At 42.4% G+C, this 129,940-nt stretch overlaps 1 long non-coding RNA gene and 1 other non-coding gene across 3 annotated transcripts; both read right to left on the bottom strand.

The window, feature by feature from the left end:
* Window positions 1-18,848: 18,848 nt before the first annotated feature.
* Window positions 18,849-83,765, bottom strand: LOC126100405 (uncharacterized). 2 transcript variants are annotated; one of them, XR_007522170.1, is made up of 5 exons: window positions 83,601-83,765; window positions 83,006-83,091; window positions 80,419-80,650; window positions 48,768-48,824; window positions 18,849-19,103 (listed from the first exon to the last, which is right to left on the bottom strand). It is a non-coding gene; the product is annotated as an uncharacterized LOC126100405 (long non-coding RNA). The 2 variants fall into 2 exon arrangements; XR_007522171.1 differs by lacking the exon at window positions 80,419-80,650.
* On the bottom strand, window positions 36,663-36,737 carry Trnal-caa (transfer RNA leucine (anticodon CAA)). Its single transcript has one exon. It is a non-coding gene; the product is annotated as a tRNA-Leu (tRNA).
* Window positions 83,766-129,940: the final 46,175 nt, after the last annotated feature.

Raw genomic sequence — 129,940 nt, 5'->3', positions numbered from 1 at the left:
AGAACACATTGACACCGGTGTGTCAGACCCACCATACTTGCTCCGGACACTGCGAGAGGGCTGTACAAGCAATGATCACACGCACGGCACAGCGGACACACCAGGAACCGCGGTGTTGGCCGTCGAATGGCGCTAGCTGCGCAGCATTTGTGCACCGCCGCCGTCAGTGTCAGCCAGTTTGCCGTGGCATACGGAGCTCCATCGCAGTCTTTAACACAGGTAGCATGCCGCGACAGCGTGGACGTGAACCGTATGTGCAGTTGACGGACTTTGAGCGAGGGCGTATAGTGGGCATGCGGGAGGCCGGGTGGACGTACCGCCGAATTGCTCAACACGTGGGGCGTGAGGTCTCCACAGTACATCGATGTTGTCGCCAGAGGTCGGCGGAAGGTGCACGTGCCCGTCGACCAGGGACCGGACCGCAGCGACGCACGGATGCACGCCAAGACCGTAGGATCCTACGCAGTGCCGTAGGGGACCGCACCGCCACTTCCCAGCAAATTAGGGACACTGTTGCTCCTGGGGTATCGGCGAGGACCATTCGCAACCGTCTCCATGAAGCTGGGCTACGGTCCCGCACACCGTTAGGCCATCTTCCGCTCACGCCCCAACATCGTGCAGCCCGCCTCCAGTGGTGTCGCGACAGGCGTGAATGGAGGAACGAATGGAGACGTGTCATCTTCAGCGATGAGAGTCGCTTCTGCCTTGGTGCCAATGATGGTCGTATGCGTGCTTGGCGCCGTGCAGGTGAGCGCCACAATCAGGACTGCATACGACCGAGGCACACAGGGCCAACACCCGGCATCATGGTGTGGGGAGCGATCTCCTACACTGGCCGTACACCATTGGTGATCGTCGAGGGGACACTGAATAGTGCACGGTACATCCAAACCGTCATCGAACCCATCGTTCTACCATTCCTAGACCGGCAAGGGAACTTGCTGTTCCAACAGGACAATGCACGTCCGCATGTATCCCGTGCCACCCAACGTGCTCTAGAAGGTGTAAGTCAACTACCCTGGCCAGCAAGATCTCCGGATCTGTCCCCCCTTGATCATGTTTGGGACTGGATGAAGCGTCGTCTCACGCGGTCTGCACGTCCAGCACGAACGCTGGTCCAACTGAGGCGCCAGGTGGAAATGGCATGGCACGCCGTTCCACAGGACTACATCCAGCATCTCTACGATCGTCTCCATGGGAGAATAGCAGCCTGCATTGCTGCGAAAGGTGGATATACACTGTACTAGTGCCGACATTGTGCATGCTCTGTTGCCTGTGTCTATGTGCCTGTGGTTCTGTCAGTGTGATCATGTGATGTATCTGACCCGAGGAATGTCAATAAAGTTTCCCCTTCCTGGGACAATGAATTCACGGTGTTCTTATTTCAATTTCCAGGAGTGTATCTTCAATCGAGCACATGTGGGACATCATTCTGGCGGTTACACCAGTTGTTAATGTACCAACATTTCACATTTCCCGAATTTTCTTTACTCTACATAAATTATTTTTTGGCGTTGCGACTTTTTTCCGTCAGTGTAGAAGCAAAAACCTAGTACATACGGGTCTGCAAATGAACTGTCTGTGAGATAATTGGAATGTGTGTGCTTACAAGCCACTACTGACTGCAGCATCAAATACTGTCCTAGTCAATATAAATGTATTTGAAGTGCAGTTTTCGATCACCTTCCCCCTTTAATCTGGATCAAATTCACCCAAGGACTACTTTAACTAGAAATAAAATATCAGAAACATAAAATTACTGCAGCACATCACAATTTATCGCACACTCATACCTGTTAAACGAGGTGGTCCATGTGTCGTCCTCGCATTTGGATGCAATACTGCATTCAACTCTGCAGTGGGTTACGAATTCTTTCAAACTTTCCCAGATCATCTCATGACGTGCACGGATAGCAGCGCACGTTATTACACCGCTTCCGGGATTCGTGGAGGCGTGCCAGCCCTAGGTCGAATTCACCCTTTGGGTTAACAGCAAAGGCCAGTGTGCCACCCAGCCCGGGTGTGCTTTTTAGGGGGTTTTCCACATCAGACTAGGTGAATACCGGGCTGGTACCCACGTCCCGCCTCAGTTACACGGTTCGCAAGTAGAAAACGTATGTATACCCCCACACGTGATGACACTACACATGGACAGACGGTGTACACAAATTCCTTTCCTCTCGAAAGTGTGTGGGGGATAGGGGGGCAAGAAGAGCATCTGGGCGTTGTCTACCACTAACACTACCAAATCTAGATTAACACGCTGACCTCATGAAGACACGGGACAAGGCCAGGGAATAGAAGACCCTGGATCGTCTCGTAAATCTTGACAAGATTCGCTGTTCCAATTCTTCAACTGTATTAACGGGAGTACTGCAGACTACACTTTCGAGATGACCACAGACGAATAATCCAGAGCATTGAGGTGAGGTGATCCTGGAGGCCAAGGCACAGACTGTTTTCGACCTATGCATCTTGGACATTTCCGAACCGTTAGCTGTCGTCTGATAGCAGGAGCAGCAAAACACGTCTGTGCCACGTCATGCAAATACCACATTCCCCAGCGTTGGACAACGTAAGGTGGGCTATGAGTTAAATTTGAGCTCAGTTAGATAGGGAATTAATCAAAGAGCTTACATTTCGAACACACTTGTACAAATAGTACAATATTTCATACTCAAGTCAATGGCGGGTGGTGACCACACATTCGCAATGACCTTGCTAACAGCTCGTCTTCCCTCTTTTCTGGAACGTATCTCTTTCTTATGCTTTCATAGGTGTCACTTTCCACAATTAATTGTGATTCACGCACTATTTATAACAACATTATTTTATAATAACAATTATAGATTAAGAAGTAAGAAATCTCGTAAGAGTCACAGGTCAGTGCAAGTACTTTCATCTGACATCATGTCAGTGACGCACGTCTCAGCTTAAGTTAGTACTATCAGTAATGCATCCAAGTCCACCGCGTGAAAAGCGTGAACGGTATACCATTCAACCAAGCAGGGGATTACTATACAGGGTGTTTCAAAAAGGACTTTACAACTTCAAAAATTCGTATAAATTTATAGAAAGAAGATATAGAGCTGGGTTTTGTGTTATTTTGTAGGGAAAGACATCAAGTTCTTTTTTACCTTAAACTAAAGATGTTGCATTTGGTTTAAGTTGGTTATCCTGCGCACATCCCATCGGAAGTCATTTTCTTCCCAAATTCGCTAGCATTGCAAGTGTAACTTGCTCAGTGGCGGCGTAAATTCTTGCTCTAAATTCTGCTACAGAAGCCGGCAAAGGAGGTACAAACACGATATCCTTGATGAATTCCCATAAAAAAAATCGAGTGCTGTCAGGTCTGGAGAACGTGGGGGGGGGGGCATGAAATTGGTGAATCACGGCCAATCCCTTGACTTGGAAAGCGGTCACTGGGAAAATCCCGGACGTCAGCCAGGTGGTGAGGTGGTGCACCATCTTACGTGAAACAAACATTTCGTTCTTGGTCATCCTCGTCGATCTGTGATATCAAAAATTGTTGTAACCTATCCAGGTACACAGTCCGGTTATGGTCTTCTCACGGAAAAAAATGGGACGTACACTTTATTCTCGCTCAGTGCGCAAAAAACTTTCAGTTCAGAGCTATTACGAATATGTTGCAATGTTTGATGTGGATTTTCACTTCCTCAAATCCTACAGTTATGTGTGTTAATCTTGTCATTTAAGTGAAAAGTCGACTCGTCATGAAAGACGATTTTGTCCAAGAAATGTTCATCCTCATGTAATCGATTTAATCATATATCCGCTCAGAAGCTCTTGCGAGGAATTTTATCAGTTCTTTTATTGCTTGTACGATCGTCAGTATGTGCGGTTTCAAATGCAATCGATTTCTCAACACACGCCAAACAGTCGTTTGTAGGATTTGCAGTTCACGACATGCACAACGGGTCGATTTCGTAGGGCTGTTGACAAAACGCTGTCTCAGTCGCTCAGCGACGTCGCCACATGTGCTTCGACGACCTGATGATTTCCAATGTCTTAACCGAGCACCCTGTTTCTACAAAACATTTATGCCACACATAAATCCTAGACCTACTAGGGGGTTCTTTAGCGTACTTGGTACGGAAATTACGCTGAACTATTGTCGCCAACTTCATTTCTTCAAGCAAAAAACACAGCTAGCACGTTCAGGTCCAATGAAGACAGCCAGCTTTAACGCAACTGTAGCAAGCGCTCCGTACGGTGCGAGTCGGCGCTAGCGAACTACGCGAGACAAAACTTGATGCATTTCCATACAAATTGACACTACAGTCACCTCTGTATGTACTATGAATTAATTCATATGAATTTTCAAAGTTGTTAAGTCCTTTTTGAAACACCCTGTATTTATGGCACGAGTAAAAGTTCTGGGAGAAGCAAATAATGTCTGAGGAAAGGAGGGTGGGGCCCAAATAATATGTCGCTTGTATAGAAAATGTTATCCAACCGGCCCTGTTTATTCCTGTAGCACATGCTACGGGCCTCGCGTTGTCAGTAGCGCTGCACCGTTTTTGCGCGAAAAAATACTGTTAATGCTTTTGAATCGAAAACAATGATACTGTATAAACACAGTAAATAATAGACACAAGAGCATGCTGGAAAGTAATGCCTCCGAATTTTTATGTGAAAATTCTTGAAGCATTTTAAATACAACAATCGCCATTAATATCCTACATCGTTATTCTTCATCTCGACGTATTTGCAGTCCTCTGCCGCTAGATGGTCCCTAATGGTAGTTTGTAACATGGCGATATGTAACGTACCTGTACCGGTACGTGAGAAACAGCGTGCTATAATCGAGTTTAGAAGTCGAAGAGTTTGATCACACACGGAGAACCTTCTCCTTCAGGGTGACAAAGCCATACCACACACGAGCGTTGCGACATCTGCAACAATCCGACGCCTTGGGTTCGTTGTCACCGTTCGTCCTCCATACAGTTCCTACTTGACCCATGCTAGATTCATCTGTTTCCAAAACGTAAAGAACAAGTACTTCACATTGATAGTGATAAAGCAGTGTAAGCAGAGGTGATATTGTGTCTTCGTCAACAAAGTCAATCATTCCACAATGACGATGTTGACAAACTGGTCTCTCGTTGGGAGAAATCTGTTTGTCGCAAGGTGACTGTGTTGAGAAATAAATATGTGGACATGAAGATTAAAGATGAAGAATGTTAATAACGTTTCGCTTACTTACAGACCTTTAAGAGATTTCTCATAAAAAAAAATTCGGAAGCATTACTTCTCAGCACGCCCTTCTAATTGCGAGTATTTTACAATCGTCTTTTACGTCCCTTCCTCTCTTCTAAGCTGTACTACTATGCGACTTCACAATGAGCATCTCTACCTAGTTCAACATATTTCTGGAAAATTGTCATACGTTCTTTGATGTTTAACCCATTCAAATGCGCCAATGTTGTAACGTCAGGTTTTCCTCCGAAAGCCACAATACAGATCATGCTTTCCGAGGCTGTATCTCACGACGTTTTACTGTTAGCGCAGTCATACGAAATGTGTCAGTAACCCGAGGCATTTGACTTTTCAACATGAGTTTTAATAATTTATAACCAATATCAAAGCAGTCTGTACCGTCAGCGCCTATAACGGCTATAAACCGCTGAATATCAAAGGCTAACTGTCGTAGGTATCGTAAGTGGGGTGACAATACAAACTCACACTGACGGCAAAAAAATGCAACACGAAAGAATAATAATGTAGAATAATGAATTTTCGGGAATACATTTGTCTAGGTAACACATTTAAGTGATTAATATTGTAGGATCACAGGTTAATGTAAGCACCATTAAGCAACTGCAAATGCGAAATCCTGGTAATAACTGGTGTAATCGCTAGAATGTTGAATGCAAGTATGCAAACATGCATGCATTGTGTTGTACAGGTGCCGGATGTTAGTTTGTGAGATGGAGTTCCATGCCTGTTGCATTTGGTTGGTCAACATATAAACCGTTAATGATGGCTGTGGATGACGCTGGAGTTGTCATCTAATGATGTCCCGTAAGTACTCCATTGGAGACACATCTGGTGATTGAGCAGGTCAAGGCAATATGTCAATGCTCTGTAGAGCATGCTGGGTTACAACAGCAGTATGTGGGCGAGCTTATCCAGTTGGAAAACACCGTATGAAATGCTGTTCATGAACGGCAGCACAACAGCTCGAATCGCCAGATTGACGCACAGTTTTGCAGTTGGGGTGGATGGGGTAATCACGAGATTGCTCCTGCTGTCATACCAAATCGCATCCCAGTGAGTCGAGTATGCCGACAGGATGGTTGGTTGCGCTCATTTAGTCTCCTTCTAACCAACATAGGGCCATCACTGGTACCGAGGCAGAACCGGCTGTCATCGGAGAACACAACAGACTTCCACTCCACTCTCCAATAAGCTCTCGTAAGACACAACTGAGGCCGCAAACGGCGGTGGTTTCGGGTCAGCAGAATTCACGCTACATGGCGTCTGGCTCGAAACTGTGCTTGAAATAACCGATTAATAACAGTTCGTTGTGTCACTGTGTGCCAACTGATGCTCAAATTGCCGCTACAGATGCAGTACGATGCCCCACAGCCACATGCCGGACATTATGGTCTTATCTCTCTGGAGCCTTGTCTTCTTGCGACCGTACGTTATTGTCACCACTGCTGCCAGCAATCTTTGTTCACTCCGAGACGCCAGACACTTCCCTTGTAGAGAGCCCTGCCTGGCACAAAGTAATAATGCGGACGCGATCGAAACGCAGTATTGACCGGCTAGGCATGGTTGAACTACAGACAACACGAGCCGTCTACCTCCTTCCTGGTGGAATGAACTAATCGGCTGTCGGATCCCCTCCGCCTAATAGACGCTGCTCATGCATAGTTGTTTACATCTGTGGGCGGGTTTAGTGACATCTCCGAACAGTCAAAGGGACAGTGTCTGTGATACAATATCCACAGTAAACGTCTGTCTTCAGGAGTTCTGGGAACTGGGGTGACGCAAAACTTTTTTTTGATTTGTATAGTATGACATATCTAGAGAGGACACGGCAATAATAAATAAGTCTCTCCTTGTGCATCAATCACAGCAACTGTGTTGAGTGCAGGACGTGGTCACATGGTGTCATATGTATGTTTAGATCGATCCGGGAGGAGCGCTCAGGTACCCGACATTGTTGAGTTCCTCACTCGTGTAAAGTGGAAAATCTGGGTTCGACCTCTAGTTTGGAACCAATTTTCATCTGTCACTAATAAATTGTACAGTTGAAGTCTAATAGTATTCCCAGTTATGAATACATTTCTTCTATCCCATAGGAAATGTCTGGGAGCGTTTGAAACAACGTATGAATCTTAACAAGTAACATTCCCGCAGGAACTTTGCCTTTCGTGGGCAAGTGCTCTACCATCTGAGCTACCGAAGCACGACTCACGCCCGGTCCTCACAGCTTTACTTCTGCCAGTATCTCGTCTCCTACCTTCCAAACTTTACAGAAGCTCTCCTGCGATTGATAACAGACATCCGTTCGCAGGAGAGCTTCTGTAAAGTTTGGAAGGTAACAGACGAGATACTGGCAGAAGTAAAGCTGTGAGGACCGGGCGTGAGTCGTGCTTCGGTAGCTCAGATGGTAGAGCACTTGCCAGCGAAAGGCAAAGGTCCCGAGTTCGAGTCTCGGTCGGGCACACAGTTTTAATCTGCCAGGAAGTTTCATATCAGCGCACACTCCGCTGCAGAGTGAAAATCTCATTCTGGAAACATTCCCGCAGTTTGATGGCTCTAAGACAGTGGTTCCCAACATTGGGGGTAATTACCACAAGGGATGAAATGAAATTTTCTGAAGAGTAATAACATAATGGTGCAATTACGTTCCGGTCGCGAAGCTAAGTAAGACCATTACTATTATCACTCTTTCATAACACTGTAATACTAGTTAGCAATAATTACAATTTATTTCAAAATACTAGCGTTAACGTGGGACACAGTGTGCCAGAGGTCTTGTCAAACGAATTTATGAACATTTTTCTCACAGAGTCCACCAACTACGTTCTTTGTTCTTTGCATTATATATATATATATATATATATATATATATATATATATATATATATATATATATATATATATATAATGCAAAGAAAGAAAATATATATATATATATATATATATATATAGCTTATTAAAACGCGTTTTCAGAATTGCTGGTAGTTCCTGGAATAGACCAGAAATTGCTTTTTTATGCTCTTCGCAACAGTAAAGGAACTAATTGACAGCACAAGAGTTAACTGCACTGAGGTGTCAAAGTCATGGGATAGCGATATACACACACACAGATGGCGCTAGTATCGCGTACACACGGTATAAAAGGTCAGTGCACTGGCAGAGCATTCATTTGTGCCCAGGTGATTCGCGTGAAAAGATTTCCAACGTGATTATAGCCTTAAGACGCGAATTAACAGGCTTTGAATGCAGAATGGTAGTTGGATCTAGACGCATGCAACAATCCATTTCGGAATTGAGGACCGCAGTTTTCCGAGATCCACGATGGCAATCGTGTGCAGAGAATACCAAATTTCGGGCAGTAACTCTCACCACACGACATCGCAGTGGCCTATGGTCTTCATTCAGTGACCGAGAGCAGTTGCGTACAGTTATCAGTGCTAATAGACAAGCAACACTGCGTGTAATAAACGCAGAAATGGGGCGTACAGCGAACATATTCACCAGGACAGCGCGGCGAAATTTGAGGTTAATGGACTATGGCAGCAGACGACCGACGCGAATGCCTTTTCTAACAGCACGGCATCGATTGAAGCGCCTCTCTAGCACTCGTGGCCCTATTGGTTGGAGCCTACGCGACTGGGAAACTGTGACCTGGTCAGGTGAGTCTCGATTTCAGTTGATAAGAACTGATGGCAGAGTTCGAGTGTGGGACTTCACGAAATCATTGATCCGAGTTGTCAACATGACACTGTGCAAGCTGATGGTGGCTCCATAGTGGTGTTGACTCTATTTTCATGGATCGGACTGGGTTCTCTGGTCCAGCTCAACTGGTCATTGACTGGAAATGGTTATGTCCGGCTACTTGCAGGCAATATGCAGCCAATCATCGACGTCATTTTCCTGAACAACGGTGTAATATCAAGGGGCCACAACTGCTCACGAATGGTTTGAAGAACATTCTGGACAATCTGAGCAAATGATTTGGCCATAAAAATTGCCCAACATAAATCCCATCAAACATTGATGGGACATAATCGAGAGATCAGTTCGTGTACAAAATCCTGCACCAACAACACTTTTGCAATTGTGGTCGGCTACAGAGGCAACATGGCTCAATATTTCTGCAGAGGAATTCCGACGACTGGTTGAGTTGATGCAGTGTTGAATTGCTGCACCATGACGAGCGAAAGGAGGTCGAACACGATATTAGAAGATTTCCCATGACTTTTTCCACCTCAATGAATGCTTCCCTTTCTGCGTCACGTGTCTGTGATGCCAACAGGTATCCCCAATCTTACAGTGGATAGTGCTCATAAGCTTTTGCTCTTCTGCATATTATTCATAAACAGAAGTCAAAGTGCATTGGTTCCGTTAGCCTTCATATATTATATGGAAGTAAAATAATACATTCAGAAAAGTACACTGATCAACCAGAACATTATGCCGACCTTACTAACAGCCATCCACCTTTGGCATGGATAATAGCGGCGATGCACCACAGTATGGAAGCAATGACGCCTTGGAAGGTCGCTGGTGGGAGTTGGCGCCTCATCTGCACACACAAGTCACCTAATCCCCACAAATTTCCGGGAGGGGTGCGATGAGCTATTGATGCCTCATTATATCACATCCCAGATGTGTCCATTTGAGTTCAGATTTGGCGAGTTGGAGAGGGGCAGCACATCAGTTGAAACTCACCACCGTTTTCCTCAGTACAGGTGTCAATGAGCTGTTACCCTGGAGGACGACAGATTTGCTCCCTCCCATCAGTATGATAAAGAAATTTTCGGAATTTATCAGACCATGCAACACACTGCCACAGCACCACTGTCCAGTGCTGATGGTCACATGCCCATTTCAGTCGTTGTTGCTGATGTCATAGCGTTAACATTGGATATGCATGGGATATCGGCTGTGGAGACCAATCGTTAGGAGTGTTCGGTTCACTGTATGTTCAGAAACACTTGTACACTGCCCAGCATTAAAGCCTGATGTTAGTTCCGCCACAGTTCACTGCATGTTCTGTTTCACCAGTCTGCCCAGCCAATGACATCTGTAATGAGGAGTGGCCGCCCAGTCCTACGATTTCTGGAGATGGTTTCATCTCATGTTGAAGACACTCACCACAGCAAGCCACAAAAATCCGAGACGTTCTAAAGTTTCTTAAATGCTCGTACTGAGCCTCCTGGCCATCACATTTCTGCCCTGTCAAATTCAAATTGTGTGCCTTCCCCATTCTACTCATGGACAGCACACTCACTGATATCACATGCACAATGCGAGTGTCTGACTAGGAGTCATTCCTCACCAGGTGATGCTGCTACTACCTGGACGGGATTATATCAATAGTAGTCATAATGTTCTGGCTGATCAGTGTATGAATACCTAATGCTAAACAGGAGCCCCACATTTCGTTAGTGCTATGGGCCTGCACAACCTTAATCCTTCTCTTGTATACCCAACAGATTTTCATGGATGTCGTGCAACTGATATGACTGGCACATAATTTAAACAGCTGAGAAACTGTTACAAAACAGTCCAAGGATAGTTACTTGGAGGCTACGTCAAGTTGTCTCCAGTCCTATGATGAGAGCACCTAGTGCAGTTCTTCTGACCACAGAATAATTATGAAAACAGCTGCCATGCATGAAACCACAGTTACCTAAATTTGATGAGTATTGTATCTACAATGCACTAGTCCATTACTAATTTAACACCATTGACAAAACCTGGAAATCATTCCTTAATAGTGCCTTTTTCAAAATAACTTTTTTTTAACAATAAGTTCTCTGCATTTTATTTGAAAGACTTACAGCTCTTCCACAAAAAACTATTTGTGCAAGTTTGCTGATGGTAAAACAAGAAATGAAGAGTTGTCAAACTTTCTCACAGATTACAACTATGAATTTGAAACAGTAACGTCACCAACTGAGCTTTCCAATTATAAATCATGAGCCACCCTCACAATTTCATTTGTCGGCATCTACGCCTACTCCCAACATCCATAGAGTCTCCCTTTGCATTCCTGATGGCTTGCCATGGCTGATGTATGGATAGATCTGTCAGCAGAACAATGTTTTGGATTCAAAACTCGGTCCAGCACACAGCTGTAATATGCTAGGAAGCTGTAAAACAGCAACAATATGCTACATAGCAATATATTCATTGTAGAATACTTGTTAAAACAACTAAATTTTTGCAGTCCAGACTCCTGCACTCTTGGTGCCGAAATATACACTGCCCTACATAGGTTAAGGTTCAAATGTACATGGGAGACTACAGTACAAAGACACAAATTATGGTACATAAGATTTACTTATAATTGAATGCATGTTACCAGTACAAGTCCTGATGTGAAGGACAAAACAACATATCACAAGTCAGAGTTTTGAAGATGTTAAAACAAAAAGACAGCAATCAAGCTTCAGTACGGAGTATGATCACTGTCTCCAGATACATGTGCTTAATAACAACACTGTGTTTTTGAATAACAGATGATACTAATTCTTACCTATGTTTCCTCATGAGTAAATTAATTGTCATGCAGTATTTCAATGTTAGAAAACAGCACTCCAGGAAGGCTTTCAGCACAGTGGGGTTAGCAAAATCATCAAAAATCACAAAAATCATGACTTCAGAAAAAAATTATCTTATTTCACATTGCTATGAACCTTAGCCTAGTGCACAATGCAACATACACTCCCACTGTAGTTGCCATTTTGTGTTGTTAACACTCTGCTGAGATTTATTTCGTGTGTTGGTAAATCTGAGTGTCACGTGAGCTTTTGTATAAAAGAATTCATTACTGTCTGCAAATGAAATATGACTTGGTTGGCAGTTGGGGTAAGCAGTCATTGCTTGTTGAGTACCTTTGATTTGTGTCACTCATGTTTTGATAAAAGTGTTGTGTATCTACTACCTGGTCAGGATCAAACAAACTGAGATTGCCTATTTTAACTGTCGTGTTGACAGCCAGCACAAGTTCTGATGACATGCCAGTCACATTAAATGTTAACAACTACCCCAGCAATGGTTGCACACTCTCCAGTTACCTATAATTCAGTTAATCATTAGCACACATCTGCTTTGACTATAACTTTGCAAACCTTGAACATAAGACAAATTCCCAATTTGTTTAACGAGTGAGGACTATTCTGGTCACTCTATTAAGTCCCTCTGACATTTGCTAACTAGGCATGCCCCATGTGGAAGAAGATTGTCTTCACGAATATTTCATCATTGCTGAGAGAACTGGCTGACACAAAGATGGGAGATGTTACCTCAATACTTGCCTTACCACTTCCTTACAGATGAGAATTAATATCTTACAGAACACAAATGTCACTCCAAACAAGTACACCCACATCATCACATTAAAACACGTGACTTGTTGAATGACCTGTAATTTTGTTTCTTGTACTCTGCAAATTGTGCAGAAACTAAAGGCTCGCCTGCGAAGAAGTTTTAACTCTTCTGCTCACTGGTTCACTTCATATACATCTCATCTTTGAGCTCAGATCTATTTAAGTTATTTTGTCATCACAAAACTCCATCAATATGGCTACAAACAGAACAGTTTCATCCCTGTTCTTGCCATGCCAAATTGTTAGAAAACGTATATCCACAATATGTGCTCCTTATCTTCACTTCACAGTAATAGAACAAAGAGTACTACAGTATCCATCAGTATCATTGCCATACTGGACAAACAGCACCTGGCATTCAGACATCTATAAATGCACCTGCAGACTGCACTAGCATATGACTACGTGTCAACCAAAGGCATAACATTTGCACATCTATTTGTTTAGGTTTTTGATTCCATGAGGAGGAGTACCCAGTTTGTGTTTACTCACACAAAAGTAATGGTAAACACTGTTACTCTTGGCCCTTCAATGTAATAAAGTCATCTGTCATACAGTATACTCTAACCTAAAACGAATGTTCCCTATCAGCTCAGACACAGCAGTATGGTGACTGATTGGGTAGCCTTCACTGCCTCAGACTAATGGAGCAACAGATATATTTATAGAATCCACATTTTTAAAATGTTCATCATCTTCCAAAGTACACATGCCATCTTTGTAAAGGATATCCTCCATTGTGATTTTCTGTGAGGATTATAGTGCAGTACTGGTTGTGTAATTTACAATCTTTCATTATATATTATTTCTCCAGTTTCTTCTATATTTCTTTAAAATCTGTAACAGATTCTACCAACTTAAAATTCTTTGTCTGATGTCTGTATTTTTCATATAATTCAGGACTGAATGTCCTGCCACATAATGGAGAAATCTTATTCCAAATGCATTAGCTCTTCTTAGTTGGTCAGACTTTACAGGTCAGCTCTGGCATCAACATAACGGTTATGGCAGGGCAGTAAACTTATACAACAATGGAAAATCCAGGATGGAATGTTTCTTTTCAAATATCATGTTTCAACTTTCACGATGCTGTACAACAGAAATTTAAGGGGCTTAATTTCCACATTCTCTCACTCTGGAAAATAAAAACTAACCTAAGGACTTACAGGGTGGGCAACGAAATGTGTTACCATTTTGTTTTTGAGTTTAAACTTTATTGTCAATACAATCTGAAAGGAACATATACTACAATGAAGAGCCGTCCATGGAAATTTGTTCTAACTCAGCACATGCTCAATATGTCCACCACTTCATTTCCTAACTTCCTTCAAACGAACACTGAAGTTTGTGACTCTATGGCACATGTCTTCCATAATTTCACTGCAAGCTTGAAGAATAAGTCTTCTGAGCTCCATTAAATCACGTGGACATTTCGGGAAAATTTTTTTCCTTTAGGTACCCCCAAAGAAAAAAGCCAAATGGATTGAGGTCTGGACTACTGGGGGGCCAATTTTGTCCCTCATTGAAGCGATCTGGAAACTTGAGTGAAATGATCCGCAAGTCGAAACGCTCATGTAAAAACTCCAACAGTGTTTGTAGTATGTGGCCTTGCTCCATCTTGCATGAACCACTGTGTGTTGAAGGGCAAGGCAGTAGCAAGAAGCTGTGGAATGAAGCTGTTGCAAAGCATGCTCAAATAACGCTCGCTGTTCACAGTTTCTTCAAAGAAAAAGGGTCCAATAAGTCCGTGACTAGAAATTGCTGCACACGCTGTAATTCTCGGAGCGTAATGTTGTTGCTCATGAAGCACTTGTGGGTTTTCAGTGGCCCAAAAGTGTACGTTTTGTTTGTTAACCACACCATCTAAATGAAAATGCAACTCGTCTGAAAACCAAACGTTGTTGAGAGTTTCTTCCCTATCCTCCACCCACTGAGCAAACAGTAGTCTCTGCCGCTTGTGTTCTTCAGTGAGCTTCTGCACACAGGTCATCTTGTATGGGTACATATGGAGGTCACTTTTAAGAATGCATTGAATGGAGCGTCTGGATATTCCCAGTTGCACTGCTGCCTTTCTACACGATTTCCCAGGACTTCTCTGTACAGCAACTCGTACCGCTTCATTATTCTCCGGTGAACAAACAGGCTTAGGCCGTGGTCGCTTCACTTACAGTACTGTTCCTTCCTGTACAAATTCATTGTACAACCTGTGGATGGTATTCTTGCAAGGGACCCATCGTGTGTTAAACTGTTGTCGAAAATGCCTCTGAGTCACAACAAGGCTTTTCGTTTCATGAAAAAGTAAGACAATTGCTGATCGTTGCTGAGTCATCAGTCTTCCATTGTCAGCCATTGCTGCTTACTAGTCTCCTAGTGGCAGTATCGTGAATTACACGTCATTTCTTAACTCATTTGTTTTTTCAAGCTCTGCTGGTACTGCTGTAGAGATCCCAGCGGGATATCTAATGTGCATTGTAAATTGTGAAAGAAACAATTGGTAACACATTTCGTGCGCCACCCTGTATATTCTCTTATTTCTTCAATAATTTGTCTATTTGTAATTGTTTTGCATATAAACATGCAGTTGTTAGAATTGGGCTACTATATTCTATTCAGCAGGAATCTTCATTTATTTACTGGTGTCTGGAGCTCAGCTTAATCCTTGCCTGTTATTAGCAGCAATGGTGAAGTATAATTCATTACACATTGTTTTATAGCTTCATAAATATAAATATTAACAAGTGCGGGTTGAAGTGGGCACCCTTGTTGAACTCCTTAGTGTATATAGAAGCTCTTCCACTTCTCAAGATCTGATTTTCCATGATCAGCCAACTATGCCAAAATTCCAGATATAGTTATGTAGACAGTACTAACACCAGCTCACACCAATGCTGTAATTGCTGGTTACACTTATTAAAATATTTAAAAAATGAAGGATTAGCCTGCAGTAAAACATTGAACAGCTCCAAGCAACACATTTTAGTAATCTTTCAGTCTCTCTCTCATTAAGGAACCTCTATATAGGCAGTCTAAAATAGGAAATAATGTAGCTGAATGAGAAAAATTAGGAAAATTCCTGGCAATATTAAAATTGTGTGCTGGACTGGAACTCAAATGTTTGCCTTTCATAGTCAAGTGCTCTACCAACTGAGCTACCAAAGCACAACTCACAACCCATGCTCACAGCTTTACTTCTGCCAGTATCTCATCTCCTACCTTCAAAACTTTTCCTAAGTTCTCTTGTGTACTTTGTGGGACTAGCATTCCTGGAAGAACATATACTGCATAGACATGGCTACCCACAACCAGGTGGATTGTTTCCAATGCGAATTTTTTTACTCTGCAGCAATGTGTGAGCTGATTTGAAACATCCTGGTAGATTAAAACTGCATGAATTCTGATTTTGCAGCAGACTGTGAGTTGTGCTTGGATACCTCAGTTGGTAGAATGTTTGCATGCAAAAGGCAAAAGTCCCCCGTTTGAGTTCTGATCTGGTACAGTTTTAATCTGGCAGCAAGTTCCAAATCAGTGCACACACTGCTGGAGATTGAAAATTTATTGTGGAAAGAAAATTTATTCTTATATCTTCTCAGCCTCCAGCTGTGTGTACCATTAAATTGTACTTGGAAACCAAATATATTATGGCGTTAATGGTATTCCTCTCACACCACTGGCCTCCTACCTTCATAATAGAAAGAAAATGCAAAACTAAAATCAGAAAGAGAATACACAAAATATGTACGCTTACAAAGATGGATGCTGGGTCCACTCCTGTTCAGAACCTACATAAATGGTCTACCAATGACTTTAAATGGCTGTCAAAATGTACATCTGCTGGTGACTAGTATGTTAATCTACTATTTATGAAGCAGCCATACCATTCAGTTGCTGATATTGGTTTCACCAAGAGTGTTACATGTAACGTACGTAAACAGTGCTCTTTCACTTATCTACTGTTGCATTTATCACCCAATGACTAATCTGATGCAGCTCTCCATTCTACCATATCTCTTGCAAGTCGCTTCAGCTCTGCATAATTTATTGCAACCTGCATCCATTTCAACCTGCTTGACATATTCAAGCCTTGGTTTCACACCATAATTGTAATCCCCTCCACCCTACTTTCCTCCACTATCAAATTGACAATCCTTTGATGCTTCCAGATATGCTCTACTCACTTGTCTGTTCTTGTAATTGAGTTGTGCCGTAATGCACTTTTCTCCTCAATTTTAATCAGTGCCTCTTCCATTGTTATTTGATCTACCCATTAATTTTCAGCATTCTTCTGCAACAACTCATTTAACAAACTTTAATTACCTTGTCTATACTGCTTACTGACCCCATTTTAATTTCATATAATGTTACCCTCTAGATAAACACTTTCAGAAATGATTTGTCACCACTTAAATTTACATTTCATGTTACCCTACTTTTGTTTTTCGAAAAGCCCTTTATTGCTATTGGAAATCTGCATTCTACATCCTCTTTATACCTGCTGTTGTCATATACAGGGTGGAGCTAATAACAGTGGCCCAGAAAAAGAATAACAGTGTACAAGGAAACACAGCATCTGACTATTGTGGATGTTGACAGTGACCACCATTCATCTCTTGGCACTTTCAGAATCTGGTCAGCAAGTTGTTGAAGTCAAACCGAAGCTGGACTGCTGGAATTTCTGCAGTCCCACCCAAAACATTCTGGTGAAGTTCTTGAAGACTATGAGGGTTGTTGTGACACACCTTAGACTTAAGGGCTTCCCACACAAAGTAATCCCAAACTGACAGATCAAGTGGTCTAGGTGGCCAGCCAGCACTGCATCCAGACTTACCACTGCTAACAACTGTCAAGCGTGAGGATTGTGTAAATGTGCTCCATGGTTCAACTGGATGTATGGGCAGCTGCTCTATCCTGATGGAAGTAACTGTAGGTCTATTCCTCCTCCATTAATGCTACTACAAATGGTTTCAAAATGTTGGCAATGTAACATGCCAAAGTCAGTGTCTGATGAAAGAAGGTGGGACCAATAATGCAGCATGCAGACAATGGTGTCTTGTGGAAGTTATGCAGATTCTCTGCTGTCCAGAACCTGTTATTTGACATAACCACCCAGGTGAACCAAGCTTCATCAGACAAAAAACAGATCCATGCCCAAGCCATTTATTGTTATCTCAGTGAATAACAGCTCACAAAACTAGGCACTGAGGAACATTTACTGGTTTTAATGTATGAATAATACACAATAGGTAAGGATGCATGTGCAGGTCCAGGTGGAGTATTCATCCACATGATCGAAGTGATATTCCAATCTCTTGTGACAGGCATCGGATTGATTTGGTAGGAGTCCGAAGCATTTTCTGGTGAACTGCAGCCACATTTTCTGGTGTGCATGAATGTTTTTTGACTTTTTCAAAACAGATCCTGTCTAACGCCATTTCCGAACTAAGCATTGCATGGCACTTCTTGCTGGCATTTCGACATAAGACTTCCCAGTGAACAACTGCCCACACAATTTCCATGACTTTGCTGTCATATAACTTTCCTCAATGAGCACCCACTGCTCCACTGTGAGTATCATCATCCCCTTTGCACTGCTCCACTCTCACTGACAGCCCGCACCACACACTGAACCAGGGGGGGATAACATGGTGAGTGTACCCATGGTGAGCACGTCATGGGGTGTGGTTATATGCATATATTCACATCCAGGCATGTCCACTCGTCCAGAGCACTTTTATTTTTCCCACTCTGTATTTGCCTGCCCAAACAGAAAAAAAATCATCATTTATGTTGATTAACTCATTTTAAAATTTGACTCTCCCAACACCACCTCACTTAAATCTATCATTTCATGGAAGTATTTCATTCAGCTGTATCCAGCAGATTTATTGTATTTCCTGGGAAATTACTCCCTATGATTCATACCATATAAACATATGGATAGTGAAGCACACAGTTCAAAATTTTTCTTACAATTTTTGAGGTTTTCATCCTTGCCTCATGGACTGTCTTTTTACATTACGCTGATAAAACAGTCTTCTACATTTATTTTAAACAAAATGTTATATGATGCTCAACTAAACTATGCATCATATTTAGCAGGTACATCGTAAGACTGCTTTGAAGAGTGGAGGAAATCCAGGTTTGCGTATTTTAGACTGTTAAATTAAATTCAAGTCACAGAGTTTGCAAAGGCTTTAGGTATAAGGTAGGAAAAATGTAGGGCAGGATGAGAGATTAAGTGACAAATGCTGAACAATACAAAATATATTTTATTGATGATAATTAGTAAGGTAATACACAATATTTTCTAACTTACATAATCTTAGAGATAATGGCTTTAAAAAGAGATTAACTGGACATATTGAAAATTATAATTATATTCTGTAAAAAATCCTGTTTTCAGAATATTACCTTAACATTTTTCCTTTACATGTTCTAGCAAAACAAACTACTTTTCTCATGTTGCAGCAACATTCTTTGCCTGGTTAAAACCATCACCACATCCTGAAACAAACAGAGCAACACTTATGAAAATAATAATGATCCTATAACCACACTTCCCACCACACACACACATTTTAACTTAGTCAGTTTTTTTAAGTAACCTGTCATCATTGCAAAACGTCCATCAGAAACCAGTTTTATTTTGGCTTCACTATTTGGTCAAAATGTTAAGCCTATTACTTCCTTCTACATACTTTCCTTCCTTGCTACCAAATGAAAACACAACAATAAGTTCCAAAAGTTTGAGCTTGTGTTAACTGATTTGTACTGTTCTTGTCATTAGTGCAACAGATTTATTTTGGGGGTGGGGGTGCACACATTCAGTTAAATACACTGTACATAATATTTACTATTTACACTCAGTATCTGGAAGTACAGGAGTAATGTAAGACATGACAAATCCTAACACTGCTTAACTCAAGGGTCACTTAAAATATACAACAAAATTGCAAGAACAGTTGGTATGTACACACTTAGGAATTAATTAATGTAGAAATATATATTGCAGGAAAAATAAAAAGAAAAGGTAAACAAATCTACCCAATGCAACGGATGAAACAAGAATACGGGTTAAAGAGTTCACTCTCTACCACCCTTTCTCTACTAATTCATTTCTCTCTCACCTATTAATTCAGCAATTCATATTTAAAGAAATTATATTTTTAAAAGGACAAAGGTTTAAGTGTCACAGGTGATAATGTGTCCATGAGGCATATATCTGAAGGATTTGAATGAATAAGTAAAAAAACACCAATTTAACCTTAGTGTGGGAGCAAACTATGAACCTATGACACATGCACGTTTCACTCCACAGAATATCTCTGAATTAGGAGGGACTAGCTTTTTATTGTGTCAACAAGCACGCGTGGATACAGTCACCGACGCACCTTGAAGTTCGCTACATGATCAATAGCCATAGTAGCAGAAGGAAGGAAGGACGAACATGAAATTAACCCAACTTCATGACATATACATCTAATACCCTCCAAGAGGTAAATGAACTATGTATCCTATTTCAATACTTTCCATCCTGTTGGCTGGTATACAATGGAACGCAATTTCATAATTCATCTTTTGGCCATGCAACCGAAACCACAATACTACTACTCCTAATACTCACATCAAAGAAAGTTTTGAATCACATCACGAGTTCTGGAACCTGTACAGAAAACTGGAAGAGAGATCAACATAAACATCATTTCTGCCTTTTTATTACTCATGAAAACCACACATTGCATGTTGTACATCCATACAGTAAGACCTTCAGATGTGTTGGTCCAGATTGCTGTACACACTACCTTTAATACCCAGTAGCACGTCCTTTTGCATTGACGCGTAACTATTCGTCATGGCATACTATCCACAAGTTCATCAAGGCACCGTTGGTCCAGATTGTCCCATTTCTCAATGGTTATTCGGAGCAGATCCATCAGCGTGGTTGGTGGGTCGTGTCATTCATCAACAGCCCTTTTCAATCTATCCCAGGCATGTTCGATAGGGTTCATGCCTGGAGAACATGCTGGCCACTCTAGATGAGCGACGTCGTTGCCCTGAAGGAAGTCATTCACAAGATGTGCACGATCGGGGCGCAAATTTTCATCCATGAAGACGAATGCTTCACCAATACGCTGCCGATATGGTTGCACTATTGATCGGAGGATGGCATTAATGTATTGTACATCTGTTATGGCGCCTTCCATGACCACCAGTGGCATAAGTAGACCCCACATAATGCCACCCCAAAACAGCAGGGAACCTCCACTTTGCTGCACTCACTGGACAATGTGTCTAACGTGTTCAGTCTGACCGGGTTTCCTCCAAACACATCTCCGACGATTGTCTGATTGAAGGCATATGCGACACACATCGGTGAAGAGAACGTGATGCCAATCTGAGCGGTCCATTCAGCATATTGGGCTCATCTGTACCACACTGCATGGTGTCATGTTTGCAAAGATGGATCTCGCCATGGATGTCAAGAGTGAAATTGCACATCATGCAGCCTGCTGCACACAGTGAGCCACAACAGGACGACCTGTGGCTGCATGAAAAGCATTATTCAACAAGGTGGCGTTGCTGTCAGGGTTCCTCCAAGCCATAATCCGAAGGTAGCGGTCACTCACTGCAGTAGTAGCCCTTGGGCAGCCTGAGCGAGGCATGTCATCGACAGTTCCTGTCTCTCTCTATTTCTCCTCCATATCCGAACAACATTGCTTTGGTTCACTCCGAAACGCCTGGACACTTCCCTTGTTGAGAGCCCTGCTTGGCACAAAGGAACAATGCAAACGTGATGGAACTGTGGTATTGACTGTCTAGGCATGGTTAAACTACAGAAAACACAAGCTGTGTACCTCCTTCCTGCTCGAATGACTGGAACTGATCGGCTGCCGGACACCCTCAGTCTAATAGGCACTGCTCATGCATGGTTGTTTACATCTTTGGGCGGGTTTAGTGACATCTCTGAACAGAGAAAGGGACTGTGTCTGTGATACAATATCCAGTCAATGTCTACCTTCAGGAGTTTTGGGAAGTGGGGTGATGCAAAACTTTTTCTGATGAATGTATGTTACTTTGTCAGACCTATTTTGTGAAGAAAATACTGGACCAAAATGTAAAATGCAAAATTTAGGAGGAAAAAAAAAGAAAGACCAATTAACAATTCTAGTGTAAATGTCAGGTAAAAGTTATTCCCGCATTTCTAATAATATTTTATTGAGTGAAAACTAAAGAGATCATAAGCTGGATGATGATGATAATGTATGCTTCAACGTATAGCTACACCATTCAGTGATCTGTAACCACATATCAAGATATCAAGACTTCAAACAAATGTTGGTAAGCTCTCTGACGATGCCCTTCTTTCAGAGCTACCGTAGTTGGTACAGAAACACAACACGCGTGCATGTGCATACATGCACAACCACACCCATGTGAAAACGCGCGCAGGCCCATGCACACATGCACAGCTACTTTGTCCTGGAACAGTAATTCAATTAGAGTGAGGAATTTTATCAGAATGGCCATGGAGATGAAGGAGTCGCAGAGGGGGGGGGGGGGGGGGGGAGGTTTGGAAGGAAATTTGACTGACAGATGGGAGGGAGAGGCAGCAGATGCACATAATAGGAATGTGGCACTGGTGAAACCACTCTGGTATGGGCAGGGGGAGATTATGTGTGACACGCAATGACCACGAGTAACTGACTAATAGGCGATACAGAACTCAGGAAATGGAAGGCAAAGATACAGAAATGGAGTAGAGTGTGGGACAAGGATGTAGCATACCACTAAGATGGGGTACACACTTTGTCCCACCTTTATAACTAAATAACAGATTTCATGAGCTAAGGTTAACTTGATTTATTCACATTCGAAAAAGGAAACCTTTATTTTGTTTGCATGTACCTGATTTCATGAGCTATCATGGGCTCAAATTATGCATCAGAGGAGAGAGGGCCTAAGGGCACTGAGCGTCAACAAGGCAGATTTTATGGTGTGTTCTTGCTGGAAAGGGATGATGGCAGTTAGGAAGTGTCTAGACATGTTGGTGGAGTAATACTACTACCAGGTTCTCCAGGTAAGGCTTAGATTCTCTGTAAGGACACACTTCTCCTGCAAGAATGAGACTGTCCCTTTATCTAGGCAGGGAAGACACGGAAAATAGAGCAAAGCTTTTTTAGATCTGAAAAGCTTGGTAAAGCCAGCAACATAGCTAAAATAGGTATTGTGAATTTCAACAGACAAACTACCAGACTCTCCTTCATACTGTATTACACCAAGGGTAGCTTCAGTGTAGACGGTTCATCCAAGTAGCCATTGTAACAAAATCCCTTGATGTTGGCAATGGTGACTCAGTTCCACAGCTTGCCTCATGTGTTCCTGGCAGTAATTAAACTCGCTGAGGGCTGATGGTTCTTGGTACATGATGGTCATTGTTCTAAGATTGTGGGCATTTTGTGACTCATTAAATTATCTGTAAGACACACATGGTGTGACAGGACTAAGATTTTGCTGCATCTGCTTTCATGACAGGCACAATTTTAACTGCTCAGTATTCTGGAGAAACCACCATGCTTCTGCTTAGTATGATTTTAAGAAGTTACTGCATTTCAGAGTAATGGGTTCCCATTGAAAGATAAATTTGCTCATACTGGCTCATTGATCAAAACCTTTCTGTAATGAAGGTTGTTATTTCTCTCCTTTGTAGTGTTATGGACAAACTGCATTGTATGACCATGCTTTTTGAAATCTGCAAGCAGGTAGGTCCTGCACAATCCCAGAATTATAATCAGTGAGGTGATACACAGTGCCAAGGAAGTGGGCTTAAGTCGAGGTCCATTACCATGCAATCAGTGCATCATAAAAAATCTGTGGTTAGGTGTCTCTCTCACTTGACAGACTACACAGGATGAAGCAACCAATGGAGCACTGGCCAGCAAACATATAGATTATTGTTTTTGTATTATATGTTTGCAATGAATAATTTTTTCGTTCAGTTTGCATGCAATACTAGGTGACAGAATGAACATGTCTTAAGTGAGTAAATTGACATGCATATTACCACTGAACCACAGACTGGTTGTGGTGTGGTGTGGTCAGGAAAAACAATAGTAAGAGTTTTAGCTATTGTTAGGAAGTGCAGCACAAGTGAGTGTGAGGTGTCTCCTGCATGTGTAAAGGCATGTTATTTAGGAGAAGGAAGGCTGATAATGAAGGTTGGAAATTGTGTTTACCTTTTAAGAATGCCGACTCTCTTCTTGGCTACTTACACCAAAGTAGGAGGCATTACGGGATGCGAAAATGGATCATCAGTCTACAGGAGACAGAGACTTCAATGATTTATGATGTAGAGCTGCGGCTGCCAAGATGCCATGCATGAGTTTCGCAGTTTGAAAGGAATGACTACAGGGGACGATTTATTTCGCCACTTAGAACAAACATTACTATCAATGCAATTACCACTGCTAGAACTGGTAAGTGTTACAACTGATTGAGGCAGAAACATGAGTGGGTAGAATTAAAACTAAACTGACAGACAGGTTGTGATATCCTATCAACTTTCTGTTGTGGTATGCTGCAAAGTTCTTGAATGGAAAGAAGTAAAGGACATTGCAATACCCACTGAACACTTCACCAGAAAAAATGGGTCGATACATCGTCAATTTGAACGGTCTGTCACTGTGGAAGCAGATCACTGACATACCTTGTATTTGGGGATGTCAAGTTAAATACCTTTCAGATGTCAATTTTCAATGTTTTTTGTAATTGGCAACCAGTTTAAGCATTTTACTATGCCATCTTCAGGCCTTACTACAGTTATATCTTCAACCATCACCTGCCGACTGTTAAATAAACATAGGAATGTGAATATAGGCTTTCCTGGTGTATACTGCTGGTGAAATCTTCTCGGGCTTCCATCCAGATAGCTACGCTGAAAATCCATGACGTTTCAATGAGTGTCATTCTCATCATCTTCTGGTGAAGTCTCTTTGCCTTTACAAATATCTGCTTGTGTCTGTATATGTGCGGATGGATGTGTGTGTGTGTGTGTGTGTGTGTGTGTGTGTGTGATATTTTTCCCACGTGGAATGTTCCCTCTCAGCCGCAGTTCATTGACACTTCGCCAGAAGATGATGAGAATGACACTCATCAAAATGTCACTGATTTTCAACGCAGCTACCCGGATGGAAGCCCGAGAAGATTTCATCGAACATGGGACTTATCTAACATTCAGCAGGTGATGGTTGAAGAGATAACTGTGGCAAGGCCTGAAGATGGTGCAATAAAATGCTGAAACTGGTTGCCAATTAAAATAAGGTGTAAAATTGACAGCTGAGAGGTATTTAATTTTACATCCTCTGTCAAACAGCCAAGTCCTGCAACCATTTCGAAAAAGATGGACATACAGAGACTATCTTGTATTATTCTGAATTGAAATGGATAAGTAGAGATGCAGTACTGAAAAGATTTTTTTGATATAAAAATGCAAATGTGTCCCAGAACTTCCAGATTCTCAGTAGTTAATGTACCTTTGATTTTTGAGAGATTTAAGCAGTCAAATATGCTGACTATGAAGCTGCAAGGAAAAAACAAATTAATATCCAATATGCATGCACACAAAGGCATTTTAGATTTTATGGCAGCAGGAGTGCAAACTTAAAAGGCGGTGTGGCCTTTAGCACCAGAAGTAATATGTAAGCGTTCTGCACGAATGGTATTGTCCCTTTTTCTGGACGGGAGAGTGGTACAAAGTAGTGTGAAGCTGTTCCGGATCTGACAAGCACTCTAAATTAAAGTTTGAAAGCAGGAGTTGAGGTAAGATGCGGGTATTTAACTTCATACAGCTACCTACATACTGTTCAAAAAAGATGTAATCATCCTCACTGAATCTATATTACAAATGGGGACACCATCTGGTTTTTGGGGAGAAGGTGTTGGGACGAAGTGAGAGTGCTTGACAAAGCCAACAACGTTACTGAAACAGATACTATGTAGTTAAACTTGACAACAGTCAACAGAGAAGCTACCAGGCACTGCTTCATGCTGTATTGCACAGAGACTGTCTTTGTGTTGGCAATTCAGCCCAGCAGCCACTGTAATACCATCCCTTGGTGTTGGTGATGGCTGTGCAGCTTGTCTCACATCTTGCGCAAGTTCCTAATGAACTAGCACCTTGTATTTATGTCATGTTGATGGTAATTAATATCACTGAGGGTTTCTGGGTCACAATGACATTAAATGATCCAAGATTAATGTCATTTCACAACTCTTGAAAATACCCTAAAGACCTATGTGGCAGGATTAAGATTTGTTCTCTGCTTGTTTCCAGGAACAGTTTTAACTGGGCAAATGTTCGTGCTTTGTCTTATTTTAAGAAGTAACCAACAATCAGACTATCCTTGCCACCCCTCCCTATTTAGGTGATCATATGCTAATCAGATTTTTGTATTTTTCCTTTTTTTGGTATGTGACGTACCGAACTAAAATATGAACCTTCAGAAGCAGTTTGATGCAACTCTTTCTTGAGAAAATAGACTTTTTAGATATCCAACTGACTGATTCACCACAGGACAGAATTTTTGATGTGTTGCATGGCTATCAGTAGTGCTCAAGACCAGTAACTGCTTGATCACTGGTTAGATCTTGTTTCAATCATCATTCATTTTTTATTCAATTCAAATTTTACATCATTTAAAAATGCGTAAGTTGCATGATAATTAGCACATATTGAATTATTCTGAATGAAAATTGCATTTCAACTGAGAGGAAAAGATACTAGAGAATGTCTATACAAGGAGAAGTTAAGTACCTATTATCTGCATGTGTTTACAAACTTTACAATATGCACCTTACTATTAGTTGACAATGTTTGCCATCATCAGGTCTTATGACACTGGTGTGATGCTTGCACTACTAAAATTACCTGCAAAGTGGACCACAGCTGCTTGGATACAAAAGATTTTGTTGAATTCCACAATGGTTTGAAGGGATACCTCATCTTCCTGCAAGGGACATTTGTGACTGTAGTAGCATTTCAGCATTCAATGCTGAAGCAGCAGATAGTGTTCTGTGGTATTGTGAGAAAGGGAGAGGGGAGACAATGCCTGAAGAAGCAATGCTACCACCAGAAAACTTGTAGCGTTATACATTTCAAACCTCATATGAAAAATAAGTTTGCCACATATGTACAGTTAATCCAATGAACAGAATGATGAAAATGTTTTTGATGAAACAAGATGTGCACTTTAAAAAAAATTGTAATTATAAATGTGTTAATAACATTTGACAAATTTTATTTTTAAGTGACATAGGTATTTGAACTGGAAGAAAAGAAACAAAAAATTATCCAAAGAAATACTGACCAAAAAGAGACTGAAACAAGTGGTTCAGTGTTTGTGTCTCGAGTGCTAGAGACAGAAACAGGTTGTCTGTCAAAAATTTCTAATTTTCAGTGAAATAAAGTATCTTGGAGAACTTCAAAGTAATTTTTCTCAACAATGTTTGCGAATTGCTTCTGCTATTTGGATAACTGATTTCTGAACTTCACGTATGGTGAGTATAGAAGCTTACAAAAATTTGATTACCATGTTGTACCCCTTTAAGTGGTACTTCAATGTCTATGCAATCTGTTACATATACTGGTCAATCCTTACACCACACCTAACCCTAGCCTCTTGCTACTTACATTGTACCCCTGCAAAAGACCCAGGAACAATCCATGTCCTATGCATTCCTAGAACACATCAGTTTCACTCTCATTACAAGCATATTGTAGTGTATCAGAACTCTCGTGGTTGCAACATAAGAGTTTCCATTTAAATTTATGGTTTTATGTAACTTTTTTGTATTATCATTTCCTCCTTATGTACCCTATATTATCAATTAGGTGCTCACTTGAGCAATTTTAACACTGCTGCCATCTCATTTTCAACTGTTTCACAATAAGTGGAGATAAAGATTTTATGCATTTTCTCCTAGTAGTTGTGACGCTGAGAGAACACACACAGATGCACGGTCATGTTTTTGTAACATGATTTGCGAAAATATGTGCTGAGTCTCCATATACATTGGCATAGACTACATTACTTGTTAACCAATCTAGTCATTTTATGTTTATCAAGGAAAAAAATGGAAAATTAACACAAACCAACCAAAAGATTTCTACTGCCAATCATAGAAAAGCAGCAGCATAAATTGTATGAGAATATCCTATCCTGTCCATTTTACCAAAACAATGGTGTTCATATATGACCAAACTGTCAAAGTCACTGTGTTACAACAAATTTTATGTTTTAATGCTAATGTATTGAGAAAAGTAGAGATTTGTGGAGACTAGCAGTCAATTCACAACCAAACAAGCCATGAATTACAAAATTATATCAATCTCATGAGACTTTATAAAGCAGACAAAGGAGCACCAGGCGCAGCAAGAGAAGCTAAAAAACAGAAAGTAAAGGACAAAAGGAATGATGAAGCCTATGAATCAGACAGTTCTGAATATGGAAAATGACTGTAATAAAAGCTAAAATTGTAATTAAAATTTTTAATTAGAAGCAAATACAGATTTTAATGCAGTTTTCTCAAAACAGCATTTTTTCTGTTTTCAGTGCCATTATTGTGAGATCTATGCAACAGTATTTCTTTGAATTTTCTGCAGTTGTTAACAGACAGTTAATGAACAATACTAAAATTTGGTTTAGTGAATATTCAGAAAAAAAAACTCTTGTGGCCAAAATCTTTGAATAAATGGATTTATACAGGATCAATCAGTGTTATTTACACTAGACTGAAGTAATATTTGTGTACAATTCCCTTTCTAAGTTTTAAGATTTTTTTTACAGTTTATCTTGAAAGCAGCACTGTCAGCATAGGCAAACCAGTACTTACATGTTTCTCCTTAAGGAACTTTAAATTATCACTTATTTTATAGAGAGCACATTCACTCCTACTGGTATTTCTCCTTAAGAATAACTTTGCAAAAGTAAGCAACATGAAGAACATAATTTAAAAAAAAATAGACTTTGCACTCTTCAATAAGATTGCGAAAGGAGTTATACATTATATATTCTAAAGAAGATCTCTTGCAAGTTGCCCAGAGACAAAATACAACTAGAAACTGGAAAAAAATCAGGAGCTTACTTCAGTAGCCACTCCCTCCCTAGAATATCTTTATACCTAAATGTTTTAATTACAAATCTCTGATAATGTGTGTGTGTGTGTGTGTACTTAGAGGGCAGATCCGTCGGCAAATTCACTGTGGCCTGCTGGTTGGGAAAGTAAAACACACTCCAATAAAATGTAGTGCACAGTGACCTGCACACCACAAGCACCATATACTGGCAGCTCTTAACAGAGTAAGGGCCATTCATCACAGGGCTGGGGCCTATGCGAAGGTGATTAAAAAGGATCTTGTCACATTGACGTGGCTGGAAGGAGGTACGCCAGGCTCGCGTTGTGGGTTTTAATAGATGGAGCTTATTGTCTGTCACTTTCAGCCACTCAACTTCCTATCAACACATGACTTTGTACCTCAACAGTGAATATGCAGGGGGGAGGCACACACAAATAACTGAAGATCATGACACACCTCCTTGGCTGCTAAATCTGCCTTTCAATCTCCACATTACATGTGTCCTGGTACCCAGCAAAAGAAACACCTCCTTCCTCAGGGTACAAATGTTGGACAGAGTGAAGGGTACTCAGAGAATTGGAACAGACAAGAAACTTAGCATCAAAGACAGTTAAGCCTTGAGGCAGTTTGACCTTGAGGACATGATCTGAGAAAATGACAGACAGAACAACCACTGGAGTCCACCTGTTTAGTCCCATCTGTTAAGGCAGCTACATAGTTTTTGTGCTCATATAAAATGTCAGAAAATATCACATTAGAAACTGGAGTGTAATGTCTCCTGTACTGCACTAAATATAAAATGACACTAGGCTTCAGCAGTAGCCAGAGTGGCAGACAGTTAAAACCCTGGATTTAGGGTTGTACTTGCCCCACACCCAGTGACTTCTGCATACATTGCATGTGGATCTGAAATGGCATTGTGGCTCAAGGACAGCTGTAGAAAAGGTGTTCCAGAGGTGGAAGAGCAACAGTACGGTATGAGGGTGAAGTCAGAGCTGTGAGGAACTGTCTGATGCACCACGAGGAGCTTCCACCGAATGGCGATGGTGATTCCCTGGCCTTAGCAGAGAGATTGGGTATGGGACTGTTCCCACAAACACCTGTGGCCAGCCGGTCCCCTCATGGGAGACAGCGTCAATGATTTGCAAAGACGAGGGCCTCGCCAATCCACACACTATGGACCCATAATCCAGCCGTGAACACACAAAAGCCCTATAAAACTGGAGTAGGTTTTTGGCAAAGGCTATGACATTCAGTGCCTTGAGGATTCTAGCTTTCAGGTCTCTAAGGTGTGGCAAGCATAATAATGTGGAGTGAAAACACAGAAACCTCCTTTAATTGAAAACCTGTCTTTGTAGCCAATTCCTCTAACCTTCGCAATGTTAAGTTGCAATTGATGGCTTGCTGTTGCAAAACTGGAGGAAGAACAGAAAACAGCAAATTTGTCCACAAATAAGGAGCACTGTACATGACTCACTAGTGCAGATGCGATACAGTTGATGGCTACGGCAAAGACTATAAAACTTAAAACGCTGGCCTGAAGGACACCATTCTCCTACTCGAAATGATCTGACAACCTGTCAACAGTTCAGGTCCTAAAAAACTCCTGTGACATGAAAGACCGTATGAAAATGGAGAGATGACAATTGATGCAGTTTTGCAAGAATACAGGGTCTCCAAGTAGTACTGTATGCCTTACTTATATCTAAAATATGCCGATACAGTGACATTTACGAAGGAAAACCTGCTGAGTAGCCATGTCTAGCAGGGTCAGGTTGTCGACAGTAAACCAAAATCTCCAGAATCCACATTGAGAATGGCTAAGGAGCTGCCTGATCCCTAACAGACCAGATGATGGTTAACCATTCACTCCAGGGTCTTTCCTCAACAGTTGACTGTTAGATTTAACGACGACCAATTTACTCACATAATATTAAGCAAGCTCTAGTGCATAGACTTAATGATACGACAATCAGCAGCTTTTTTCGCAGGAAAACCACATTTTCTCGTAACTGCACAAAAATTTCATTTATGGCTCGTAAAAAATAAAAATATACTAAAACTAATAAAAAGTTACAATATGGGCATGTGCTTAGGTAGCTTATTATTTAATATATGTATATTTGTAATAAATATATAAATAAATATATGTAATACACAGAGGGAAAACATTATTACAAAAAATCTCATAATGTACCTTACCAATTTACTACACACACACACACACACACACACACACACACACACACAAACGGAGAAATGTTAACAAACAGAAAAGTTTTATTTTTGGATTCATGGTTTATTAGGATTAGAATATTACTACAGAAGCTGAATTTACAATAACAATAAACAAGGGTCAAGGTCAATGACGGGGGGGGGGAGTAGGAGATGGACAGAGAAGTGGGGGGTGGGGGGGAAATGGATATAGAAAACGGGGAGGAGGGAGAGAGCAGAGGGAATTGAGATTGGTTAGTTGGTTGGTTTGAGGAGTAAAGGGACTAAACATCTTGGTTATCAGTCCCCTTTCCTGATGTCACACAGGTCTCAGTTGAAAACCATACCCCACATGAATCCTATCACTTAAAATTAGGGAAAGGTACAAAATACGTAAAATGGATTGTGTAACTGCACAGAAGGAAAAAACAAAATAAGCAAGACAAAAATGAAAACATTAACTAAAGGAAAAAAATCAGTAGAAGCTGTTAAAACAATATAGCAGATGGCCTGAGCTGGCTGATCGCAAGGATGAAAAAAGGATAAGCCAGCCACTCTGCAACAAACTAAAATCTCCAGTCTAAAAGCACAAGACAAGAGAAACACAGATGGTAAAAAGATGAACACAAAGTCAAACAGACAGCACCAGAGGGAGCAAAGAAGAGTTAACATTTAGGTAAGGTGAAGGCCTTGGAAGGAAGGCATAGATTGAGTGACAATAAAAACACTCCTCTAAGAATGTAGAACTACGTCAGGCTTTGTCACATTGTCACCTAATACTGTAGGTAGTGCCTCTGGAAGGTTAAAGACAGCCACAGGGTGCTAGATTGGGACAATCCAAGGAAATGTGGACTACTGCAATCTCTCAACGGACCCATTCTGTTCGAGAGGAGCCGAAGGAGGCTGTTGCTTCTCCAGCTGGGGGTTGGGGACTGATTTCCCCGGCATTTGGGAAGGAGTTGCTCCCAAAGCAGATGCTTTAGGAGCAGCAGCAGAAGAAATGCCACCAACGACCAAGGGAGCGATGTTGTTGGGTGGCCCTAAGGGCCCACTGTACGAGGCAGAGATGAGGGAAATGCCATTGACAGCAAGGGTGATGCCATTGTAGCTCCAGCATACAAAGATGCCAAGCGAATGGGGTGCAACAGGTCATACTACTTCTTAGTCTCCTGATAAGTCAGCCTGTCCAGGGTCTTTTACTCCATAATTTGTGTCTCCTTTTGGAGAACCATGCAGTCCTGGAGCAGGGGAGTGGTGCTTGTAACGCGGGAAATGCATATCCTCTTATTTCCATCTAGTGTACTGTAATTTTTTTCCTTGTTTTGTTACCTCAAGATATGACATTTCTGTCTCTTTATATATTGTAATTGTTTTACTGTTTGTGTGTATATATATATATATTTATGCATTTATGTCGATGTATAATTGGTTTGTTTCGTAAATATTATTTGTATTTTTACGCTGGGTCTTGCCTAGGGAAAACTGCTATCGAACGATCACGTCGATAGGTCGTGTGAAGAATCAAAGTGTGTAGGATCTTTGGTAGTGTTAACTCTGCCGCGTGGAGCGCGGGCTGAGCAGAAGGAGTCTGACTGGAGTAGCGAGTGGAGCAGGTGTGTTGTGTGACGCTCCCGCGAGTTGCCGCGCTTTCGGGGTTTGGTAGCATGTAATTGCGCTCGACTTGCGATGATAGTTTCTGACATGGTGTCGCGGACGGGAAACATTAACTAGCGCACATCAAGAGCCCGTTTCGTCTGGTGACCGTGTCGAGAAGCTTCTGCAACAGCGACGGCCGACAATGAGTGACTGTCGCCACCTCCTCGGCCGACGGCTTCAAACAACCGACGAGGAAGACTGGAAGCACGTAAAGTTTTAGAACTGTATGGCAGACCTCAGCTTTTAATCTTGTTCCATTTGCCTCGCAATATTACAGCAACTTAGCATGAACCTTTGTTGCTCATTGTCCCAATTGCATTACCAAGCAGGGTCCCTCCCTTTTCCGGAATGAACACGAGTGTCGTTGAAATTCAGACGCCAGCATTAAAGTAACATCATTTCACTGCTTTAATCTCAAAGGTATTCACAGCTGGCTTCAATATTCAGATTACACAAGCACAAATTAAGAGTGCGAGTTTTGTTATCGTATTTTAGCTTACCTGTGACTGCAGCTCAGCTTGGTACGTACTAAATTTTACTATTGTTAATTGTTCAGAATCATTTAATTCAAGATCAAAGTTAAATCTCTTATTTCTAAATTGCATAGATTCAAGTAGCTTTTGAAATGATTGTTGAGGTAGTCCAAGACTAACCGTATTTTACTGAATTTCGATGTGCTTCAGAAAGAAAGCTCACTATTAACTTCAGTCACTAAATTAACTTTAGATTTTCCGGTTTTATTAATTCTTTTGCTAAATTAAGTCAGGGTGTAGGGAAATTTATTACTTCTGACAAATTTTCAGTTTTCACACTACGCGTGTCAACCTTCAGTTGCCACGCTTCTAGTGCTAATTATATGTGTAATAACTTTTCTTTTTCAGTTACTATAGTAATTGTCCTTAGGACTGGCGACCGTGATTTCCCCCAAATCTCAAATACCTAATTACCGCTAGTTAATTGTTAACGTAACGGCTGCACATTTACTTTCTTTATTAACTTTACCCCTTTTCAAAATTAATTTCCACCAGTTTCATTAGCACATTTCCTTTCATTTAGATGTAACCCTTTCCTCCCTCTTTACCGACAGGTTAACTTCGGTGACGATTGCTTTTCCAAAACTCCCATTAGGTACACGCGGTTTCATTTTTCCCTGTCATTAAGGTCGATAAGTGAGGGGGAGGTTACATGCTCTCCACAGTTGACACAGATAGGAGGGGCACATGGGAGTATTCGGATGCATATGATGTCCGCAGTCTCGACATGTGCCACTGGAAGTGCACTGGGAAGACACGTACCTGAATTTTCAGGATTGGGGGAGGGATATATGGTTTTACATCACTTCAGTAAACTATCACTTTGATTAGTTCAGGTAATGAATCACCCTCAAAGGCCAAGATGAAGGCACCAGTATCAACCTTACAGAAATGCTGGACGAAGTGACGCCTAGTTCTAAATAGGCACTGCACAGGTTTCAATGAAACATGATCTCCTGGACCATGTTGATGCTTTTGAAGGGAATGACCAAAACACAAATATCACCCAGCTTGTCCCAGGCAAGTAATACCCCTGACAGGGCTGGGAATGCTGTCTGAATCACGACTGACCCACTGTGCATTTGGAACATCCCCAAACTTACCCTCCAGGTGTTCTACAACAACTGAGGCTCTGTAACCAAAAATGAGCCCCCATGGGTTCTGCTCCACATTAAATAACCAGGCAAATATGGCTTTCTTCTTTCTGTAACCCTATGTTCCTCCCATGGTGCAACTAGGGAGGTGAACGATTTTGGGGTCATACTTCTCAGCACAGAATTCAACCTTCCCTTTCTTAGAGACTGCTGATGCCATTTAGTACGCAGCAAAAGATGTCTTGGTCCGCTTCATTGTGTGTCATCTGTCTTGGTGCCACCCATCCAATCAGGGGGCTCTCCCCACGGGTGCCACCCACCCACAGCTGAGGCCACCTGACACGGTAGCCATTGCAGGCAGTCTTGATGCCTCAAGAAGACTGGCATCTACTTGGCATAAGTGGGGAACTTGCAGCTCAGGCATCAGCAACGTGATCCTTGCATTGTTAGGGGGCTACCAACAAGTGGGTACACGACAGGCCCTCCACGACGGACCGGTTATTGTGCTGGATACTGGGTGCATAGAAATCCTGTACTGTCACGGGGGCAACAGAGGACAGCAGACAATGGATGGAGATTCTGCACCATGTAAGGTGTCCTCGCCCATATAGCTGGATCATTGGTGGAGTTGCAGATACATGACAATAACAGATGGAGAGGATCTTAAAGCATGATGGATATATGATGCACAACGTAAAGCATCATCCTCCAAATGGACTGCATTTTGGAAAAATTTGGAAAGTGTGGAGGTCGAACCTTAAGGGGAACAGAAAACTGAAGGCCGAAAAGTAAGACTCCTTTTAGTTGCCTTCTACCACAGGCTGGAATACCTCGGGCCTCTTGTAATTCCCAAACCCACAGGCAGAGAGAGAGAGAGGGGCGCAGGCGACGGGGGGGGGGGGGGGGGGGGGCAGGCGACGGGGTGGGGGGCAGGCGACAGGGGTGGAGACGATGGGGCTAGAGGGGGGAGGAGGGGGAGAGCGGGGAGGAGGGGGGAGGAAGGGGTGTGGTGGGGGGAGGAGGGGTGTGGTGGGGGGGAGGAGTTGGGGAGGACATGCACAGGGGGGGGGAGGAGGAGGCGGAAGAAGAGGTGACAGGTATAGAGAGGAGGAGATGGACAAAGAAAGGGAGAGGGAAAGATGGACGGACAGGAGAGAGAAGGATATTATGATGTATATCCAATTTTCAACATATATTTTATATGTGCTTTCTCTTTTCTTTCTTTTCCATTTAAGCAGACTGAGCCACAGCAAAGTGTGACTGTGTACAGCTAGAGCCAATAAATATTTCAGGTAAAATTTATGATGGTTACTTGTCTATTAATGTACAACTTCACATTATTTTACATTTAGAAAGTTCTGTTCTCTTTATGGGAACCATAAAATGAAATTAGTTTTCTGAAAATTGGTACAAATAAATGAGAAAACACAGAATTTACTGGCATGAAATACTTTATGTATAAGGGGATCCCGAATTTACTGTCAAAAAATGGCTGGCCATAGAGGACAAAAGAATTACTTTATTTTATGGCCAAATTCAATGTTTTTTTTTTTTTTACCAAATATGATACTTTTTGCAACAGTCGATGTATCTTTTACCAAATATGCAATTTTTTTTTTGCCAAATTCAGTATTTTTTTTGTTGAATTCACTTCCTTTCCTACCAAATTCGGTGTCCTCTTTCGCCAACTCTGACATCTTCTTCTGTCACATTTGTTTTTCCCAAAATTGGTACTAGTGGTTAGCACACTGGACTCGCATTCAGGAGGACGATGGTTCAATCCCGTCTCCGGCCATCCTAATTTAGGTTTTCCGTGATTTCCCTAAATCCTTTCAGGCAAATGCTGGGATGGTTCCTTTGAAAGGGCACGGCCGATTTCCTTCCCTCTCCTTCCCTAACCCAAGCTTGCGCTCCGTCTCTAACGACCTCGTTGTCGATGGGACGTTAAACACTAATCTCTTCCTCCTTCCAAGATTGGTATTATTTATTTTGCTAAATTTGGTGTTATTTTTAACAAATTGGGCAATTATTGCCAAATTAGGTGTTTTATTTTGTCAAAATTGGTCATAATTTTTGCCAATGTCAGTGCTATTTTTGTTGTTACATCTACATCTATGCTCTGCAAACCACCCTGAGGTGCATGGCAGAGGATATGTACCATTGTACAAGTTATTAGGGTTTCTTCCTGGTCCAATCACATATGGAGCGTGTGAAGGATTGTCTGAATGCTTCTGTGCATGCAGTAATTATTCTTATCATATCCTCATGGTCCCTGTGTGAGCAATATATAGGGGGTTGTAGTACATTCCTAGGGTAATCATTTCAAGCTGGTTCTTAAAACTTTGTTAATAGACTTTCTTGTGGTAGAGAATGAGATTTTCACTCTGCAGCGGAGTGTGCGCTGATATGAAACTTCCTGGCAGATTAAAACTGTGTGCCCGACCGAGACTCGAACTCGGGACCTTTGCCTTTTGCGGGCAAGTGCTCTACCAACTGAGCTACCGAAGCATGACTCACGCCCGGTACTCACAGCTTTACTTCTGCCAGTACCTCGTCTCCTACCTTCCAAACTTTACTGAAGCTCTCCTGCGAATCTTGCAGAAATAGCACTCCTGAAAGAAAGGATATTGCGGAGACATGGCTTAGCCACAGCCTGGGGGATGTTTGCCCGCGAAAGGCAAAGGTCCCGAGTTCGAGTCTCGGTCGGGCACACAGTTTTAATCTGCCAGGAAGTTTCTTGTGGTAGTTTACATCTGTCTTCATGGATCTTCCAATTCAGTTCCATCAGTACCTCTGTGACACACTCCCATGAATTAAACAAACCTGTAATTGTTCGTGCTGCCCTCCTCTGTATACATTCAGTACTCTCTGTTAGTCCTATTTGGTAGGAGGTGTCCCACATACTTCAGAAATATTCTAGAACTGGTTGCACAAGTGATTTGTAAGCAATCTCGTTGGTAGACAGATTGCACTTCTAGCATTCTATGAATAAACCAAAGTCTACCACCTGTTTTAACTACAACTGAACCTATCTGTTTGGTTTGTTGGTTGGTTTAAAAGAGAGAGAGAGAGAGAGAGAGGGGAGGGGGGGGGGGGGGGAAGGGACCAAACTACAGGGTCATCAGTCCCTTGTTGCTAATAAAACAATGCCCCAAGTGTGAGAATAAGACAGAAGACACACAACACAAAACAGAATGAAAAGAAAAACCACAAGAACAAAGCGAAGGCAATAAACACTAAAGGAACAAAATAGGACAAGGAAGAAACAGACACTAGATACAGAAGAGAGTAAAAGAAGAAAGCAGATTATAGTGGCTGGCCGACCATGAGAATAAAAAGTAAAAGCCAGCCACACTGCAACACACTAGGGTGGAGAACAAAGAGGGACAAAGGACATGCACTAAAACTGAGATCAAATGATAAAACCCATCATCATGAATAAAACTTAAAACTAAATTGGCCAATAAGGCCAGATAAAATGGGTGGCAACGAGTCCGGTAACCAACATATTGTGGCTGGGCAGTCAAAGTGGGACAGTGCACCAAAATATGGGCCACTGTCAACCGGGCACCACACCGACACTGAGGCGGGTCTCCACGGTGCAAGAGGTAACCGTGGGCCACTCAAGCGTGGCCAATGCAGGGCCAGCAGAGGATAACTGATTCCCCTGCGAGAGGCCCACATGGAAGACTTTCACACACTCAAGGTCTCCTTAATGAGATGCAGTTTGTTGTGCATACTGTTATGCCATTCCATCTCCCAAAGCCGAAAAACCCTGTGGCAGAATGCAGGTCAGGTTCAGAGATGCTGATCTTCAGAAGTGGTTTCCGCGTAGCTTGTTTGGCCAGCCTGTCGGCAAGTTTGTTGCCTGGGATTCTGACTTGTCCTGGGGGTCCACACAAACACCATTGAACGATGGGACTGGTCCAGGGCATAGATAGACTCCTGGACTGGTCCAGGGCATAGATAGACTCCTGGATGGACACCAAAGGATGGCAAGGATAGCACTGGTTGATTTCTTGCAGGCTGCTCAAGGAGTCAGTACAAAGAAGAAATGATTCCTTGGGGCATGAACGGATATACTGAAGTGCACGAGATATGGCCACCAGCTCTGCAGTGAATACGCTGCAGCCACCAGGCAAGTAATGCTGTTCAATATGGCCTCTGTGGACAAAGGCGAAGCCCACATTACCATCAGCCATCGAGCCGTCAGTGTAAACCACTTCAGAGCCCCGGAACACTTCAAGAATCTAGAGGACGTGACCGCTGAGAGCTGCAGGGTTAGCGGAGTCCTTAGGGCCATGCGAAATTCCCTGGCAAAGCTTTGGCCTACAGCTACACCACGGAGGTGTACGTGAGTGGACCTCAAGGAAAGGTGGTGAAGCAAAGGACTCCAGTTCAGGCAGATCGCACACAAACCATAATTGTTAGCCCTGACCTGGGCCGCCTATGTGGGAGGTGAACCACTGTGGCTGGGAAAAGAAGATGGTAATTAGGATGTTCAGGAGAGCTATGAATGTGTGCAACGTAACTGGAGAGCAGTTGTGCGCGTCTGATCTTCAATGGAGGGGCTCCAGCCTCCACCAATATGCTTGACACCATACTCATCCCAAAAGTACCCTGTCACTAGTCTAACTCCGCAATGGTGCAATGTGTTGATCAAACAATGCCGAGGGTGCCGATGAACCATAAATCACACTCCCATAGTCAAGGGGGGATTGAACAAGGGCTCTGTACAGCTGCAGCAGCATAGAGCGAACTGTACCCCTGTTGGTGTTGCTCAGGCAGTGGAGGGCACCAAGTTGATGCCAACACTTCCATTTAAACTGACTAAGATGATGAAGCCAAGTCAAACGGGCATCGAAAACCAGACCTAAGAACTGATATGTCTGCATTACAGTGAGTGGATCATCATTAAGGTAAAATGCTGGTTCCGGATGAATAATACGACACCGACGTAAATGTGTGACACACGTCTTCATGGTGCAAAACAAAGCCATGGGCTAGAGCCCATGACTGCACCTTGTGGGTGGATCCCCACTCAGCAACACCAGTACTGGAGCAGCAGTATGAAATGCAGAAGTCGTTTGCATAAACAGAAGGTGAGACGGAGGGCCCGACAGCTGCTGCTAGACCATTAATGAGCACTAAAAGTAGAGACACACTCAATACAGAGCCCTGCAGGACTCCATTCTCCTGGATATGGATGGAGCTATGGGAGGCACCAACTTGGATGGAAAGTACAGAGCAACAGGAAGTTTAGGATAAAAATCTGGAGTGGGCCCCAGAGAGCCTACTCATACAATGTGGCAAGGATATGATTTCGCCAGGTTGTGTCGTATGTTTTACGAAAGTCAAAACAGATGGCAACCAGGTGTTGGCGTCTGGAATTCGGATGGCAGACTCGATGGACACAAGATTATCAGTGGTAGAGCGACCCTGGCAGAAGCTGCGCTGACATGGAGTGAGTAGGCCATGTGACTCCAGGACACAACCTAACTGCCGACATACCATACGTCCCAGCAGCTTACAAAGAAAGTTGATGAGGCTGGTGGGCCGACAGCTATCCACATCAAGCGGATTTTTACCGGGTTTGAGCACCGGAATGATGGCGCTCTCCCACCATTGCGAAGGAAAGACACCATTACACCAGATTCAATTGAAGATGACGAGGATATGTAACTTTTAGTCAGATGAGAGATGTTTAATCACCTGACTGTGGATCCGATCAGGCCTAGGAGTTGTATCGTGGCAATGTGTGAGGGCAATGAGGAGCTCCCACTCAGTAATTGGGGCGTTACAGGATTTATTGTGGTGTGTAGTGAATGAGAGGACTTTCCCTTCCGGCCGCCGAATGAGAGTGCGAAAGGTTGGGGGGGGGGGGGGGGGTAGTTTAGTTCTCCGACGCAGAGGCTCAAGCAAAGCGCTCGGCAATTGCATTTGCTTCGGTAGATAACACAGCATTTCTGGTAACACCGGAACACCTGTTGGGGTCTGGTACCCGAAGAGACGTTTTCTCTTTGCCCAGAGTTGGGAAAGTGACGTATTACACCCAATGGTCGAGAGCTCTCTCCCAACACTCCTGCTTTCGTCGTCTGCCGAGTTGGCAAACGTGGCCATGGAGCCGTTTAAAGTCTATGAGGTGCTCCATTGAAGGGTGCTGCTTATGCCGCTGTAGAGCTCACCAATGCTTCTTAATTGCTTCAGTGACTTCCAGCAACCACCAAGGGACTGCCTTACATTGGGGACACCCTAAGGAGCGAGGGATCACATTTTCAGCTGCAGAAACAATTGTTGTAGTCACCTGCTCAACCATCACATCAATGTTACCGTCTGCGGGAGAATCAACAATGACAGCAGAGGCGAAAGTTTCCCAGCCTACCTTGTTTAAAGCCCATATGGGCAGGTCTCCGTGGGCCTGACACTGGGGAAGTGGTCACTACCATACAGGTCATCATGTGCTCTCCAGTGGATAGATGAGAGAAGTCCTGGGCTGCAAACTGATAAATCAATGGCCGTGTAACTACCATGAATCACACTGAAATATGTAGCGGCCTCAGTATTTAAGAGGCAGAGGTTGAACTGAGACAGTGAAGTTCCGACATCTCTGCCTCTGCCAGTAAGCAAGGTGCCACCCCACAAGGGGTTATGGGTGTTAAAATGTCTCTATAGTAGGAAAGGTTTAGGGAGTTCATCAATCAGTGCAGCTCATACATTCAGGGGTATTGCACTATCTGGAGGAAGATATACATTGCAGACAGTTATTTCCTGTATCGTCCTTATTCTGACAGTCACAGCTTCAAGAGAGGTTTTAAGGGGCACAGTGTCACTAAAGACTGAGTTTAAGACCTAACACAACCTCCACCTGACACTTTATTATAGTCGCTACAGTTCCTGTAATATCCCTTATAGCCGTGGAGGGCAGGGGTGTGCATTGCTGGAAACCAGGTTTCCTGGAGTGCAATGCCGTGTACCTCAGCCAGGTGGTTGAAAAACCCACTCCATCATGAGACTGGAAAGGCGTGGAACATTCACAGAGGTAGTTTACGCCTCAGAGTCACCTGCTGCCACCAATGTATTGCCTGCGAGTCAATATACATTGTGTCTGAGGGTCTGGCAAGATCTAGGTCCTCAGCAGACGCCAAAATCTCGACCCCATCCTCAGAAGCAGAACTTGCAGGTAACGGTGGTGTGGGTGCCACCGCAATTTCCTTGGTCTTAGGGGGTCTTCTTTTTGGATTTCTCTCACTGCTCCTTGTCTTTCCCTGGCTGGGAGGACTTCACTGGCTCAGTCTGCGGGACTGGAAATGAGTATACAGCCCTATGACCAGCTGCTTTTGAGCTCTTCAGCCATTGGTGGGTGTCTTCTTTCCCACTAGCAGAAACCTAGGAAGGGAGTGACCCAAGGGACCCCTTCCAAGCGAGAGAAGCTGAAGAAGACTTACACTTCTCTGGCTTAGAAGTGGGGACAGATGTCTCTGATGGTTTGGTGTGTGTGTGTGGGGGGGGGGGGGGGGGAGTGTCGCTCCTAATGTAGGTGGTGCGGGAGCAACAGGGAGGGAAACGGCACCCGCCATCAAGTGGGCAGGTGTAGCCTTCCGGCTCTCTCAGAGGTGTCTAAGGTAGGCGGAGCTGGTGGTGCCAGAGCTGTTGCAGCAGCGGTGTAAGACGAAGTCATACGTACGGGATGCAGGCGTTCAAATTTTCTCTTAGTCTCAGCGTAGGTCAGTCGGTCCAGGGTCTTGTACTCTATGATTTTCCTTTCTTTCTGGAGAATCCTGCAGTCTGACAAGCACGGCGAATGGTGCTTTCCGCAGTTGACACAGATGGGAGGGGAGGCACATGGAGTAGTGGGATGTGATGGGCACCCGCAATCTCGACCTGTGACACTGGAAGTATATATGGCCAAACTTCAAGCACTTAAAGCACCACATCGGGGGAGGGATATAGGGCTTTACATCACAGTGGTAGACCATCACCTTGACCTTCTTGGGCAATGTATTACCCTTGAAGGCGAAGATGAAGGCACCGGTGGCAACCTGATTATCCCTTGGACCCCGATGGACACGCCAGACGAAATGTACACCTTGCCACTTTAAATTGGTGCGCCGCTCATCGTCAGATTGCAAAAGAAGGTCCCTGTGAAATATGATTCCCTAGACCATATTTCATCTCTTATGCGGAGTGATGGTTACAGAAACATCCCCCAGCTTGTCACACGTGAGTAACCTCCGTGACTGGGCAGTGGGTGCTGTTTTGTTCAAGACTGACCTAGATCTCATTTTGGACAAGCCCTAACCCCCCCCCCCCCCCTCACCAAACCTGTCCTCTTAATGCTCAACAAAAAACTGAGGCTTCATCGTCATGAAAGATTCCCCATCAGCTCTCGAACATTCAAGGTACCAAGGCGAATAAGATCTACTGACATTCTTAGTCTGACATTCCCACCCATGATGTGGTCGGGGAGGGGAATGATTTGGGGTTGTCCTTCTGTGCGTTAAATTGAACTCGTGAATGCTTAAGAGACTGCTGGTGTTTCACTACCAGCGTGAGATGATGGACTACACTTCATCGCGTGTCATCCGGTCTGATGCCACCCAATCTGACCAGGGGCCCTCCGAACGGGTGCCACCCAGCCACAGCAAAGGCTTCCTGGCAGGATGGCCATTGCCTGAGTCCTGATGCCCCAGGGGGATGGGCATTTACCCCTTGGCATATGTGAGGAGTTAACGGCTCATGCATCAGCATATTGACCACTGTGTGGTCAGGGGGCTACAACCAACAGGGTACATGGCAGCCCCACCGCAACGGACTGGCTACCAGCTGGATATCAGGTGCAAAGAGGTCAATTGTCATCATCGACGCAGAAATTGACACTGCATAGTGCATGGTGGAAAACACACCCAGGCAGGTGTCCTCGCCCAAGAGATGGGTCGGACTGAAATACGACGACGGAGAAGTGGGCTCAAGATCTCAATGCATGATGGACACGATGAACCATGTAAGGCGCCCTTCCCCAATTGGCTCACTCTTCGAAAAATTTTGAAAAATGGAGGTCAAAGCCTACAGGGAACCATCACATAAACGCTGAAACATACGAGACTCCTTTTAGTCCCCTCTTACGACAGGCAGGAATACCTCGGACCTATTCTAATTCCCGGACCTGCAGGGGGGATTTTTGGTTTGTGTGGAGTTCAAATCCGTGGTCATCAGCACTTGTACAAAGTCCCAATTTTTACACAGTCCAAGTTCTTTTACACAATCCAATCTAGCCACTGTCATGAATGATGATGAGGACAACACAAACACCCAGTCCCGATTGAACCTATGTTATCTCATTTCATATCCTTACAAAGTGTTACACCCAGGTATTTGTATGATTTGGCTGATTCCAGCACAACTCATTGATATTATAGCCAGAGGATACTACATTTTATGATTTATTTTAGTGCAAAATTTTACATTTCTGAACATTTAAAGCAAGTTTTCTGCACCTCGTTGGAATCTTATCAAGATCTGACTGAATATCAAAGCAGCTTCTTTCACATAGTACTTTATTATACGTAACTGCACTATCTGCAAAAATCCTGATTTTACTATTAATATTGTCTGCAAGGTCATTAATATACAACATGAATCGCAAGGGTCCCAACACGCTTCAATGGGGCGTATCTGACGTTACTTCTACATCTGATGATGACTCTCCAATCCGATGTAACGTGCTGCGTCCTCCCTACCAAATAGTCCTCAATCCAGTCACAAATCTCAGTTCATACCTAATATGACTGTACTTTTGACAATAAGCCTAGGTGCGATACTGCGTCAAATGCTTTTTGGAAATCTAGAAATACTGCATCTATCTGGCTGACTTGATCCAAAGCTTTCAGTATGTCATGTGAGTGAAGTGCGAGTTGGATTTCACATGATCGATGTTTTCGAAATCCATGCTGGTTGGCATTGAGGTCATTCTGTTCATGATACCTCAATGTTTGAGCTCAGAATATGTTCTAAGATTCTACAACAAGTCGATGTCATGGATATTGGATGGTAGTTTTGTGGACTGCTTCTATATCAAATTTCATTACATAGAAAATAAACTGTGATTTTAAAATTATATGTAAGAAACAGCCTTGAGTTGTCAAAACACAGTTTTAATTTGCAGTAACTACCATTTATGAATATTAGTAAAATGCAGTTCACAGATCTATACACTGATTTTGAGTAATTTTAGTTAACACGTAATTGTGTGTTACTTTTCATGTCACCTTCATTGTAAAATTTTCCTGTTGCTACTGATTATATATCACCAAAGTTAAGTGCATATGAGAGACTCTGAATGTAGTTATTTTATGTTACAGCTGGCACTTTCTGACTGCCTGCCAAGTCACTGGTTGTAGCAGTTGGAAATGGCTGCATTGATACTTTCTCCCACCAACTATGAGGTTAAATAAGTTTTCAAATCCTCAAAACCCAGTGCTTGTCAAAGTTCATTATAAGGTATATTTACAGTAAGGTCTGGACACCACGAGCAAGCAGATGCTGTATTGTATATGTGAGAAAATTTTCCAGAGTTGTCTCTATGTCAAACCAAAAAGCAGTAGGCATCGACCTGTCATCAGCCTTGTAAAGTGGGTGGATCAGCACAATGTGGAGAAAAGCTTTGTTTTATGATTATTGAATTTTGATGCCATTTCACACAGATATCATAATTCTGGAAATTGCAATGGAATGGTCACATAAATTAGTGCAGGATACAGATGGTATGTATCATGGTGAGTCACCAGAATACTCTATGTATACAACATTTTTTGTGGACATTATGCAGGAAAATGTTTCATCTTTCATCTAATAGCATTCACAAAAAAAATTACATCTTTCCTTCCCAATAAAGAAATTCATTCCCTGACAACATTTTTAGTGAAACTTCCTGGCAGATTAAAACTGTGTGCCCGACCGAGACTCGAACTCGGGACCTTTGCCTTTCGCGGGCAAGTGCTCTACCAACTGAGCTACCGAAGCACGACTCACGCCCGGTACTCACAGCTTTACTTCTGCCAGTACCTCGTCTCCTACCTTCCAAACTTTACAGAAGCTCTCCTGCGAACCTTGCAGAACTAGCACTCCTGAAAGAAAGGATATTGCGGAGACATGGCTTAGCCACAGCCTGGGGGATGTTTCCAGAATGAGATTTTCACTCTGCAGCGGAGTGTGCGCTGATATGAAACTTCCTGGCAGATTAAAACTGTGTGCCCGACCGAGACTCGAACTCGGGACCTTTGCCTTTCGCGGGCAAGTGCTCTACCAACTGAGCTACCGAAGCACGACTCACGCCCGGTACTCACAGCTTTACTTCTGCCAGTACCTCGTCTCCTACCTTCCAAACTTTACAGAAGCTCTCCTGCGAACCTTGCAGAACTAGCACTCCTGAAAGAAAGGATATTGCGGAGACATGGCTTAGCCACAGCCTGGGGGATGTTTCCAGAATGAGATTTTCACTCTGCAGCGGAGTGTGCGCTGATATGAAACTTCCTGGCAGATTAAAACTGTGTGCCCGACCGAGACTCGAACTCGGGACCTTTGCCTTTCGCGGGCAAGTGCTCTACCAACTGAGCTACCGAAGCACGACTCACGCCCGGTACTCACAGCTTTACTTCTGCCAGTACCTCGTCTCCTACCTTCCAAACTTTACAGAAGCTCTCCTGCGAACCTTGCAGAACTAGCACTCCTGAAAGAAAGGATATTGCGGAGACATGGCTTAGCCACAGCCTGGGGGATGTTTCCAGAATGAGATTTTCACTCTGCAGCGGAGTGTGCGCTGATATGAAACTTCCTGGCAGATTAAAACTGTGTGCCCGACCGAGACTCGAACTCGGGACCTTTGCCTTTCGCGGGCAAGTGCTCTACCAACTGAGCTACCGAAGCACGACTCACGCCCGGTACTCACAGCTTTACTTCTGCCAGTACCTCGTCTCCTACCTTCCAAACTTTACAGAAGCTCTCCTGCGAACCTTGCAGAACTAGCACTCCTGAAAGAAAGGATATTGCGGAGACATGGCTTAGCCACAGCCTGGGGGATGTTTCCAGAATGAGATTTTCACTCTGCAGCGGAGTGTGCGCTGATATGAAACTTCCTGGCAGATTAAAACTGTGTGCCCGACCGAGACTCGAACTCGGGACCTTTGCCTTTCGCGGGCAAGTGCTCTACCAACTGAGCTACCGAAGCACGACTCACGCCCGGTACTCACAGCTTTACTTCTGCCAGTACCTCGTCTCCTACCTTCCAAACTTTACAGAAGCTCTCCTGCGAACCTTGCAGAACTAGCACTCCTGAAAGAAAGGATATTGCGGAGACATGGCTTAGCCACAGCCTGGGGGATGTTTCCAGAATGAGATTTTCACTCTGCAGCGGAGTGTGCGCTGATATGAAACTTCCTGGCAGATTAAAACTGTGTGCCCGACCGAGACTCGAACTCGGGACCTTTGCCTTTCGCGGGCAAGTGCTCTACCAACTGAGCTACCGAAGCACGACTCACGCCCGGTACTCACAGCTTTACTTCTGCCAGTACCTCGTCTCCTACCTTCCAAACTTTACAGAAGCTCTCCTGCGAACCTTGCAGAACTAGCACTCCTGAAAGAAAGGATATTGCGGAGACATGGCTTAGCCACAGCCTGGGGGATGTTTCCAGAATGAGATTTTCACTCTGCAGCGGAGTGTGCGCTGATATGAAACTTCCTGGCAGATTAAAACTGTGTGCCCGACCGAGACTCGAACTCGGGACCTTTGCCTTTCGCGGGCAAGTGCTCTACCAACTGAGCTACTGAAGCACGACTCACGCCCGGTACTCACAGCTTTACTTCTGCCAGTACCTCGTCTCCTACCTTCCAAACTTTACAGAAGCTCTCCTGCGAACCTTGCAGAACTAGCACTCCTGAAAGAAAGGATATTGGAGACATGGCTTAGCCACAGCCTGGGGGATGTTTCCAGAATGAGATTTTCACTCTGCAGCGGAGTGTGCGCTGATATGAAACTTCCGCGAAAGGCAAAGGTCCCGAGTTCGAGTCTCGGTCGGGCACACAGTTTTAATCTGCCAGGAAGTTTCATATCAGCGCACACTCCGCTGCAGAGTGAAAATCTCATTCTGGAAACATTTTTAGTGATGAAAAGACGTTGACAACTGTCACTCATTGGTTCCAATTCCTGTTTCAGCATAGTTTAAGGTTGCTGACCTTAAAAAGTGGCTCGTACTATGTCTTTACATTTATTCAACTGCTGAATAAATAAATGCTGCTAATAAATTAAAATTGCCAACTGTCGATGTTTAAACTGAACATTTATTTTCACTCCGACATATATATTGATCACGTCGCAGTTTACGATGTTCATTAGCTAACATCTGAGTGAGTTATGATTATAACTCATTGAAGCTGGGTATCTATAGCTGGAATCTGGATATGCAACTGCAATACAAAACCAATGGCATTGCATCTCCTATCTTTCCTTATAGTGTTCATTAGTTTACAGAATTTAAGATCAGTGCACTAAATAGTATCCACTGAATTCAACTTAAATGAGGTACAATTTACAACAATCCTTCCAATTTAAATCACACAATTAATGGCACTAACTGACCGTGAGAGTGTCTTGGTGCTGGCTGACTAGAGAATCATTACACATTGGCTGTCCAACTTCTACTGACCAGTATACAATGAACTTTGCTGTAGCATGGCAGTGGCAGGCAACAGCATCGTCCATGGTACGTATTTCACAGCTCATATATGGCAGTTTCTCCACAAAATGTAACAATGGTATTGGAAGCAATACATTTACATTTAACTATTATGTTATTTTGATTAGCAAACAGCCACATAGGCCTATTCTTTAAATGGTTTTAATACTGGATTCTATCTTCATTAGCAGAATTTGAGTTCTGCATTTTCTCTTCCACATTTCTTACTACTGCCATCCAAGAATATTCTAGAAACCAAATCTCATATTTTAAGATATTTCGACAACTAACCAGTTTTCTTAGCAGTGTTACATATTTTAAATGGAGAAAAATTAAGGCGGCTAAACGGTAACACTGAATGTTTGAAAGGTCTGCATTAGTAAATTTGGAAAATATGTGTTTTATCAGACAAAGACAGATTATGTGAGAAAAAGGGAAAACATGTATTTATGTTAGGTGTTATATCAGAACAAGGAGTTATTCTACTTTGCTAGATTTTAGTAGAAACTGGATGTTGACCCCAAAGAATTAAGTGACTATCAGTTCTGTTGAGCAGTATGTTCATAATTACCACAGACAACTACTGTATTTGATCTATTAAATTTATCTTGATAACCATGTCTCCTTCCTGTTTATTTTCCTACAGAAACTTACTTTTCAAATAAACCAAGTACATGCACATGGCTCTCCTAAAAGGTTCAACATTTATTTCCAATGAACACTATAGTCACATACTATATTTACCACTTAGAATGTGGGCACGTTTCTTGACAAGAAAATTACCATCTCAAATACCATTAAAATGTATTTACCATCTTATGGCAGCCATCGATGAGTCACAGTTCAAAGTCGCACTCTTTTGGTAGATTCTGCAAGCAATAATAAATACCGTCAGTCGTTAAGAGATCATATTTATTTCTCTTTCTTTCAATCGTCTAACGCAGTACAAGAACAGCAATAATCTTTAGAGGTATCTTTACTAAATGTACAGAAAACAGCAAATGATGATGATTAATAAAAATGGTTATATTCAATGCAGGTTGGTGTTCTTCTCAAGCACTTTAGTTAGAATTCACTAATAATAAATAGCGAGTTGAAATGAAGTTACAAGTTTAAAAAGTTAACTACACAATGTTTGTTATAACATGATCCTGAATTTTTTTTTTTTTTTTTAGACTGAAATGTTCATGTTTGAGGAGCTTCGTTTTTCATGCCTTTAATGCTTCTACCCTGCAAATAAAATGATAATCATGTCCATGAAAAGGTGCTAATCGATATAAAGTCTGCATGAGAGAATCAACCATACAACTCAACATGACATTTCAAAACACAAACACTTAGTTGGTATCTACATGAAGACACCAATTTATACATGGTACTTCAGTTATAACAGCTGAAAAAAGTTACTGTCCCTCGATAATGCTGAGGAAGCAGCAAGGAAAGCCTAGTAGATTACTCTAACATCTGAAATTTTGTTTCCATGTATCACCCAAGGGTAACCCTCTTCTATGTCACACAAGACAGTCTCTGCATGAAATAATTCTCTGCAGATTTCACATATCGAGATACTCAGCTCTGGGAATTGTACTAAAATGACACAGTTACCACTGAATTTTGCCACAAAACTTTGGAGGCCCTGCAGAAGGAGTGTCATTTATTCTGCAGCATGCTAAAAACGTTCATTTTAGTCTCATTTGTTTTTGCAAGTGTGTTAAACAATTGGTAGCATGATCAAAAAGTTTCACAGAAGCACAATGAGCTCCTGCAAGTGCATTAGAGACACTATACTGAACATTATTTTTTTTAACTGTACTTATATTCCAAATTCATATTTCGGCTTCTACCAGTTTTTCCATTGATGTTTAAAGCTTTCCCGGCGTACTGATTGTTCCATAAAAACACGGGAGAACTGCCGGATATCAGTAACTTCCTGCCACGATATTTCGGCGCAGAGTCTTCTGGCCATCTTCAGGTGAATGCCACTGTAGTAGTACTGGCGAGTATGCGCTGAGCTCCGCTATTTAAAGCCTTCTGAGGGGACATTGCGCATGCGCTGCTCAGCGTGCGCGTTCATAACGGCTCCGTGCGCTGCGCCTCGCGCCCTCCACTGCGAAAGCCTGGCGTATCGGTGTCAGGTCGATTTCCATCTTTATGCAGATAACTATGTCGACTACGAAGTTTCTCTGTAACAGGATTCCAAGCAGAGTTCAGCTGATAACCGCTATCTCGATTGATGAGAGTCTCATTGTCAGACAATCTTATTTCCACAGATTCATTGATAATCGAGCTCCAAAAGTTTGATGTATGGGCCAAAATTTTTGTGTCGTCGTAATTCATGGAATGGTCTGTGGAAATACAATGTTCGGCGATTGCGGACTTGGTGGGTTGGAGAAGGCGAGTATGCCGTTGGTGTTCTACAATGCGTTCCTGCACAGTTCGTGTTGTTTGCCCTATATATGATTTGCCGCATTCACACGGAATTTTGTAAACACCTGGTTTACGCAGGCCCAGGTCGTCTTTAACGGATCCCACCAGTGATGAAATTTTGGAAGGAGGGCGAAAGATGACTCTCACTTGATACTTTCTCAATATTCTGCCTATCTGTGAAGAAATATTCCCAATAAATGGTAGATAAACAGTCGACCTGAAGGCCTCCTCCTCTTCCTTGTTCTGTCGTTTGTAGGTCTTCATCACTCTGTTCACTATCTCTGACGCCGACAGTCTTCAAGCGGAACTGGAACACCTGCAAAAAGTATTTTTGAAGAATGGCTTTTCACCTAGGCAAGTGAACATTGTGGAACACCAACGGCATACTCGCCTTCTCCAACCCACCAAGTCCGCAATCGCCGAACATTGTATTTCCACAGACCATTCCATGAATTACGACGACACAAAAATTTTGGCCCATACATCAAATTTTTGGAGCTCGATTATCAATGAATCTGTGGAAATAAGATTGTCTGACAACGAGACTCATCAATCGAGATAGCGGTTATCAGCTGAACTCTGCTTGGAATCCTGTTACAGAGAAACTTCGTAGTCGACGTAGTTATCTGCATAAAGATGGAAATCGACCTGACACCGATACGCCAGGCTTTCGCAGTGGAGGGCGCGAGGCGCAGCGCACGGAGCCGTTATGAATGCGCACGCTGAGCAGCGCATGCGCAATGTCACCTCAGAAGGCTTTAAATAGCGGAGCTCAGCGCGTACTCGCCAGTACTACTACAGTGGCATTCACCTGAAGATGGCCAGAAGACTCTGCGCCGAAATATCGTGGCAGGAAGTTACTGATATCCGGCAGTTTTCCCGTGTTTTTATGGAACAATCAGTACGCCGGGAAAGCTTTAAACATCACATCAACCAACTCTACGGGGAGGAAGTGATGGAATGTATTCGAAGATTCGACAAGTTACGTGAAAGAAGAGCGAGGCTGCTGAGCTCGTTGATATTCTTATTAAGTTGCAGAGACAAGGGCATTATTCCAACGTTTGCCAAAATTGTGCATTTCATAAATACCACTGCTGCAAACAACATCAAACGTAAAGCAAGCATGGCTTTGGTTAGAGAAAGGATTCGTTTTACTCGGTGTGAATTGGATTCTGTGTCAACGGACATGTTCCACATACATTTGGAATTGGCAGTAAGGCTATCTTCTCTGTCGTAGGACTGGGTGGATGGTGTGACATGGGCTAAAGCAAACTGGAGCCATGATAAAGCTGTGACGAGGCAAACTGCCAAGATTGACAGACTTTCTAAACAGATGCAGCAGGAAGTTCCAACTCGACGTTCTGTTGTTAATTTGACAGAGAAAACTTTAGATGATGCGACTGTGTCTGTGCTAGCAAAAGGACTGAATTTTGCTCCCACACCTGTTTCACCGCCACTAGTGGATCTCGTCAGTGCCATCGAAGAAGCTGTACGCCGTCTTGATACAGATGAAGCGGAGGAAGTTCGTCGAGAGTCTTGTCGTGTGTTGACCAAGGGTGCGCCAATGAAGAATAACATCTCGCCCATGGAGAGGATAGCCCTCCGTAACTTACGAGTAGATGTGGATACAGCAGTCTTAAAATCTGACAAAGGAAACGCTACTGTCCTCATACCAAGAGATGACTATATTAATAAGAGTAGCGTGAAAAACAGCAGAACTTTTATCAAATAGTTCTCTACCGAAGGAGGTCATCAAGAGACTGAAACCAAACAGTTCAGTTCCACCTAGGCTATATGGACTGCCTAAGATCCACAAGGAAAATGTGCCATTACGTCCAATTGTGAGTAACATTGGAGCAGCCACCTACGACCTAGCAAAATTCTTGGCATCTCTGCTCAAACCAGTGATAGGCAAGTGTGCACATCACATAAAGAATTCTGGTGATTTTATCAGTCGACTTCGGTCACTACAACTGCAAAGTAGTGATTTATTGGTCAGTTTTGATGTGGTTTCACTGTTTACAAAGGTGCCTCTGGTGGACTCACTACATCTCATTGGCAATATTTTTCATGCAGACATTACAGCATTGTTTGAGCACACTCTCTCCTCTACATATTTTATATTTAACAACGAATTTTACGAACAATCTGATGGTGTCGCCATGGGGAGTCCTTTGTCTCCCCTGGTGGCCAATCTTTTTATGGAGGATTTTGAGGAGAGAGCACTCGACTCTGCCACTTTTAAACCGACAGTATTTTGGCGGTACGTTGACGACACTTTTATAGTGTGGCCTCATGGTCTGGACCGTCTCCAAGAATTTTTACGCCACACGAACTCCGTACATGAAAACATAAAATTTACCATGGAGATAGAGAGAGATGGTTGTCTGCCATTTTTAGACGTCTTGGTGCGACGGAAGAGTGATGGCACACTTGGTCACTCGGTGTACGGAAAGCCCACTCATACAGACCTGTATCTAACAAGCTACTAGTTGCCACCATCCAGCACAAACAATGGGCATTCTCAAAACCTTGGTCCACCGTGCCCATACTATCTCTGACACCGACAGTCTTCAAGCGGAACTGGAACACCTGCAAAAAATATTTTTGAAGAATGGCTTTTCACGTAGGCAAGTGAACAGAGTGATGAAGACCTACAAACGACGGAACAAGGAAGAGGAAGAGGCCTTCAGTTCGACTGTTTATCTACCATTTATTGGGAATATTTCTTCACAGATAGGCAGAATATTGAGAAAGTATCAAGTGAGAGTCATCTTTCGCCCTCCTTCCAAAATTTCATCACTGGTGGGATCCGTTAAAGACGACCTGGGCCTGCGTAAACCAGGTGTTTACAAAATTCCGTGTGAATGCGGCAAATCATATATAGGGCAAACAACACGAACTGTGCAGGAACGCATTGTGGAACACCAATGGCATACTCGCCTTCTCCAACCCACCAAGTCCGCAATCGCCAAACACTGTATTTCCACAGACCATTCCATGAATTACGACGACACAAAAATTTTGGCCCATACATCAAACTTTTGGAGCTCGATTATCAATGAGTCTGTGGAAATAAGATTGTCTGACAATGAGACTCTCATCAATCGAGATAGCGGTTATCAGCTGAACTCTGCTTGGAATCCTGTTATAGAGAAACTTCGTAGTCGACGTAGGTATCTGCATAAAGATGGAAATTGACCTGACACCGATACGCCAGGCTTTCGCAGTGGAGGGTGCGAGGCGCAGCGCACGGAGCCGTTATGAATGCGCACGCTGAGCAGCGCATGCGCAATGTCACCTCAGAAGGCTTTAAATAGCGGAGCTCAGCGCGTACTCGCCAGTACTACTACAGTGGCATTCACCTGAAGATGGCCAGAAGACTCTGCGCCGAAATATCGTGGTAGGAAGTTACTGATATCCGGCAGTTCTCCCGTGTTTTTATGGAACAAGTTTTTCCATTCTTCTGTGAAGGATTTGTGTTAGCGTTTTGCAGCCGTGACGTACTAAACTTATAGTTCAGTAATTTTCACAACTGGCAGCACCCGCTTGCTTTGGAATTGGAATTATTATAGTCATCTTGAAGTCTGAGGGTATTTCATCTATCTCATACATCTTGCTCACCAGATGGAAGATTTTGTAATGACTGGCTCTCCCAAGGTTATTAGTAGCTCTAACAGATGTTTACTCCCGGGCCCTTGTTCCAGCTTAAGTCTTTCAGTGCTTTGTCAAATTCTTCACGTAGTAGCATATCTCTCTCTACATCCTCTTCCTCTACATCCTCTTCCTCTACATCCTCTTCCTCTACATCCTCTTCCTCTACATCCTCTTCCTCTACATCCTCTTCCTCTACATCCTCTTCCTCTTCCATTTCCATTATGTTGCCCTCAAGTACATCTCCTTTGTATAGACCCTCTATTCTATATACTCCTTGCCTCCTTTTTTCCCTTCCTTGCTTATGACTGGTTCTCCATATGACTCTTCATAGTCACACAGCTGCTTCTCTTTTCCCCAAAGGTGTCTCTATTGTCCTGTATGCAGCATCTATCTTACCCCTAATGATACATACTTCTACCTCCCTACATTTGTCCTCTAGCCATTCCTGCTCAGCCATTTTGCACTTCATGCCGATCTCATTTTTTAGATTTTGCATTTCCTTTTGCCTGCTTCATTTATTGCATTTTTTATGTTTTCTCCTTTCTTTGATTAAATTCAGTATCTCTTGTTACCCAACGATTTCTACTAGCCCTCTGCTGCCTTCACTATTTCATCTCCCAAAGCTACCCACTTTTCTTATATTTTATTCCTTTCCCTTGTTCTTGTCAGTCATTCCCTAATGCTCTCTGAAATCCTCTACAACCTTTGGTTCTTTCAGTTTATCCAGGTCCCATCTGCTTAATTACCTACCTTTTTGCAGTTTCGTCAGTTTTTATGTGCCATTCATAACCAATAAAGCATGGCCAATCCACATATATCTCTGGAAAAGTCTTACAATTTAAAATCTTGTAGCAGTTCCACCTGCTTTATTTATTTCTTCATTTGTTGTCCCTGGTGTCAGCGTACTGCGTTGCTACACTAGCTGAAAAATGGGGGTTTGTAGTTTGGACACTGACTACTGTAGATAATGTAGCCGGCAGCTACACATTTGTGTTTCACCGTACTTTACTTTCACTTTGCATAACCCCATATAATGCACAGTTATACATGTATGGCCAGTTTGCTGTCTCTCTCCCACCCCACCACCACAAACCCAATACACTGTCTAGGCTGTGATGCTTCATTGCAGTCGACAGTGCCAGTGAATTTTAATTGAATATCATTTAAGTTATTGGTAACAGTACAATTTTTTTGTTAGCAGCTAGTTTTATAATGGAAGAAGATGAAAGGTATTCACGTGATGTGGGCTGTAAATTGAAAGTAATAGCATATGCTGAACAACATGGAAACAGAACAATCAAGCAGCATTTCAGCCCTCCACCTACAGAAAAAACCATTTGCAGTTGGCAGGCTGGTGTCAACATCTACAGAAAACCAGTGTGGAACTAAGCCAAAATGCGAATAGGGACGAAAATCCTCTGACATTTGATGTGCTGAGTAATAGAACTGTAGCCATGAAAGGTGCTGAAACCATAAATATAAAAACAAGTGGACATGAAAAAATACACTACACTTTTGTTCTTTCATGCTGAGCTGACAGCCAATGATTGTTTTCATGCCCAAAACACTGCCAAAACCTTCTGAAATACTGCCAGAAATTGTTGTTCATGTACATGACGAAGGTGGAATGGATGAGGCTTGTATGAAATTATGGATTGACGAGGTGTGGGAGAGAACGAAAGGTGTTTTACTGAAGATGAGTTCTCTTCTTGTGCTAGATCAGTTTAGCTGTCATGTGAAAAATTCTGTGGAGAGTAATTGAGACAGGAAACTACAGAGCTTGCTGTTATTCTGGGAGGACTGACTTCACAATTGCAACCTCTTGATGTCTCCATAAATAAACTACTTAAAGTGTACAGGAGAGAGGAATGGAACAAACAGATTATAGATAAAAGCCAAAAGGTTTAAAATGACCTACAATCAAACAAGTGTGACAGTGGATAAAAGAGTCATGGTCAACAGTGAGAGAAGACATTACTGTCAAATCTTTCATGAAATGCGGCATAAATAATGCTCTCAATGGAAGTGAAGACCATCTTATACAGGAGGAGGAGGAGGAGGAGGAGGAGGAGGAGGAGGAGGAAAGTTCAGATGACAATTTTCAGGGATTTTTAAGTTCAGTTCAGTTTCATAAACTAAGAATTTTTTTGTCTGGTTTTGCAATCTAATAATAAAACTGGTAAAAATGTTATTTTTTGAAAAACTGCTTAAAAATGAAGGTGCCTCTTGTAGTCCCCAGCATCTAACAGTCCATAAAACATGGTAACTGTGGCTTCTTTAAGTAGGTGGTCTGAAAAAGTACAGTGGTCTTCTCTACATCTCCAGGTTCAATGGTGTTCCTACAAGTGGACAGTTATTGCCCTGCCACAATGGCCTATGTAGAATTTGCCACAACTACAAGCGATTCTGTATATTCTGCTCTTTTCCAAACCTGATGTGCTGTTTTTACAATTAGGCAAAAAGCGTTCAACAGTGTTGTGTGCATAAAATGATGTATGAATGAATGCCCTCGTGGCTATATCCATTAATTTTAACACACTGAATTACATCCAACGTGGCTTCTATTGTTAAACGGACCAGCAGCTTCTGGGATAGCGTAATAAACAAAGCAGTAGAGATCAAAATATTGGACACCACCCTCAATGATGCTGCATTGCAGCTGAGTATGGCCTGGGATCCCCAGATTGGGGAATTGAAGTGGGCGCAGCAGTTATGCCACCAAACCATTACCATATATGGTGCAGGATAGAGCACCAGTGATTTCACTGGTGACAGTGCTACTATATAAGCATGACAGTGGCATTCACACAACAGTCTACCACTTGACAATGGGAAAGGAGATCTCTGCTGAGAGCTCGTGTGCAGTTAACCACTCTATGTGGCTTGAAACCCAAAAGTATTTTATTAACATAAATCAATGTTTCAAAGTTCCTGAGTTTGAGCTTTCTGTCTTATTAAATATGGAATCATGCAACATTTACTAAGGTCTTGAGGTGGTGGTTTGAGTACAGTGTAAAGAAGAATGATTTGTTATTTCTTTTATGGATTGTGAAGTCCACTGAGGTAGGAATTCAATCAATGCTTGATGTTATTTGTTTGATTGCATTTGATTCCATTCGGAAATACTCTTCGTTAATGGAGGTGAATAATAGGCGATGTATACATCAATGAAAGGCAACATGTTTGAGTCACTGGGTGTTGAAAACTGGCAGGTAGTACAAGGTCAGTAGCCCCTTTTTTGAGCTAGTACATGTCTCCCCGCCCCCCACCCACCCACACGGTACAGTTATAATGTGCAAGCTGATTACACTCTTCGGTTGGTACAATGTAGCCACATAGGTTGTGTGTGTGTGTGTGTGTGTGTGTGTGTGTGTGTGTGTGTGTGTTTGTTTACTTGGTGAGTTGTTACCTTAGCTCCAATTATTTTTACATTCTGCCAGGACTTCCCATTACCATTTTTATTAACAATAAGTTTGTTTTATTAATCACACCTAACAAACACTAAGTGATCCTTGTTGTACTACTTGACCATGATCAATCAAGTAATTTACTAAGAAACTTTCTCGTATACTGGGCCTTGAACCTGTAACCTTGTCCTTCACAGATAGTGCTCTTATCCAGACACTTCACAACCCATCCTCACAGCTTCTGTTCACCAGTACACAAGACTGGATGCAGTTTTCTCTAATATCCTGTCTTCCAAGAATGCTAGTCACACAATATATACATGAGTGTCTGGGAAGTAGGAGAGAGGCAATGACAGAATTTAACCTGTGTGGATGACCTGAGAGTTACGTCTGCACACCTTATTCAGTAACAGCATTGGCTGCAAAAGTAAAGGTTCCAAACTTGAATCGAGGTCTGGGATACAGTTTTAACCTACAGGAAGTTTAAAAGCAACATGCTGTCTAGCGTGAGGTGAAGGATCCAATCAAGTAATTTACTATGTTTGTAATACCCTTTCAGAAACTGAATGTAAATTGTCAATGGCAGTTTAAAATTTCTGGGGCAAATGAGCCAAAATTGGATAATTCTCTAATAAAAATTAACATTTTGGAGCCATCATAATTTTTACTCCAGATGTTCCTACAAAATCTTAACTGCTTCTTCTATCAACTGATAAAGCATTAGACATTTCCTACTGGGACAAGCACACAGTTAGAATTACTAGCTTCTGTACTCCCATATTCACTAAAGTGATGCATCAATCCTGTTTGACACAAAAATCATTCCTGCTTGGAAAGCAATAAATGAAAGTAAATTATTCTTCCACTGTAGCAAACACTGTTCTTAACTTTCAGAGCAGGTGAAACCAACCTCTTTTTGGGGAGAGGGGGGTGGGGGCAGGGGGAGGCCTGATAAACAGCTCTCACTGCATACTTTTAAGTTTCAGTTCTGATATTACACTATACCCAAAACACAAAATTGGTTGGATTCTTTTCAAAACAGTTCACTCACTGCTAAGTAATTCATTTTCTTTTGGTAAGCATTCAAGAAATGCTACAGTTCTTTTCTGCAAAGAATTCTCATGGTTAAATCTTTCTGTAAATTTCATGGTAAACTCTCTTCTAATATGATTATGGAATCAGTTATTTCACCCACTTGTACTCAATGATCTCACAGTTCTATACTGTCCACTTTCTTTATGTTTTATCTGTAGTTGCATATTTTGGATGTCTATTGTGCAGGTACTCTTCAAAGCAGATGGCTAAATTTAATCACCCATTTTTTAAGTGCTGAAAGTGAAGTAGTACATTCTTCACAAATATTAAACCACTTTGGATGAAATTCCATTGCCCATAAACCAACGCCAAAAACATAATTTTGTGATAGAATGATGCCACTTAAGTTCATCCAATTGACTGCAACATGCAGTTACTTAAATAAATAAACAAATATATTGTAGATCAGGTCAATAACCAAGTTAGTTTTCCTGCAAATATGTATCATTAGCAAAGTAACAAAAATTCTTTGATATCAATGATACATCTGTACCATGTGAATAATCTTTCATTTGACCTAACTGAGAATATTCCAACTTTACTACCACAGTAAGAAACAAACTGTCCACTCTATATGGAAAAAAAGAAAGAATGTTAGAGATTAATTTCCCATTGGCATTGATGGCATTAGAGATGGAACACAAGCTTGGATTAAGGAAGGAAATCAGCAGTCCCCTTCCAAAGGAACCATCACAGCATCTGCTTTACATGATTTAGAGGTATCACAAAAACCTTAATCAGGATGGCAAGATGGGGATTTTAACTGTTATCCTCCTGAATGTGAGGCCAGTGTGTCAGTGCCAACCACTGGAGTACCTTGTTTCACACACTATAGAGATGCAGAATAAAAAAATACCAGGTGGCTATACTTAGAATAATGTTCCATGATAAGAATTATCATCACCATGTTAATGTAACAAATTAGTGGCCGTGCTTTGTTCATTTCCTTGGAGCACTATATGGCTGTACCGAAATCCTCTATCCTCCTTAAAGTTACTTGCAAATCATGCAGTGCTCATGGTGTTGACATCATCTGTATAACCCATGTACACCATAGGTACAAAGGACCAAGCTCTTGTACTTTGGTATTGGGAAAACTGAGGGAGTTGGTTGGAATATCCACAGTGTTTCATCAAATCTGTCATTCACTGATCTCCCCTTTTTTTTACCTACATAATTTTATTCACAGAAAGCGAACTTTCTCCCTACAGCATAGGCAGAACCTTAAACTGAACATAGCTGGAGCCGTAGCAATGTTGTGATTTCCAGATCAGCGTGGAATGTCAGTAACCAGGAAAGTCTGTCCAGTGACAAATTGCTTTGATAATGAAAGGGAAACATTTTCTAGAGTAAGTGAATTTCACCACAATGAAAAAAGAAAAATTGAAAAGTAAGCCTAATCTTAGAATTAACGCAGTTTTGTTAGAGAGCAAGAGAGGCATAAAAATTGCAAGTTACCAGGTGTCACACGGGGGTATTAGGATTTTGTTATGGGTATAAAGCAATCCCCTCCATGAAACACGGACCTTGCCATTGGTGGGGAGGCTTGCATGCCTCAGTAGTGATGATGACTGGTTTGCAGGGCGCTCAACTGCGCGGTCATCAACACTCATACAAAATCCCAATTTTTTCACACTCCAATTTTTTTACTCAATCCAATCTAACCACTATCACGATTCATGATGATGATCATGTCGCCGGATGCATGCCTCAACGATACACGTAGCCATACCATAGGTGCAACCACAACAGAGGGGCATCTGTTGAGAAGCCAGACAGGTAAGCGGTTCCCAAAGATGGGCAGCAGTCCTTTCAGTAGTTGCAGGGGCAACAGTCATAATGATTGACTGATATGGCCTTGTAAAAGCCACCAAATGAAATTTCAGCGAACAGCTGAAAGCAAGGGGACGCCACAGCCATAATTTTTTCTTGAGGGCATGTTGCTCTACTGTATGGATAAATGATGGCATCCTCTTGAGCAGAATATTCCAAAGGTAAAATAGTTCTCCATTCGGATCTCTGGGCGGGGACCACTCAGGAGGATGTCGTTACCAAGAGGAAGGAAACTGGTGTTCTATGGATCAGTTTGTGGAATGTCAGATCATTTAATCATTCAGGTAGGTTAGAAAATTTAAAAATGGAAATGGGTAGGTTAAAGTTAGATACAGTGGGAATTAGTGAAGTTTGGTGGCAGGAGGAAAAGGACTTCTGGTCCGGTGAATAAAGGGTTATAAATACAAAATCAAATAGGGTTAATGCAGGAGTAGATTTAATAACGAATAAAAACAAATATGAAGCTACTATGAACAGCATAGTAAACACATCGTCACCAAGGTAGGTAAGAAGCCCACACCCACAACAGTAGTACAAGTTTATATGCCAACTAGCTCCACAGATGAGGAGGAGATTGAGGAAATGTATGATGAGATGAAAGAAGTTATTCAGATAGTTTACGGAGATGAAAATTTAATAGTCTTGGGGGAAAGGAATGAAAGAGAGAACCACCTGGTAGAATTTTGCACAGAGCATAATTTAATCACAGCTAATGGATGGTTTAAGAAACATGAAAGAAGGTTGTGTATCTGGACGAGACCTGGAGACATCTGAAGGTTTCAGATTATATAAATAATGGCTAGATAGAGATTTGGAAACCAGACTGTGACGAAGCAGCAAAATGGGATAATTTTAATTCCCCTCTTGTTCTGCCATCTGCCACCTTAAATTAGTTTTGTTACTTTTAAATATTTACCATTAGCATATGTGAATAAAATCTGCGCTTTAATAAAAGACGAAGGTTGGCCCTCAGTTTGAAAGAATATAACACCAGATCTAATTTTGTGCTTAATTTTATGTATGTAATTCATTTTTCTAATTTATTTCGACTATTCCTAGTTAGTATCTTTTATTATAGGGTGAAATCAGTAACTGTTTTGTAACTTAAATTCTATTGTTGATGTATAAACAAATATAAATTCTGTAACAATTATAAACATTTGGAGGAACAACTAATAGTACCTGTTCGTCTCTCTCCGAAAACCTGTTAGCAAAACCAGCCCTGAATTAATTCCTAAGTAATTAACAGTTTTGTCAAAAGTACAGTTTCCATAACTATATATGTTAATTTCATGATTTAAACAAATAATTCAGCCTAACTCTTGTAGTAGAAGAAACTGTTAAAAAGACTTAATTTTTCGATGTATTCAACTAATTTAATGAGTTAAGTTTTAATTAAAATTTCTGCAAATTAAACATCGAACAATGTGAAGTTTCAGTACCTATTATTGTGGTGATATATAAGGGCCCAATTTTTGGTCATGATACGGTCCACAGCCGAGTTTCAGACGAGGAACCTGTGTTGCTTAGAATGACAACAATGCATCAACTTAACAATGAAATAAGTGTTACACCAATAGGCCATGTGTTAAAGCAATGGCAGTGACTGTTCAATTTATTTGAAGGACTGTGAACTATGTGGCTATGTTTTTACTGCTCGTAGATGTTCAACAGTAAATTGTTGTTGCAGTATTGGCAGGTTTTACTATTGAGATACACAAACTACATTAAGAAGAAATGGGCATTTTATTTCTCTACAACAATACTAACTCTAATGTGAAATCTTTATCATTCCACCTAAAAAGAGCACTGTCCCAATAAAGACTGATGTCTGTTGAATTGAAAATTGTTTTCTACATTATGAAATATTGATTGAATCATTACATAGAATTCTATTAAGTTACTTTCTTTTGTGGACTGAGCATTACTCCTTGTGTGATTATACAATGATATGTAATTTGAAAGTAAAGGAATGACCATACAGATATGTTTACATATTGAAATTGTCATATATCAAGTTGTTTAGTAATCAGTTGTATTGTGTGGCTCAATAATTGAATCTTGGTATGTCATATTACAACACATACAAACATACATAAAATTACCCTAGCTTTCGGAACTGTGAGTTTCTCAAGGAGAAGGTTGGAAAGAACGAGTCACTCTGACCTCAGCTTGAGAAAGAAAATCCTGTTATCCATTCACACATGTTCCATATATAGTAAAAACCATCAGAAATGTGAAATGAGTAAAGTTATACAGTAACAGGAAGAAGTAGCATACTTCTCTAAACTATGCTAACTACAAATAATGACTGTTGTTAACCTACTCATAATGATAAGTAGGGAATTACTTGTAAATTACTTTCCAAATGTTTACATATATTAGAAAAAAAATTCTTTCAAAATCTCACTGTACTCTATTTCTGCAACACAGGTGCTGTTTTTATCCAATTTTTTAAACAGATTATGTATGTGACTTTGTGCAGACCAATATCAGCTGTCTGTATACTGACGTCGTCATGATCGGTTTGTGTTAAATTTATGTGAAATTTAGATACTTTAGTCCAAATATCATAATAAATTGTACAAGGTGGAATGACTGAGATATTCTTTTGTTTCTGAATATCTGGTGAATTTAAATTTCCAGCCTAATATCTGATTTTAACCTGTTGTCTTGATGCAGCGAATGTAAAACCTTGATCTGAAGCCTAGACAGAAATGCATTGTCTATATTATTCTTATTTTACTACACCAAAAAATACAGTTTAGGTAAATTTAATGTAGCAAACTTAACAAGCATGTTCAACAATTGTGTTTGCAGCACATTTTCTCAAAACTTGATAACAAATAAGCGAAAAAGGTTAGATTTTTTGTTAATTTAAATTTTAAATTGATATTGTGAATAAACTTATTGTTTCTTGGTTGTCCATCAGCACTAATTGTAATTGTTGCCACAGTTTTTGTAGTAGGTATATTCTGCTTGCAAAATGATTTCAGTGTTCTGTTTTGTTGTATACACATTTTTAAAGTACAAAGCAGGTGTAACTGACCTTTTTGCTTAACTTATCCACACATTCATGCCACCTCAGTTTATTATCTATCTGGATGCTTAGGAGCCTCACACACAGACTTATCCAGTGTGTTCCCTTTGATCTCTATTCCTGGTACATGCAAGTAATTTTAATTTGTTTGAAATTGCATAATATGAATCTTTGTATGATTAAGGGTTAAATTGTATGTTGTGAAACAGTTATAATCCTGTTCCATTATTCTCCTGGCTTTGTCAGTTATGGACATGTTTTGGTTCTTAATCAAACCTTCTAGAACATTATATTTAGTGTTCCTCAATTCCAAATTTGGGATTTCTCAACCGGAAGGTACTAAATACTGGCCAGCTGTTCTGTCGTTTTGTAATTTTGTTTTCTCAATACTTTTGCTTATTTGTACTTTCTACACATTCCTCATGATTCTCCTTTCTGATAAGATCTGCAGCACACGTTGATGCCAAATCTGAATGATAAGCAGACCAAGCCCTTAAAAATAGTTCTAAATAGTGTTAGTTATTGTCGTATTTTAGAAAGTAAGTGAAGATTCTACACATTAATATTACCATACGCTTCTCAGGATAAGTTGCATCCACCTGTACAGTTCTTTCACCTCTTGGTAATTTTCTTCCTTTCATAAGTGATATTTTATAAAGGTGTATTATTTGAAGTGGAAGGCATTTTTGCTGTAACTTTCGTATCATGAAGTTCTAAGTCCTTTACTGACTGGGTATGAAAATCACTAGTATCACACATGTTAATGACACGAGTTCCAACAGTTTGCAAAGTATGTAATTTTCTCGGTTTAGTTTTATAAAACTAATGATTTTGCATTGAGTACACACTTCATATCCATCACCACCCTGTTGGTAAATCAGTCAACATTTGACTATGCTCCTCAATAGTGCATTTATATTCACACAACACCCCTCGGGGGGTGGGGGTGGGGTGGGGTGGGGTGGAAAATTAGTTTGGATTCTGGAGAAATGTAGGAACACACGTGGCAATACTGACCCTATGACTTCTCATAGAAGATAGGTTAAGGAAAGGCAAACCTACGTTTATGGCTTTTGTAGACTTTGAGAAGGCTTTTGACAATGTTGACTGGAATATTCTCCTTCAATTCTAAAGGTGACAGGGGTAAAATATAGGGACCAAAAGCCTATTTACAATTTTCACAGAAACTAGATGGCAGTTTTAAGAGTTGATGGGCATGAAAGCAAAGCAGTGGTTGAGAAGGGAGTGAGACAGGGTTATAGCATATCCCCAATGCTATTATATCTGTGTATTGAGCAAGCAGTAAAGGAAACAAAACAAAAATTTGAAGTAGGAATTAAAATCCAGGGAGAAGAAACAAAAACTCTGAGATCAGCCAATGACTTAATTCTGTCAGAAACAGCACAGGATTTGGAAGAGCAATTGAATGGAATGGAAAGTATCTTGAAAGGAGGATGTAATATGAACATCAACAAAAGCAAAACAAAGAAATGGAATGTAGTCCAATCATATCAGGCGATGCTGGGGGAACTAGATCAGCAGGATATGAGACATTAAAGTAATAGATGAGCTTTGCTATTTGGGAAGCAAAATGACTGATGAAGGTCAAAGTATGGAGGATATGTAATGTAGACTGGCAATGAGTAGAAAAGTGTTTCTGAAGACGAGAAATTTGTAAACATCGAGTATAAATTTACGTGTCAGGAAGCCCTTCCTGAAAGCATCTGTTTGGATTGTAGGCATGTATGGAAGTAAAATGTGGACGATAACAAGTTTAGACAGAAGAGAATAGATCTTTTGAAATGTGGTGCTACAGGAGAATGCTGAAGATTAGATGGGTAGATCACATAACTAACAAGGTGGTACTGAACAGAATTTGAGAGAAGTGGAATTTGTGGCACAACTCGACTAGAAGAAGGGATTGGTTGGTGAGACACATTCTGAGGCATCAAGGTATCACCAATTTTTTGGAGGGAAGTGTGCAGGGTAAAAATCGTAGAGGGAGACCAAATAACAATAAACTAAGCAGATTCATGAGGATGTAGGTTGCAGTAGTTACTTGGAGATGAAGAGGCTTGCACAGGATAGAGTAGCATGGAGAGCTGCCTCAAACCAGTCTTTGGGCTGAAGATCTCAACAACTACAACATAAAGTGGTGAGGGCAATTGTTTTCTGAATGGTTGGCATATGCTAAATCTTAGTGGTCATTTCAATAGCCAATGAGTTACAGATAACTGAACAATGTGTCTTTGTTTACAATTGTTTACAACACCTTTATTTTGTGCGTGACTCATGGTCTTGCGGTAGTGTTCTCTCTTCCCGCGCATGGGGTCCCGGGTTCAATTTCCAGCGGGGTCAGGGATTTTCTCTGCCTCGAGATGACTGGGTGTTGTGTGTTTTTCATGATCATTTCATCCTCATTCACTCGCAAGTCGCCGTAGTGGCATTAAAGAACTTGTGGAGCGGCGGCCAAACCACCCCGCGAGGGGTCTCCCGGCCACTAATGCCATACACTCATTATTATCATTACCTTTATTTTAAAGATGTTTGGTACCACAGACCTCCATGAATATTTCAAATTCATTGTAAGTTTGCTGTTGGAATGTCATCCCATTGTGCCTCTACATTAAAAAGGTGGTTATAGGACTTCCAAGTAACAGGAACTATGAGACTTTGAACCATCTGGGGAAGTGACTCTGCCACAGAACACAAAAAAACCAGAGGAGTTTCAGACCTAGGCTAGCCCTGCCCATTTTTGCAGTTTAACATGCTTCCTCTTTGAGCAAATCAAACAGGACAGTTTGCCAAATTTTACATTTAGCTCCCACTTGCACCAGTTTAAGGAAAGTGGCTTACTGTTAGGAGAAACAATGTTGCAAACCTTGGCAGTCATAACTCAAGAAATTAGAGTGATTCTGCATGTTGGATTTTCAAGGCGCATAGACAAGTTTTCTACCCACAAGTCTGCATAACAACTGTTTCTGCCCAGATTGCACTTTTTCAAACCTTAATAGTTGTATTCACCCAACTGTAAGATGTGGGTTTTTCCCAATCTTGCCATTCGAAAAATACAGGGTCATCTTACATTCACAAATGAAACTATTGTTGCTGGGGTCAAAGTTTTTATGTAATACAACCAGTAAATATTGGGGTTGTCTTACATTTTCAGATGAAGGTTTGGTGATGAAATCGCTTGCATGTTTATTTTGCAGTATGCAGAAGGTGTGGAGGGGCTGAGAACTATTACAAATGTGGGGAGATCGAGGGAGGGGGGGCAGGGAGTGGAAAGCAAATTTCATTGTTCTGTCAATCACAGGAATGTATACAGCATACCTTGTCTGTCTGAATCCATTTCTACTCACATTTGTAGTGGCTTTGAAATTTGATAAATATTCAACAGCAGCATATGTTTCAGCAAGAAATGGTGGAAATGTAAATAAGGCCCACTTGCATACTTAACATGTTTCTTCCAGCAATGTTGTCAATGCTCATCATGGGTTATAACAGGAACAAAAGAGTGTGTCAGCTGTTAGTTTCACACAGCCAATGAGGCAGCAATGGGCAGATATGTTCAACAGCAAAACACTAAGGCATATTATCACATTCTCATGTCAATATGGATGCAAAGTCCGCTGTGTGTTGGAGAAAAAACAGCTGTGTTCTCAGGTCACACTTCAGAGATAACATATTTGGATTGACAATTAAGTATTTGTGACAATTATAAATTTTACTGATTTCTGTTTTACTTGCAGCAATCTACACTGCGCTATTAGGTCCCACCCTAACCTCCACACAACACAGAACATTCTAAGGGAACAGCCACATACTTATGACAACCAAGATCACAAATTGCACTGGGCTTGATGTATAGAAATATGATGCCTCTTTTCTTGCCTCTCATTGGTTTGATGAAACTAACATCCCAGGTAATAACCACAAGAGCTAAAAGATCATCAAAAATAATCATTTTTTTTGAAATATCAGTTCTAGGTGACTTTTGCATAACTCTCCTTATTTCTTAAACCTCACCAGTCCTTTTCCTCCCCCTCCTCTCTGCTTTCCCCTTCAAACCTTCTGCCATTAGGAGGAGCAATTGGATCCAAAGCTTCCACATTGCCTTGAAATTTTGTGTGTGTTTCCTCCAGCCACCACTTGGCGAGAATATTTTTTATATATCTAATTATATTATATTCTCATATAATGATACCAGATATGATGATTAAAAATAGTGATAACACAATAACTTGCTCAGATAGAAAAAAAGGTGAATACAAAAATTAACATAAAATATTTCTTTTTGTTTATTTTATTTCGCTTTCTATTATGAAACTGTTGACAATCAAAAAATAGTACAAGTCTAGAATAAGTATAATATTAAACTTTTTTGGCAAATACTTTATGTCAGTGAAATTTATTGTAATTCGGATTAGTCAGAATATGTTAAATATAATATTTTGTCAAGGAGAGACTTTGAAAAGAAAGGAGTTTGGAGGGAGGGAGGGGGGGGGGGGGAGATTGTCTTATACTTGGATAAATATGGTACGTAGTTTTTCTTGTGGTTTATGTTCCATAAATGGCATAATATATGTAAGCTTCAGAAAGAAATAAAAACTGGACTTCATTCAACAACTTTTTGACCTTACTTCTTCACATCAGATACTGCATAATACCAAATATAATTAAAGGACAAAGAACCACAGGCCAATTACTGATTTTGTATCATAGTATCCTAAGCACAGATGCACAACCACGTTTCTGGTATAATATACGCAGTCTCTGCAGATCAGGGGAACTCAAACTTTTATTCTGGTGGAACACACTGAGAATCCCGGTACTTTGATAGAATGTCTTGTTTATTTTGAAGGTTAATAAAATTTTTTTTTCTGGAAGTTGTAGACAGGCACCAGACAAATGAGTGTGTTGCCATGAAGAGGTGGAACCATTAGGAGATTGCCTGGCATGACATGGATTAGTGCATGCCTCAGAGTGAGGAACTGTAGTAAATTAAGTTTTTTTTTAAAGGCTATCTGAGATACTATAATATATTAATGGGGCAAGTGAAACTGATATCAAACATTTTGTAGGTATGTTATGAGTGTTAATCCTGATTCAACTACACTAACAGAGACAAATCTGTAAGAATACTGAACCAGCAAATACCATCTGTGGACATCAGCTGCTTGTCGAAATCCAATATGAGTAAAATATGCATCATATCAAGAATAGTTATTTTTATGGCATCACAATCTTAGGCTTCAGCAAATTGCAATCAATCTCACATTTCAACTTAACCTACATCTTCAGCTATAACGTATGATTGTATTAAGGAAAAGTTCTGGCAGAACTTTAACACTTTAGGAGCAAAGGAGGCACCCCATCATGTGACACACACACACACACACACACACACACACACACACACACACACACACACACACACACTTTTCTAATACAATGAGAATGTTGACTGTAGCACACATCCTAAGAAATAACTGATTCATATAAACTGTGCTCTGAGTTTGGAGGGAAAAATAAAAAACAAGGAGAATCAAACCATAAAACTGAGAAATAAGAAAAGGTTTTGTCAAATAAGCCTACTTGTAATTTTGTCACGTAACATGTTTAAAACTTCCATTGGTTAGTAATACAACGAACGATGAGTTCTACAGCGAGGACAGTCCGCACTCTAGTGAAGTAACACAATAAAACAGAACTGATTTTTAACAGCTCTGCCAGCAGATCCTATTCCCTTGTCTATTAAGGCAGGAACTGTGTATTACCTGGGCAAGTAACTCCTTAGAGGAGCAATATATGAGAAACACAAAAAAAGAGTGGCTGGGCCCTTACAACTGGAGCCTCTGAAGCACTTTTATTTTAAAGAGATGTAAATTAAGCAAATGAACCAGCTGTCCTGAGTGTTACAATTTCTTTGTTAGCATGTAAAACCAATTGCTTTGTTACCATGTAAAACAATCCCTATCTGGCAAATAATCTGTCCGCTGACTGGAGATATCAGACTCCTTTTCATACTACAGGTAGTTTGTTTTCCAGATTAAATGATGTTAAAAAAGGGGCATAGGGGAAGCTACAAAAAGTAACTGACAGGTAGCTACAGAAAATATTAGTTGATTATGAAAAACAGATTAAATGCAAGGTAGCCTTTACTATGGAATGATATCAATGTAAAATGCTGAAGTATTCATTGTTAAGACTCTTCTGTAGGAAAAGTTAACATAAGAAATGCTATAAAACAATCAATAATTGAGTTGTGACTCTTCAAGCTTTCCCGGCAGATGTGTTGTAAATAGTCTTCATGTGTTTGCAGCCAGATCACGTTGTGCAAATTCCTCAATATTTCCTTGGAACAATTGTACGACATCTTCAGGTGGTTGAACCTTGCTTGTGGCTATTTTTTTTTTTTTTTTGTTTTTTTTTTTTTTTTGTTTTAGGGCGCTCAACTTCAATGGTCATTAGCGCCCTGACTACTCTAAGAAGGCACCGCGAGGCACAAGTTGACAACAACAACTAAAAGGGAAAACACGATAAAAGACAGACTGACAGGCATAGGATTAAAAAACAACATCATCAAATGTCCTTAGCGAGGCTTGTCAAATTGATAAAACAAAGAACACGAGCAGCTGCTCGTGGGTCATCCGCTAAAATGGCATCGAAAGTATGAGGCAGGTTAAGATCGAGGCGCAGTGTGTTAAGATCGGGACAGGACATTAAAATGTGTCTAACCGTCAGCAAGTGCCCACATGGGCAGAACGGCGCTGGCACAGCCGTCAGCAGATGGCGATGGCTGAACCGGCAGTGTCCAATTCTTAACCGGGCTAAAACGACCTCCTCCCGCCGAGAAGGGCGTGAGGAGGACGTCCAAGCCACAGGAAGAGGTTTTAAGGCCCGAAGCTTGTTGTCGGTAAGTGCAGCCCAATCGGCATGCCACAGCGATAAGATGCGCCGACAAATGACCCTGCTAAAATCGGATGAAGGGACACAACAAGAAGCTGTCCGAGGCTGGAGGACCGCAGCCTTGGCCGCGGCATCTGCAGCTTCGTTCCCAGGGATACCGACATGGCCAGGAACCCACATAAAGCTAACCGGAGAACCGACGTCCACCAGCTGCTGAAGAGAGCGTTGGACCCGGTGTACAAAAGGGTGAACCGGGTACGGATCACTGAGGCTCTGGATGGCGCTCAGGGAATCTGAGCAGATGACATAAGCAGAATGTCGGTGGCGGCAGATGTAAAGAACAGCCTGGTAGAGGGCAAAGAGCTCAGCTGTGAAGACCGAACAATGGCCATGGAGCCGGTATTTGAAACTTTGTGCCCCGACAATAAAGGAACACCCGACCCCGTCATTGGTCTTAGAGCCATCTGTATAAATGAAAGTCATGTTGATGAACTTCGAACGAAGTTCCAAAAAACGGGAGTGGTAGACCGAACCGGGGGTGACCTCTTTTGGGAGCGAGCTGAGGTCAAGGTGAACGCGGACCTGAGCCTGGAGCCAAGGTGGCGTGCGGCTCTCGCCCACTCGAAAGGTTGCAGGGAGTGAGAAATTAAGGTGTTGAAGGAGGCGACGAAAGCGAACTCCAGGGGGTAGCAGGGCAGAGACACACAACCCGTATTGACGGTCAAGAGAGTCGTCAAAAAAGGAACGATAAGACGGATGGTCGGGCATTGACAGTAGCCGACAGGCATACCGACAAAGCAGTATATCGCGCCGGTAGGTGAGTGGCAATTCGCCAGCGTCAGCATGAAGACTCTCTACGGGACTGGTATAAAATGCTCCGATCGCAAGTCGTAAACCCCGATGTTGTATGGAGTTGAGGCGGCGTAAGATGGATGGCCGTGCAGAGGAGTATACGAAGCTCCCATAATCCAGCTTGGAGCGGACGATCGACTGATATAGACGAAGTAGGACGGTTCGATCCGCTCCCCACGACATACCACTGAGAACACGGAGGACATTTACAGAACGGGGACAACGGGCGGCAAAATATGACACATGTGGAGACCAGCTAAGTTTCCTGTCAAAGGTAAGGCCTAAAAATTTGGTTGTCTCCACGACTGGGAGAGCAACGGGACCGAGTCGTAAGGACGGTGGGAGAAACTCTTTGTAGCGCCAGAAGTTAATACAGACCGTCTTCTCGGCAGAAAAACGGAAGCCATTGGCGACACTCCAGGAGTAAAGACGGTCAAGAGAACGCTGAAGACAGCGCTCCAGGACACGTGTACACTGCGCGCTGCAATAGATGGTAAAATCGTCCACAAAAAGGGAGCCTGATACATCAGCTGGGAGGCAATCCATTATTGGATTGATCGCGATGGCGAAGAGAGCGACGCTCAAAACTGAGCCCTGTGGCACCCCATTCCCCTGGCGAAAGGTGTCGGACAGGACAGAACCCACACGTACCCTGAACTGTCGATCCATTAAAAAGGAACGAATAAAAAGAGGGAGGCCACCGCGAAGGCCCCATGTATGCATGGTGCGGAGAATGCCCGCCCTCCAACAGGTGTCGTAAGCCTTCTCCAAATCAAAGAACACAGCCACGGTCGGGCGCTTCCGCAAGAAGTTATTCATAATGAAGGTCGACAAGGTAACCAGATGGTCAACAGCAGAGCGGCGCCTACGAAATCCACATTGTACATTGGTAAGTAGGCGTCGAGACTCGAGCAGCCAAACCAATCGAGAGTTAACCATTCGCTCCATCACTTTACAGACACAGCTGGTAAGCGAGATAGGTCGATAACTGGAAGGCAAGTGCTTGTCCTTCCCCGGCTTAGGAATCGGGACAACAATAGACTCGCGCCAGCATGCGGGAACATGTCCCTCAATCCAGATGCGATTGTATGTACGAAGAAGAAAACCTTTACCCGCAGGAGAAAGGTTCTTCAGCATCTGAATATGAATAGAATCAGGACCTGGAGCGGAGGACCGTGATCGGCCAAGTGCGGTTTCGAGTTCCCGCATGGTGAATGGGGCATTATAACTTTCACAATTCGAGGAGCGGAAGTCAGGTGGCCTAGCCTCCTCTGCCTGTTTGCGGGGGAGGAAGGCAGGGTGGTAATGAGCGGAGCTCGAAACCTCTGCGAAAAAGCGGCCGAAGGCATTGGAGACAGCCTCAGGGGCCACAAGGACTTCATTCGCGACCTTCAAGCCAGAAACTGGGGAGTGGACCTTAGTGCCAGATAGCCGGCGCAGGCTACCCCAGACAACAGAAGAAGGAGTAGAACTGTTGAAGGTGCTTGTGAAAGCAGCCCAGCTGGCTTTCTTGCTTTCTTTAATAATACGACGACACTGAGCACGTAATCGTTTATAATTAATACAATTCGCCACTGTAGGGTGGCGTTTAAAGGTGCGTAAAGCACGTCGACGAGCACGTAAAGCGGCTCTACATGCTGCGGTCCACCAGGGGACCGGTACGCGACGTGGAGAAGAAGGAGGGTGAGGGATGGAATATTCAGCAGCAGCGAGAATGACTTCCGTGAGGTGTGCGACCTGACGATCGCAGCTTGTGAAGGTTTGATCCTGAAAGGTCGCCCTGGAAGAGAAGAGACCCCAGTCTGCCTTGGAGATGGTCCAACTAGAGGAGCACGGAGAGGGAGTATGCTGCAGGAGATGGATAACACACGGGAAGTGGTCGCTCGAATATGTATCAGCAAGTGCATACCACTCAAACCGGCGTGCAAGTTGGGGAGTACATATAGAGAGGTCTAAATGGGAATAGGTGTGAGATGTGTCCGAAAGAAAAGTAGGGGCGCCAGTATTGAGGCAGACAAGATTAGAGCTGGTTGAAAAGGTCTGCTAACAAGGAGCCCCTCGGGCAGGATGCTGGAGAGCCCCAAAGGGGATGGTGGGCATTGAAGTCTCCAGTTAACAAAAATGGTGCAGGTAGCTGAGCAATAAGTTGCATCATGTCTGCCCTGGTAACGGCAGATGACGATGGAGTGTAAACGGTACAAAAGGAAAACGTAAAAGTGGTGAGAGTAATGCGGATGGCAACTGCCTGCAGGCCGGTGTGCAACGTGATGGGATCGTAGTAAATATCATCCCGGACGAGCAACATAACCCCTCCATGAGCTGGGATACCTACCACAGGGGGTAGGTCAAAACGCACAGAGGTGTAGTGTGCCAAGGCAATTTGATCGCATGGGCGTAGCTTCGTTTCCTGGAGGGCTACGACGAGCGGACGATGCAAGCGGAGCAGCAACATCAAGTCCTCTCGGTTGGAGCGAATGCTGCGAATATTCCAGTGAATAAGTGCCATCGTAAGAAAAGGAAGATGAGAGAAGGGGTCACCTCGAAGGCTAAGCGGCCTTCGAGCGAGCGGCTTCGAGCGAGCACTGCCGCCGCTATCAGTAGGCGGACAGTCATCGTCCATGGGGTCTATAGGGTCATCGGCCATCTCGGGAGGATGGCCGGGAGGGGGAGCTTCCTCCGCCGGTGAACGGCCAGATGTACGGCTACCAGCGGTGCGGCCAGGCGAAACGGATGACGGCCTGGGGCGGCAACCGCTGGGTGGCACAGGAGAAGAAATGTGCCGTGGCGGAGAAGGAGAACTGTGCTTCCTATGCGCCTTTTTGGAAGGACGTTTGGTGGAAGTACCGGTCGAAGGCTGGGAGGTCGAGGGACGGAGGAAGTCTGCACGGGATGGTTCCTTCTTGAAGGCCTGTGCATCTGACTTCGGGGTCTTCGACTTAGCAGAAGCTGAGGAAGGGGCTGGTGTCTGTGGGGTGATGGGAGGAAGAGGAGACGTCGACCGCGCGATCTTAGCACTGGCCGAACGGACGACCGTGGTGCTGAAGGTCAGATTGCATGTCTGGGTTGCTACCTCCCGGGTAGTCCGAGGAGAGGCGAGGACAGTACTGTATTTCCCCGCTGGGAGCAGCGTGGGCTTCCTACTAGCCAATAGCTTGCGAGCAGCCGAGGTGGACACTTTCTCTTTGACCCGAATTTCTTGGATACAGCGTTCTGCCTTATAGGCAGGACAGTCGCGGGAGGATGTGGCATGGTCACCCTGACAGTTCACACAACGAGGAGACGGACGTGGACAGTCACCCTCATGGGCATCCCTGCCACAAGTGACACATTTAGCCGCATTGGAACAAGACTGTCGAGTGTGATTGAAACGCTGACACTGGTAGCAGCGCGTAGGTGTCGGGACATAGGGGCGAACAGAAATAACCTCGTAGCCCGCCTTGATGCGCGATGGCAGCTTAACACTATCGAAGGTCAAGAAAAGTGTCCGGGTCGGTACAAGGTCATTGTTGACCTTTTTCATGACCCGATGGACAGCCGTCACGCCCTGCTCAGCGAGGAAAGATTGAAGCTCCTCGTCAGTCAATCCGTCGAGCGAGCTAGTATAGACTACACCACGAGACGAATACAAAGTTCGGTGGGCCTCCACCCGGACAGGGAATGTGTACAGGAGGGTGGCCCGAAGCAGTTTTTGTGCCTGAAAGGCACTCTCAGTTTCGAGTAATAAGGTACCGTTACGCAACCTGGTACAAGATTTGACAGATCCGGCTATGGCATCTACGCCCTTCTGGATAACGAAAGGGTTGACAGAGGAAAAATCCTTTCCGTCCTCAGATCGAGAAACTACGAGGAACTGTGGGGCAGGCGGTAGTACTTTTGTCACTGTTGGCTGGTCACGTTTCCGTTTTTGGGTCGAAGTCGAGAGAGATGGAGTAGAATCCATTGCGGAGGAATCCCCCATGATTGCCAGCGTCTCCGATGGCGCGCTCCTTCCTTGTGGGGACCCTCTCAGAGGGCACTCCCGCCTTAGGTGAATGTTTACACCTCAGGTCACACCTCCCGAGAAACAGATGGAGGGACCAATCGGCATGGTCAGAAGGTATCAGCTCAGGCAATCACCCCTCCCCGGGCCTGGCCTTTACCAGGGGGTACGCGCGTGCCTTACATGTCTACCCAGGGCGGGGACTTACGCGTTACCCTGTCACCGGCTACGCGTGCGAACGCGTGGGTCGGCCTTCAGGCACGCACAGGGAGGAAGGAAGAAGAGGAAAAAGAAGAGAGAGGGAGAAAGAGGACAGACTGTCTCAAACGCCAAGGCGGAGACCAGAGAAGGCAAGGAGAAGAAGGCAATGAGAAGGCAAGGAGAAAAAGGCAATGAGAAGGCAAGGAGAAAAAGGCAATGAGAAGGCAAGGAGAAAAAGGCAATGAGAAGGCAAGGAGAAAAAGGCAATGAGAAGGCAAGGAGAAAAAGGCAATGAGAAGGCAAGGAGAAAAAGGCAATGAGAAGGCAAGGAGAAAAAGGCAATGAGAAGGCAAGGAGAAAAAGGCAATGAGAAGGCAAGGAGAAAAAGGCAATGAGAAGGCAAGGAGAAAAAGGCAATGAGAAGGCAAGGAGAAAAAGGCAATGAGAAGGCAAGGAGAAAAAGGCAATGAGAAGGCAAGGAGAAAAAGGCAATGAGAAGGCAAGGAGAAAAAGGCAATGAGAAGGCTAGGAGAAAAAGGCAATGAGAAGGCAAGGAGAAAAAGGCAATGAGAAGGCAAGGAGAAAAAGGCAATGAGAAGGCAAGGAGAAAAAGGCAATGAGAAGGCAAGGAGAAAAAGGCAATGAGAAGGCAAGGAGAAAAAGGCAATGAGAAGGCAAGGAGAAGAAGTCAAGGGAAAGAGTAAGGAAGACAGTGAGGTGGAGAAGAGCAAAGAAAGGAACCAACAAAAGGAAGGAAGAAACGAGAAGTGAAAAACCAAAAAGACCACGATTATAGGTCGTGGAACCGTCCGTCTCCGGACGCAGGCGCTAACTACCCCCGTGAGGGGGATGGACTCCTTTTAGTCGCCTCTTACGACAGGCAGGAATACCTCGGGCCTATTCTAATCCCCGGACCCGTAGGGGGAGCTTGTGGCTAGGTACGACTGACGGTACCCGCACACCGACACCCCATTTTTAGAACAAGCGCGCGAAGAATTGATCTAAAAATGGGGCGTCAGTGTGTGGATACAGTCAGTCGTACCTAGCGACGAGCAAGGTTCAACCACCTGAAGATGTCAGACAGTTGCTCCGAGGAAATATTGTGGAATTTGCACAATGTGACCCGACGGCAAACCCGTGAACTATTTACAATAATGTGCATTGCAGAGGGGATGTCCCATTGTAACAGTTATTAGATTTCTTCCCGTTCCATTAATATATGGAGTGTGGAAAGAATGATTGTTTGAGTAACTGTGTGTGTGTGTGTGTGTGTGTGTGTGTGTGTGTGTGTGTGTGTGTGTAGTAATTATTCTAATCTTATATTCACGATCCCTATGTGAGCGATATGTATGGGTTACTGTGTGTATTGAACCAGGGACCTACAAACGACAGAGAGGCTTGGTCCCGCCTTAGCCCTCAGTGGTTCACAAGCCCACAACAGGCCACAGCAGTCCACCTGCCCCACCGCCACCCCACACCGAACCCAGGGTTGATGTGCAGTTCGACCTCAAGTTGATGCCCCAGGAACATCTCATACAAGACCAGTGTAACCCCAAATGTTTGCATGGTAGAGTAATTATGCTGTATGCATATGTGGAGACAGTGTTTGTGTAGGAATCGCCTACATAGTGTAACTGAGGTGGAATAAGGGGAACCAGCCTGCATTCGCCAAGGCAGATGGAAAACCGCCTTAAAAACCATCCACAGGCTGGCCGGCACACGGACCTTGACATGGGCTAATTCGTGCCAGGGACTGGCACGTCTTCTCACTCGAGAAACAGCGCTTTAGACCACGCAGCTAGCTGGGCGGGCTTACAGGGATATAGTATATTCCTGGAGTCATAATTTAAAGCCGATTCTTGAAACTTGGCAACAGATATTCTTGGGATAGTTTATGTCTATCTTAGAGTCTTCTGGATCATTTCCTTCATTATCTGTCACATTCTCCCACAGATCAAACAAACTGGTGACCATTCATGTTGCTCTTTTCTGTACACATTCAGCAACCTCTGTTAGCCCTATCTGCTATGTGTCCCACACATCTGAGCAATATTCTAGAGCCAGTTGCATGAGAGATTTGTAAGTAACCTCCTTTATAGACTGACTGCACTTCCCCAGCATTCTACCAACAAACCGAAGTCTACCACCTGTTTTACCCACGACTGAACCTATGTGATCATTCCATTTCATATCCCTACAAAGTGTTACACCCAGGTATTTGTATGAGGTGGCCAATTCCAACAGTGACTCCTTGATATTACAGTCAGGGGATACTACATTTTTTTCATTTTGTGAAGTGCAAAATTTTACATTTTCAAACATTTATAACAAGTTGCCAGTCTCTGCACCATGTTGAAATGTTATCAAGATCTGACTGAATATTTATGCAGCTACTCTCAGAGTACTTCATTATACAAAACTATCATCTGCAAAAAGCCTGATTTTACTATTAACATTGTCTGGAAGGTCATTTATATACAAGATGAACAGCAGAGGTCCCTACACACTTCCCTGGGGCACATCTGAAGTTACTTCTACATCTGACAACTCTCCATCCAAGATAACACGTTGTCCCCTCCCTACCAAAAAGTCCTCAATCCAGTCACAAATTTCACTTGATACCTAACATGACTGTACTTTTGACAATAAGTGTAGGTGTGCTACTGAGTGAAATGCTTTTTGGACATCAAGAAACACTGGATCTACCTGGCTGCCTTGCTCCAACACTTTCAGTATGCCATGTGAGAAAAGTGCCAGTTGGGTTTCACATTATTGATGTTTTTAGAATTCATGCTGGTTGCATTGAGGAGGTCATTCTGTTCAAGGTAGCTCATTATGTTTGAGCTCAGAATATATTAGATGGTAATTTTGTGGATCACTTCTACCGCCCTTCATGTAGATGGGCGTGACCTGCAATTTTTTCCAAGAACTGGGCACGATTATTTTTTGGACGGTTTTATGATAAATTATACTTAGAAGAGGGGCTAACTCAGCCCACAATTCAGTATAGACTCTGATAGGCATTCCATTGGCCCAAAAGCTTTGTTCAGTTTCAACGATTTCAGCTGTTTCTCAACACCACTGACACTAATACTTACTTCAAATCTTTTCAGTGGTACAAGGATTAAATTGGGCCAATTCTCCAAGGTTTTCCTTCATAAAGGAACATTTGAAAATGGAGTTAAGCATTTCAGTATTTGCTTTTCTACCCTCAGTTTCAGTTCCTGTCTAATTTACTTGGAACTGGACTACCTTTGGTGATACTAATAGACTTTACATACGATCAGAATTTCTGTGGGTTTTGTAAAAAATCATTTGACAATATTCTGCTAGGTAATCATTGAAGACATCACATTGCTCTCTTGGCAGCTAAACACATTTCACTCAGCACCTACATTTTGTTTTACACCTATTATGCCGTAATATCTGTTTCTTTACTGTATGGTGACTATTTACCGTGGTGAATCCCTCCCATTATTAACTGTTCTACTGGGTACAAATCTATCCAATGCATTGTCAACTATTCTTTTAAACTTGAGTCCTAATTCTACATGCTCCTGCCCTGTACTTAAAGTTTCAAGTACTTCATTGAGGTATGATACTCTTGATTTTTTAAACCTAGTTTACTGGAATATATCTTTCTGTTTGTTCTAGTTGTTCTTTATACTTTGATAATCTTTGTTGCCACAGCTATGTCATGGACAGATATCAGTTTCGATGTGGACATCTTTGAGGTCAGGTCTATTTGTTGCCATTAGATCCAATATATTTTCATCAAGAGTGGGGTTCCTAACTATCTGTTCGAAATAGTTTTCAGAAAAGACAGTTAGTAGCGTTCCACAGGATGTCTCATGCCATGCACTACTAACAAAACTGTAATACTCCCAACTAATTGGGAGTGATTAATGTTTCCAACATCTGTTACAGTATGGTTGGGGAACTTTTGTACAAGTGAACTGAGGTTTCCTCTAAGCTTTCGGTTACACCAGGAGATGGTCTGGTGGGTCATAGAAGGATGGAATTATCATTTTATGCCTACCTCTGATACTGAGTCTTGCCCAAACAACCTCACATGCAACTTCAATTTCTACCTCGGTGGATTTGAGTTTCCTGTCTATTGCAACAAATACACCACCATTATTTCCCACTTGCCTATCCTTTCTATACAGACTCAAACTTTCCCCCCCAAAACCTCACTGCTATAAATTTCAGGTTCCAATCAGCTTTCTGTACCTAGTATTGTGTGATTCACTGCTGTTCAGGAGTGCTTCAAACTCTGGCACTTTGCTGGGAATGCTTCGGCAGTTAACCATTAGGATTTTAATACTCTCACCTGTGGGAGGGTGGGACCTAATAGCGCAGTGTAGATTGCTGCAAGTAAAACAGAAATCAGTAAACTTTATAATTGTCACAAATACTTAGTTGTCAATCCAAATATGTTGTTATCTCTTAAGTGTGACCTGAGAACATAGCTGTTTTATCTCCAACACATAGCAGAGTTTGCATCTATACTGGCATGAGAATGTGGCAATATGCCTTTGTGTTTTGCAGGTATTTCTACAGTTCTCAGTCCTGTGACAAGTCCAAAACACTCGTTCGACCTATACTTGAGTATTGCTCATCAGTGTGGGATCCGTACCAGATCGGGTTGACGGAAGAGATATAGAAGATCCAAAGAAGAGCGGCGCGTTTTGTCACAGGGTTATTTGGTAACCATGATAGCGTTACGGAGATGTTTAACAAACTCAAGTGGCAGACTCTGCAAGAGAGGCACTCTGCATCGCGGTGTAGCTTGCTCGCCAGTTTTCGAGAGGGTGCGTTTCTGGATGAGGTATCGAATATATTGCTTCCCCCTACTTATACCTCCCAAGGAGATCACAAATGTATAATTAGAGAGATTAGAGCACGCACGGAGGCTTTCAGACAGTCGTTCTTCCCGTGAACCATACGCGACTGGAACAGGAAAGGGAGGTAATGACAGTGGCTCGTAAAGTGCCCTCCGCCACACACCGTTGGGTGGCTTGCGGAGTATAAATGTAGATGTAGAAGTCGCAGCCTACCTTGGTACAGAACCTTCCGAGTCTCTTGTTCAGTCCTTCCACACAACTCAGGGCCATGTTCAGTTCTGGGGACAATGCTACAAATTGTGAGCTTCATAGAAACTCCATCCACAAGGAAGGTCTTCTCAATCTTCTCTGCTAGTCGCAGGAATGACCCAAGTATGACCTCAGAGCCCAGATGACCAGGCATCATTTGTTCCAACTTGTGCCACAATCTGTAGCTGGTTGCATCCTGTTAGAGCAACATTCCCAATAACCTTATTAAAGTTGTCACATTAACAGGTATCCATTCACAACATGGGGATGGAATATATCGTCATCTTTTTATGTGTAATGAAAAATAATTTGACAATTACAACATGTAATATTACACATGTACTTGAAAATGACATGTCATCAAAATTAGCTGATCACATGATTTAAATAAAGCTGATCTACATTACAGTTTACTAGAGACCATGTTTTCTTTAATTAAGCATTTGGAGGCTGTGGATCCCCAAAAAAACAAAATTTTAAAGAATAATAGCGTTATTCAGTAAAAGATGATGAGCTATTGGAAGTAAATAATGAGTGATCATGGTTGGATATGAGAAGTACAGGATACAGACACAAAAAGAGAGCAATGCGTCAATTCTTGCATCTAGGTATCGGCACCTCAGAGCACAAGCTACATACTCCGTCAATAGCAGTGGTAAAAATAGGCAAGACCATACCAGCATGATGTAACTTAGCTGCTACTTATATGAATTTATAGAAAAGTACCTCCAAGCTGATGGAAGCGAGTTCATGTCAAAGGAGGTGGTAGCTTCTGCACCACATTGTAAAATCTGTAACAATGTGGTAATCTATGGTTTTCTGTGAAACTGGGGCTGATGAGCATCTCTTCACTAGCTAACTGACTCAGACAGTACACTAGTATGCCTACTCCGAGAGAATGTAGATCCTACAGCCAAATTTACCAGGGAGCAGTGAACAAGGTTCCTGTGGCTCTTGGGTGGCAGGAAGACCAGACCTCCTAGTATTTAGGTTGGGTAGCCTGTCACTGCGCCAGTAGAATGACAATCAACCGCCCCCCCCCCCCCCCAACCCCCAGAGAAAAGTGTCTACATCTGCAATAGCATGTCTGTGGACCAAATTTGAATGCAACCATTACAAACCTTACTTGGGTTTACCTCATCTTGCAGCTGCCTTCATTCAGTTAATTGGTGAATATTAAAAATGAATGCCCCCCCCTTCTCCATGTGATTGTCCTGTGCCTCGCAACACATTGGTGGGTCCAGATGGCTGTAGGAATTGATAATAATGTACAAAATTGTCTGGTTCAGTTTACTGACTTTTCAGTTAACTGTGCAATAGACCTGTAATTACTACCATTGGGGTCAAAATTAAGTATGGTGTATTAAACCATGATTATTACATAATGAAATACTCTTCCTTTCTATGGGACTGGATTGCATATCCAAGAGGCTTCTCCAAGTGTGCTACATCACAAAGTCACAGGTTTAAACCTCGCAGCAAAGAATAAAATACTAAAATCATTGATCCTCTGAGAAAACTTATGCTGTCTAGGGGGGGGGGGGGGGGGGGCAATACTCACACTCACAACATAAAACAATTTTTTGTGGTGCCAATGACAGTTACAGCTAACATACAGTGCCACCTAAATACAGTGCTAGACCACTATTAAGTGAAAAAGGAATACAACACTTTGAATATTGTGACATCGAAAGTGAAAGAATTAATGAACAAATTAATTAACATTCTAGAGAAGAATAAAAATGGACCAAAAAGAATGCTACAAAACAACTGGCTGCCACAAATTGGCTATAGGAGTATGGAAACAAAACATGGATACCATGGGTAAAAAAAAGCTTTGACAGTCCAGCCCCTGAAATAAGTTTTCTTTGAGCGGTTTAAGGGATTTTCTCCAGATGACAAAGAATAAAGAGACATGCACAGAAAAAAAAAAATTATGAGTATGTCGTAATACGTCAAGAGTGAGGACAGAATGTAATTGGAGCGGCAAGCGAATTCATGTTGCTGAGCTGGTTCCCTGCGAAAGCACCTAGCGACAGAAGAGAACTTAGTGGACCATGGAAACTATGAGTACCAAAACAGATTATTCAGCAAAATCAGTGAATGAAAATGAGTTATTAATGAGCAGTTTTGAAACAAACAGTCAACTCAGTTTCAGAAAGAAATGGGTTCAAACTTTCATTGGCCATCCAAATATAACTTCTCCACTGCTCCTTTGAAAAGAACTCAATATATTTAGTTCCCCTTCCATGTCCTATTCGAGCTTGTGCTCCACCTCTAATGATTTAATCAGTTAAAAAGTTAGTTCTATCTTTCAAACAATAAAAAGTTTTTGCATTACACACTCAAGATACTGCACCGCTGAAAAGTCCACTTATGTTTAACCTAAATGCGTCCATGGTATATGGAGATGGGTGAGATCTGCAAACGTCTTATGAATTTTAAAATCGACACAATTTTTTGCTTCAGTCACGGGGTTGCTACGGCCATTTGTGTAGTTCATATAAAGTTCTTCTGAATAAGAAGTTCTCGAGCAGTGTTTAAAACTTACCTAATAACATTACGAGGCGTTGCGGCACTGAAAGCAACCACAAATACGCCTATGTTTACGCAACATTGGCTTCAAAGTCTTCCTTTCTGAAACAAACAAAAGTTAGGTACGATTTCGGTGATGGGTAGGGTAGGCGAATAGCAAGCGTATAAACAATACAATTATCCCAATCACTGAATGATGAATTACACTGGCTGTTTCACATACGATATAGTCAGACTTGGCAAAATTCGGAATCCCCCCCCCCCCCCCCACCACCAAGACTTACTGGGCCGTTATATCTCAGTACAGTTTCAATTTTCTGGGTGTTCGTTGCCGCTAGTATAACCGAATATACCCCAGAATCTACTATATTCATACAGGGGACAAAAAAATATGTTTTGAAGTGGCGTTAAGGAATAATAGGTAGGTTTCAGTTGTTCAAAGAACACATTAAGATCAAATGCAGCATACGTTCACGCCCACGCGGCTGTTGGTGAACTGACAGACTATCACTCAATCACAGCTACAACTGATATTTCCCGTGTAAAATGAAAAAGCGCAGCGCGCAAGTTTCAAATTTATATGTCAATTACATGTTAAGTTTTTTGGTTACCTTTCTAAGCGGCTCAAAACTATAATCACAACCATCACTATCATAAACACAAGTCCCAGAAACGTTACTAAGTAACTAACCATGTATATTAATTTGGGACCAATGCGCATTTCCTAACAAACAAAATCAATGTTGAACCATGGTTGAACCGCATATCCTGTGACGTCTCTGCTTTTCGTTAATCGCAATCTCTGAACTGAAACAACCTCCGCTCGCTGAATGGCGCGGCAAATGAAAATTCATTTTTGTATGAGTTTCGCACTACCTTAGAAATGACAATGTAAGTTAATTTACAAATTATATATAATGCAGTACATGATTCTTTAAATTTAGTTTCAGTATTACACATTCGTACTGCATATTCTACACTGACCTGTTATTGGCTGATATATACAGTATTGTACCGCTGTCGAAATTATTCTTTTTACTCGGCACTGATTGAATTTGGGTTGAAAAAGAAAAGTCATTCAGTCATATGCGTAATATAATAGGTCGGTGATGTAACTTTGGAGTGATGATTATTACATATCATAACATTACTCGTACTTTAACGATCCCGTAAGAGAAGCCTCTGGAACGTGAAACGAAGTATCAGAAGTCAATGATGCATATTCCAATGAAAAAAAAACCTATGCGAATTAGAAATACTATTATATTACGACGTTATTAACTATATTATAATCTAATGTATTAAGAGTCCGTTTGAACATACTCTTCGATGGAGTAGGAGTTGACCAATAAAACGAACTTTAACTCAGTCTTCAACTCCACCACATTGCCACACCTAATTTAATACACTCTGGCAATTTCTAGCAAGTTGCTGAACATAAGTATAATGGTACCTATGATCTGACTCTTTCATGTATCCAAGTTTAAACAGTTAAAGTCATATTCACATTTGTCATTATATTTTGTGATGAAAGAAATATCGTTATCGAACAACACATTAATCAATACACGTATAGCGAAACAGTTGCCAACGTACCTAAGTTTTTGAGAAGTCTGTGAATAATGTTGTACAACTAACACCAGATATAATTTTTAATTCTTCATTCAAAAAAATTATTCTTGTAAACTGAGTATTCCGAAAAGAAAAAGATTTCATAGCATACTTGTACTTGTGAGAGGTAAATTGAATCAAAAACTGTTTTCTACTCGTATGTTTTAAACCATGTGAGGTTGTAACCTTTTCTACTTTAAATGTTAAGAGTTAAAGTGGTTCATCAATTTTAGTGTGTGGCGTTTGCAGTTAAGATTGTGATCCATCTGTAATCGCCGAAACTGAACGGTATATTCTACTTACATTTCAGTACTTGAATGAACTATGTACACAATGTCTGGAGTTATATGATAAGTACTGAAATAGTTTTTTGATCCTGTGAATATATATACAGCATCTGGCTTTATATAATAAGAACTGAAATATTCTTTTTTGCCCTGTGAATGTATCATTTGCAAAAGAGGACAGTATTTCTGTCTTACGAAACAAAGGACCCAAAATAGAACTCTGTAGCATACACTGTCTGGTTGAATTGAAAATGTTTTCTGGATACCTGTTTCTTGGATGTAAGTATAGATGAAAGCCAGATCTTGTGGACAGGATGCATATTTCACCATTTAGTATATCAGATCCCTCAGTTTTCCATTGATTAATTATCTTTTTGGATGAGTGCATTATATTGTACAAGGCAACTGCTTTTCTCTGTTACAAACACCCAAGACACATTTTCATGGACCAGGACTTCATATTTGCAGCAAGTGACGTTCCCTGAAATGAAAGGTCAATAGTTGCAGTCACCAGCCTTGATCATGGTTTACAGGAAGTTTTCCAAATATTCCTAATTGGTAACTCACAGTGATACATCTCACTCTTGCTGACAGTTGATTGAAAAGATCCTAGGTGTAGAACAATCTGATATGTACATCTGCTCGCCTTACCCATATGAGTGTGGAATGTAAGGTATGGGGAGGTAATGAAGTGCGGCAGTTATGGTTTTTTGATCTGATTTAAATTAGTTGGAAGCAAATGTTTCATGTTGTCTAACATAGTCACCTTCTGATTAATTAATTAAACTTCACAACACTTAAAGGTCATGATTAAATTAAAAACAAGTTGCTGTCAATCTAAATAAATTTTAGAAGGTGGACACTGTTTTTGTGGTGGAAATCTCCCATGTTGCAGAAACTGTTCATTGTGGTGCTGAATCTATTTCAAGATAGTCCTGAGAACTAAGAGTGTTTTCAATAAAATCAACCCCAGAAAATCTTCATTTGACAGTCATATATTTTCTCAAATGATGTAGTTACACAATCCTTCCATCAACAAACAACAAAACAGCATGAAGTTTTTCTTTTTGTTTAATATGTAACATTGCTTATAGAATTTGTTGACAGTACTTTCTGTTTTGATCTCGTTGTTTACAAATAGATTTATCAAATTTCAGTCAGAGTTTCATTACAAAATATTCTGTCAACAAAATTTTGAAATAAACAAATGTTCACTTAGAATGAAGTACTGGTTTTTAAGTTTTGAGTGATGAAATGAATTTAAGAATACTTGACACAAAATTACAGATTTCTTAATAATCACTGAATAACATTTTGTGCTAACATAAGTTAGAGAACTTTACAGACTACTGAATAAGAATGTAAGCTCCACAGTTTACACAAAAACTTTAATTTATATTGGAAATATCTTGAAGGTGTAATTACAAAATTAATTACAGGCAATCTGAGTGTGCCATCTTTGATAATATGATTACCTAAGATCCTGTTTGAGTTTAATTACATTTGATGTCTGAAATATTTTGAATTGTTAATTTGTCATTACACAAAATAATCAAAGTTTAGTCATCACTTTTTAATTAGTTACCAGCTGGACTTTGATGCTAACATTATCATGACATTTTCACGCATTGTTTCCAAAAGTTACATAATTAGTTTTCCCATAACCATTATCAAATTAGTGATTCTGAAATAATGCATTACTGTTAATTACAGATTCTGGCTGATTACTTTTACCTTGCAGGCTGGTAAGCTAATTACTTATACTACATAATGTATGCATTAGCATCTAATCATAAATTATAAAGCAAAAGATGTTTCATTATATACTGTGTTGTTATGTGTAAAGTGGATGAGGTGATATTCTGAAAAGCTACCTTGGGCAGTATCGAACAGTTCATAAAGTGTCCCTCTGCAAGTCCCATTACAACTGGAAGTAGTATTTACAGTATGTTCTTATACCTGCAAGTGCTATTTTACATCACTGCTGTTTAGGAAACATCTGGTGCCACAGTGCATGTTATGAAGTCAGCTCATTTCATTTTAACAACGTGTTACTAAAGGAAAGTGTAGTCCATATACGTAAATTTAAACCTGAAAAATACTACACCATTGAAACTGTGCATTAGTGGAGGATCCAAAAGGAAATGGTATGCTGAAGAGCCAAAACATTATAACCATTGCACACTCTGAGGTTGAATGCCACCTGGTGGCGTTGCAAGGAAATTATTATATAAGTGGAGCAGAGACGAATGGGAAATCATTCTACCGACGATACAGGTTGCAAATGAGGATATTCCACTGACATAAACGACTCTAACAAATGACAGATTCTTATAGCCTGGCACCTGGGAATGAGCAGTTCAGAAATGGCAAAGGCGGTCGTCTGTTGACAGGCTACTGATGTGAGCATGTATGAAGACTGGTTGAAGAATGATGAAACCACGAGTAGGCCACAGGGTACTGGACATCCATACCTCATCACAGAACATGGAGGCTGGAGGCTTACCTATTCTGTAAAGCAGGATAGGTGGCGATTTGTGTCAGATCTGATGACAAAGTTTTAGGCCATTTACCATCAGTAGAATTTTGTATCCCAGCAAAGCAGTAAATCGGAAATGTCTTATTCGAACACCTGCCAGACTAGAAATGAATGTGAGTGGACGCTCCAGGTTGTGATACTAGGGCGAGAGGCTCCTCTCGTAGATTTGGCACCAGCAGAGGCCACCAGAGTAAGCAATTGCTCTGGATGGACTCTTTGTTGGGCAGATCCTTATAAAGCCATGAGCACAGAGGAACAACACAATCCTGTTTGAAGGAAAGTTCAATAGGCTTCCTCCTCCTCAACCAGAAATCCATCGTGACATTTACCTATTCGCCAGTTATAGCCCCAGAACCAATTTATATGCTTTCTGTAGATCGAGGATCCAATACCTCTCCCAGCCCATGTTCCTTCCTTTTGCACCATTCACTTATACATCACACTCCCCAGAGAAAGGTCATCTGATACTCCCAGCCTCCCACCCTCTCCTTTTTCCTGCACTATCTTTCTACCGATGCACTACCGAGTGTTTACCTCAATTTGCCAGAAGCAGATTTGTCCTTATCATTTAAACACCATCCACACATTAGCGGTCTGTATTTAATAATACATTATCAAAAAACATAATTTTAAATATATTTTACACTATTAACTTACCCTCTTCATTGCAAAAAGCTAATATGTTTTGGCTGAAGAGCAACACCACCATATGAAGTGAAGATGATCAACAAAGAAAAAAAAAAGAGACCGAAACCAGTTTGCATATATGTAAGAGGCCTACAGGCTGCGTCATTTTAGTACCGTGGCGACAACGTTTCCTCATTTAAAGATTTCTATTTTTATACAATTTGGGCACTCTGTACTTCATTCACGGTGACACACACCCCATGAAAATAAGTACCCTGTTTTTTGTTGTTATGATACAAATTGGTAGTGTATCACAGCAGCACTTGTTGCTAATCTGTACAGCATAAACCGAAAGAAGAGTGCTAACTGCAGCACTGTTGCCAGCTTTCAACAGCCAAGTGCAAAAGACTGCTGCCGATACAGGAGCTACATGACTGACAATAGTCATCTACAAAGCTGCGAAAACACTGAGGCATTGCCGTAGAGTTGCGTTACATGACTGGTCATGATTGACTCACGAGACTGCTGCAACAAGCCCTCATTCTCTGTCAGGGTGCTTCTTTCGCCACTCAGATTATAGGAGAGGTAGTTTTAAGTTACAGTTATCACCTCGAAAAAATTAAGGTGAGGGTATGATTTCTGGTGGTATCCTTCGGTGCATCGACGTATTCACCCATCAGTGCGGCACGTTTTTCCCAAAAATAGATGACTTGAAGGAACGTCAGTTGTAGAAGGCTGCATTTTGGTTTTTCAGGAAACATTTCACGTCAACAGTCGCCTCGTCATCATTCTCGAAAAGCATGGACCGCAACTATTTCTATATCTGAGAAAAGAAGAAGAAATCACTGCGTGCCTTGTCAGGAGAATGCAAGGGAGCTAGGCAAAATTTGATAGCCGAAAGAAATAGCATGTTATTACATTTGCCAAGTGCAACATATACTCTTTATTACACACTAAGGGTGAATGAACAATTATCATGATAGTTCACAAAACAGTTCTGCACCATAATATTACTGACACATATGAAGGCAAGAATCCAAGTAATCCATGGTTGCTCAAGTCTGTCAGCCTCTGTCTAGTCTGTAAAGACATGAGTCTAGCCGATGAACTTGACGCTGTTAAGTAAGCCACTGTTGGCAATACGCTGACCCAGCATTGCGCCCGACATTCACCAAGCATAGTCGTCCACATGGTGAGGCGATTACTGAAGCCAGGAGAAACCTTGTCACACGGCCTATGTCACTTCTGCAGCTGCAACTCCAGAACACCTTTTGGCACAAATAAATACTGGGTGTCCATGCATGAAATCAGCGAGTCATCGATTCGGTATCTGTCACAGTGAGATGCAGGTAAGGGCTTCGTATGCACTTGCATCCGCTACCTCAAGCTAGGCCACCATGTCAACCAGTCTCGCCTACAGCTGAGCCGAGCAAGCCCCTCACACTGGCTAGTTGGACCAAACACAGTCGCTACAGCCTGCAGGAATACTACACTAGCTTCAGCTATTGGTCTCTGGCGCTAAGTGCGTTGTCAGCATGCTGAGAACTAGTCGTGTGCATAACCATCAAGGGCGCCACCTCTACTGCACCAGTATGAAGACTTCGTGTGCCGTCATCAGGCTGCAACACCGGACGAGAACACTCACCTGTAACTGCTCCAGCTAGTTGGAACAGTAAAGAGTTTACATGCACGCCATTTGTGTTGGTACAGACTTCTTTGACAGTCTCCTACAGTTCTCACCAACCCATCAAACTCACGGTGCCCAAGTTGGAGAGCTGAACGTCACTGTGACTCCTAGAAGAGCAACTTCTCTGCCCCTCTGTAGTAGACATCACCTAACTGCTAAAATTATCATTTGAAAAAGTTATCTAAGTAAGAACAAATAACCAGCCTGATCAGGTATGGACAGTGTGAGCAAGGTAGATATTAGAGCACAAGACTGTATGAAGTGAGTTCATACTGGCAATGTGGCCAGTCTTATTTCCTGCATGATGTTTGAGGTCAGGCCCTTGTGATTGCTTGTGGACGCTCTTATTGGCTGTAGGTGAGGTCTTTGGCAGTGCGTGTTGCAGATGATCCACCTCAGCTTCTGAGGCCACAGATATAGCGCATGTATGACTATGTCCTGTGCAGAATGAGCAGGTGTGTTATCGTGGAGCAAAAGCACCCCCTGGTACTGCTTCCCACGACGTTTCGTCTTGCCAGCTGTCCATAATCTCTTTGTGAGATTTCAGTAGTATGCTTCTGAGACTGTTTCTCACCTACGATCACAATCTATTAACATTATATTAGGGGAGTCCAAAAATACTCAGTATCATCCTGCCCAGTAGTGATTTGGTCTTCACATTTTTCTTCACTGGTGAACCCACGTGTTTCTGCAACTTGCTTTCTTCCTTAGTCTCGAAATCACAATGATACGTTCAACACTCGTCCATGGTAATCAGATGGCCAAAGAAGCCATCTCGATTGTCCTGACAGAGCAACAACACTTACACAGCTGCCTCAGTTCGGCAGGGTTATTAAATATGTGTGGGTAGACAACGAACGCAGCGGGGTGGCGTCCTTTGTTATATTCAAAATGCCTTACAGCTTGTTGAAAAATGTTCCGTGACTTGTTTTAACTTTTTTCACTGTTGCCTCGATAGTGATAAGCTGATTCGAGCACCAGGGCCTCAATTTCTCAAGCATTTCACAGACAGATGGTCTGTCACTTTGTTCTTCATCATTAAGACTTGTTTGGCCACACTGGAAACATCTGCACTACATAACCACTGTGTTATATGATGGTGCGTTGCCGCGTTCCAGCAACTCACGATCGACTATTGTAGCACTGATCCCTTTGCCACGTAGAAAACGACTTACCACATGATACTCCACTTCATTAATGGGCTGCGCCATTTTGGTTCAGCTTCTCTAGAGACGTGCTGCAGTACTTTGCCACAGGGTTTCACTGTGTGCCAGAACTGCAGATATGTAACTTTATACACTGAAACGCCAAAGCAACTGGTATGGGCATGCGTATTCATATATAAAGATATGTGAACAGGCAGAATACGGCGCTGCGGTCGGCAACGCCTATATAAGACAAATGTCTAGCGCAGTTGTTCGATCGGTTACGGCTGCTACAATGGCAAGTTATCAAGATTGAAGTGAGTCTGAATGTGACGTTATAGTCGGCGCACAAGGATGGGACACACCAGCTCCTAGGTAGCGATGAAATGGGAATTTTTCCCGTACGACCATTTCACGAGTGTACCGTGGATGTCAGGAATCAGGTAAAACATCAAATATCCGACATCGCTGCGGACGGAAAAAGATCCTGTAAGAATGGGACCAACAACGAGTGAAGGGCTGAAGGCCCACTAGTGTATTCTTGATAAGTGCACGACACAAAGCTTAATGCCTCGCCTGGGCCTATCAACACCGACACTGGACTGTTGATGACTGAGAACATGTTGCCTGGTTGGACGAATCTCGTTTCAAATTGCATTGAGCGGACGGACGTGTACAGATGTGGAGACAACCTCATGAATCCATGGGCTCTGCATGTCAGCAGGGGACTGTTCAAGCTGGTGGAGGCTTTGTAATGGTGTGGGGCGTGTGCAGTTGGAGTGATATGGGACCCGTCATACGTCTAGTTACCACTCTGACAGGTGACTCACCGAGCGAGGCGGCGCAGTGGTTATCACACTGGACTCGCATTCGGGAGGACGACCGTTCAATCCCGCGTCCGGCCATCCTGATTTAGATTTTCCGTGATTTCCCTAAATTTCTTCAGATAAATGATGAGATGATTCCTTTGAAAGGGCACAGCCGACTTCCTTCCCCATCCTTCCCCAATACGATGAGACCGATGACCTCGCTGGTTGGTCTCTTCCACCAAATCTACGCAGACCAACAGGTGACACATACATAAGCATCCTGTCTGATCATTTGAATCCATTTGTGTCCAGTGCGCATTTCAATGGACTTGGGGGCAATTTCATCACGACAATGCGACACCCCACACGTTCAGAATTGCCACAGAATGGCTCCAGGAACACTCTTCTGAGTTTAAACACTTCCACTGGTCACCAAGCTCCCAAGATATGAACATTATTGAGCATATCTCGGATCCCTTGCAATGTGCTGTTAAGAAGAGATCTCCACCCCCTCGTACTCTTACGGATTTATGGACAGCCCTTGCGGATTCACGGTGTTACTTCTCTCCAGCACTGCTTCAGCTATTAGTCGATTCCTTGCCACGTCGTGTTGCGGGACTTCTATGCGCTCGCGGGGGCCCTACACGATATTAAGCAGGTGTACCCGTTTCTTTGGTCTTCAGTGTATATTTCGTGAAGATAATTAATCGATCCGCAATTTTTCAGGGGGAAATTTTTCGGGTTCTATTGATTACAGAGATAAGGGGTCAAATGTTCTGGGTAGCCCTTGGCTTAGCCGCCATTTGTATACACATGGGAACAATGGGTATACTGTAACAGTCTTACAGTACAAGGTCAAAATCTAAACATTATACACTTCCTCCAGGCCAGACAAATTGAGCAAATCGGTTGGTTCTCTTGCATTGAGCTCGAGGGTGGACCTTAGGCTGTTCATGGCGACCAAAAGTATTAGTTGTGGGGGTGGCCACTTCTATAATTTCTGTTCATGGCAATAGTCGACATTTTTATCATGTGTCCTTAAGATGATGTCCTCAGACAATCTTGAAACTTTTTCGATACCTTTATCTGTTACTGACATCCAGAAGTTCAAAATTACTGTTATGCATGTAAAATATGCACGTAATATCAGGTCTGTGGCGTAAATGTAGTTTTAACTGATGTAGTGAATACATGACAAGGGTTCTAGGATCATGGCAAGGATTCCGACATCACCAAAATATGTTTTTAGTCAACAGTTTTCTCCAATAAAAGTTTATGACGCGCTGTCCCTGTATAACTGGCAATTCACACCTACACAAATATGGCCAGAGTGATATTGCAGTGACAAAAAATGAGCAAAAAGGGATCTTGACATATCTGAAAATAACTTAAAACAACTGCCAAAAATTATGTAAGACTGGAAAGATTGCCAGTTTTTGCTCTTTTAAGATACAAATCATGTCATATGTTTTCGATGAATTGTGACCAATAAGCAAAGTATCCAGCAAAAATGTAAGGCAAACAATGTTGTGTTAACCTTATATCCTATGTACTTATTTGTTCCTTACATGAGTCAAAGTACATAAATGTTATGAGATATACAAAAAACTGCCAGAACTTTGCTGACCTATAGAATTACTTTTATATAACCAGCAAATCCTACTACAAAAGGGAAAAGGAGGGAACCAGTGGAAAAATGCTCCTTTCAGAACATTCAGAACACAAAAAGACGAATATGTTCCTCTTTGAAAGACTCTGACAGAAAAGTGGGGAACCAGCTGGCTGCTTGAATCCTCATTCCGCCTTCCTCACCAAACACTTGGGGATGCAAACATATTCGCGTTTTTCGTGGTGAGAGTAGCAGAAAGACAGTGACAATGGAAGACAGAGGAGACAGTGTCAGTGGAAGAGAGAGAGAGAGAGAGAGAGAGAGAGAGAGAGGAGACAATGACAGTGGGAGAGAAAAAGTGGCAGCGAAAGAGAAAGAGAGATGGATGAAAGTCACTGTGGGAGCAAAGAGAGAGGAGACATTGATGATCATTGCCAGACAGTGCAGTCAAAGAGAGAGAGATGGACAGAGATAGAAGCAGAGGGAGCAAAACAGAGAGGAGACAGTGGAGACGAAAAAATACAGACGAGTGGAGACCATACATAGTCTTGGGGGAAGGGGGTATCTGGACCTCCCCAGACCGGCTAACTTCAACACATCAGTGTAGGGGAAAAATAAGTTGAAATTCCCAGAATTTTTGAGCTGCTACGGTATCAGGGTATGGTCGAGACAGTTTCAGTGGGAAAGAATAACAAAGGGAGACAGAGTAAGTGAAAGAGGAGACAGTGGAAGTGGGATGTAGAGTAAATCAATGTAAGAAAAAAACGGAGACAGTATATATATATATATATATATATATATATATATATACCCATATGTGTGTGGGTGGAATGAGGCAGCTGGTTCCCTACTTTACTGTAAGAATCTTTTAAAGAAGAATACATTCGCCTCTTTTGTGCTTTGACACATGCTTTTTTTCTGCTGATACCTTATGGCTCGTAGAAATGTATGCTGCTTGGAAACTACTCTTTATCTTCACACTTACATGTTCATGCATATATGCATTCAACACATATGTTGAACACACTTCTCTGTGCCCCTCTCTGTGTCAACCTCTTCCTCTCTCTGTCTGTTCATTTAATCGTCCCACCTCTACTGTCTACCTCCTCCTCCTCCTCCTACCCCTCTCATTGCCTATTTCCTCCATCACCTCTGTCTGACCATATCTTCCACTTCAGTCTCTCTGACCATATTCTCCTCCCTCTCTCTCTCTCTCTCTTTCTGTCTCCTCTATCCCCCCTTCGTTTTCCACCTGTCCACTACCCCTCTACACCTTCCAGCTGCCTCATGCATCTCCCCTTCCTCACCTCCCCCTACCCACTTACTTCTTCCCCTCGCTCTGGCCCCCGTCTATCTATCCAACATGTCCCCAGCCACGCTCAGTGATACATGTAGCCTCTGCAATTTACAGTTTAATAAAGCAGCCTGATGCTGCTCCCTCTACATGCCTGTCATGCTCAGCAGGTTACACATCAAGGGCTGGAAAAGCATTTATTTGCCTCTGATATACAGGCCACCATGCAAAGCAGGACGATAAAGCAGACTGATAATATTACAACAAAACATGCTTGTCATGCGCAGCAGCCTCTATTTTGACCCTGGAAGACCATTTCTTGCCTCTGATATGTAGGCTGCCCAAAAAGAAGCAGGTTGATTTGTCAGGTAGATACTGTTTCCACACACCAAAATGTAAGATCGAAAAATGCATTGAAGAAGCTAAAATCAAACAAATAAGCGTTCTTTTCTTCAAACCAGCAGATAATCAAGATGAAAAGGTTGTAAGAAAAGCCCTAGCGAAGACTATCAGCCCTAGAAAAGATAAGATCAGTATCAAGGCCATCAGGTCGACAGCAGATACAGTGATTCTGGAAGGGCGATACAGGAGGATAAAAGAAAAATCATATAGAAAACTACATAGACAAACAAAATCAAATGTGAGGAACCCAGAAACCTTAGACCATTTCTGGCCGTCTATCAGGTACATACTGCACAAACAGATAAATAGTTCCTAGAAGACCTTTACGAGATAAACTTCAATGAATATATTTCAAAGGAAGAATTATACCAAGAAGTAGCAATAAAATTCAAAAGAAGACCAAAGGGAAAACGTACAGTTAATAACAGAATTGATATCTCCCCTGAGGTTCGCCTAATCCAACTCCAAAGAGACTGAGTCGACATACAGTTTGAAGCACTGACCATTAAAGAATATGTAGCTGTACAAAAGTGTCTCAACTGTTGGGGCCTTGGACATTCACCTGAACGTTGTGACAAGCAGCAGGTGTGTTCCAAATGTGCAAAGACAGGACACAAAAACGCAGACTGTCAGGAGGAGGTGACCATTGGCTGCATCCCACGTAAATATCGAAACAGAGTCTGCATTACAACAGGGGGATCAGAATGCCCAAAATACACTCCTGGAAATGGAAAAAAGAACACATTGACACCGGTGTGTCAGACCCACCATACTTGCTCCGGACACTGCGAGAGGGCTGTACAAGCAATGATCACACGCACGGCACAGCGGACACACCAGGAACCGCGGTGTTGGCCGTCGAATGGCGCTAGCTGCGCAGCATTTGTGCACCGCCGCCGTCAGTGTCAGCCAGTATGCCGTGGCATACGGAGCTCCATTGCAGTCTTTAACACTGGTAGCATGCCGCGACAGCGTGGACGTGAACCGTATGTGCAGTTGACGGACTTTGAGCGAGGGCGTATAGTGGGCATGCGGGAGGCCGGGTGGACGTACCGCCGAATTGCTCAACACGTGGGGCGTGAGGTCTCCACAGTACATCGATGTTGTCGCCAGTGGTCGGCGGAAGGTGCACGTGCCCGTCGACCTGGGACCGGACCGCAGCGACGCACGGATGCACGCCAAGACCGTAGGATCCTACGCAGTGCCGTAGGGGACCGCACCGCCACTTCCCAGCAAATTAGGGACACTGTTGCTCCTGGGGTATCGGCGAGGACCATTCGCAACCGTCTCCATGAAGCTGGGCTACGGTCCCGCACACCGTTAGGCCGTCTTCCGCTCACGCCCCAACATCGTGCAGCCCGCCTCCAGTGGTGTCGCGACAGGCGTGAATGGAGGGACGAATGGAGACGTGTCGTCTTCAGCGATGAGAGTCGCTTCTGCCTTGGGTGCCAATGATGGTCGTATGCGTGTTTGGCGCCGTGCAGGTGAGCGCCACAATCAGGACTGCATACGACCGAGGCACACAGGGCCAACACCCAGCATCATGGTGTGGGGAGCGATCTCCTACACTGGCCGTACACCACTGGTGATCGTCGAGGGGACACTGAATAGTGCACGGTACATCCAAACCGTCATCGAACCCATCGTTCTACCATTCCTAGACCGGCAAGGGAACTTGCTGTTCCAACAGGACAATGCACGTCCGCATGTATCCCGTGCCACCCAACGTGCTCTAGAAGGTGTAAGTCAACTACCCTGGCCAGCAAAATCTCCGGATCTGTCCCCCATTGAGCATGTTTGGGACTAGATGAAGCGTCGTCTCACGCGGTCTGCACGTCCAGCACGAACGCTGGTCCAACTGAGGCGCCAGGTGGAAATGGCATGGCAAGCCGTTCCACAGGACTACATCCAGCATCTCTACGATCGTCTCCATGGGAGAATAGCAGCCTGCATTGCTGCGAAAGGTGGATATACACTGTACTAGTGCCGACATTGTGCATGCTCTGTTGCCTGTGTCTATGTGCCTGTGGTTCTGTCAGTGTGATCATGTGATGTATCTGACCCCAGGAATGTGTCAATAAAGTTTCCCCTTCCTGGGACAATGAATTCACGGTGTTCTTATTTCAATTTCCAGGAGTGTATAAACAGCTATATGAACGGCAAATTCAGAGCACAGAATACAGTGTCACCAAAGTTCATTTATATGGGATAAGATTGCATGGAAGACTCATCACCCTCCTATCACAACAGTAGGCCTAAACACAAATCACAATGCGCCAGAACAAGAGCTCGGCGACATGCGGTAGCCAGGAGGCAGAAAATGGGCTTGCGAACGACTGACCAGTCGTCGAGACAGTGCCATCAATGTCAGTATGTGAAATAGTGCAAAACTAATACCTTCATATCACAAACTGTATTGATGATGCATGTATACAATGTGACATTTAGTACCATATAGCTAGGAGGCATAGACATGTTTCAGTGGGCGTCCTTGCAGACGGCGAATATCCTAATAATGGATGAGCTGGAAGATGAAGCAGTCAGGGAAAACGAAAAATTAACGAATTCACTTAAATTACACAAACATGCAAATACATTCAGGCATCGGAGACGCATTCATCATATTTGCAGCATGACTATGGTACACACCAGTCACCAAAACAACAAGTAGCAGAAGAAGATTCAAATAAATAACCATAACAACTAAGACAAGCAAACAAAACAACGCAATATTATCATCAACCAAACCCGAATACAACAGATACAGAAAAACAACAATGTGACGTCACAAAGACAGAAACAACAAGAAACAAAAACATATCAAAATCATAAACGTATCAGATAAACCAACAACTCATTCACAGCATACCATTAACAAGCAAAGCTGCTACAGATACACCAACAGCAAACACAGGCAACAAACACGACCAATTGCAAGACACAAATAACAGAGAACTAATAACAAAGGCAAATACGACTACCACAGAAGCACTAACAGGAAACACAAATGAGCAAACCAACACATTACAAGTATGCGACAAAGGAACAACAACTGACTACAGGGACCTTGAAGAGAATCTATGCTTAAGCAGACTCGAAAACAGAGATGTATTTCGAACTGACTTACAGTTAATAATACGACTTCATCACCCATAAGCAAATAAAATATGTTACCCAACTTCAGAAAAGACTGATCGTATGGTCCTACGAACAGAAAACCTTGCAATTGACAACCGACATCTCTGTAGACTACTAGGGGTGGAGTGCACACGAAGGGGAGAGGGTTTGGACCTAAATCACTTCAACGAGGACTTAGTGAGAGCACACTGGCGAGTTTATTTCGAATTTAAAGAAACCAGGACCCAAGAGCTATGCATACACAAGATATCCCGCATCGCGAAGATCGTAAAACTGAATTGTATGAGGAGTAGAGTTGTTAGTACAGAACTAAGCAAGGCGATCGACGAAGTACAGGCGAATGTCGCTTGTTTACAGGAACTATACACGCGTGACGGTAAGACACCTGGTCTCCCAACACAATATATGACAATAACAGGGTTAAAGGACGTCAAAACAGCAATCGTGGTACTAAACACACGAATTGCAGCCACAAAAATAACACAACTATGTAGTGAACACTTCGTAACAGCAGAAGTTACACTGGGAAGAGAGTCATGGATAGTCATATCATTATAACCACAGCACTCATAAGACATTGATCCTTTTGCAAACTCAGGTAGGAAATGGCAAGTTTCTCCAGGGGCAAAAGACTACTTGTCCTCGCGGACATTAATGCACGCTCAGTGTTCTGGCATGCTGATAGGACAGATGCCAAAGGACAAATAATAAAGGACATCATAAATGAGTGTAGCCTTTCTGTGCTCAATAAGGCAGGGCAAGCCCCGACATACCTTTGAAATGCCGGAGGTATCAGTAACATAGACATTTAACTGGAAAACTGAACATCTGCAAAACATGTCACTGACTGGAAAAAACATGACAGAACAACACACAGCAATCACAACGCAATAATTATACACAGTGCTACACACCTAAACACAAACACATCCACTCAACAACACCCTTGATTGGTGTTGAAAAGAGCGGGCTAGCAGACACACACACACACACACACAAAAAAAAAAAAAAAAAAAAAAAAAAAATACTACAGAAGAATTCCCCTCGAACACCACCCGAGGAAGTATTGATTACAGAGCAAACATATTAACTGACCTGATATGGAGAGCTCAAATCGTTGCAATCCCACAAACCAGTGACATACGTAAACGAAGTATACCGTGGTCGCCGTGCGGTTCTGGCGCTACAGTCCGGAACCGCGCGACTGCTACGGTCGCAGGTTCGAATCCTGCTTCGGGCATGGGTGTGTGTGATGTCCTTAGGTTAGTTAGGTTTAAGTAGTTCTAAGTTCTAGGGGACTTATGACCTAAGATGTTGAGTCCCATAGTGCTCAGAGCCATTTGAACCATTTATACCGTGGTCGACGTGATTAACAACACTAAGTAAGGATTCACAAGACAAAAGACGATACCACCAACGTGCAGAGACAACACAAGAAAAAGAAGTCAGGCTGCAACAATACCTTGAAGTCAAACGACTATGTAAAGACGAATTACAAAAACAAGGCAGGATCCTTGGGTCAGTTTTGTTACTATCAACTTACAGAATAACATATAGGAAGAGCTCTTCAAAATACAAAATGAGAGAACAAAAACTCCAACGGTAATACGAACATTAAAGCGACAAAATGGTACAGTAATGCAGGGCTGGAGATGCTCGGCAAAGTACCTGCTGAACAACCTACTACCAGACGATGACGCTACACACGACCAACACCACCACTAGACTTACACAGACAAATGGACGTTAACTACATAAGTGGTACAATCACTACCCCTTTCTCTCGTGAAGAGGTCGCGTAGGCAATAAAAAAACTTAAAGACAGGAAAGCTCCAGGCTCAGATGGAGTTCACTGAGAAACCATTAAAACCGTTGCACCACTGATTGTCCCCTATTTGGCGAACTTATTTAATGACTCTTTACTGAAAGGGAGAGTGCCACCCTTGTTGGAAGACGGCCAATACAGTGATTATCAAAACTCAGAGGACAAGGACTCAACAGACGCAAAATCATATAGACCAGTCTGTCTACTGAACACACTAGGCAAGGTCCAGGAGAGGCAACTGTATGACAGACTGATGTCCAACAGACAGCTTCTGGGCCTCATTCCAGACTATGAGTTCAGGCCACACAAGTCTATCGACGATGCAGTGAATAGAGCTTTGCACATAACTCAGAGTATGCAGGACAAACATGTGATGACAATATTAATTAATATATCTGGAAGTTTTGACAACTTTTGGTCGCCTATGCTATTCGCAATGTTAAGACAAATGCAAATCCCAACAGCTTTATATAACTGCTTCCTCGACTACTGTGAAGACAGAGATGTAGAATGGCGAGTGGGCCACCGAACAGTTGTCAAGAAAATCACCAAAAGGTGCCCAGGGGGGTCCATATCAGGACCCATATTCTGGGACATTGCTATTGAGCTGCTGATACACAATCTAGACAGAGATGAAAGAGCAAAGGAGATAATAGCATATGCTGATGATTTGTTCATAATGATATCAGGAAACTCAAGAATACACTTAGATTAATAGACTTCACAACTCCTCGTAGACATCAATAAATGGTCTAACAACAATAAACTAATAATTGCAGCTATTAAAACAGTGTACTTACTATTGAAAGGCGATCTTGAAAGAAACCCCAGCGTCAAGCTGAATAACACAACCTTGCAATGACAAATTGAAGTTCACTGAATATAACAGACTTACAACAAACAAAGAAATGAAAATAACGCATAAATTAGCAAGACTAAATACAACAAAACGTAGACTACCCATAAGACAATACTTACAGTTCATATAACATTATTCAAATCCATGGTATACTTTGCAGTGGGCGTCTGCGAACATTGGCTGAGGTTTGCAAAACATAGAATCATTGTGAGATGTGACCAAAGAAACGTTCTGCTCACGGGAGACCTTTGGCATGACTTTGCGCAAGTACTGTGCGTGATGATGGGGTGTGCTTCATTGACATCACCATCTGTCAAACCGCAGCAGCATACTGGTTGAAGAAAGGCAGACGTTTAAAATTATAGGAGAGGACATCACAGAAACGCACCAAGTAAACCACTAATTAAATGATGCCTGGCAGAGAGAATAATTTGACAGAAAAGGGGCATCACATCCAACCTTTCTCCCAAACACCAAGGAATGAATGAGGCTAAAACACATAAATACTGGTTGTGGCAGTGTCCATTTTCTCATGGGGCATGGTCCATACCCTGAACACCTCTCCTCTATCAGTTTTGCCTCAGCCGAACACCCATGTGCCCTTGTGAAGAGCTAGAAACTCCTGAACATGTCACTTTACACTATGACAGATTCATGCACATACAACCCCAGTCTAAGTGCGAGAACATAGGAAAAATTCTATGACAGCTGGATGATCGGAGCACACTGAATGATATAAGCGATAATATGTCACGCATGTTACATGAATTATACAAACAACAACAAACGTATACACAAATGAGAGCAAACACACAAATGCAGGATGAGGGTAATTGGAATGACACAGACACAGACACAAACAATGAAATAGGCTTAGATGCTGAAACAGATAGAATCAGTGACATTAATATACAGACCTAGGTGTGTGAGAAGACTAAATTAAGGAACACACTAATGGTTCAGCTGTCATTTTAATATACACAGAAACATCTTGAGTAATAATGTAATTTAAATCATATAATTGTTATTAAGCTTAGGTAAAATAATATCTGTAATGAAAATGATGCAACTTGTTATTAAATATGGATAAGGTTTCACCTTAAGACAACACAAACACCATCCACATAACACATAGAAATAAGGAAGTCAAAGATGCATAAATAACATGCCGGTTATGCCTGTGTGTAATGTGCATATGATCTGTAACAAATGTAATATAAAAGAAATACAACAAGTGTCCTACACATAAATTTATCAAATGAGTATGAAAGATATTTTGTATGCTACTTGGAATGTGACAATCTCGATGATTTGCTGAGCCCTCACACCCAAAAAAGCTAGGTGATGGATTCTCTATTGTAAATCTATGCACTTTTCTATTACCTTTTATCTCTCCTTCTTAAATGCAACATTCCTGTTATTTTAGAAAATTTATAACATATCATAAAGTAATAATATGCCATAACCTCTTGTCATCTTCCTAAATTTCTATTTTTTACTCATAAATCGATAATTTTAAGATTTTCATTTGTCAATTACTATTGAGTATATATGTATTACAAGCTCAATATTATTAATCCTTATTACAAAGAAGAAATATCAAATAAGTTCATATTCTGTATGTGTACCATTTTATACTATGAAAATACGACTTATCTTGGTAAGTAAGTGGCAGGTTATTTGTAAATGGTAGCACGAAATAAATAAATGTTCTAACACAACATACCTGTCATGCAGGGCACCCTATACACAATGGCCTAGAATAATCATGTTTCTGCCCACATCTGTGCTCCTATTGGTGCTAGGGGGTTATAAACTCCACAGCGCTGGTACTCTTGAACGCTGCTGTTTCTGTGGCGAATTTGACTGAAATGAATCCAGTGGTTTGGGAGGTGATCCTGGACACACACTCATATACTCTGCTTTGTATATACAAGAGGTAAGTGCAATTTAGAATTACGAGGGGTATTCAATAAGAAAAGCAACACTTTGTTTCTGAAAGAGGATTGGTTTTATTGAGGATTCCAGTACATCGTATTATTCCCCACTCTTTTGGCTACAAAACCCTGTTTTTCAACATAATCTTCCTTCAGTGCGACAGCCTTACGCCACCTTACTGGGAGGGCCTCTATGCCTATACTCTACAATGCAAGGCCTCTCACAACTCGGTGCACCTGAGAGGAGCTCACAAAACTTCATTGGACTATTCTTTCTCATCCACCCTACAGCCTGGATCTCACATCTTCCGATTTCCACCTGCTTTACCTAATGAAGAAGGCACTCCATGGAAAGCAGTTCATGGATGATGGAGGCGTTATTTACACAGTAAGATGTTGACTTCAGTGTTGACTAGTAGAGTGGTGCCATGCAGGCACGCAGCCCCATCCATAAAGATGGTATAAGCCTGTCGCATTGAAAGGAAGTTATGTTGAAAAATAAGGTTGGGGAATAACATGGCGTAGGAAGCTAGGAAGCCTGAATAATACCAACGTGCTTTCAGAAAAAAATACGTATTGAACGCCCCTTGTATTATGGAAATGTTTTTCTTGATTTAGCTCAGACTGCTTGTTTCTGATTGACTGTGTTTCAAATAATTTCACAGTGTTTATTTTTTTATTTCTTTCTTGACCCTCTGAAATAAAGGGTGTGTCAAAAAAATGTATACACACTTTGAAGCGTAATAGAAAATTTATTTCCCATTTCACAATGTTAAATTTCTGAAAATGGAAAGCTTAAAGTCCAATTGGAAAAATAAATGTACTCTGCAAATGTGATTAATGTTCAAACTGGTGGCCATCAGCCTCAATACATTTCTGAGTACGAGTCACCACTGATTCCGTACATTGCACCAAAGTGTCCAATGAGATTTCTGCGCACACCGCCTGAATCTCATTCCAAAGTGTGTCCAGGATACGTGGTTTACGTTTGTACACCGCATCTTTTACTGTGACCCATAAGAAGAAATCCAGCGGCGTGAGGTCTGGAGAGCGTGCAGGAAACTCGATTGGTCCCCTGCGTCCTATCCACTTGCCTGGCACATTGTGATCCAGGTATGCTCGTACGACCCTATGATAGTGCGACAGGGCGCCATCTTGTTGGAAATAAAACTCATCATTACCGTATAATGCACGAATGGAAGGGAATACGGAGTCAGCAAGCATTGTTAGGTACGTTTCTCCAGTAACAGTACCTTCAAAGCGGAAAGGCCCAATGAGTCCCCTTGCAGACAAACCACACCACACATTTACACCAGACAAATTCACAGCCTTTTCAACTGTAATGTGAGGTTTATCTTCAGCTCAGTACACACAATTGTGCCTATTGACAGTTCCATTGAGTTTGAATTGGGCTTCATCCGACCAAATTATGCTACCCATAAATCCTGGTTCACATCTCACCGTCTCCTGAACCCATTCACAAAATTCTAACCTTCGATCTGGATCGTCGTCACTTAGCTGTTGCACCAGCCTTGGAATGAACACAAGAAACTTGCCTTTCTTCAGAATACATAGCACACTACTAGCACTTACATTACTCTCACGTGCCGCTTGCCTTGAAGATTTTTGAGGCGAACGCTGAAACAGTTCCAAGACCGTAGTTGTGGAATCATCACTTGTAGCGGTACGAGGTCGCCCTGATAGACCTTTATGCACATCACACACTGTTCCATGAATTTCGAATTTGTCTCGTAGACATGTAATTGTTAACCTTGAAGGTGGTTTTGTACCATACTCACTTCTCCACTGTCTTCGAACCGCAGCTACATTCTCAAACTTCCAGTACCACTTAATTATCTGCTTCCGCGCTTCAAAGCTGAAACGCACGTCCGCCATGTTGCAGTTACTTCCTTTCCACTGCTGCCACCTGTTGAAGAAACATAATATTACTTTCTCACAGATATTTAACCTTGTAGAACGGGAAATAAATTGTCTATGACAGTTCAAAGTGTGTATACATTTTTTTGACGCGCCCTGTATGAACTCGGGAAAAAGTATGAGCTCAATTAAAATTCAACATTTTCTAAAATTTACTTTCTAACAATAAATATTCAACGTTATCATTATAACTGGTAACATATCTCTATCTTTACTCAGAATTCAGTAACAGATGTTTGTAATTTTATAATTTAACCACTACAAAACTACATTTCCTTGTTGCGAGCCCCAGAATTATATAGTTAAGCACAAGAGAAAAAATGAATAGGCTCGCATTAATTTGAATCCTAGATAAGTTGAGCATCGACCTATGTTCAAACAAGAGTGCGAGGCAGGAAAGAGGAAAACATCTTGAGCGCCATGGACAAAGGGACGTGAGCGGAGAATGTTTATGTATTTTCTCGAAAGCCTACCAACTTTAAGCTGTGCGTGAGTTACGACACAGAAGAAATAAGACCTCGAGACAGCACATTATACAGACACTCGTGTTCAAACACTCCATACGTTATTTATTTCTGATTGGCACACATAACACGAGACGTATTCATGTTACTAGATTGCTGAGGTTGCTGGCAGCTTTAAACAAAAGGCGATATGCACGACTCACAACTTCGGAACGAAGCCCAAGTTACCCCTGGCTGTACTGTAGATCTGTAAGGTTGCTGGTAGTCGTAAACACACACACAGTACCTCGCTCGGTCCCACGCCCCTGCCCATCGCATCGCGTTGATCACCCACTGTTGAATTCACTGTGTCGGCGCAGCGGTAAACTAGAGTTGCTTTGCGATTTAATACACGGGCAGTATTTTGAATGCTCGATGCCGACTTGCTCAAAAAAGAAAAAGAAAAAGGAAGGTCTCTGGAGGTGCCGGGTCGCTTCTATTATGCGGGAATGGAGTAAATAAGCACACGCTTTATATTTCTTTGAAAACAGAAAAAGCACAGTAAATTCCCTTAAAAGTAAAAAATGGAAATATGTATCTACTGTGCTGATTAAAATTAAAATTATACGAAAGGCCTGGTCGTTCTCGTTGCCGTGGTTCATGATAACTGTAATTACATGGCTGATGTATCAGTGCTATGTTAGAGATTTTTGTGACAAATAAAAATGGTTTACCTGGGATCTGCGTGCCCTCTAACGAACTATATATAGATTTTATCAAGTGGCCCATTTGACAGGTGGTATGTATCTTACACACAGTAATTACGTAGCCAAAGGAGGGTCCAGGGGGTCCAGAAACACCCTTCCTCTCTCCCACCATCACCTAAATGAAATTACGCTCGATGTAGTTACCTGGTGGTGGAATTGAAAGATATTTTGATTTTCAATCATACGAGGAGAAAGGGATACCCACTGTCAATAGCCAACAAGGCCGTGGATAGATTTAAATTATTGCTGTGTATCGCTCGTGCATAGTTTAGCCAAGACTAATTACTGAATATTATTGGCGTTACTTGAGCTCAGTTCTTGTTTTGTTTATCAGTTCAGTTCTTACTTGCAGTTGAATTTAATGTAAGTGCTACCGTTTATTGCTTTTGTTCTGTGTGTTGTGACAGTTTCTAATTATGGGTAAGTAAATAAGAGGAAAACAAATTTTCATTTGTCCACTGGTGTTACGTCAAGTTAAAAACATGTACGCGTTACTGTAATACCATCATTGCTTCGCTATAGCAGTTTAATGTTAGCACTGGAATCGTTATTTAGAGACTGGTAGAACTTAGGGGTTGCAATATTCCAGTATTTCTCAAGACAGTGGAGAGGTAAACGTAACTATAAGCAACATTAAACTAAAATCAGTGCATAAAAATACACCTGAATTTGCATGTGTCGCCCAAATATAGCTTTGATCAACGAAAACGTCACCCAGACGGCGATGGCCGCATTTCTTTAAAAAATTTGCGGACAATTCTGTTATTAGTACCCTAAATGGTAAAATATCGTCCAGTCTGGTCACCCGTGGGGTACTCAATTATGAAAATCAGTTCCGATACGGAATGACGGGGACGCGTTTGTGGAGGGAGGAAGGGGGATGTGATGGCAGCACATTCTGTAGTTCGTTCGTTTCTAAAAGTCTTTTTCAGCGGGTTGTCTATAATCTATTTACGCTCTTATAATACTATAATAACTGGAGCTTTTCAGATGTTCTATGATTATCTTCAGACTGTAATGTTTTTAAGTTCTAGAAATAGCGATATAAAAATTTGTTCATTGTTTCTTTAACAATAATCATCTTAATTTGGAGAATAGTTATTTATTTCTCGGGCTAACAGTATTTAATTCTAATGTTGGTTTACGGAAGATTTCGACAATATGCGTAGCTCAGCGATATTTACATTTTGTACTGTTATCTGCGCATAAGGATGGCTCAATTGTGGAACCGCAGTATATCATGTCTTCAAGTTTTACTGCAAGAAGATGTTCTACTGTGAAATGTCTTATTCTTAATATCCTCGGAACAGTCAGTCCAACCGTCACAACTTTAACGTATTTGTAAATAAACGTTATGCACTCGTAATTAATAATGTATACTGTACATTACAGAGTAGTTTTGTTAGGATTAGAGACTGTATAACCATGTTATATATAACAGTATTTAATTCTAATGTTGGTTTACGGAAGATTTCGACAATTTGCATAGCTCAGCGATATTTACATTTTGTTCTGTTATCTGCGCATAAGGATGGCTCAATTTTGGAACGGCAGTATATCATGTCTTCAAGTTTTACTGCAAGAAAATGTTCTACTGTGAAATGTCTTATTCGTAATATCCTAGGAATAGTCAGTCCGATCGTCTCAACTTTAACATATTTGTAAATAAACGTCATGCACTCGTAATTAATAATGTATACTGTACATTACAGAGTAGTTATGTTAGAATTAGAGACTGTATAACCATATTATCATGAATAAACGTAAAGCTATTTGTGATGTCGCATTCATTACAAACCTCTTGACATAACCGGTATTGGATGGGGTTTGTTACTTTAAAAACACTTAGTTCCATGCGCTTATCACTGATTGTCTGCCGTTTTACTGCAGTACTCCATAACGGTGCATTTCCGACTGTTAGTCATTTGGAAAATTTTGTTCAATCCGGAGACCACTATCCTGCTCGTACCTTATTATGAGGTCGTTTTTGTCCACCGTGTGTATCAAGTTAACACCAATTGAAATGTACTCTCTTGCTCGTTATACCGTTGCTGCTGAAATGACACGCCGGTTGCCTGCGTCCCAGGCGCCTACCGACGAGCAGACCGTGCGGCAGAGAAGCTGCAGTTACAACGCTCGCCGCGAGGTGGCAATGGCAATGCTCCAGTCGGCGGCTCGTACCGACGCTGTGACGCGGGGGCGTCGTTGCGTCATGTGCCACGCGACCCACTCCATTTCGCCGTCAGATTCCCGCACGGCGGTCACCTGCGGTCGTCGGCACACTTTTGCTGACTTGCTTAGTCCCTTGACGTTTCGCATACACGTGCTATACAGCCCGATGCGCGGACGGCCTGAACAGTTGCGTCTGACGGTAATGTTTTAAGTCCACCTCCACTTGAGGCTTGGTCTCTGATCCTGTCTGACAGAGAACGTCCATAATTATATCGAAGACTAAGAGCTGGCTGCAGATACCCGTTGCAAGCCATCTCAGGCTGTATCGCCGCGCTGTATCGACACCGTTCCTCACAAGCATCTTCTATCCAAACTGCGTCCCTACGGAGTATCGCCTCAGTTCTGCTTCTGGATTCGTGATTTCCTAACAGAAAGGCCACAGTTCGTAGTAATAGACGGAAAGTCATCGAGTGAAACAGAAGTAATATCCGGCCCTCTAGTGTTCCTGATCTATATTAACGACGTAGGAGACAATCTGAGTAGCCGTCTTAGATTGTTTGCAGATGATACTGTCATTTACCGTCTTGTAAAGTCATCAGATGATCAAAACGACTTGCAAAATGACTTAGATAAGATATCTGTATGGTGCGAAAAGTGACAATTGACCCTGAATAAGGAGAAGTGTGAAGTTATTCACATGTTTACTAAAAAAATCAGCTAAATTTCGATTACACGGTAAGTCACACAAATCTGAAGGCTGTAAATTCCACTAAATACTTAAGGATTACAATTACAAATAACCTAAACTGGAACGATCACATAGATAATACTGTGGGTAGAGCAAACCAAAGACTACGATTCATTGGAAGAACACTTAGAAGGTATAACAGGTCTACTAAAGAGACTGCTTCCACCATGTTTGTTCGACCTATTCTGGAGTATTGTTGTGCGGCGTGTGGTCCGCATCAGGTGGGACTGATGGATGACATCGAAAAAGTACAAAGAAGAGCAGGTAGTTTTGTATTATCGCGAAACAGGGGAGATAGTGTCACAGACATGATACTGTGGGTAGAGCAAACCAAAGACTACGATTCATTGGAAGAACACTTAGAAGGTGTAACAGGTGGATTAGAGTGGATTAGAGTGGCAATCATTAAAACAAAGGCGTTTTTCGTTGCGACGGGATGTTCTCGTGAAATTTTAGTCACTAGTTTTCTCCTCCGATTGCGAAAACATTCTGTTGGCACTCACCTACATAGGGAGAAATGATCATCACGATAAAATAAGAGAAATCAGCGCTCGCACAAAAAAATTTAAGTGCTCGTTTTTCCCGCGTGCCGTTTGAGAGTGGAGCGGCAGACAGACATCTTGAAGGAGGTTCATTGAACCCCCTGCCAGTCACTTTATTGTGAATAGCAGAGTTATCACGTAGATGTAGATGTACATGGGTAGCCGCGCGGTCTGGGGCGCCTTGTCACAGTTCGCGCCGCTCCTCCCGTCGGAGGTTCGAGTCCTCCCTCGTGCATGGTTGTGCGTGTTGTCCTTAGCGTAAGTTAGTTTAAGTAGTGCGTAAGCCTAGGGACCGATGACCTCAGCAGTTTGGTCCCATAGTCCTTACCAGAAATTTCCAAATTTCCAGTCTGGTATCCATTCTGCAAAACTTACAGAGCAGCGTACTCTTCTTCTTTCGTTTTCAGCTGTACGTATTTCGCTTGTACTGGATTATTTCACATACACCTCAATATTTTCTGTCGTGGCAGTCTATGTTATGCTTCTTCTAAGCCCATGAACACTGTAAGACTATTCATGAATGATTGGTATTGGGAAAACTGCGACGGTAGGAAACAGCAGCTCAATGCAGGAAGACCTCTAAAGGCGGGTCCACACCGAGCGCGCCGCGCCGCGCCGCGCTGCGCAAAACGGCCTTGCGCGGCTCTGCGCACTCAGTGTGGACGGCGAACCGCGCTGCGCCGCGTCGTGCCGCGCCGCGCCGCGCAGTTTTCCGGCTGTTGTCGGTACATCAAAGGAAGTGGCACGTTTGCGCGCGCTCAGTTTAGACGGGGCTTCGGCTCGCTCCATCTTCAGACCATGCACGCGCTCCAACTGGAACACAGTGCGCGCCTCGGAGCGGCGCGGCGGGGCGCGGACGGCGCTCTCCCCTCTGTTAAGGCCGGTTCCCACTAGAGCGCGGCAGCGCGGCGTGCGGCAACGGCAGCAGCAAGCGTTTTCCGCGTTGACGCGGCGGCTCGCGGAATTGGCCTTCCCATCTAGAAGCGGCAGACGTTAGCGGTAGCCAATGACGGACAGCCACTGAGGTACGGAGCAGGACCCACTGAAACGCGCGGTGCGTTTGATTAACTATATCTTACACCTACATGAAGGAAAGACGAAGTTGGGAGAAGACATACCAATTTTTCATTTTCTGTACAATGTACTCTTTCACATATTTCATTATTCATGTTTCCTCATTTCACCATAAACAGATTTCATGACTACCGTTCACGATTGTTCACTATCTCCTAACACATTGAAACAATGTACGACAAAAGAAATTATTCAGATAGTTAAGCAGGACAAAAATTTAAAATGTGGTATGGTAGCAGGTACACGAAAACAGTAAGAACACAAAGGCTAGGTGGAAGGGATGAAAGTGGAAGCCACCTGCTAGAATTTCCCACAGAGCATAATGTAATCATCGCCAGCACCTTGTTTAAGAATCACGAAAGAATAATATATATTTGGAGCAGTTTTCGAAACCAGATTTTAAATTGTAAGGCATTTCCTGGTGCAGACGCAAACCTGACTGAAGACTGTCAATAGCAAGAAAAGCGTTCTGAAAAAGAAAATTTGTTCACACCGAATATAAATTCTAATGGTTGGATACTATTTTACAAAGGTATTTGTGTGGAGTGCAGCCTTGTATGTAAGTGAAACGTGGACGATGAACAGTTCTGTCAAGAAGACAATGGACACTTTCAAAACGTGGTGATTCATAAGAATGCTGAACATTAGATACGAGGATCGTGTGACTAAAGAAGAGGTACGGAATTGAATAGAGGAGGAAGAGGAAATTATGGCACAACTTTGAAAACAATAGGGGTTAGTTGACAGGACGTATTATGGGGCGTCAAAGGGTGAGGACAAAGGGGTTGGGTGATACTATACTGATAATAATCATCTGTTGAAATACTATTCTACTATTTTATCTATTAATGTAAGCAGTGAATTTACTCTTCCATGCACTCCTCCACAAAAAATTTAAACCAAAACTGAAATCAGCTGAACACCAAATCTTTCAACCACTGTCTGACAACTACTGGATTCACTTTCAACTTTCTATAACTATCACCGGCTAGCCACACACACATACAGATATAAGGAGAACGAAAATAAACAAACATTAGTTTTCAGCATATAATTCTGCAGTTTGGCAACATGTACATAAACAAACCAGACAGGAAGGGACATGAGGTGAACACACTGTAGTTACGACGTCAAATCAGAGTTTTCAGTAAAACGTCTACTGCTCGTGACAGAAGAAAAAAGAGCGAACATGAAAATGTGCTTATGTTCCATAATCTAAGTTTTAGTTCAACCTCCAGCATGTGACTAGGTGAGGGGAAACATATATGTCCGCCAAAAACTCAATTCACTGTAAGTAATCAGTCATTCATGTAAAAAAAGATGTGAACTGTTTTATAATCTGCAAGTATCACAGATCAAAACAAAACTGAATCATTCTAGATTCCACCGAGGTTGCCTTAAAGTAAAAGGTGAAATGCGTCTTGAATCAGTAAAGTACACTGGATAAAGAAAAAAGAAAGGAAATAATCAATAGCTCTACATATTTAGTAAATTACATCTTATGACATACCAGCAAATTAGTTTTGGTTTAACTTCTCATTCGACATGCTATTAAATGCCGTTAAAAAAAAATTCATCTATCCCTTCTGAAAAACTGTAGTTACTTTCATATCTCGGTAGATAAACAGATTTAGGATATTTATCATGCGACGAAATACATGACTTTTCACAAGTTATTGTTTGCAAAAAAACACGTTTCGATTTCTTGAAACGTTTACGAAATTTTCGGTTGTTACAACCACATGGTTTACGACGAGCAGGATGAAGTATCGGTCGCGCCGCGAGCGACCCGCGCGCGGTTCACAGCACAGCTCGTCCGCCGACATATCATTCAATATCTCGAGAACGGTGATAGCTATCGATCTGCTCTCAGCTTCAAAAACAATTTCGATATGTTGACTAAATTTCATACGCAATAATGTATTACCTAAAATGAACTGTACGCAAAGTCCACGCAATGCGTTTTTACCTCTGCACACTCATTACAATTTCGTGTAAAGGTTTACGTAAATGCGATACAGCAAGTAACCACCACGAATAACGAAAAGAAATTCGGTTCTTTATCGAGAGAAGATATCAGGCTGTAACATTCCCAAGAATCAAATTTTTCTACCGAATAGTTTCCTTGGAATCGGATGATAAGTATTTCATAGCTGCCGCCGCTTCCGCGCCAGCGGTTCGGCGAAAGTTCGCGTGGCCCGGGGTTCCGTACCTGACGTCACGCTCATCGCGTTCTGTGATTGGCGGCGCGCACCTGGAGCGCGACACGCGGCAGCGGAAGCGGTTGGACATGGTCAAACCGCGACGCACAGCCTGCCGCCCCGTGCCGCTGACGCCGTTTCCATGGCAACCACGCCGCTGACGCGCGGTTTTGACGCGCGGCAGCCCTAGTGGGAACCGGCCTTTACAGCTGTGCGCGGGGTGCAGCAGCGCGGCGCAACACGGCGCGGCGCGCTCAGTGTGGACCCGCCTTAAGAGAACGACACTGATGCAACAGTCGGAAGCTGACCATCAAAGTAAGTAAATGCAAAGTGTGTCCCATAAATAGGTGGAAAAATCTATTACTTTTCAAAAACACTATTGGCAATCATTCATTGAACAACCACAAAATGCAACGGGAGACGAAAATCTCTCAGTTCGAAGGCCGTACAGTCCAGAATCGGTATGCCAGACAGGCAAAATCGTCGTGAACATTGAGGTAATCGCCCCAACGACGCACCAGGCTGAAGATATTCATTTGCTAAAACACTGTCTCCTGCTGGTTGAAGATGTCCATAACTACTTCCTGTACATCCTCGTCCAACAGGAGCCGTCGACCCTTCAAGGGCTTTTAGTGGACCAATGGCGTGACAATTGGACGGGGAGAGATGGAACTATAGGGCGGGTGCTGGAGTTTCTCCCGTTTCAGTTGGTGCAACTACTGCGCTATATTTGCGTCATGGGCACCTGCATTATCATGAAGCAGCTGCACTCGTTGTCGCAGTTTTTCCGGACATTTCGCCTTAACTGCACGCCGTTATTTCTCCAGCAATGGATATCTGCCGATGTTCGTCCTTTGGCAGCCAAGAAAAGAATAACAGCTCGTTGGTTCTATTTGGACGCATTTGGTAATAACGTCGCCATAGTTCACATTGATATATTTTCTGCACGCAGATCGGAAAGTCAAGAATGCCATACTAAACCCTTGCTGCATGCCAGTATTTGTATACCTGCATCAGGGTCGCACTGCTTTGCATATACAGGGTGAAAAGTTTTTAAACCGACAAACTCTTGGAGGTTGTAGGGGACATCAAAACAAATACTTTTCTCTAATGTCATTTTTTCCTATGAGGATTATTTAAACCGGTGGAGGGCACATTACTCTCTTCAGTCATTAGAGGCCATATTACGATCTTCAGTTGTTAGAGGTCGTTCAAGTTGGTTCAAATGGTTCAAATGGCTCTGAGCACTAAGGTCATCAGTCCCCTAGAACTTAGAAATACTTAAACCTAACTAACCTAAGGACATCACACACATCCATGCCCAAGGCAGGATTCGAACCTGCGACCGTAGCGGTCGCACGGTTCCACACTGTAGCGCCTAGAACCTAATGGAGCGATACATCTGATATGGGTTGGTGCGTACTACGTAGCGCACCACAACGGACGAGCTGCACAGTGGGTTTATCAACAACAATATCCTTATCGCCCTATCCCGCATCATACGACCTTTGCTGCTGTGGACCAACGTCTGTGTGAGACCGGGTCATTTAGCAGATTACCTGGCCAGGGACGCCGTCGCACGGTAAGAACGCTGCAATTTGAGGAAGCTGTCTTGCACCATGTGGAGCGGGATTCTTCAATCAGCACTCGTGCAATTGCACGTAATATGGAGACAAATCAGACGAATGTAAGAACAGTCCTTCCAGAGCAATTGTTACGTCCATTTCACTTAAAGCGTGTCCATAACCTGGAACAAGTTCATTATCCACCCAGAGCACAGTTTTTGCAGTGGTACCTGGAACAGTGTGAAATGCATCCTACATTTCCAGCCTCTGTGTTGTTTACCGATGAAGCAACGTTCGGGCGGGATGGATTCTTCAACATGCACAATTCGCATGTTTGGAGTGAGGATAACTCATATGCCACAGTTACTAGCGCTCATCAAGTGCGGTTCTTCGTTAATGTGTGGGTCGGTGTTGTTGGGGACTGTTTAATTCTGCCGCATCTGCTACCTAGGCCATTAAATGGCAGGCACTATTACAATTTTCTCGCCAGAGCATTGCCAGAATTGCTGGAAGACGTCCTGCTCCCTAAAAGACAACCATGTGGTTCCAACATGACGGGGCGCCGGCACATTTCAGTCGTCGTGTGCGACGATTCCTGGACCGATGGTTCCCAGAAACATGGACTGGCAAAGGTGGTCCCGCACCATGGCCTCCTCGATCCCCAGATATGTACCCTCTGGACTTTTTTGTGTGGGGAGAGATGCGCAACCTTGTTTACGCAACTCCTGCTGCATCAGAAGTGGATCTGGTTGTCCGGATAGTAGCAGCAGTAGGAACACTTCAGGATACTCCCGGGGTTTTGCCCTTGTCAGACGGAACATGATCCGACGGTGTAACCTTTGTTTACGTGTCAATGGAGGCATTTTTGAAAATCTAATGTAATTGAAATTGGGTTGTGTTAATGTGTTGTCTCTTGTTTATAAAAAAATGGAAAAGTGTTTGTTGGTTTAATTAATCTGCCGCAAGAGAAATCTTCCTCTACCGGTTTAAATACTCCTCATAGGAAAAAATGACATTAGGGAAAAATCTTTGTTTTGATGACCCCTACAACCTCCCAGAGTTTACCGGTTTAAATACTTTTCACCCTGTATGCTACAACAACGCTCTGAGACGGAGACTTTTTGAGCGTATTCCCTTTCCTTGGATGTGGTATAAATGTTCGATAGGTGCCTCCTGAAACACCAAGCATTACGGCTCCCTTGGGTACCAAGGATCCACCACACGAGCATCAAACTTTGCCCATGTTCAGATTCACTTAGCCTCGGCAAAATGCACTCATAGTTACAGACAATTCCATTCTGACCACGACTAACGCAATGTACTGGGGACACTGTACAGGTGTCGTTCGTGGTCAAATACAGCAGCGCAACCTGTAGGCTTGGTTAGCATCTGCATTTATGTTCAAAGATGCATTTCTCTCGGTTTCAATATTTTTTCCAACGTCAGTATATCCTGAAGCAACGATTACGCAGCATTCGCCGCCGCCGACGGCAGCGCTTACATCGACGCCTCCAGGCAAAGTATTGTCTTCTGTACTGTTGTAAAGAAGCAAAGTCCTGTCTTTATTGTGTGTTCATTTGTGAATAAAGAGGAAGAATTTACCTTACTTCTGTATCCAAACTGTTACTGAGTAAAGTCATCTTACCTGTGATGGTATCTTTCCCTGAACCCTAAAATATATTTTAGCCTCACAGTTATAGTATAAAACTGACATCTTTTCACAACAAAGAGACTAGTATTTGCCTGAAAAACATATTACCGATTGACAAAAGCTAAAAAAGTTACAAATTAACTATTACGCAATACTTGAATATGAGGTGCGACAATAAAGTAATGAGACTGATTTTCTTTGACCTTGTTCTATAAGCTGCTTCTAGCCCAAGCAGCGCATCGATGTAACTGTTAAGTCGTGAGTTGTGCTGTAATAAGTTAACACATGTTTGTTTCTCTCGTCACGGAAATGGAACCGCATAATATTGCACAACAGTATGCCATTTCTTTTTGCGTTAAATTTGGTGAAAACGCGACGACAACTTATGGTAAGCTTCAGAAGGCTTTTGGAGAGGGGGTTATGTCAAGAGCTCAAGTTTTTCGTTGGCATAAAATGTTTAGTGAAGGCAGAACGAATGTTGAAGATGAAGATCGCAGTGGACGACCATCAACCTCACGGACGGATGTCAACTTGGCCAGGATGCATGAACTCATACAATCTGATCGAAGATTATCCATGAAAATGATTGCAGAAGAACTAAACATCAATCGAGAAACTGTTCGTCTAATAATAACTGAAGATTGAATTGGATTATGCATCACAATAATGCATCATCCCATACTGCTCTGTCAGTACAGCAATTTTTAACCTCAAAACAAATTTCAGTACTACCACAGCCACCTTATTCACCAGATATCGCTCCGTACGACTTTGTTTTCTATTTCCAAGAGTCAAAATGGCGGTCAAGGGCCACCGTTTTCAAACAACCTAAGATGTCCAAAAAGCTGTGACGAGGTCTTGTTGGATATTACAGAAAACGAGTTCCAGAAATGTTACTATCAATGGTAGAAGCGATGGAAAAAGTGTGTGCAATCAGAAGGGAACTACTTTGAAGGAGACAACACTAAACTTGACTAAAACAGTAAGCAACACTTTTTTTTCACATCAGTCTCATTACTTTATTGTCACACCTTGTAGAATTGGAAATTCATAAAAAGTTAAACATTAGTTTGAAAATAACTTTGTCTTGGTAATACTGCTTAATGAAAATTTAACGCAAATGTTTAAATTTTGTTTAGCGTTTCATTGTTTTATGAGTGTCACAAGTGTATACTCATTTGCATGTACTTCTGTTACTAGAACGTCTGTGTAATGTAAACTGTTCTGCAGATTAACTGTATGATAACTTTAAACTGTATGGTTCCAGAAACCTTTTTCAAGCGTTACACGTCAACGATCTATATAAGCAGACTGAAAAGACGAATGAAAAATTGTACCGAGACTGAGATTCGAATTTTGTTCTCCCGCTGGTTAGGCATATGCGCTAACCAGTGCCTTTGCAGAAGTGCCCGAACTACCCTAGTACGCCTCCCTCCTCTCTCCAAATTCCCATTCACGCCTCAGTCCACTTAGTATTGCCCCTATTCCCAAACAGCATTGCAGAAGCTCCGCAACTGTCTTGGAATAGCACCTCAACATTGAACGAAACGGAGGATCCTGCCTGAAACGCAGGCATAGCTGCCTTAAAGCATAGAAGATTAAGCATCTATGTCTGGGTTTCAGGCAGGATCCTCTGTTTCGTTCGATGCCGAGATGCTATTTCAATCCGATTGCAAAACCTCTGCAACGTTGTTCAGGGCTAGGGGTTATATGAAGGGGACTGAGGCGTGGATGGGAATTTTGTTGAGCAGGGCTCTGTGCTAGTGCGTGTAGTTGTGGAAAGCCACTGCCCCAGAGTACCGTAGTGGTTAGCGCATCTGTGTGACCAGCAGGAGACCAAAGCCTGAACCCCAGCCTTGCTATAAATTTTCATTTGTCCCTTCAGTCTGCAGATAGGCTTCAGCTGTTGCTTCATTCCGATTCATCCAAACTATTTTCGTAATCATTAATGTGATGGAGTGACTTTCCTCTTAATAGGTATCCCAGATTAAGGAGCAAAATCAGTACCATAGTGGAGAGTAGATTCCCTGGAACATCTCATGAAATAGTTAGTGGAAAAAATTACTTACTTAACGAATTTTAGTATTTATACAGGATAGACATTAATAAAACGGACAAACTGCAGGGACGGATGCTTGACTGGAAACGGAGGAAAAAAGTCCTATGAACATGGTTCCAGAAATGGATCGTTGCCACGGTAGATTGTTATGATGAATGAAAGTTCCTCTCACCACGTGCCGTGCTCCATGTGCGCTGTAGCCTGTGATTGACGCAGCATACTGTGAGGGGCAGTATGGTCCAGTATTCATGTGGGGAACCAAGTGAGATAGTTTGGTGTACTGCAAAGTACATGGGAACGACCGAGAGGCAGCACAGCTACGCCAAAACGAATACCCTCATAGACATAAACCACATCATACAACGTATCAAGCTCTTTCTGGGCGTTTGTGTGATTAGGGATTCTTTCAGGCAGATGAACGAGCAGTGAGGCGGCGGACTGTGTGTACACCAGATTTGGACGACTGGTTTCTACAGTTTATTGAGACAAACCGTAATACAAGTCCCAGGCATGTGGCCCGTCAACATAGTGTAAGCCAAAGTACGATTATGTGAGTCTTTCCTTACAACTGCTGGTATCTCTACCACCAGAATACAAGGATTATCACCAGCAGATTCCCTTACACGGGAAGGATTTTGCCGATGGTTTTTGCACCAGACCATCAGAATTATGGGTTTTCTGTCATTAGTGGTCCTTACCGACGGAGCAACCTTTACCAGAAATGGCATCATCAGTTTGCATAATTGTCGTCTTTGGGCTACAGAAAATCCTTGGGGAATGATTGAGACGCCTCATCAGCGTCGGTTCGGCATCAGTGTGTGGGCAGGGATTCTTGACGACCACATACTTGGACCGATTATTATTCCACAACGCCTCGAGCAAGGAACGTACGCTGGACTTCCTGCCGAATACTCAGCCTGAGCTGCTTGCCTTTGGCAATAGGACAGGTTATGTGGTTTCTGCATGATGGTCCACCATCCCATCCTTGCGTTACAGTTCGCAGACATCTCAACAATATATTTCCCGGACGTTGGATAGAACACGGAGGCCCTGTAGCATGGCCTGCTAGATCAACAGACTTAAAGCCCTCTGGATTTTTACCTCTGAGGCCATCTGAAAAGCACTGTGTTTATTGAACCAGTTCCTGATGTGCAGATCGTGCAACATCATGTCCACGACCCATGTGACGCTATTCGTGAGAGGCCGGAATGTGAGAAAGAGTGGAGCAATCCATGATGCGATGTGTGAACGCGTACATTGCATCTCATGGAGGCCACTTTGAACATCTATTATGACGTGGATGGGGTGCAATCTGTACTGTGTTCTGGGACGATGCACGCACATCGCCCGTTTCCGGACACATGTTCATAGCACCTTTTTTCTTCCATTTCCAGTCAGAAATCCGTCCCTGCAGTCTGACGGTTTTTTAAATGTGCACAGCCGGTCGTTGTGGCCGAGCGGTTCTAGGTGCTTCAGTACGGAACCGCGCTGCTGCTGTGGTCGCAGGTTTGAATCCCGCCTCGGGTATGGATGTGTGTGCTGTCCTTAGGTTAGTTAGGTTTAAGTAGTTCTAAGTCTATGGGACTCATGACCTCAGATGTTAAGTCCCATAGTGCTCAGAGCCATTAGAACCATTTTAATGTGCACTCTGTATATTACAGTTTCCTTGCTTACACAACACGCCCAGATAGCAACACGTGTTAGCGGCTTCCGGGGTACGCGTAGGCGCGCCGGGTCCGGTTCGAATCCACTGAGATTTAAAGACAAGGAGCGGTGTGCCTGCTAGCCTGGATGTGGTTTATGGCTTTTAGGTGGTTTCCTACATCCTATTGGCTAAATTCCGGGCTGGTAGCCCCGTTCCACCTCAGTTACATAATTTGCAGACATTTAGAAAACGTTATCACAGTAGTACATAGGATAGTAATAGATGCAGACAGACAAGGTTCACAAATTCCGTCCCAGATTGGGATGGGAAGCTGGGAGGGATGGCGAGAGGAAGGGCGCCGTCTACCACTAACAAAAGGGCACCGGATGAAGGCCAGGAAGAAGAACTATTTCGTTGCTTACTAAAATGTTTGTCCGATTTAGACTAGAGATCGTAATTTTACCTTATTACAACTTGTATCAATAGCTTTGTGTGTCCTTCAGAATTGTTTCAGAGGCTGCACTTTTCTGTACCTTGATTATGATGTGTTTCAGATATAAATATATAACTTTGAGTCCTATTGACTAAAGAAACCATTAGTAATACTACCACGGTCAAAATGTTGTAATGTAACAAACAGCACATGACATATATCTTGTTTTTATTTAATGTATGGCAAACATCGCTATTGTTGTACACTTAATATACCATTTTTTCTACAAATTGACAGCCAGAGCCGGCCGAGGTTGCCGAGAGGTTCTAGGCGCTACAGTCTGGCACCGCGCGACCGCTACGGTCGCAGGTTCGAATCCTGCCTCGGGCATGGATCTGTGTGATGTCCTTAGGTTATTTAGGTTTAAGTAGTTCAAAGTTCTAGGGGACTGACGACCTCAGAAGTTAAATCCCATAGTGCACAGAGCCATTTGAACCATTTTTGACAGCCAGACATTGAATATAATCGGATAGCCTCCTCTGTTGCAGCTGGGAAGGTTTCCTTGTAAGGTCGAACGGGTCATTCTTCTACTATGTGCTGGATTGTTTGTTTTTCAGCACCGAAGCCCTTATTTGGAGTTGGTATCTTTCCCCGTTTGTAGAGGGCATCATCATTTTTCCGTGGCCAGTGCGTATGCGGTTTAAAGTTGTCCACACTTCGCGTGACTGATTCAAGCCGTGCGGCTTCTCATTTACCATGAAGCTTTGCCATCCTGGTGGGCAGTGCTCTCGACAGCGTTGTTTCCAGATATTGTGGATGTCAAAGTTGGAGGTCATCATCTCTTTAGCAGTGAGTAGAGGTGGCATTCGATTTCTTAGGTGGTGCTGTAGATTATGTCCACTATCTTAGTAACTACCAATACCTCTATAAAGGGCTAGAGCATACTGTCAAAGATGAGAAGGGACGAACGATAATTTTATGAGGTGTTTTTCGTAGCAATGGTACATGTGCAACCGGAACAGAAGAGAATCTAAGCATTTGAGATGTGGTGCTATAGACGAATGTTGAAAATTAGGTGGACTGATAAGGTAAGGAATGAGGAGGTTCTACGTAGAATCGGAGAGGAATATGTGGAAAACACTGATAAGGAGAAGGGACAGGATGATAGGACATCTGCTAAGACATGAGGGAATGACTTGAATGGTACTAGAGGGAGCTGTAGAGGGCAAAAACTGTAGAGGAGGACAGAGATTGGAATACGTCAAGCAAATAATTGAGGACGTAGGTTGCAAGTGCTACTCTGAGATGAAGAGGTTAGCGGGCCGCATCAAACCAGTCAGTAGACTGATGACAAAAAAAAAAAAAAAAGAAAACATGTGCAAGTGCTCGAGTAGACTCGCCGTGCCGGCTTCGTCGTCCTGGTGTTGTTTACGTGGCCGGGGTGTCCGTCAGGCTGAGGTTTCCAGCCAGTGAGCTAGCGCCGGCTTATTGCGCGAGAGGACATATTCGGCAAGTTTCCGCGTCGGGTGAACGTATGTTGAGCAGTGCAGCTGCCGGCCAAACTCGGTAGAACGTTTTGCGCTTCGCGCAGCAGTGCCTAAATGGACGTACCGCCTCAGCACGAAATTCCGTTAGCGACAGTGGCGAATCATCTCATAGCTGACCGCCCATTGGGAGATATAAGGCTGGACATCCAGGCATATTTCGTATTAATATGAGCCATTAACTGTTGCCAGCAGTGTGTGGTACAGCCACAGACAGTATTTATTTTCATATCTGAGCAGAGAGAGGAAAATTTGAAGATCATTGCTGAACTTGCTTCTGAACGTTTTCACTTTTTTAAATGTCAAAATACAGTCATTTATTTTAATTTTTCGTAAAACTAGAGCGGGTAAGGAACAACTGTCATCTTGTTCTTACTCCAAAATTTCCGAATAATTTATGCCGAACGAGGTCGTGCGTCACCATCATTGACTACCGAGTCGCTCAATTCGCTGTTTACTTCTCATGTCCTCCCTAAGTCATCTTAGGACATCTTGATTGAACTCTTTGCTCGTTATCTATCCAGGAGGGACGAACAGTCCCGTCAATTTAAAAAAATATATCAGCAAGGATTTATTGCTGCTTAAAGATGGACTCTTTCACTGCAGTCATTTTAGTGTCATAGATAGCCATAAATCAAAGTTTCGTCACTAGCGACTGCCTTTGAAAGAAGATTTGTATCTTCTTGAAGAAGTTGTTTACATTCATTGCAGACTCTCACGAGATGCTACTTCTGATTACCTTAAAACAAACGTAGCACTAAGTTTCCCGAAAAGAGTGTTACGGTTCGCGTGAGAGATTTTCACTCACATTCATATCCGTGGATTTCGAAGATCAGCTCAGACTTGTGCTCGTTCCTGAATATATTTTGAACCAGTTCCTTTCTCCTAATGTTGCGCGTGTCGGGAAATGACGAGATAACAATACCAATTCCTTGCCAAGTAACTCCACGTAGCCTCTCTCATAAAAGGTTTATGTCACTTATTAAGCATTCACTTCCGTGTAGTTAAAATATCATTGGAGAAAATATCCACCTTATGCAAGACAGAATTCATTTTTGTTTCTTTTCACCATACATGTTTCAGCACTTCGTGCGCTATTTGCTGAACTTTTTTTTTATTATTTTGCTTTAAAAGTTATTGTGACACAATAACAACTTAGGGATATTCCTAAGAATTCGATTTAAGCGAATTTTTGTGTATAAAGGAGTGGAAATTCGACGTTGATTCGTGTTATTACTCACATGTAGATAGAGACTGGTACACACGTTACATATATGTAAATTGAAGGTGGTGGTGTGGGCGAGGGGAGAGGGGGGGGGGGAGGGGAGAAGGGAAAGGAAAAGAAAGGGAAGGGATTACCGGTCTCAGCTGCATTGGGAAATTACGCGGAATCAGCGTTGATGAGTGAGAAATGTGTCGCGGACCGGGATTCGAATTTGGGACCTGTTACTTACTAGGAAGGTGCGTTAACTACTGTGCCATCCGAGACACCATCTATCCGCAGTCCCTGTCCATTTCTTCCTTCCTCGTTACCCTGAGATTCTCGCAGGAGGTCGGACGTACTTATGCATCCGCACTGAAGAAGGTGAATCCATTGCCCATCTAGGCGAATCAGTTATATGAATGCGTGGCGTCTGTTCTTTCGACCGTGTCATCACGCATTCATAGAAGACATTACATAGTTAAGACACGAAATACGCATACACTATTTGTGCTGTATAGAATATCTAGAAATTAAAAGTACATAATTAAAATGCAGATTAGCGAATAAAAATTGGTTCTAGGAAAAGGCGTTCAACTGATGACGCCATTCTTCAGGATCCAATAGATAACTGAGAAATGTGGGAATATAAAAGGTGTAGATCTATTTTACTTGCAGACGTCGAAAACGTTAATGATACGGTAAATAGTTACGAACTGTGGAGTATCTTGTAAAACAGGGGCTATCGAATTAATCTGACAGGGACAATTAGAAGTTTTTATGAAAAAATAAACATTTTAGACCTGGGAGAGAAAATCGATGTTAGTCATGAGTACCGCCTATGCCTGTAATGTTACGTTGTTTGGAAGAAGTGAGCGTAGCGCAGTGGATAAAGATATCGCTTACCACATCGAAATTGTCAACCTGGTGACATTTATTTTTACAGGCCGGTTAAAAGATCCCGACTTGTTAAAGAGTAATACGGAAATCGTTTCGGGGAGGGGGAGGGGGGGAGGGGAATATTCCATAAAAATACACAAATGAATTTAGTGCACCTGCTTTCACAGGAAAGAACAAATACGTGTCTCTCGTATCGAACTTGATCGACGTAATTATTCAAAGAATCCATATTTTCCTGTACCGCTTCTGGAAAATTGGTGTGCCTGCAAGGCAGTAGCTTACTTAAATGAGTGCAGGGCTCTTAGAATTTGTTTTTCCGTTGAGTCTATGATAAATACCATCCGGAATTCTGTTGTAGCACAACAAGCGATTGCAGCGATAGCAAGTAAGACGATTCTGTAATCTATTCTGTAACAAATGCAGTACACATTCCAAGAAAATTTGTAGTTTGATTGATTTTTTAATGAAATTACTTCGGCAAAAACGAGTATTTTTGAATAATTTTGCACGTAAGGTACAATTCAATGATTTTGTATATTAATAAAAATAAATAAAAAACACGCTGGTATGGTGTCCGTGAAATTCAATCACTGTACTTACTTGATCGAAACATGATTAACATCGTGGATATAGGAGGTACGCATAAAACTTCATCAACAGATTTTCTCGGGAAACTGTCGGCGTCGGATGAAAAACCGATCGCCACATACTCAGTCAGTACAGGTTCATCTGCAACATAGCTAAACCTCAATAAAATCCATGTTTAACAGGTCTGATGGCCACCTTTTGAGAGCATCACGATCCAGTTCTACCAAGGTAAAATCCGTGATAGTATCGGGGATTGCGTTTGCGTAGCAGTCAGACATGTAGCTACGAAGGCGTACTAAGTGGAGAATGCAGCACTAAAATTTCCCCCAGGAAATAAAAGCAGTAGGTGAAGATTGTAAAAAAAATACGGACGTTGTAAATGATACGAAGTAGTAATTCAAACAACAAGTTTCAGATATATGGGGCACGAAAAAATTAACAATGTAGCCAAGATCATACACTTTCTCAGCCTTACACATAGAAGTGAATGTTGGATCGTTGCCAACAAAGAGAATATAGGCACAATAAATGAGATTTCACAGAAGAGTGAAAGGCTGTCTGAAAATAAATAAGTTTACAAAAGAAGCAATAATAGGAAAAGTACTAAGATACAGCTTCATTTTAAGAATGGGGCAGAATCATTAGATGTGGAGTGACAATATGGAAATAGTTAACAGTGAAAGATTACCTCTGAAAACTAAAAATCACGATTATCGAGGAAGAAGAAGTGTAGGCCGACTACGGAACAGACTAGTGGGCTAGTAGGCTTTGTGGCGCAATATAAGAATCGAGTAGTTCTGGGGAGAAATGCACAGTCGCAAAGGACATGGTGACGACAGAGAATTTCCCAAGATTTATGAAGTCATTCTAGTATTGTTTTTGTCTTTTGAGAATGCTATGTATAATCTCGGAAATTTTCTGACGTAATCAGAGCTCAAAGTTTTATTCTGGCATTGATAATTTAAGGCTCTTGCACTTTAAAGAATAATTTACAACTTCAATCCTTGAAACTCACTCTGGAGTTATCGTCAGTGAATACCTCCTAGCTGACAATAAAGGACGAGGGGATAATATGTTCGGAGATGTCGTGGGGAAACGTATAAAGGATTTGGATATAAATGTTTTAGCAAATGCCACTTCACTGATCCCTGAAAGAGATACCTGAATAACAACCATTTTCATTAATTGGTTATAATAGTTCGACTTCTTTACAGCAGTGGGTCTGGCAGAAATACATTTTTATGCAGTGGTCTTTCGTTTTTGAGGTAACAAGAATGAAGAAAGATATCTGATAACACATGCTTTATCCTTCAGAGGTCACCGTAAATCATATATAGATGGATGTCTACTAACTGAAGTTACAATAACCTTACAGAAATCATTACCTTATGGCAAGCGGCCGAGGTAGTTTCCTCCAAGACCCCTGACATTTGAATCGTAAGTTGCTATGTAAGGCAGCTGCAGTCCGCTGAAATTGGGTACGTTCTGCCACTGTAATTTAAAGCCAAGACAGTATTGAGAGCTGAGAATGTAGCATGTCTCCGATTCCTGCGAGACTAGCCAAGTTGTTTGGCTGGCTTCCAAGTACACCGCCGCTTTATTGAGTATCGTATTGCTCTTTAAGTCGTCCGTCCCATCGAAATCTCGTGAATAGCTCTCCTGATGTAATGGAGAAAGTCAGTACTTCCGGCAACAACGTCGGTCGTATCTTTATGAGGCAGTCTGTCTATATTTGTATGGAACTCCCCGCTTCACATCTCCTCTAATTAATTTATATTGTCCCCCACTTCGGCAAATACAATTTTTTTGCCTCAATTATTGAATTTGAGGGTTCAGCGCTAAGGATAAGGAAATTCTGACAAGGAATAAAAGAGTTGAACTACAGACAAAACAAAAGGATTTTGAATAAGGAATTTTTACGTATGTAAGGTTCGATTACAGATAGTCCTGTGAAATATACTTGCTTTACTGTCGAAGCAGCCATTTCCAAATTAATAAAATCATTCAACATCCAAGCATTTCCTTATTGAGTGAACCGGTGCTATGTTAAGCATGAACTAGGGAGAGCGGGTTCATATCCCCGCGCTGCGTTCCCAAATGCAAAAAATTATTATAAGGACTTAATGTCCCGTCCGCGGGGAGATCATTAAAGACGAACCATAGACTGAACTGGTGAAGAAATTCTGGCGTGCATTACAAAGGAACTATCCTGACATTCCTTTTAAGCGATGTAGTAAAATCACGAGAAATATAAATGACCGGGATTTCAACCACGTCCTCTCGAAAATGAGTGCAGTGTCTCTTCTATAATTTTGATCCATTACCAAACTAACAATTCGTTCGTGCCTCAGGATGTGTTCTACAACCTACCTCTTCTTTTGGGCAAGTTGTACCATAAACTTCTTTTGTTCACCATTCGCTTCACTATCACCTCATTAGTTATCCGCTCTATCCGTATAATCTTCATTCCTTTGAAGCACCATATCTCAAGTCTTTTGTTTTGTTGTCTGCACTTTTTATCATCCATATCTCAGTTTCGTTCAATGCTTAACTACAGAAATATTCCTTCAGAAAAAATTTTCTGACACTTACTTCTATAGTCGATGTTAAATCTATCTTTTTGAGAAACTTTTTTCGTTTCGTTCATTACTCATCCAGCGTCTCTGACAGAATTATAATGTCATCTGGAAACTTAAAAAAAGATATTTCTTTCCCTGTGACTTAAACGCACTTTTCAAATTTCTCCTTGGCTTCTTTTCTGCCTGCTCAATGTACAGAATGAATAACTTCGGGAAAACGTTAAAACCTTGGCTCACTTCATGACCTTCGTCTCTTATAGCTGCAGTGTTCTTTCTGTACAAGTTATTGCTTTTTCTCCTTGTGTCCCTCGGTGACTCAGTGGTAAAGTGCTGGACTCTGGATCCAAAGGTCCTGGCTTCTACGTCTGGTCAGCCCTAGGACTTTTATCTGTCACTTACTACTTCTTTTATCTCTGGCAATGTATGTTAGTGGTTTGGATTCCACGTTCAGCTGTAGTTCCTCCGTAAACGGTTAAGTAATTCAGCTGACATATCGAAGTAAGGCCACAGCATATCACCCGTAATAGAATCATGCCTAGTAAAGCAGGATTGGTTTTCAAATTAACCATTGGGTTGATAGCAGTTGTACTTACTTGATTACTCCCGATAAGTCGTAATATTAGTTTTGCCTTACGAGTCTCTACGTCCCCCTAGATTCAAATGGCTCCAAGCACTATGGGACTTAACATCTGAGATCATCAGTCCCCTAGACTTACAAAGACTTAAACCTAACTAACATAAGGACATCACACACTTCCATGCCCGAGGCAGGACTCGAACCTGCGACCGTATCAGCAGCGTGGTTCCGGACTGAAGCGCCTAGAACTGCTCGGGTACAACGGCCGGCCGTTCCCCTAGAACGCATACTATTCTGCCACGAGTTGAGCATCTACCAGTCTTTCCATTCTTCTGTAAATAGTTCGTGCCACTGTTTTGCGACCGTGACTTATTAAATTGATGGTTCAATAATTTCTCCAGTCCCGTACATTTCCCATACCAGGTGGAATAGTTTTATCATAGTATGTTGTCCCAAGGACATCAGTAAGTCCAGTAAGTTTGAGGAATGTCGTCTACTCCAGGCACCTTCACCGATTTGTGAAATTTTTCTCGTAGTATCTTACCTCACATCTCATCTGCTTCTCTTTCTCTTCCCTTTTTATAATACTGTCTTCTAATTCGTTTCCCTCGTACAGCCCTTCTGCACATGCATTCCATCTTGCAACCTTCACTTCCTTGCATAGTACTGTACTGGCCTACCATCTGAGCTCTTAATATTCAAACTGGTGCTTCTCTTTTCACCAAACATCTGTGTAACATAGGCATGCATGCTTCTACAGATTTAGCTTTCTCCTACAGTCACTCGTGTTCTGTCACTTTGCAGTAATGTTGTAACCTATGTTCCTGTATATCTTACATTCTGCACGCCTATTTTATGGAATGGCTGTAAATAACTACACCATGTGATCAAAAGTATCCTGACACCTGGCTGAAAATTACTTACAAGTTCGTGGCGCCCTCTATCGGTAATGCTGGAATTCAGTATGACGTTGGCCCACCCGCAGCCCTGATAACAGCTTCCACTCTCGCAGGCATACGTTAAATCAGGTGCTGGAAGGTTGCTTGGCGAATTGCAGTTCGATCGTATTGAAAGATGCAATCGCCATCCCCGAATTGCTCTTCAACAGTGGGAAGCAAGAAGGTGCTTAAAACAGCAATGTAGGCCCGTGCTGTGACAGTGAAACGCAAAACAACAAGGGGTGCAAGTACCCTCCATGAAGAACACGACCACACCATAACACCACGGCCTTCGAATTTTACTGTTGGCACTACACACGCTGGCAGGTGACTTTCACCGGGCATTCGCCATAGCCTCACCCTGCTATCGGGTCGCCACATTGTGTACCGTGATTTGTCACTCCACACAACGTTTTTCCACTGTTCAATCGTCCAATGTTTACGCTCCTTACACCAAGCTAGGAGTCGTTTGACAGTTACTGGGGTGATGTGTGGCTTATGAGCAGCCGTTCGACCATGAAATCCAAGTTTTCTCACCTCCCGCCTAACTTGCAATGAATCCTGATGCAGTTGGAATTCGTGTATGATGGTCTGGATAGATGTCTGCCTATTATACATTACGTCTTTCTTTAACTGTCGGCAGTCTCTATAAGTCAGCAGACGAGGCCGACCTATTTTATCTCTTCACGTTACCACTTCACTATCACATCGGAAACAATGGATCTAGGGATATTTAGGAGTGTGGAAATCTCGCGTACCGACGTATGACACAAGTGACATCCAATCACCTGACCAAGTTCGAAGTCCACGAGTTCCGCGGAGCGCCCCATTCTGCTCTCTCACGATGTCTAATAATTACTGAGGTCGCTGATATGAAGTACCTGGCGGTAGTTGGCAGCACAACGCACCTAATATGAAAAACGTATGTTTTTCGGGGTATCCGGATACTTTCGATCACATTGTGTATGTTCACAGTTCTTTTAAAAACTCTACTTTACTTGTTATCTTGTTATTCGCTTGGTTAATGTCATCTCGGGAACCTGACACATATTACTGCAGTCGTCTTACTCGCTCGCCAATAGTTTTTAACAACTAGTTGCTGTTGAGCTTTGGAATCGGCTGCTGTGAAACCTGCACATCGCCAGCTCCATGCCGCTGATGGTAAATAACAGCTTCGGTCAGCAGTATTTTCACTGGCTCTACGATCTAAGAGCAATAAGCAATTACTTGCACACATTTATATATGTCAGTACGTATCTGACATCCAGCTGCTGTCGCAACTCTGAAACCCTCTTCTACTGGATCGCGCCTTCTGCATGGGAACCATAAGCCTCACCTAACTACCATTTCTGATACTATACAATTTACGAGTTTGCGATGAATGTCCACAGATGGCTACTGCTGTTCTCACAATCAATTATGATTGGTTATCTCTATTGTATACATTTTTATCACACATTGACGAAATGATGTTTACAGCAGTTACTTTACACAAGGCACCTATTTCTTCATTTGTTATTAGATTTCGTGTAACCATCTTGTATATACTTTATTACGAGGTGCATTCAAGTTCTAAGGCCTCCGATTTTTTTTCTCCAGACTGGAAAGAGATAGAAA

This window comes from Schistocerca cancellata, chromosome 9 (genome assembly GCF_023864275.1).
Source record: "Schistocerca cancellata isolate TAMUIC-IGC-003103 chromosome 9, iqSchCanc2.1, whole genome shotgun sequence".
In the NCBI taxonomy this organism is placed as follows: Eukaryota; Metazoa; Arthropoda; class Insecta; order Orthoptera; family Acrididae; genus Schistocerca; species Schistocerca cancellata.
The sequence above is the reverse complement of the archived record's forward strand: the minus strand, read 5'-3'. Positions and strand labels throughout refer to the sequence as shown.